The sequence below is a fragment of the Phalacrocorax aristotelis genome, chromosome W (assembly GCF_949628215.1).
Source record: "Phalacrocorax aristotelis chromosome W, bGulAri2.1, whole genome shotgun sequence".
Taxonomy (NCBI): domain Eukaryota; kingdom Metazoa; phylum Chordata; class Aves; order Suliformes; family Phalacrocoracidae; genus Phalacrocorax; species Phalacrocorax aristotelis.
Window position 1 is genome coordinate 28,386,216 of NC_134310.1, and position 131,765 is coordinate 28,517,980.

General features: G+C 59.1%; 12 protein-coding genes across 22 annotated transcripts; 6 read left to right on the plus strand and 6 right to left on the minus strand.

Moving 5' to 3' along the window:
• Window positions 1–4,645: 4,645 nt before the first annotated feature.
• Window positions 4,646–9,722, minus strand: IL12RB1 (interleukin 12 receptor subunit beta 1). Its single transcript, XM_075078098.1, is given in 16 exon segments — window positions 4,646–5,346; window positions 5,395–5,649; window positions 5,750–5,823; window positions 5,918–6,014; window positions 6,157–6,300; window positions 6,384–6,527; window positions 6,631–6,732; window positions 6,824–7,310; window positions 7,392–7,474; window positions 7,558–7,668; window positions 7,846–7,882; window positions 8,410–8,561; window positions 8,634–8,803; window positions 8,978–9,142; window positions 9,464–9,683; window positions 9,686–9,722. Coding segments are annotated over 16 exon segments (2,433 nt in total). The 3' UTR covers window positions 4,646–5,191.
• Window positions 9,723–12,141: 2,419 nt separating this feature from the next.
• MAST3 (microtubule associated serine/threonine kinase 3) lies at window positions 12,142–38,849 on the plus strand. 6 transcript variants are annotated; one of them, XM_075078093.1, is made up of 29 exons: window positions 12,142–12,236; window positions 15,160–15,191; window positions 16,673–16,762; window positions 24,212–24,300; window positions 24,550–24,622; window positions 24,799–24,819; window positions 25,914–25,992; window positions 26,552–26,709; window positions 28,394–28,469; window positions 29,097–29,306; window positions 29,386–29,487; window positions 30,043–30,175; window positions 30,683–30,750; window positions 31,145–31,230; window positions 31,372–31,580; window positions 31,916–32,054; window positions 32,282–32,414; window positions 32,525–32,690; window positions 32,968–33,069; window positions 33,348–33,470; window positions 33,804–33,913; window positions 34,031–34,176; window positions 34,339–34,571; window positions 34,683–34,883; window positions 34,967–35,193; window positions 35,310–35,432; window positions 35,586–35,722; window positions 35,923–36,104; window positions 36,209–38,849. In XM_075078093.1, the coding sequence occupies exons 1-29, from the start codon at window positions 12,198–12,200 to the stop codon at window positions 37,252–37,254; spliced, it is 4,533 nt and encodes a 1,510-aa protein (XP_074934194.1). In that variant the 5' UTR covers window positions 12,142–12,197; the 3' UTR covers window positions 37,255–38,849. The 6 variants fall into 6 exon arrangements, with proteins under 6 accessions (XP_074934194.1, XP_074934198.1, XP_074934193.1 ...); XM_075078092.1 differs by lacking the exon at window positions 12,142–12,236 and adding an exon at window positions 14,772–14,987; XM_075078097.1 differs by lacking the exon at window positions 16,673–16,762.
• A 1,587-nt stretch (window positions 38,850–40,436) lies between these two features.
• Window positions 40,437–60,875, plus strand: PIK3R2 (phosphoinositide-3-kinase regulatory subunit 2). 2 transcript variants are annotated; one of them, XM_075076716.1, is made up of 16 exons: window positions 40,437–40,560; window positions 47,330–48,053; window positions 51,574–51,666; window positions 52,196–52,258; window positions 53,317–53,448; window positions 53,641–53,842; window positions 54,156–54,241; window positions 54,542–54,647; window positions 54,753–54,851; window positions 54,975–55,155; window positions 55,384–55,509; window positions 55,789–55,931; window positions 56,131–56,307; window positions 56,580–56,651; window positions 56,873–57,043; window positions 57,333–60,875. In XM_075076716.1, exons 2-16 carry the CDS (start codon window positions 47,714–47,716, stop codon window positions 57,523–57,525), a joined length of 2,184 nt encoding a protein of 727 aa, XP_074932817.1. In that variant the 5' UTR covers window positions 40,437–40,560; window positions 47,330–47,713; the 3' UTR covers window positions 57,526–60,875. The 2 variants fall into 2 exon arrangements, with proteins under 2 accessions (XP_074932817.1, XP_074932818.1); XM_075076717.1 differs by lacking the exons at window positions 40,437–40,560; window positions 47,330–48,053 and adding an exon at window positions 50,325–50,576.
• Window positions 60,876–61,540: 665 nt separating this feature from the next.
• Window positions 61,541–63,653, plus strand: IFI30 (IFI30 lysosomal thiol reductase). Its single transcript, XM_075077200.1, has 7 exons — window positions 61,541–61,783; window positions 62,554–62,733; window positions 62,812–62,886; window positions 62,967–63,062; window positions 63,145–63,297; window positions 63,381–63,449; window positions 63,526–63,653. The coding sequence occupies exons 1-7, from the start codon at window positions 61,649–61,651 to the stop codon at window positions 63,589–63,591; spliced, it is 774 nt and encodes a 257-aa protein (XP_074933301.1). The 5' UTR covers window positions 61,541–61,648; the 3' UTR covers window positions 63,592–63,653.
• Window positions 63,654–64,002: 349 nt separating this feature from the next.
• On the plus strand, window positions 64,003–68,413 carry MPV17L2 (MPV17 mitochondrial inner membrane protein like 2). 2 transcript variants are annotated; one of them, XM_075076728.1, is made up of 6 exons: window positions 64,003–64,045; window positions 66,266–66,477; window positions 66,758–66,928; window positions 67,236–67,312; window positions 67,403–67,531; window positions 67,637–68,413. In XM_075076728.1, the coding sequence occupies exons 2-6, from the start codon at window positions 66,303–66,305 to the stop codon at window positions 67,700–67,702; spliced, it is 618 nt and encodes a 205-aa protein (XP_074932829.1). In that variant the 5' UTR covers window positions 64,003–64,045; window positions 66,266–66,302; the 3' UTR covers window positions 67,703–68,413. The 2 variants fall into 2 exon arrangements, with proteins under 2 accessions (XP_074932829.1, XP_074932830.1); XM_075076729.1 differs by lacking the exon at window positions 64,003–64,045 and adding an exon at window positions 64,046–64,122.
• On the minus strand, window positions 67,924–71,893 carry RAB3A (RAB3A, member RAS oncogene family). Its single transcript, XM_075076726.1, has 5 exons — window positions 71,800–71,893; window positions 70,608–70,835; window positions 70,249–70,367; window positions 70,008–70,132; window positions 67,924–69,609 (listed from the first exon to the last, which is right to left on the minus strand). The coding sequence occupies exons 2-5, from the start codon at window positions 70,833–70,835 to the stop codon at window positions 69,419–69,421; spliced, it is 663 nt and encodes a 220-aa protein (XP_074932827.1). The 5' UTR covers window positions 71,800–71,893; the 3' UTR covers window positions 67,924–69,418.
• A 1,822-nt stretch (window positions 71,894–73,715) lies between these two features.
• On the minus strand, window positions 73,716–83,537 carry PDE4C (phosphodiesterase 4C). 3 transcript variants are annotated; one of them, XM_075076723.1, is made up of 17 exons: window positions 83,339–83,537; window positions 82,534–82,748; window positions 80,741–80,803; window positions 78,682–78,870; window positions 78,568–78,604; window positions 78,393–78,457; window positions 78,223–78,272; window positions 77,494–77,609; window positions 77,265–77,358; window positions 76,547–76,725; window positions 76,365–76,463; window positions 76,129–76,293; window positions 75,938–76,037; window positions 75,700–75,854; window positions 75,478–75,600; window positions 75,091–75,273; window positions 73,716–75,016 (listed from the first exon to the last, which is right to left on the minus strand). In XM_075076723.1, exons 1-17 carry the CDS (start codon window positions 83,378–83,380, stop codon window positions 74,492–74,494), a joined length of 2,400 nt encoding a protein of 799 aa, XP_074932824.1. In that variant the 5' UTR covers window positions 83,381–83,537; the 3' UTR covers window positions 73,716–74,491. The 3 variants fall into 3 exon arrangements, with proteins under 3 accessions (XP_074932824.1, XP_074932825.1, XP_074932826.1); XM_075076724.1 differs by lacking the exon at window positions 80,741–80,803 and having other exon boundaries at window positions 83,339–83,529; XM_075076725.1 differs by lacking the exons at window positions 80,741–80,803; window positions 82,534–82,748; window positions 83,339–83,537 and adding an exon at window positions 79,755–80,689.
• A 731-nt stretch (window positions 83,538–84,268) lies between these two features.
• CIST1 (colon, intestine and stomach enriched 1) lies at window positions 84,269–87,893 on the minus strand. Its single transcript, XM_075077399.1, has 4 exons — window positions 87,239–87,893; window positions 85,065–85,820; window positions 84,458–84,603; window positions 84,269–84,373 (listed from the first exon to the last, which is right to left on the minus strand). The coding sequence occupies exons 1-4, from the start codon at window positions 87,768–87,770 to the stop codon at window positions 84,326–84,328; spliced, it is 1,482 nt and encodes a 493-aa protein (XP_074933500.1). The 5' UTR covers window positions 87,771–87,893; the 3' UTR covers window positions 84,269–84,325.
• A 1,223-nt stretch (window positions 87,894–89,116) lies between these two features.
• JUND (JunD proto-oncogene, AP-1 transcription factor subunit) lies at window positions 89,117–90,530 on the minus strand. Its single transcript, XM_075077401.1, has one exon. It carries the CDS (start codon window positions 90,372–90,374, stop codon window positions 89,436–89,438), a length of 939 nt encoding a protein of 312 aa, XP_074933502.1. The 5' UTR covers window positions 90,375–90,530; the 3' UTR covers window positions 89,117–89,435.
• A 4,806-nt stretch (window positions 90,531–95,336) lies between these two features.
• Window positions 95,337–102,943, minus strand: LSM4 (LSM4 homolog, U6 small nuclear RNA and mRNA degradation associated). The gene is made up of 5 exons (XM_075077405.1): window positions 102,383–102,943; window positions 102,241–102,282; window positions 102,008–102,106; window positions 99,337–99,520; window positions 95,337–96,850 (listed from the first exon to the last, which is right to left on the minus strand). Exons 1-5 carry the CDS (start codon window positions 102,383–102,385, stop codon window positions 96,762–96,764), a joined length of 417 nt encoding a protein of 138 aa, XP_074933506.1. The 5' UTR covers window positions 102,386–102,943; the 3' UTR covers window positions 95,337–96,761.
• Window positions 102,648–113,531, plus strand: PGPEP1 (pyroglutamyl-peptidase I). 2 transcript variants are annotated; one of them, XM_075077403.1, is made up of 5 exons: window positions 102,648–102,669; window positions 105,770–105,822; window positions 111,343–111,459; window positions 111,986–112,218; window positions 112,581–113,531. In XM_075077403.1, the coding sequence occupies exons 4-5, from the start codon at window positions 112,013–112,015 to the stop codon at window positions 112,771–112,773; spliced, it is 399 nt and encodes a 132-aa protein (XP_074933504.1). In that variant the 5' UTR covers window positions 102,648–102,669; window positions 105,770–105,822; window positions 111,343–111,459; window positions 111,986–112,012; the 3' UTR covers window positions 112,774–113,531. The 2 variants fall into 2 exon arrangements, with proteins under 2 accessions (XP_074933504.1, XP_074933503.1); XM_075077402.1 differs by lacking the exon at window positions 102,648–102,669 and adding an exon at window positions 103,014–103,163.
• Window positions 113,532–127,986: 14,455 nt separating this feature from the next.
• GDF15 (growth differentiation factor 15) lies at window positions 127,987–130,093 on the plus strand. Its single transcript, XM_075077400.1, has 2 exons — window positions 127,987–128,409; window positions 129,154–130,093. The coding sequence occupies exons 1-2, from the start codon at window positions 128,097–128,099 to the stop codon at window positions 129,963–129,965; spliced, it is 1,125 nt and encodes a 374-aa protein (XP_074933501.1). The 5' UTR covers window positions 127,987–128,096; the 3' UTR covers window positions 129,966–130,093.
• The last annotated feature ends 1,672 nt before the right edge of the window (window positions 130,094–131,765 follow it).

Here is a 131,765-nt window from a genome sequence, read left to right on the forward strand (position 1 = left end):
CAACCTTGTTAGCAAGCCTGCAACCAATTACTTTTAAATGCAAGGGTTTATGTGGAGCAGGGAGAGGGATTTTCCTGCTAGGCAGCTGGGTAAATGCCGCCATATCCCAGCATAGCGATAGAGGCAGAGATAGCCTGGAGGGGACCCAGCCGGTTGGAGGTGGCCGTAGCTGGCAGCTCAGGGTGGGGAGCGTGGCCACAGCCCCACCAGACAGTTCCGGGGGGTCCCAAGCCAGTTTGTTCCACTTTGCCAGTGGTTTCGTGTGTGAAAAAATGAGGGAGAGTCAATCTGCTTGCAAAGAGCTGGTAAACACCAGGAGAGTGGATCGGGGTGTGGGGGGATTGCTCTTGGTGCTGTGTTTATTGCTGCAAAGCTTGGTTGATTGCTTGCTCCAGGATCAGCCCTTTCCCTGTATGCACGAATGGGGGTTTGCTGCAAAAACGGGATTTTTTGGGGGGGGGGGGAACAGGGCGCTCCGGTTCCTGGTGAGCCAGCTATCCTTAGTTCAACCCCAGCCGCCTGCTTGAGCAAAATATGTTTATGCCACAAACCTCTGGATGGCTTCGCTGCCAAGCAGGGAGGGGAATGTGTGTGCTGATAAGGGCGCCGTGTCCTTTCCTTCCAGATCACCTGATAGCCAGGGAAGCACAGGGAGGCAGTTGCCCAGCTCCCAACGCCCCTGTTTTATGATTTCTTTTTTTTATTATTATTATTATAAGGTTTTGGTTAGGAAAAAAAAAAAATTCAATAGCTGTGGCTTTGCCACACCAGGCTGCTGCCAAAGCCTGGAAAGCTTCGGACGTGCCAGAGGCTGAGCTGCTCCTGGGCTGCCAGCCCCGAGAGCAGCCATCCGAAAACATTAAAACTGCAGAAAGAAAATATTTCCTGCCATCACCTGGACGTTTCTCGCATGGCAAAGGGAGAAGATGGTTTCTAACCGCTTCTCCCGGCTCGCGTGCTGGGGCACGCAGCATCCATGGGGGATTTTGCAGTGGTCTGAGCACCAAGCACCAAGCACAGCCCCAGAGGGGATGGGGCAGCTCCAAGCCCCACTCGGTGCGGGGAAAAAAAAACCCACTAAATATTCAATTTTGATGTTGCTTCAAGTCATTTTCCATTCTTGGGTTTGGAAATAATGCTTGCCTGGGTGAAGCTGTTGCAGCAGGCGAACTCAGCCCGACGCGAGCAGGAAAGAGCCGGGGGTGCTGGGAGGCCGCAGGCCCTGTTTGCAAAGTAAAACTGCAGTTGTTGTTGTTGTTGTGACACCCGTAGGGTTGCGAAACGTCAGCTCTGAAATACCCGTGACTTTCAAAACAAGCTGAGCCCAGCTGTGGCCGGCTGCCCTCTGTCCAGCTGTGGCCGTCTGTCCAGCTGTGGTCCCTGCAGCCCCTTCCCCGCTGCACGGGCACAACTAGGATGCCTGTGCCGGCAATGCTTAGGGGGGATTTTGGGAGGGAAGTACCCCAGAAGCTCTTCTTAGGGAGGAAAAGCAAAAATACCCAACTGCAAGGAAGATTTTTCTACGCCAAGGATCTGCTGGGCATCCCAGCCACGGGGGTTTTGCAAGGCCGGGGTGCAGGATGAGCTGCCTGCCCCTGGGTGAGATGCAACCATTGAATTCTGCTTAAAGAATTAAAAAAAATACCCTAGGGATCAGTTTGTTTGCTTAGAGATTAAGTCAAAGCAGCTCCTGAATGGTAACCTAATCCCCTCAGGAGCGGGTGGCATTGTGTAGGTGGTGGCGGCGGTGGCTTTTTGCCTGGCAAATAATCCTCCTCCCTGCTCCGGCTTGTGGTCAGGCTGGGCTTAAACACCTCGCTGGCATCGGCTCCTCTCCGGGCTGGGGCTTGGGGAGGAAGAGAGGGTGCGGGGAAGGGGCTGCGAGAGGGATGGACAGACGAGGGAAGGGGCTGCAGGAAGGATGGACGAGGGAAAGGGTTGCAGGGTTGCAACCTTCTCTGCTGCCTGTGCTAAAACCAGGCGGTTGCTCTTCAGGGCTGTGTTTCCCCTGAGGCTGGGAAACAGGTAAGCGCCTCGATCTGGGAGCAAAATCCCAGCCCAGACCCGCAGGGATGGACCTTGCCTTCCCCGGGGGCTCAGACCCCACAGGAGCTGATGTGTACGGGGCTGTAGCAAACCCCTCTGGCTGCTTTATGGTTTTTCCTCTGGTGCCAGCCTGAGCTCGCATCCCCCAAAAATGAGGGAGCCCAGAGCAAATCCCCAGGCTCTGAGCATCTTCCCGCAGCTCCAGCTAGCTGCGCCGTGTGCTGTTTCAGGATGCAGCACTGAAGCTTCTGCTTAGCAAGAGCAACCGGAGGCGGCGCAGGGTAAATCCACCCGTGCATGTCCCTGGTGCCATTTGCTTTTGAGGACGCGTCAGCGGGACCCTGTGGGAATAGGGAGAGGTTCTTCCCCTTTAGGGCAGCGATGCTCACTGCTCGCCCCGGCAAACGGCGCCTTCACCCACGGCGCTCGGGCAGCGGTGGCACCGGCGGGTGTAAACAGCCGTACAGAAATAGTCAGCATATCAGGCAATATAAAAAGGCATTGCAGGACATAACCAGATGTCCTCCTCTAAAAATAAAAGGCTGTGGGTCTCAAATTAGCTGCTTGTGAAGGTGTTGGGGTACATGCATGCGGATGGCTGGGGCTGCTCCGCTCTCCTTGCCTGGGAAGACCCCAAAGCTGGGGGGACCCCACATCTTGGGGTGGCTTTGGGATTGATGCCGGTCCAGCTGTGCTCCTGCCATCCACCACGCTGGGCTGAGCTTTATTTTCCCCGTTGAGGTGGCTTTTTGCTGCTTAGCCCAGAGCTGTTCTAGAAGTTCCTTGTGCAGTGTAACGAGTTGCCTGTTCTCAGGTTGCGGCTCTCACCAGGCGTAACCAGTGCCCTGTGGCGCATCTGGGTCCTGCAAGGGGTCAGATCCGGATGGAGGAGTGGGGAAGGTCACATCCTGGCTGCAAAAGCCAGCCCGGCAGCCACCCTCAGGTCCCTGGGCTGAGAGCAACTCCTGGAGACCTATTTGGAGAACGGTGCTGTGAAATTTAAACTAATTAGCAAGTCCTGAGCCGTTCACTGGCACTGATTGGCAAGGCCGGCTTAATTAGTTTTCCCCAGCGCTTTGCCTGTGGGCTCTGCGCGGCACTGTGTTCCCAGCAGAGCACTGGCCAACTCAGGACACGTGTGGGAAAGGAAGCACAGGGCTGTCTGTGGGGATGGGGCTGTCCCCGAAGGTGCTGGGGGGGGGGAGGCGTGAGCATCACCATGGGTGGGATGGGTCCCTGGAGAGTGAACCCCACAGGGGTGATGGGGGGGGTCTCCCATCCCGCCCCCCCCCCCCCCGCCCCGGGTGTTTTTAACGCAGCAGTCGGGACTGACTGTCCTGGCATGAACTGTTCCATGAAGGGGAATGATTAACTGCCGGCAGCGCTGGCCCCGAGCTGGGCAACATGTTTACCACCACTGCCCAACCAGGCCAAGCTGTGACCCCGGCGCCGCTTCCTTCGCCGCTCCGGCCCCAAAAAAGGGCTGTAAACAGGGGCCAGGGGTGAAACCTGAGTGTGTGCTCACACTGAGCCGGTAACCAAATACTTCCTCTGCACGTGGCTGGCCTGGTGCATGCCGATGGTGAGCCCAGCATTGCCCAAATCCCAATAAAATCCCTAAATCTGATCTCTCTGGCTCGGTTTCTGGGGCAGGGAGGATGCCGGATCTCTGGCCTCCTGCTGATTCCCAGGGATTTGGGGTGCCGGTGAGCAAGGATGGAGGCTGCCGGCCACACAGGGGCCCGTGGGGTGATGCCTGGCAGCGTGGTGGCAAGGGAAAGATGAATTTGCTCTTCCGGGAGGTGGGGAAGCACCGTGGGGACGCGGGGCTGGTGCCACCTCGTGGCTCCACCGGCAGCTGAGACACCCTGGGTGTGCAGTGCCGGACACGGGTGGGCATGGCGGCGGGGTGTCCTGCAGGCACACAGACAGCCAGGACCCCCAGCCATGGAAATGACACCGTCGCAGCCATCCCCATCCCCGGAGCGCCGGGAAGAGCCCTAAATCCCAGCCCACCCACAGCTGGCAGAGGTCATGTGGGGGAACGTGCTGAGGCACAGCCTGGCCATGCTCCCCGGTGCGTTAACTCCAGTCACCGGAGATCCGGCATCAGCGCAGTTTCCACCCACGCATGCCGGTGCTGCGAGCGTAAATTGGGTGAAATCCCTTGCAAAGCACAACCGGGGCTAAAAGCAGCAGCGAGGAGGCCGAGCCATACGCTGGCGGCTGCGGCAGAGGCACCGCAGCTCTGCCGGTGCTGCCTTTCCCTGGACTTCCCCGTGCTACTAACCCTGTTTATTTTTCCTCCTTTTTATTTTTTGCACTCTCAGCAAGTAAACGCTGACACCTCTGGTCCCTGTGTGCAGAGCAGATGAAACCACAGACCGCTTTTCATCTTCAGCAGCATCTCCAGTTCTGCCCCAGATAAGGCCTGAGGCAGCAGCGGCGCAGCTCCACTTGGGGCTGCTGGGGGGGCCCAGGTCACCCCCAGTCCTGGCCCTGCTGCCTGGCTGCGTCCTCTGCAGCGCACTGGATTGCCCTCGACTCTAAATCCTTGCTGTAATCTGCTCGGTCAGGCGAGGGAAGCCATCTCAGCCCTGCTGCTTCATGCATTTATTTTCAATTTTTTAATTTTTGCATATTTTTATTGTTGCATTTATTTTTAATTTTGCATATTTTTAAATCTTGCATATTTATTTGTTTTTGCATATTTTTGATTTTTTTGAAGTAGCCGGTGTTTGGTGCTAGGGCTGTTTATGCCCCCATCTTGCAGGGGCTGGGGGCATGCTGGCCCCAGCTGTGGCAGGAGGCAGCTGGCTGGGATGAAGCTCTGCCTCTCCTCCCAACCTGGCCAAGGGACTACCCTCAGCCCCTGCCAGACTCCGCAACCACCTTCCCTCGTTATTTATTACCGATGAAAGATCAAGGCTGGGAAGCACATGGCCAGATCCTAGCCCCATACGATGCTGCATCTGGAGGCATCACCTTCCTTGTCCTGGAAACCAGAAATCTCCCTGAAAGTGCCGGTGGGACCACGACCCCGTGGGATGGGTGCTCAGCATCCTGCATGCCTGCTCAGCATCCCATGGGACCCTGCCTCGGCCCCCTCCTGCCATCCATCCCCGCTGCCCCAGCCTGGAACTGGCTATGGCACCGAGTTCTCCAGCGATGAGTCCCAGCCTTCCGAGTCCCTGATGATGACAGGTTTGTCAGAGATGAGCAGAGCGATGGGGACCAGCAGCTGGTGCAGCCCCTGCCTTCCCTGCTCCTCCTCCTCCTCCTTTTTCTTCTTCTCCTCTTCTTCCTCCTCCTCCTCCTCTTCACTGGCCAGGTGGCTGGAGCAGCTGCTGCTGCCAGCTGGTGGAAATCCAACCGGGCTCAGCACCTCCTGCCTCCGGTAGGCGAACGGCAGCTCCTTCTCGCAGCCCGGTGGGCACACGACCATCGGTTCTTCAGCCGTGGGGCTGGGCTGCGGCGTGCTGGGCCGTGTGCCCGTGTCGGTCGGCTCCTTGCCGGGATTCAGCTTCGTTAGCAGCAGCTCGGCTGCGCTGAACCTCTCTGAGGGCTCCACGAAGCCCGGCCAGTGGTGTCCCTGAGGGGCGGATGTGTTTTGGGTGGGAACGTCCCATGCCAGGGCCATGCACAGGCACCTGCTGGGGTGCAGGATCCAGCCCCTCCTGCACCTTGCACCTCACCTGGCACATTTCGCCTGCAGAGAACTGGATGGCTTTGCTGCCCATGGGCTTGGGCAGGGGTGGGAAGAGGAGGCGTCGAGCCCTGGGGAAGGGGTGGTTGGTGAGGGGGTGGGTAATGGGGGAGGTGGGAGGGAGGGGATGGCCAAAGCAGGGTGGGGGTGAGGGTGCCCCGTCACCTTTTTTTGCTCAGCTGGTAGACGGCAGCTATGGCGGGGAGACTGAGCAAGAGGCCCAGGTACTTCAGGTTGGATTTCCACGCTGATCCCTGGGAACCTGGGGATGGGCATGGCTGGATGGTGGCATTTCTGTCACCAGAACCCCATGTGGGACACGGGAGCCATTTCAGGGCAAGGGTGAGCACCCCATGGAGAGCACCCCACGGGGACCAGGGGGGGATGGGGTCTCCAGTCTTTACCCAGAGCCTTGGTCTGAAAGTGCCACCAAGGGCTGCAGGTCCCCCTGCTCTCTGCTGTCACCTCCCAAACACCCACCCTGTAGGCTGTGCTGGGCTGTAGGTTTTGGAGGGTGTACTGCGACGCCGCGGCGTCCGCTTCGCTGTCTGGGCAAATGATAACGAGCAGGCGGTAGTCTGCAGGCAGCACCCTTCTCCTGCCCCACAGGGCTGAGGAGGGTCCCACTCACAGGTCACGTTGTCCCCCTCGGCCGCGTGGCAGATGAGATACTTGGCCAGCGCCCCGGGACAGGCGGCGCGGGGGGACGGGCTCCACCAGACAACGGCAGCATCCCCGGCGCTGGTGTTGATGCGGATGGGCACGGCCAGCGAGGCTGCATGTGTTGGGGGGGTGAAAAAAAAAATGGGGGAGCATTTGAGGAACCCCCTGTTTTTGCAGTTAAACTGGGAGCGGATGCTCCGTGTTTCCATACGTACCCTTGCTGGCGTAGTAGTGCTGCAGGGCAAAGGTGGACCAGCGCTGTGGCCGGGCCCAGCTGTGCACAGCGAGGCGGTAACACGCCGGTGCTTCCAGTGTTCCTGGAGCAGGAACCAGGGATGCCGGTTAAACCCCTGCCAGGATCCGGCTGCGGGATGGGGGACAGGCAGGGGACTCGGGGCACTCCCTTGCCTCTCTCCACGTGGATGCTCTTGGCAGGGAAATCCCGTCGGATGCAAACGCCCTGTTTCGGGGCTTCTGGCAGCTGCTGCTGCTCGAAGCAGTAGATGGAGCCAGGGCTCTGTGCTTCCCACCATGCCAACATGGTGCTGCCAGCCACGCTGACGTTCTTGAAGCCGAGATCTGGGATGAAATGTGGAGGTGTGAGGGATGGCTGGGAAAAAAGGTCCCTCGAGACTGCCAGGGAGCTCAGTCCTTCCGCAGGGCAGGTACCTGCGCTCTGCTCCGGTGGCACATGGAGCTGCCGCGCTGGCCCCGGCCCGGCGGCATTGGATGCCATCAGCAGGATTTCATACTCGCCCCCGGAGAGGGTGAGGTTGTGTGCCGTCACCTCCCTCCCCAGCTCCACCGTGTCCTCGTCGGCTGGCTCGGTGCAGCGACATGCCAGCAGGTGGGCACGCAGCGTGTAGGTGACATCCCCCTGCTCCACGGGGGCTCGCTGGAGGAGGGAGTGAGATCACCTTGGAGGATGAAGTGGTGGGGGGACACCCAGGAGGGTCCCTGGGGGATGCCACTGTACCTGCCAGCCCAGCCTCAGCACCCGCTGCCCATCTCTCCCCAGTTTTCCCAGCTGGTAGCTCAGCACTGGGCTCGCCAGGATTTCTGCAAGAGGAACGAGCCCAGCTGGGCTATCGGCATTTCCAGGAGCTGTTGGGATCCCACCCACTTCCTCTCTTCTTCCTCACCTTCGGGAACAAAGATGGAGCTGCTCCAGTCACTCCAGTAGCTGCTCCAGTGGGGGGACTTGTGCCGGAGCTGGACCTCGAAGGCGCCTTCCCTCCCCAGGGCGCAGGTCACTAAAGCAGGGTGGCAGGGTCAGGTGGGGGGTAACACCCCCCTCCTTTTCCCCAGCTTTTGGCCATCATGGGGCGCTGGGGGACTGGGGGGAGCATGGAGCAGAGCCCCTCCCCATCAGGATGTGGGAGCACCCCCAGGAGGTGCTCATCCCCTGCTTCGCTGCAGGCTAAACCAACCTGAGTCATCCTGGTTCATCACCATCTCACATGTCACCTGCAGAGATAGCCGGGGACAGAGGCACCCGCCCAGTAAAACCAGTATGTTACTGGGACATGAAAGCAGATGCTGCCCTGTGTCTCCCAAACATCCCAGGGGCTGGGAGAGCCAAATGGGGTGCAGGGGACACAGTGGCTAGGAGGGTCCCCTTGGCAGGGGTGCCACGGCTTCGGCCCCAGGACCCTCCTGGCAGCAGTTGTGAGGGGTGGGGTTTCCCCAGATGTGGGGGGTTTCACTGGGGACAAGAGGCCAGATCTCATCCATCATCGTCATTAGTCTAATCTGGGGTTTTGCCTGTGTAATCCCTGCAAATCACAGCCCGATCCTGTTACAGGTGGCGGCGGGATCCCATGGCTGGGACGACGGGGCAGAGCCGATAACGCCGCAAAACAGACGGTATGTGGAAGGGTTTGGGGGGGGACAGTGGCATCACCGAGTCCCTGCGCTCCCCAGGCTGCCTGGCCTGCCACGATGCTACTAACCATCCTGTCAGTCACCGCTGGCTCCAGCAAAGGCATTTTTACCTGCATCCAGCTGTGGTCACCCATCCTTCGGAAGCGAGCCTCCCGCTGTGGCGGCTGGTTTCCACGGTGGCACGGCGGCCACGGCACCTGCAGCCGCAGCCGCCCACCGGTCTTGCTGAAGGACATCCCGGTGGTGGGTGGATCTGGCTTGACTGTAAAGATGAGGTGGTCTCATGGTTATGGGTGCTAGGGCTGGCGCCCAGCCCAGTCGTACGGGTGCTTACCAGCCTCGTTGAGGTACAGCGTGAGATTGGGGGTCCTGTGGACGTGGTCCCCCCAGTGCGCCTCCACCCAGGCTGTGGCATTGGTGAGGACGTAAACGTGGTGATGCTTCAGGGTATACGTCGTCCTCGCACCCGCCTTGAACTGCTGGCACAGCCTGGGCGTCACGTAGCTGCGGGCGGAGGGCGGGCGCAAGGTCAGATCTGCATGGGGCAGCGCTCGCCCTCCGGGTAGGCTTGGGACGCAGAAGGCACATGTCCCCACGTGTCCCCATGTGTCCCAGTCAGGACATATCCCCAGCGTCCCCAGGATGCGGTGCACATCCCTGCCGCGGCACCCAACTCACCAGAGCGTCAGGAGGTAGGAGGTGTTGCCGGTGGGGCCGTGGGGTGGCCAGGAGCAGAGGAACCAGCGGGAGCCACATTGCTTCCAGCAGGAGAAGCTGGGGGCCCCAGCGGTGCCTGCGGGAGAGGGCAGCAGCTGGGGGTTCCCGCACCCCAAACCCCAGCAGCTCAGGCAAGGCTGGGATGGACCAGCAGTGTAGCTGTTGTCTGATCACCATGTTGCTCATGCAGGGGATCAGAGCAGCCACGCTGCTGATTCTCACCTAAAAAACACCAGTTCCCCCCACCCCAGGGATACGGTGCTGACCGGTGCCGCTCGCCCCGGTTCCTTCCCACCACTGGTGGGGATTCACCCAGCTTTACTCTGCCTCTGTGGTTTTCAGTGAGCGTCTCCATCACAGCAACAGCTCCCCGAGCCTTATCGCCCCCAAATCGTTCATTGAAAGTTTTCTGAAGTTATCTTTCATCTCCCGGCGCCGCAGAAGCACTTACCACCCCGTGCCAGCGCCTCCAGCGCCGCCAGCAGCCACCCCAGCATCAGCCATCCGGAGTGTCCCATGCCGGACCCGGGGCTCCGCTGCCCTTCCCGCCTGCCCATGCCCCCAGCACCCAGTGGGTGCCCCCTGCCAGCTCGGCGGCAGCCCTGGCGCTCAGCACGGTTCCCCGTGCCTGATGTTTCCTCTTCTGTTAAAAGCTTGCTGAAGGGCGCTGTTCCCATGCAGGGCAGAATGCAAGGCGTGATTGCATGCCTCACTTTTACCAAAAGCAAAAGAGAAAGCAACCAAAATATCCCCCTTTTCTGCTCGTACGCCTGCCAGGACTCAGCCAAACCCTGCTCCGGTTGCACCTCATGCCCCAGCCCCGCAAGAAGTGCAAGGTAAGCAAAAGAGATGCCTTGGGGTTTTTGGGGTTTTGGGGCTTTTTTTTTTTTGCAGACTTCAGGGCATTTTTTTCATCCCCTGCCTGTAACCGGGCGAATCTTAAGCAGCTGCTCCAAGGTTGGGGGTTTTTGGGGTTTTCAGAGATGTGCGTGCGTGTGCATGCACATGTGCACGTGGCTGTTGCCGAAACCAGGCTCCTGCGCCCATCTCCAGCACAACTTGTTCCCTGCAGCCGTGAACAAAGCCCCAGTGAGGTGGGAGAGTGTGGTGTCACTGGAATGCCGGCAGCCATGTGACGGGGAGGGCGACCCTGGGACGGCGGAGCCGAGTGGCACCGGGGGCCACGCACAGAGTCCCCTTGTTCCTGCAGAAAGCATCCCCTTGTGTGGCTTTTGCTCAGAGCCAGAGGGCGGCGGTGGCAGCAGCGTCCCTGCGTCAGGATGGTGCTGCTGGGACCCCTCTGTTCTGCTGCCATGGGCATGGCTGGGGTGGGGGCACAGAGGGTCCCCTGGCACCTCCTGCCCTCCTGCCTCGCTGTGTCCCCCTCCTGCCCTCCCAGCTGGGGGTACACACCCCACTGTGCCACGCCGTGCCAAACTGAACCATGCCAGGCTTTGCCATGCCACAACACACAGCAGGACCATGCTGTACCTGGCCGGGCTGTGCCATGCCATGCTAAACCGGGCCAGGTCATGCTGTACTATGCCACACCAGGCTGTGACATGCTGGACCATGCCACGCTGGACTGTGCTGGGCAGTGCTGGGCTGCACCAGGCCATACGGACCGTGCTGTGCTGGGCCGGGCCAGCCATGGGACAGACCGGGGCTGGCCCACACCAAGCCATGGGGGCTGTTTGCACCCAGTGTCCTGCTGTGCCAACCCAAGGCCGTGCCACGCTGGGCTGCACCAAGCCAGGCAGACTGTGCCAGCCCCAAGCTGTGCTGTGCCGTGCTGTGACAGTCCTGGGCCATTGGTGTTGTGCTGTGCCATGCCGTGCGGTGCCGTGCCGTGCCAGCCCCTGCCACACTGGGCTGCACCGAGCCAAGCAGACTGTGCCAGCCCTGGGCCATCCTGTGTTGTGCTGGGCCATGCCGTGCCGTGCCAAACCCTGCCATGCTGGGCTGTACCGAGCCAGGCAGACTGTGCCAGCCCCGGGCCATCCTGTGTTGTGCTGGGCCGTGCTGTGCCGTGCCAGCCCCTGCCACACTGGGCTGCACCGAGCCAGGCAGACTGTGCCAGCCCTGGGCCATCCTGTGTTGTGCTGGGCCGTGCTGTGCCGTGCCAGCCCCTGCCACACTGGGCTGCACCGAGCCAGGCAGACTGTGCCAGCCCTGGGCCATCCTGTGTTGTGCTGGGCCATGCCGTGCCGTGCCAAACCCTGCCATGCTGGGCTGTACCGAGCCAGGCAGACTGTGCCAGCCCCGGGCCATCCTGTGTTGTGCTGGGCCATGCCGTGCCGTGCCAAACCCTGCCATGCTGGGCTGCACCGAGCCAGGCAGACTGTGCCAGCCCTGGGCCATCCTGTGTTGTGCTGGGCCGTGCTGTGCCGTGCCAGCCCCTGCCACACTGGGCTGCACCGAGCCAGGCAGACTGTGCCAGCCCTGGGCCATCCTGTGTTGTGCTGGGCCGTGCTGTGCCGTGCCAGCCCCTGCCACACTGGGCTGCACCGAGCCAGGCAGACTGTGCCAGCCCTGGGCCATCCTGTGTTGTGCTGGGCCATGCCGTGCCGTGCCAGCCCCTGCCACACTGGGCTGCACCGAGCCAGGCAGACTGTGCCAGCCCTGGGCCATCCTGTGTTGTGCTGGGCCATGCCGTGCCGTGCCAGCCCCTGCCACACTGGGCTGCACCGAGCCAGGCAGACTGTGCCAGCCCTGGGCCATCCTGTGTTGTGCTGGGCCATGCCGTGCCGTGCCAGGCCCTGCTGTGCTGGGCTGCACTGAGCCAGGCAGACTGTGCCAGCCCTGGGCCATCCTGTGTTGTGCTGGGCCATGCCGTGCCGTGCCAGCCCCTGCCGTGCTGGGCTGCACCGAGCCAGGCAGACCGTGCCAGCCCCAGACTGTGCCATGCTGTGCCATCCCGTGCCGTGCCGTGCCGTGCCGATGCTGTGCCGTGCCAAACCCTGCCATGCTGGGCTGTACCGAGCCAGGCAGACTGTGCCAGCCCCCGACCGTGCCGTGCCGTGCAGTGCCAGCCCCGGGCTCGGTGCTGATGAGCGTCCGGTGACGCGGCGGAGCCGCTGGGCGGCGCCCCCGGCGCACCGGGCGGCGGCGGCGGCGGCGGGGCGGACCGGGCGCACCGGGCGCACCGGGCGGAGCGGGAGGCGGCGGCGGGCGCAGCGGGATGGACGAGCCCAGCATCTTGCGGCGGCGGGGACTCCAGGTGCGCACCGGGAACCGGGCACGGCGAGCGGGGCACCGGCGGCGGCGGGGCGGGGGCGGGAGGGAGCCGGGGGGAGCCCAGATCCCGTGAACCTGGGGTGAGGTGGGTGCTCTGGGTGCGGGTCTGCAAGCGGTGGGTGCTGCGGGGGTGTGGGGTGGGTGCTGCAGGTGAGAGGTGGGTGCTCTGAGTGAGGGTGTGCAAGGGGTGAGTGCTCTGGGTGAGAGGCGGGGGTTCTGGGTGCGGGCGAGATGGGTGCTGCATGTGCAAGAGGTGAGTGCTGCGGGTGAGAACTGGGTGCTCTGTGTGTGCAAGTGGGTGCTCTGTGTAGGAGTTGGGTGCTCTGGGTCTGCGTGAGCAAGAGGTGGACGCTGTGAGCGAGAGGTGGGTGCTGCGAGTGGGAGCTGGGCTCTCTGGGTGCTGTGTGTGCGTGCAAGGTGGGTGCGCGTGTGCAAGAGGTGGGTGCTGCGTGTGAAAGATGGGGGCTGTGCGTGTGAGAGGTGGGGGTGAGCAGCGCGTGATGGGTGGGACAGGAGCCAGGCACCCAGCACCAGGAGCGGGGCAGGGTACGAACCCCAGCCATGCCGTGGGGTGCTGGGGGTGGGGGTCACCTGCCTGTGCAGGGGCTGGGGGCTCCCATGGGAGTGCTGTGGTCCCTCCAGCCCAGGGCACATTGCCAGTCTGTGCCAAACTGCTGTGCCAGCACCAGTTTGCCCCTCCAAGCAGCTGCCCTCTTCATCACCCTGTGCTCCTGCCCCCGGCAGACCGAGGGGCACCCATCCTCCCTATCCGTCCCGCACCCCCTCCCCACAGGCACCCCAGCACCCACTGCCATGTTTGGAGGGGTGATGTCCATGGCCCCCCCGGCTTGCAGAGCTGAGCTCTGAGCCCAATTTTCCGGTTGACCTCAGGCCTCCATCCCCATCTGCAGAAGGGAGCCGCAGTAACTGGGGGGCCCAGCCTGAGCTGTCTGGGTGGTTGGAGGATGGCACGGCATTGCCTTCATCCGAGCTGGCAGCTCCGCAGGGCAGCCGCGCTCCGCCGCACACTCAGCCAGGGATGGAGCCCTGCGCGGGAGCTGCCTCCCCACCGACGCACCCAGACAGAGCCATGGCCGTGGGGTTCAGGGCTCTTGGCCGTGGGTGTCGCTCCCAGCAGTCCCTGGGGACAGCAGACCCCCGGGGCCATGGCTGCACACCCGCATCCCCATGGCAGGAGGGGTGGGAAGGGGCTTCCGCCAGGGAGCTAATCCCGAAGCACTGAGCTGTGATGCCGTCCCTGATGCCATCCCCGATGCCATCCCTGCAGGGATCGGCTGATGGTTAATCCTGGCTCGCGCTGGGACCTGCTGGTGGGAGATGCACCGTGCTGGATGGGTGCATCGTGCACCCTGTGGGTGCTGACCCTGTGGCACTGCCCCACATAGGTCCCCAGGGCCCTCGGAGGATGCTCTTGCTGTTCCTGGGGGTGCAGCATGGCCAGAGAGCCCCTGGCAGCGATGGGTGGGGATGCTGCACCGTGGGGTGGGGGTGAGTGTGGGGGACAGGGGTGTCTGTCCTCTCTCCCACTGTCCCATCTGCACATGGCTGAGCAAGTAAAACACTTGGCGTGACCCTCCTCTGCCTCTCCCTCTGCTCAGGGGCTGGTGGCCAGCAGCGCAGCCGTGGGTGTGGGTGGGTGTCCAGGCTGGGTGACGACAGGGCTGGGTGAGGGTACTGGGGGGCTCCTGCTCCACACAGGGACCCTGCATCCCCTTCCCCAGCCCAGCCATGGGGTCACCCAGTGATGCTGTGTGCACTGAGACACCCACACCCACCCTAGGGACCTGTCCACTGCACCCACACCGCCCCCCAGTGCCCACGCCACCCTAGGGCAGATGCACACCCGTGGGCCCTGGGGGCTGGCGAGTCCCTGTGCGCCCAGGCATGATGTCACCCGTTGCCATGGTGATGCTGCTGCATCACTGCGTTGCAGCGTGCCCCAATCCAGGGATTTCCGCAGGGGCTGAATGGTGTGGGCAGCAGGACGGGGTGAAAGCACTCCGGGGGATGTGGGGTGTATGGGTGCTGCTGCATGCCCCCACATGGGTGGCAGCAGCCCCTGCCCACGTGGGGAATGTGTCTAAGCTGCTCAAGGGTATGGGGCTGGCGGGCACCGGTGGTGGGCACAGGATCAGGGCAACGATGGGGCATTAGCCAGCTCATGCACCCGTCGCGTGTGCCAGCACCCCGCGGCATGCCAGGGCACACACCGGCCCAGTCACGCCGTGCCCCTCGCAGCGTGCCAGTGGGATCTGTGCCGCTCTCTGTGTCCTGCCCGGTGGCACACGGGTGAGCACTGGGTCTGTGCCGGAGCCAGGCAGTGCCTGCCGCACCAGGGGGATGGCGTGGGCCAGGGTTCCTGTCCGCACAGCTGCCCTTTGTCCTGTTGCACCACCTGCGAGCAAACAGCTCTTGCAAGAAATATTCCCAGCAGCTGGAAAAATAAACAGCGTGGGGGCTGCCAGCTGCTCCCCACACCTGGGGTCGGGGGGACAGGGTGGGGGACAGGGTGCAATCACCACCCTGGGGCCATGCTCCAGGCAGGCAGCTGGGTGCTGCTCCCACTCCGCCACCCTCATGCCCTCGCTCCCGGGCCTGGCCACAGGGCCACCAGCCCTGGGGACCTTGGAAGGAGATGTCCCCTTGTGCTGACGCCAGGTGGGCATTTTGTCACCCTCACCTGGCATGGCAGAGCCACAGCACCCGCGGCAGGGTGAGTGGGGACCAATCCTGCGGTGACAGCCTGGTGGCAGGGGCCAGCTGCAGGCAGTGAGGATGCTGCCAGGCGTGTGACCATGGCTGGTGGGAGGTGGGGGTCCCATGCGTGGGACACCCCAACACCTGGGGCCACCCTCTGACCCTGCTTCTCGCTTTTCTCATTGCAGAAGGAGCTGAGCCTGCCACGCCGAGGAAGAGCGTAAGTCCCTGAGCTGGGCCACCCAGGGCACGGGACGGGGTGTCACCAGGAGGGACACGCTTGGGGATGCAGCACCGGCACTGCGGGGGGCAGCAGGGACAGGTGGCGGGTGACACTGGGGCTGTGCCCAAATCCAGGATGGCATCGCTGTGTTCTCTGATACTGGTGGGACCTGATGTGCGCATGCTGGGGTGTACTGGGATGTACTGGGGTGTGCTGTGCTCTTCTGCAGGTGTATTGGGGTGTTCTGGGGCGTACTGGCATGTACTGGGGTGTGCTGTGCTCTGCTGCAGGTGCATTAGGGTGTTCTAAGCAGTATTGGGGTGTACTGTGGTGTACTGGGATGTGGTAGGAGGCTGTTGCGAAGCTGTGCTGGGGTTGTGTTTTGGAGTGCACGGGGGTGTTTTGGGGTGTTGCGGAGGTAATGCAGGGGGGTCTTGGCGCTAGGCTGGGGCTGTCGGGGGGATCACGGGGCTGTGTGCCGGGGGGCACCAGAGGGGCACTGAGGCCGTACTGGGACTGTGTTAGACATACACTGGAGGGGCACTGGGGCTGTGTTAGGGATGTGCTGGGGCTATACTGGGCCTGTACTGGAGCTGTGCTGGGGCTACGGTGTCGGATCCCCGGTACGGATTGGGTCTGCCGCTGGGCCGGGTCGGGGGCTGCCGTGCCGGGCCGTGCCGGGCCGTGCCGTGCCGTGCCGTGCCGCAGGGGCGGGCCCGGGCCCGGCGGGCCGAGCGGGGAGCCCCGGTGGAGCCGCCGCTGCCGCCCGCCCGCGGGAGCCGCCCAGCGCGGGGGCAGCCGGTGCGGCGGCGGCGGCGGCGCGGGGCGCGGAGCGGGGCGGCGGCGGCGGCATGAAGTCGCGGCGGGACAGGCTTAAGATCCCTTCGCTGACCTTGGAGTGAGTTGGGGCCGGTACCGGCCCCGGGGGGCGGGCGGCGGCGCCCCGGGGCACCCCCATCCCGGAGCATCCCCCATCCCGCTGCATCCCTCTCCTGGACCATCCCCCAACCCGCTGTATCCCGGTCCTGGACCATCCCCCATCCCGCTGCTCCCCTATCCCGCTGCATCCCTGTCCTGGACCATCCCCCATCCTGCTGCACCCCCATCCCAGTCCATACCCATACCGCTGTATTCCTGCCCCCAGGCCGCCGGTCCCAGCCTTTCCTTCCACATCCACAGCCCCACACCCACAGCGGTGACCCCCTCCCCTGGCAACACCGGACCCCTGGGTGTCTTCCCCCCCCAGCCTTAGACCCCGCAGTGTCCCTGCTGTCCCCTGCGCTCCCCCTCCAGCTCTGCCCCGCTCCCCACTCCCTGCCCTCCCTGGCCCCCCGGCCCTGGGTCCCTGGCTCCAGCCTTTGCCCCCTCTGCTCTTGGACCCCAGCCCCCTCCAGACTCCCCAGGCCAGCCGGGAGGCTGTGCCACCGGGGTGCCCACCAGCACCCACTGACACCGCACCGGCACGTCTTGCCTTGCAGCTTGTCTCCGAGCAGCCAGAGCCCGACGCTGCTGAGCCCCTGCAGCCCCTGCAGCCCCTGCAGCCCCTTACTAACCCTGCACCCCTGGAGGTAAGACGCCCCCCAAACCCTCCCCAGGCACCGCAGCCACTGGCTCTGGGTCAAGAGGGACCGAGCAGGGAAAGGGGAGAGGTGGAGATGCAGGCAGCAAGGCGGGTCCTCCCCAGCATGGAGGCCCCAGGGGGCCCCAAAAGCAGCACTGTCTTCTGCGTGGCACATAGGGCAACGTGGCCGGGGTCTCTCCAGCCCTGTGTGCCCCAAAAGCAGCCTGGCTGTGCTGGTGGGCTACCAGCTGGTCCATTTTGGGGAGCCCTGATGGGAACGTTATCGCCATAGCTTGAGCTCAGGCCCTGAGCATCCTCGTTTGGGGGGGGGATCACCTCAGAATCAGGGCAGGTTATTGTGGTGGGAGCAGGGATGGTGCCTTCCTCTTACCCATCAACCTCCCTCGTCACCTCTTCTGCTTTGCCAGTGGCCCCCACCCAAAATGCCGTGAACCCCTTGGGATACCCCGCCGGGTGCTGCCGTCACAGAGGCGGGTGGCCAGACCCTGCAGCACGTGCCGGCTGCACTCTGCCCTGGGGACAAGGTGCAGTGGGTGCACTGGCACCCGGCGGTCACACCCCGGCCCCGTGCCCCACAGCGCCTGTGGGGCAGAGCTGTGGCTTGCCTGGCACCCATGGGTGACAACATGTGCCTCCGTCGTCTGCTGGGGGGAGCGGCTGGCACTGGGCGAGAAGGAAGCAGCGGGGAGCTCTGCCGCTGCTCAGCAACCGGCAGAGCCATTTGTTGCGGGCAGGCAGGAGCCAGGGCGCTGCCTGCACCCTGCCTGCACACGGGAGTCCCTGCCTGCTGTGCCCCCTCCGTGAGCCCTGACTGGCCACCCCTTACCCGCAATGACTGTGGCACGTGGGAAAACAAGCGTGGCCACGCGATTGCTCAGCTGAGGCCTTGGGGAGGGCGTTTTTGGGATGCTCGGGATGGGGATGAGGATGACAACAGGCAGTCTGGCAGCACCCCTGGGCGTCTCCATGTGCTGGTGTCTCATCCAAATCCACCAGCATAGGGATTTCTGGCCGTGGCAGTTGCCGGCTGCCACGCGGCGAGCATGGCGATGCCATGCCATGTGGCTCAGGAGGCTCCGTGGGCCCCAGCGTGCTGCCGCATGGTGTTTTGTCACCGTCACTAAGGAGGATGGATGTCACTGGGTCTTTGCTCGGGATCTCCCCGATTAAATGTGAAAGCCGGCGTGGGAGGGAGGTTGCGGGGCAGTGGGGCGCTTGCCGGGGCGCTGCCGGAAGGTTGCCCTCCGAGCACGGTGTCCCGCGGGTGGCAGGGTGCCGTCAGGGTCTCCCCAAGGGAGACCCAGGCTTTGTGGCCACCCCAGCTGACTTTTGGGAAGGATTTGTGCCCCTCCAGTGCACAAGTGATGGATGCTGCATCTCCATGGTAACTCTGACCCCATTTTGGGGTGCTACACCATCTCTACGATAACCCTGACCCCATTTTGGGGTGATGCCCCAACTCTATGCTAACCCCAATCCCCCATATTGGGGTGCTGCCCCATCTCCATAGTAACCCTGACCCCACTTTGGGGTGCTGCCCTGTCTCTATGGCAACCCTGACCCCATTTTGGGGTGCTGCCCCATCTCCATGGTAAACATGGCCCTGTTTTGGGGCGCTGCCCCATCTCTATGGCAACCCTGACCCTATTTTGGGGTGCTGCCCCGCCCCTATGCTAACTCCAAGCCCCCATATTGGGGTGCAGCCCCATCTCTATGGCAACCCTGACCTCATTTTGGGGTGATGCCCCATGTCCATGGTAACCCTGACCCCACTTTTGAGGTGCTGCCCCGTCTCCGTGGCAAACCTGGTCCCTATTTTGGGGCACAGGCCCATCTCTACGATAACCCCGACCCCATATCGGGGCGCTGCCCGGTTTCTATGGTAACCCCGTATGTCCCCCCCCCTCCTTTTGGGGGTGCTTCCCCCGTTCCCATGGTAACCCCGGCGCCGCCGGGCGGGAAGGGGCGGGCGGCGGCGGGAGGCGGCGGCGGCGGGAGCCCGGCCCCGGTCTCGGTGCCAGCCCCCGGCGCGGTCCCGGCCCCGCGCGTCCCCGGTGGCGCCGCTCGGCCGTGCCGGTGGATGCGGCCGGGCCCCGGCGGGGCCGAGCCGCCCACGATGTCGGACCCGAGCTGCTGGGGAGCCGCCCCGGCCGGTTACCGGGGCCAGCAGGCCGCCGGCGCCCTCCTCCAGCGCTCCAAGAGGTACCGGGCGGCGGGGGCCCTGCACCGGGGGGGGGGCCTGCGGGGGGGGGGGGCACCCCGGCGGGCGGGGGGGGGTGGGAGCTGTGCACAGGGGTGCGTGGGTTGGGGGGGCGGGGGGGGGCTTTGCAGCGGGGGGCACCGTCGTCCGTGGGGTGCATGTTGGGGTGCACACCGAAGGGCGTGTTTGGGGAGGGTGTCTTTCCACCGAGGGGGCACCCCGGGGTGCGGGGGGGGGGGGGGGCCTGTGCACTGTGGGGGTGCTCACTGGGGGTGCATGGGTTGGGGTGTCTTTGCAGCGGGGGTGTGATTTGGGGGGTGTGTGATTTGGGGGGGGCTGAGCACTGTGGGGTGGGTGGTTTGGGGGGGGGGGCTGTGCACTGAGGGTACATCCTTAGAACCCCGAGGCTGCCTGGAGTGGGTGGGCTGTGCACCGAGGGAGGGGGTATGTTGGTTGGGAGCCCAGTGCCATGGTGGGTGCAGAACTCGGGGTCCTGGGGCATTAAGGGATGCACGTTTTGGGGTGCTGTGCACCAGTCCCAGGGGGGTGTGGGCTGGGGCTCTTTGCAGCAGGCACATGTTGGGAGGGGGGGTCTTGCATGCACAAGGCGGGAAATACCCCTGTTAGCCCCTGTGCCAAGGTGGGCACCACACCGATGGGATGTGTCCCATACAGTGACATGTCCTGAGCCAGGGTGAGGGTCCCCAAGGTGCCCGGGGGGTGGGAAGGTGCCAGTCCCCTGCAGCCAGCCATGGACAGGACTGCTGGGGGGGCAAAGGGCTCAAACACCCTTTGGCTGTGGGCTGTGTCAGGGGCTACTGCATTAAGAGGTTGTTAGCGGGGCTACCCCAGCTCTCCAGCTGCAACACCAGGCTTGGCACAGGTAAGAGGTGGGACATGTCCCCAAGGAGGGGGACAGGCAGCACTGCTGGGCTTGAGAGAGATGCAGCGAGCACCCACTGAGGCCCCCGGGTGCAGGCGGTGGAGGCTGGCACCTCCATCCAGCAGATTTGGGATGCTGTAGCCAGCCCAGGCATAAAACCTTTCCATGGCTTTACATAAAAAAGGTGTTTAAGACAGCGCGGAGGCAGAGGGGAGATACTCCCATTGTGAATGTCTTTTAATATTACTGTGGGCTGGCACAAAGCGACACGGTTGCTTAGCAAATTAATCCATCCAGCGCTGAATCCCAGCCCTGGGAAGGTGCCTGCTTCTCCCAAACTGCGGGTATTACAGCTGCCGATGCACGAGGATGGCCAAATGGGACCCTTAATAAATAAGAAAAGGCGTTGGATGGGGTTTTCGAACCTGGTGTGGCCGAACCAGGGAGGCCCTGGGAAAGATGTATAATTGGAGAGATGATCTAGGCAGTCATCTGTCTCCAGCTGAGCGTGATGAGGCTGTAATTCTCATGAAGGACAGAGGATTTTCTCTTCTTTCACCAGTATTCCTAGAATCCATGGCAAGAACCGGTCTGGCCTATTTTACAGTGGGCAGAAAGCATATGGTGTTATTTGGTGGGATTAAGAGGGCTGAGAGATCCTAATTTCCCATGGGGGGATGCTGAGATGGCTGGCGTGGGGCAGGATGGCTGGTGGTTCGGGAGCTGATGGAGCTCTACTCCTCTGTGGATGCTGCCTGTGGCTGTTCACACCTCTCACACCACAGAAAAACGTGCCAGCATACATAACCGTACATGACAGGTACCGTTTCCTACCCACTGATGGGAAACTGCGGCACAGGCATGTGTAGGGATGCATCCCAAGGAGCAAGGCGGTTTCTTCAGGTTGTTCTATTTCAGTGCAAAGAAATAAATGTCTTGACATGACTTGGTACCCCACGATTCACTGCAGGGATTTGGGCTTTTGCTCTTGGGAGGTGCCCGGCGCGTTGCTCACTGCTTGGGGGCGGGTTAATAAGAGCATCTGCAGTGCCAGGCTTTCAGCTGGGGTGGGAAGAGAGGCCAGGGCAGCTCTGCGGAGCGATGCTGGGTTCCTGGTGGGGTTGTGAAGATGTGGTGGGGTTGTGCACGGCCCATGCCAGGCAGCGTGTTGCATTTCACCATCCAGACCCTGGTCCCCAGCCTCCCCCATCCCAGCCTCCCCCATCCCAGCCTCTATCCCCAGAGGCGGTCGAGTTCAGGGTCATCAGAAAGCCATGGAGAAGAAATGTCATGGAGAAACTTGGGATGCAGCTACCTGGTTCAGCAGGTTTCAATGTTAAACACAAACTTATCCCACTGGAAAGCAATTTTTCCAGGACATGGTGATCCACGGCACTTCCCCAAATCTCCAGGCGCATGAATGCCGTGCGCCGGTTTGGGGGATATGGAGGCAAAATATTGTCCACAGCCACGTGAAGAAGGGAGCTGGGAGTGCCGACTCGTGCTCTTAATCACGCAGCCGGGAGTGGAGCCGCCTGCTTGTACTTTGAGACTGCGCCCGCTCCCTTATCAGCCTGACCCTGCCCTTGCAGCCGCGCTGCTCCCACCACCCTGCACTTGCTTTGCCCCAAACCGCCGGCTCTCTGCCTGGCAGTCACCCGCCGGCGGTGCCCTGCACCGGCCTGGCGTCTGGTGGATGATGCTCTACCCTCCTGGGAAGTTTTAGGGGTCAGATTCTGCAGGAGAGGAGCGGGACGCTGCAGTCCCCATCCTCCACTCCGTGCATTTCCAGTAACGGCCCTGCCTACGGACGGGTGGTTTTAGTGTGACCGTCAGCATTGCACGGAGCTCACTCCTTGCCAGCCAACGCCCCTCGCCCAGATCATGGCGGAGCCATTTGCCGGTTAGAGACATCGGTGCTGCACTGGGCAGCTGGATCCTGCCCTTCCCGCAGCTCGGAGGAGGCAGCCTGCAGGAAGCTGCCAGATTTTCCTCTGCCTCCTGCCTGCGGACGTCCCAGCCATGCCATGCTGAGGCTGGGTGCTGGTGCGGGTGTCAGCAGGCGGTGGGAGGTGCCAGTTCCTCCTTGCAGGCAGCCTCGGGATGGGTGACACATTATTTTGCTCCAGGCTTTGGGGTCACACCGGCTGTCACACACTTTCCGCATCCTTTGAAAAAAGTGCTGGACAGCAATGGCAACGCCGAGGCAGCCTCAGCATGAGCAGCACAGGAGATGCTGACAGCGATTTTCCACTCCATTTTTGGTACCCATGTGCAATTAGGTGATGGAGGCAGAGAGGGCAGCAGCCCTAGCTCCCGCTTTCAGGGCTCAGCAGCTCATCTCTACCCTGAGGCTTGTCTCTAGCCCGAGGTTTCCATGCTGTGAAGGATGGGAACCAGCTGTAGATGATGCATCAGGCAAAGGGGGGTTAAAGTGGCGCAAGATGGTTGCAGAGCTGAGGGTGGAGCGCACGGAAACAGGAAACATCGGCCTCCCTCTGTGTCACCATTACTGGAACTTGGTTCGTTAAAGGTTTGTTTTCAGTTCCAAAATGAAACCGAGCAAGCAGGAGCGAGCCCCTCATCCCCTGGGATGTCCCCCACCGCAAAACACAGGTGTACGTGCACCCCAGTCCCTGTGGCAGGACCGAATGGTGAAGCAACGCCAAAGCCGGCTGCTCTTTGCAGCCCTCCTGGTTAATAAACCTCTGCTCGTGCCTCTTCGGTGGCAGAGTAGCTTTGCTTGCAGTGCCTCGGTTTCCATCCGGCACACGGAGCCGGCGGTGGCAAGAGGCTGTGGTTTGCTCTTGCTTCGGGGCTGCTGGGCTGTGAGTGTGCAGCTGTAGGTGCTGCAATTGGTGTTTAAGCAAGAAAAGCAAATGGAGGGGCCAGGCAGGGGCAGGAAGGTGCGGGGGGGAGGGGGAAGGTTTCTGCCTCACCCCTCGGCATCACGACGCAGCTCAGGTGCTGAGCAGGAGGCTCCCAGCCTCCAAAGCTGCTGCAGCTCTGGGTGAGCTCAGGGCAGTCAGGGGGTGCATGTCGCAGGGACCCCTTGTACCGGGTGCAGGGAAGGTGCAGCTGACAGAGGAGGGGTTTGGGGGGGGGGCCCTAAAGAGCCTCCCTGATCGCTGGCTTGGCCGAGACCTTCAGTCTCGAGCAGAAGAGTTGGGGCTCCTGGTTTTAGGGTGAGAGCAGGAGGAGGCCCACGGCAGGGGAGATGCCAGCGGGAGGTGACAGGGTGCCAGGCATTGCAAGCACAGCTCTGAGCACGTGTTGCCGGCGTTGGCTCTGCATCGATGCCGTGTACATGTCTGGAGGGACGGCGTGTTGCGAAACGCTGCCCTTTGCACCCCGGATACCGCACTTGCCGTTCGCTTCTGGTTTTGGGTTTCGCCTTGGGTTCATCCTCTTTATTTTACGGGTATATCTGGCCACGGCATGATGTTAAACAACGTCCTTCAATTAGTGGCATCCGTGCGGGTTCCTGTCTCTAGCCTGGTGAGGAAATTCAGCGTCGCCTTTGCAGAATTTGCAGCCTGAGGAAGCACAGACAGAGGAAAGGGGAGGTCGTCTTCGCGCTTGCACGTCAGGTTCTGCACCGCACTGTGGATATCTGCAGTTTCCTCTCTGCAAAGTGAAAGAAAACTTAAATGAGCCCATCGTATTTTAAATGGGGTTGAAATGGGCTGCACAGGGCGGGAGTGGGGCTGCAGCATCCCTGTGGGCAGGTGGGCTTTTCAAGACTGGGCCATGCTTACAAGGCAGCCTTGGGCTCGGCCTTGGAGAAGGGCTGAAAGGAAAGGAAAAAGGGAATTCCTGCAAGAAGGACTGAAGTCTTGTGAGTTGGGAGGGTGGGAAGGGAGATGGCGATACGGAGACCCGGCGCTTGCGGACTTGGCCTTTCGGTTGTTCCAGAGGAGCTGCGGTGTGGGGGACCACCAAGCATAGGGAGGTTTATAGGAACCGGGAGCATTTTCCTTGCAATGGAACAGATCAGGTTGTGGTCACTTGGTATTTCCATCACTTCCTCTTTTTACATCCCTTTTTCTATTCCCACCCTCGGCCCGTTGCCCAAGGGGTTGCCTGCTTCTGCCCTCCCCAGCGAGCCAAAACCAGAAGTGGGACCTTGACGAGATGGTTTGTCATTAAAAATAACCCCGTTGGCCCTTCGCCAGCAGCAGTGAACCAGGGACCGATCTTCCCTGCTGCAGGAGATCTGTAATCGATGGGGTGACGGCAGCCGTGTCCCCTGGCACAGGGGACCACATACAAGTGGACCAGTACGTGCCCGAGTCTGTCCAGCCCTGCCTGTCTTTTGCTTCCCCAAATTATTCCTTCTTTTTCTTCTCTAGTTGCCGAAGCAGCAATAGGAAGAGCTTAGTGGTGGGCACCCCCTCTCCGACCCTCTCGCGGCCTCTCTCCCCTCTCTCCGTGCCGACAGGTAAGGGGTGTCCCAGGGGATGCGTTGAGCATTTCTCAGAATTACCCAAATATTTTGGAGGGTAACTTATGCTACTGCAGCACCTTGTTAGCAGCAGTGGGCCGGCTCCTGGCCACGGGTGCCTTTTCCAGGAGGGAATAGCTTGGGAAGTGATTTAGCCCCTCTTTCCCCTGAAGGAGCAGCCTGCAGCACCCCAGGCATTGCGCCAGGGTGGGTATTGGGGTGACTTTTCCCCCTTTCTCCCTGCAGCTGGGAGCAGCCCCTTGGACAGCCCACGCAACTTCTCCGCCAGCACCTCCATCAACTTCCCCTTTGCTCGCAGGTGAGCTCCTGGCCCCCCTCCCACACCATTAATATTGAGTAATAATTATAATTCACCCGCTCGGACTGTTCTGTTGATCTCAAGTGGTTTGTTCTGGCTTTCTTTGCTTTTTTTCTCCCTGATTTTTGGTCTGGTGTTGTTTGCTCTGCTGTGACCGGTGCCTCCCACTATCCCAGCCATGCTCCTCGGACTGACAGGCGAGTACCGGGCACGGGCTGGGGCTGCATTCTGGGGAGACGTCTGCTCCACATCGGCACAGCCCTTCTTTGTGTGCATCCCTGGGCAGGAGATTTTGCTCTGGCACAGGGCTCCCTACAGCTCCGGGAGCAGAAATATCCCTGTTCCCATCACACCATCCCCAGCCATGAGCTCAGCCCCAGCTCAGACCCGCTCTGGGCGCTCCCGATGGATGCTCAGCAGATGTCCGGGGACGGGTGCTTGGCCAGGTCCCCATGGAGGCAGATCTTGCTGCATCCCCTCCCCAGCCCGCGCTGCTTGAGATGCAGACGCCAAAATGCTGTTTAAATCGTTAATTAATTGCACACGTGGGGATGGATGGCTGATTTTTAACCCATTATTCATCACATGGAAAAAAGCTGGAGGCTCACAGATGACTTTCACACTTGGGACAGAGTGAAAAGCCAAATTGCAGGGCCGGGGGTTTGTGAGCCTGCCGGCGGTGAGGGCACACGGTGGCGCCGGTGCCAGATCCGGCACCCTGCCAGCTCCCGCCGTCCTTGGCCCCGCACAGGAAACGGCGGCGGAGGTGAAGGGCCTCATCTTGACCTGGATGTTGCCCCATCCATTAGAAACATCTCCAAGAGGAAACATTCGCCTACGTATGAGCGGTTGCCTTCCTGTTTATAACCAGGCTCTGCTCCGCGGCGCCTGTTGTCTCAGGACGGGTCTTTAGGAATCCCAGTTTCTTATAGAACAAAGTCCCAGAAGGCTGAATTTTGCTCTAATTAAAAATCAGATTCTCATGGGTTTGGGGTTTTCTTTTCCATCTGAAATGAATTCGCCACCCAGCCAAGCCCCAGCGCTGCTCATTCGCAGGGACCCTGCTCACTGTCCCCATGGACACCTGCATGCCAGGGTTGCAGAACAGCCCCCCTCACCTGCAAACCCCTCTCATTTCACCCAGTTTCAGTCCATTCTGACAAGAGGTTTCAGGACTTTGTTATTCGAGCCAAACCTGCATCCTCTTCCCCATCCTTATCGCTCTGACATCATTTATTTGCATTTAGATGGGTTTTTTTCCCGTATGTGATCGGCATGCTTGCACTCGCAGGGCTGATGGCAGAAGGTGGTCACTGGCTTCGCTACCCTCCTCTGGCTATGGGACCAACACCCCCAGCTCCACTGTATCGGTAATGTTTGTTTTCTCATGGCAGCAGGCGAGAAGAACCCAAAACTGCTTGATATCTAGTGAAATGCCCTCCAAGCCCCGCAGCGTCAGTTCCTCCGTTCCTAAAGAACCATGTGTTTTAGCTGCATCATACTTTCCAAATGTGCTTTTAAGAAAGCCATCGAGCTCAGCTAACAGCTTATAGCAACCCTGGGCGTTACAGCATCCCTGCGTGTCATGGGTCGAGTGTGCACAGGGTGCATCCCGACTGTGCAGAAGAATGGCCAGGCAGGAGCTGCTCGGGATGCTGTGGGTACAAGGGATGGGCTCAGCGGAGCTGGGTTAAGTGGGAGAACAGCAGGGAGGGCGGTTTGGAGTGGGAGTGGGCAGTGCAGACCTCACTGGGCTGGCCTTGCCACCCATATTTCATGTTACCGAGTGCAGAGCATGCTGCCCATCAGTGTTTCCAGCCTCCTAAGAGGCTCTGAGGAACATTTTCCTCGTGGGCTTGCTGGTTTCCACCCCACTGCCAGGAAGCATGGATCCATCTCCTGATCCCCTGCATCTCTCTTTCTTTCCAGTCGTCTTCATCCTCCCAGGAGCGCCTGCACCAGCTGCCGTACCAGCCCACCCCTGACGAGCTGCATTTCCTTTCTAAGCATTTCCGCAGTACGGAGAGCGTCATGGGCGAGGAGGGGCGGCACTCGCCCTGCCTGCGCCCACGATCCAGGAGCCTCAGGTACGGCGCCCGCTGTGGGGAGCAGCCCCGGTGCTGCCGGGATGATGCACCCTATGCCGGCGCATACAGCGCATCCTCTGCCCTCTCGTGAGCTGTTCCTGGGATGTCCTGGTCCTGCTAAGCCCGTCCCAAGGTGTTGACCCTGATATGGGTTTTGCCCTCGCAGGGGAGTGGAGCGGCTACGGCTTGAGGTGGTCGATGACCCGTCCCTGGAAATATTCAAGGTCCAGTTGGACGGGGCTCTGAGCAACCTGATCTAGTGGAAGATGTCCCTGCTCACTGAAGGGGGGTTGGACTAGATGACCTCTAAAGGTCCCTGCCAACCCAAACTATTCCATGAGTCTATGATTCTATGATCCTAAGCTCCATGATTTTGGGCGTTAGGGTCTGGTTCTCAGCACCTTCCTGGCTGTTGGGATGTGGCATTGCTCTGCTGGCAACAGATGACACCTGAGAGTCAGGTTTCCTGGGGCTGAAGCTGGAGAAAGTGGGATTCGTTCCAAAATAGTTGGTTTGCAGCTTCTTGCTCAATTGTCTCAAAGGTTTTGGTGAACAGAAACGCAAGCGGTGGCTGTCCTTGCAGGGCACGGCTGGGAGGCCGCTGGCCTGACGTGCCGTTAAAAGGTTAAAAATCCCATTTCTGGGCTTGGGTTGGGAAACGTCACCTGTGTTTGCTGGGGCTGAGCATCAGCCTCTGCAAAAAACAAGGAGCGCAGGTGGACAGGCATTTACGGGCTGGAGAGAGGAAAGTTTGGAGAGAGCATCGAGCCAGTGGCCTTAGCATTATGTGAGCTGACCCTACAGACCTGCCAAGTTCCGCGTTGCTGCTCCAAGACCATGTCCCACACAAGGAGCCGGACGTGTTTCCTCTTGTCCAGCACCAGGAGCTTGTGCTTTTTACAGGGGATGTTTCAGTTAAATCCTCTTTTCCCACTGAAAAAGCTCTTTGCACCGGAGGCAGAGCCATAGCCCTGTGTGTGGCCGGCTGAAATTTCATTAAAATCAGATTAATTATCTGACAGGGTTTTGTAGGTGGCGAGGTTTTCACCGAGGAGGTGCCAGCTCTGCAGTCGGCACGGCAAAGGCAAAGGCTGAGCTGGGGCTGGGCTGGGGCTGGCTGTGAGCAGTCTGGGTCTGGTTTTAATCACCGCATTTATTATATAGCAGTTAATGAGTTGCTGGTTGCTCCTGGGACTTGCTTTGCATAAAGGGATCACCAGGCAGGGGCCTGAGAGAGACAGCCTCGGGTGAGGGTAAGAGAGAAGCCTAGTTTGATGAAGGTCCCTGCATCCACCACGAGGTTTGGTGGGGTTTTTTGCTGGTGAGCTGCAAAAGGGAAACGATGGCGAGAAATTGTGAGATCCAGAGGAAGGAAAGGATGAGCTTGCTCTTCAAAGCCAAGTGACTGATGCAGCAGCCCCTCAGCTCTGGATTTTCAAGTGACTTGAGTTTGGAGATGTGAGTCTGCAGGAGGCTAATGTTCCCTGGACCAGGGCCCTCCAGATCCATGCATGGTCAGAGTGGTGCTGCTGAAGGTGCTGGCCCAAGGCTGATGGCTCCACTCAGGTTAACTTGGGATCAGGAGTCAGGAGGAGGAAACAAATTTCTCTCCAGGGGTAGTAGCTATTTGCATAGATGTAAATGACTTGGACCTCATAACGCAACTGGTTTCTTCCTTCCACAGCCCTGGACGGACGAGTGGAATGTTTGATAACGAGGTTGTGATGATGAACCATGTCTACAAGGAGCGGTTCCCCAAGGTAACTGCTGGCATGGGGGAGGGTGAGCACGTTAGTGTCTCCGCGGCATCCTGACAGCATCTTCTCCAGAACAACCTCTTCTCCGTGCTGGAATATAGAATGCATGGGTAGATATACCAGGGGATGTTGGAGGACACTGGAAATGTGGCCATGAACCGGGGAGCCAGGTCTGCATCATCACACATGCAGGCAGGGGTCTCTGGAGACTTTGGTGGAGCTTTTGCAGCCTGATGGAAGCTGGCTGTCAGGTCGGGCCAGGATGTGCATGTGGATATTGGTGCTGTGGGAGGTGGTAGCATGATCTGGGCTGGCCAAACCCAGCGCAGGAGGTGACAGCATGGGATCTGGGCTGGCCAAACCCAGCGCAGGAGCTGACAGCATGGGATCTGGGCTGGCCAAACCCAGCGCAGGAGGTGACAGCATGGGATCTGGGCTGGCCAAACCCAGCACAGGAGGTGACAGCATGGGATCTGGGCTGGCCAAACCCAACGCAGGAGGTGACAGCATGGGATCTGGGCTGGCCAAACCCAACACAGGAGGTGACAGCATGGGATCTGGGCTGGCCAAACCCAGCGCTTGGTATGGGGGCACGTGTTTCTAGGCATCACCATCCATTCTGCCTTGCAGGCCACGGCCCAAATGGAAGAGCGTCTGCAGGACACCATCACAAACTTCTCTCCAAGCAGCACTCTGCCACTGGCAGACGGGGTGCTGGGCTTCATACACCACCAGATCATTGAGTTGGCCCGCGACTGCCTGGCAAAGTCCCAGGGAGCTCTTATCACCTCCCGCTACTTCATGGAGCTGCAGGAGAAACTTGAGAAGATGCTCCGAGATGTGAGTATGAGGCACTTCCCTGCCCACTCATCTCCTGAGGCCACCGATAGATGCCTGGCTTCTGTCTTCCCTCTGGCAGGCTCAGGAGCGTTCGGAGAGTGAGGAGGTGAAGTTCATCGACCAACTGGTGAGGAAGCTGCTGATCATTATCTCCCGTCCTGCTCGCCTTCTGGAGTGCCTGGTAAGACATGGCAGCTCCTGATGTGCCTTCCTTCATGGTCTGCACCTGCCCAGAGAGGAGGCTTTGCCTCTCCAGGTGGACAAAGACCATGAAAGACAAGGCATCTTCTCACCACCTTGCCTGGTCCACCATAGGAACTGCTGCTCCTCACCATCCTGGCCAGGCTTTACCAAGGAGCTAAGACCATTCCCAGCATTAAAGGCAATTCTTGGAGGGGAGAAGCTGTTTTTTCCTAGCAGAGTAGGGAGATGTGAACTTCTTGGCAAGCTTTCTCATCAATTTTCAGGGTTTTTTTAGCTGTTGCACTGAATTTCTAAAGCACTCACCTTTGTGCTGTGGTTCCTGCAGCTGGAAGAAGGAGCTTATGGGGCTTCATTTTTTTTCCATCAACCCTTTACATTGGGAATGATGGTAGAAACAGAGCAGAGCATTTAGCTTTCTTCTGCAAGCATCCAGAGCCTGCCCTCAATTACAGATATCACCTGCAAGGCTTAGAGGAAAGGTTTAACTTTGCGAAGTCTTGCTCCTCAACTGTTCTTGATTTTCCCCATCCAGGAGTTTGACCCAGAGGAGTTTTACCACCTTCTGGAAGCTGCAGAAGGACATGCCAAAGTTGGCCAGGGAATAAAGACCGATATTCCCCGATACATCATCAGCCAACTGGGGCTTGTCAAGGACCCACTGGAAGGTAGGGAACCGCTTGGGTTGGTGTCCCCGAGGTCTGCAGCGGGATGTGGACTCCCAGTTTGGCCACTGGCAAGCGTGAACAAGCACTGGGAGGTGACAGGGACACCGCAGGGCTGAGCTGGTGTCATGGGGTGGGTCACAGCAGGATGAGGACGGTGTCCAGGTCTCCCAGCCAACCCCACATCACTCGTTATTGCTCCCAACACGTTCAGCAAAGCAGATTAAGCTCAAGAACGCTTAATCCATAGGAAGCCACGGCCTTGGGGGGGAAGCATAATCCCTGAAGAACCCAGGAATGACTATGGGAAAAAGAGAATTATGTAAATGTTTAACCTTGTGTTGAACCTCTTTACGCCATGACCTGAATTTCTCTGTGCAATAGCTCAAGCAAATCGTGTGGCTAAATCCGCGCGGGATCTCCCAAGTTTGGAGGGAAAGTGGTTGGTGGGGGGTTATTTTCGTGGGGGTTGAGCGTGAAGAAGGTAAAACCCATCCCTGTCTTCTGCAGAAATGGTCCAGCTGGATCACTTTGATAGCGGGAACACCATCACACCGGAGAACGATGACACCTGTGAGGTGAGTGTGGTCCTACCTGCATGTCTCACCTGCTGCCTCCAGCTTCGCCCTGCCTCACCCCACACCAGAGCTCCTTGCAGCAGCTCCTCTGCTATCTTAGACTGGGAGGGGTTAATTTGGGTTGTCCCCAAGGGTGACTGCTGTATTCAGGTGTAATATCTCACAGTCCCTCAACTGGCTTCTTCACTGGACAGAGCTCAGAGTGGGCCCTTGATCTGCAGAGCATCTTGATCTTCTGGTTTGGGGTTTGTGGCTGGAGAGGGCTCAGGGAGGGATGTCCTATGGCAGCAAGGAGCACTTGGAGGTGATACATGGTGGTGCTCGGTGAATTCCTGCCTGCACTCAGAGCACCGGCACGCCAGGAAACATTGGAAACCTTCCGTGTCTTCTTCAGAGCCAGCCTTCAGCCACCGCTCCCCGGAGGAAGCCCTGCGAAGGGGACTTTGAGACCATCAAGCTGATCAGCAATGGGGCTTACGGGTAAGTTGGGAAGTTCCTAACGCTTGTCTCCATCTGTAAATGTCTCCAGAGTCCTCCCTGTCCAAGCACCACCATGCTGCGTAGTCAGTCCTGGTGGTTGGAGGACATGTTTTGAGGTCCAACCATTTCACTCTCTCTTAGGGCTGTGTACCTGGTGAGGCACAGGGAGACGCGGCAGCGCTTCGCCTTGAAGAAAATCAACAAGCAGAACCTCATCCTGAGGAACCAGATCCAGCAGGTGTTTGTGGAGAGGGACATCCTCACCTTCGCAGAGAACCCCTTCGTGGTCAGCATGTTCTGCTCTTTCGAGACGAAGCGACACCTCTGCATGGTGATGGAGTATGTGGAAGGTGAGAACAGGATTCAAGGCTGGGGGGAGGGGGAAATACCTATGTCTGAGCACTGAGGACACCACCTGGACGTGTCCTGCCCTGCTTTGCTCCAGGGAGTGGAGGGAAACATGAGGAGATGCTTTGGTGATCCTGAATCTCACCTTGATGAAGGTGGTGGTCATGCTCACCTAGAAGAGCATTTGTGGCCCATGCCCAGGGATCAGCTCTGCTCCGAGGAGGGATGGGAGGAACTGGCTGGGATGCTGCTTGGCAGGGGAGGCAGCATAGGCCTGCCCGATGACCTCGCTTCCTTCTCTGAGCCCCCATGCTCAGGAGGACCCATGTCCCCACAGGGGGGGATTGTGCCACGTTGCTGAAGAACATGGGCCCACTGCCTGTAGACATGGCGAAGATGTACTTCGCTGAGACCGTTCTCGCACTCGAGTATCTCCACAACTACGGCATCGTCCACAGGGACCTCAAACCCGACAAGTGAGGACGTGGGTCAGGTCTGAAAAAGGATGGGGTTGGGTTTGGGTGGGGGTGGGAGAGACTGATCCAAGCGAGGATAAGGCAGAATGAGGTCATGTGTTCCAGCGCCCAAAGATCTGGTTCTGTGCCATTGCACCAGGACCAGAGGTCTTGGGGTCCAGCTGGTCCAGCCCAGATCTCCCCAGAAGCAAATGGCATCATCACGGGGCATCTGTCTTCTCTTGCAGTTTGCTCATCACCTCCATGGGCCACATAAAGCTGACAGACTTCGGTCTGTCAAAGATCGGCTTGATGAACATGACCACGAACCTCTACGAAGGGCATATGGAGAAGGACACTCGGGAGTTCATGGACAAGCAGGTATGAGGTCCTGCTCTGTTTGGCCAATCTGCCATCACCAAGGACCAGGATAGGCTCAGGACTTGTTGCAAAGGTCATTGCAGAGGCGTCAGCCGCTGCTTTGCACGCAGGTGTGTGGCACTCCAGAGTACATCGCCCCGGAAGTCATCCTCATACAGGGCTACGGGAAGCCCGTTGACTGGTGGGCCATGGGCATCATCCTCTACGAGTTCCTCGTGGGCTGCGTCCCCTTCTTTGGAGACACGCCTGAGGAGCTCTTCGGGCAGGTCATCAGTGGTGAGTGTTGGTGGCAACTTTGCTCCTCGGTTCGCGCTTCCCAGCAGTCATGGCTCATCATTAACACGCAGAGAGCTTCATTCCTTCATTTCATACTCTGCTGAATGGCAAGGAGGCTCCTCAACCTTTGATTTCCCAGTTTGGAAGGATGCTTTCATCTGCTGCAGCTCCTGGGGGACTTTCCTCTTCCCCAGAAGTGACTTCTCCTGCGACCTCGCGCCGTCACAGCCCCCGTCATGTCCAGCCACTCCAAACTCCTTCTCCTTTTTCCTTGCAGATGAAATTATGTGGCCAGAAGGGGACGAAGCTCTTCCTGCGGATGCCCAGGACCTGATCACACGGTTGCTGAGACAGTGTCCCCTTGAGCGCTTGGGCACCGGTATGTGTGGCGGCCCCAACACAGTGCTGGGGGGGCGACCTGGCACCCTAATTCACGCCAAGCCATTTTCTGAAACCAAAGCGTGTCCTGCTGCGTTGAGGATGCTCGGAGGAGGTCCCCTTCTCTGGGTTCGCCCCAGGAAGGCAGCACAGGGATCTGATCCATCCTATTTTAAGCCATTTGCTCTGCATGGAGGAGAGACCGTGCCATTTGGGATGGAGGCAGGAGCATCCCCAGTCCTGCCCTGTCCCCCTGACGCAGGTTTCTCTGCCTGGCAGGGGGAGCGCATGAGGTGAAGCACCATTCCTTCTTCCTCCACCTGGACTGGAACGGGCTGCTGCGGCAGAAGGCCGAGTTCATCCCCCAGCTGGAGTCAGAGGACGACACCAGCTACTTCGACAGTGAGGCCAAATCCATCCCCTTTTCCCCTGCCTCTGCCGATCCATTATCCCAGCTGCAGGTCGGATGCTCCCGCGGGAGATGAAAATCTCCTGCGTGAAATCGGTCACTTTACAACCAAAGTCGTGAAACAGATGCAATCCTGTTTCCAGGCTGCTCAGCCTTACCAAAACCCCTACTTTCTCACCCCAAAACATCCCTGGGATTTGGAAACGGGTTGTCAGCCACAATACAGCTCCCGTGGCTGCAGGTCCCACCGGAGCCATGCGGGCAGGCAGGATGCAGTGTGTTGCAGGCAGCGTGACAGCCCTGCCTGCTCTGGCTCTTGCTTTCAGCTCGCTCCGAGAGGTACCGCCACTTGGATTCGGAGGATGAAGAAACCAACGATGAGGAATCGTCCGTGGAGATCGGGCAGTTCTCCTCCTGCTCCCATCGCTTCAGCAAGGTGCTCCAATCCCTCCTCCAGTATCCAAAATGATGGGCACCACAGCTGGCACGGTTGTGCCGGAGCACCTGGATTCCCGAATTTCTGCTCCTCGCTGACCGCTCATCTCCTCCTCAGGTGTACAGCAGCTCCGAATTCCTGGCGGCTCACTCCAACCTCAGCCTCTCGTCCTCTGATCGGAGTCAAGGCGAGGACAAAGAGGAGCGATGGGACAGGCACTCGGGAGATGAGGACAGGAGCCGGCTGGCGGGCACAGAGCCTCGGTGCGTGGTGAGATGGGGGATGCGACGCTAATGGGGGTTTGTGCTGGCACCGAGGGTTTGCAGAGGCATTGGTAGGGTGTGTCCTGGGGTCCTGCAGCGGCTCAATGCTGTCCTCTTCACCCATCTTTGGTTGTCCTGAGCCCTCCTGCTCTCCCTGCGCAGGCTCCGCTCCTGGACGTCCTGCAGCTCCACGCCATACACCTCCCGGCACGAGCGAAGCCGCAGCCCTGCCGCGCTGCCCAGCACCTACAGCCTGGACACCATGCCCAAGTTTGCCTTCTCCTCAGAGGATGAAAGCCCTTGCGTGCCCTCCTCCAAGCCAGAGAGACCCAAGTTTGTGCTGGGAGACCCCGATGCGGGGACCAGTGGTGCAGCAAAGCCGACGGCGTTATCCGGTGCGTAGGCTGCAGGCGCCAGTGCGGGATGCTCTGGGGGCAGCCGGGGTCCTGCACGGTGCGGGGTGGTTTCTCCATGTCCCCAAACTCTCCCTCTTCCCCTCTGCACAGCTGATCTCGTCAGCCTGAATCGCATCCGCCTCCGGAGCAACAGCACCGGCACTAAAAACTCAACTCCCCGGGGCTTGGAGCCAGGCGGGAGCCGACGGCTGAACAGCCAGAAGGACATGCCGGATGGGCAGAGAGCCACACGGGGTGGCCGTGTCCCCAAATCCGCCTCAGTGTCAGCCCTGTCCCTCATCATCACATCAGGTCTGTGTGCTGCATGGTTTATCCTGCCGGATGGCAGCTGCCACGTGATTTTCCTGGGCTAAGCTGGCTTCTCCCGCTTGCAGACGACTTCAGCGGCGGCGCACTGATGAGCCCCATCTCCCCCCACTCCCTCTCATCCAACCCATCTTCCCGTGACTCCTCCCCGAGCCGAGATTCATCCCTCACCATCACCAGCCTGCGGCCCCCCATCATCATCCACAGCTCGGGCAAGAAGTACGGCTTCACCCTGCGAGCCATCCGCGTCTACATGGGGGACAGCGATGTCTATACTGTCCACCATATGGTCTGGGTATGTGGCCTGGGCTCCACGTGGGGAGGGACCGGCAGTGCCAGACACCACGTTTCCTGATGGGAAAACCCTGGGAGGAAATTTAGGCTTGCATCTTCTTGGTCTTTTGATTGCAGAGTGTGGAAGAGGGGAGCCCTGCGCAGGAAGCGGGGCTGAGAGCGGGCGATCTCATCACACATGTGAACGGCGAGTCAGTGCTGGGTTTAGTTCACCGGGACGTCGTGGAGCTGCTGCTGAAGGTAAGTGACTGGCATCACGCTGCTTGCCCGGCTGGGCCCCAGCACCGGTGCATGGGTCCTGCGGCTCCCCGGCATCGCCTCCACCGACAGCTGAGGTGGGAGCTGGTTCAGAGCCGGTGCATGGACTGCAGCAACTCATTTTCTGCTCCCCAGAGCGGGAATAAAGTGGCCCTGCGGACCACTGCCCTGGAGAACACCTCCATTAAAATCGGCCCCGCTCGGAAAAACAGTTCCAAGACGAGAATGGCACGGAGGAATAAAAAGAGCAGGAAAAGGGACAGCCAGGACAGGTGGGTAGAACTGGGGGTGGGGATAAAATGGCATTTGTCTCGGCGTGTGCCATACCGGGGGGGATGCTCCAGCTCTGCCATACTGGCGATCCAGCAGGGTCCAGTCCTGCCAACGCCAGCTTGGCAGACTCGGGGCCATCAGCTTTAAGGAGAAGACGAGGCTCTTCCTGGCTCCACCACCTTTGTCCCCCTCCCCGCAGGAGAAAAACCCTTTTCAAAAAGATCTCCAAGCAGTCGTCAGTCCTGCACACCAGCCGCAGCTTCTCCTCCGGGCTCCATCACTCGTTGTCCTCCAGCGAGAGCCTCCCGGAGTCCCCCACGCACAGCCTGTCCCCGGGGCCCCCGACGCCCTGCCGCAGCCCTGCTCCCGACCTGCCCCCAGGTACCCCAACCTGCGGCGGGGGGCTGGATATTAGCTCCGGGCATGGCGGGGATGCCATGTGTCCCTCCATCCCTCGCGGTGACCTGTTTCTCTTTGTGCGGCAGATGCTGTGTCCCCGCAGAGCACCTCTCCCTCTTCCAGCACCCCAACGTCACCCGCCGGCCACGTGCGCCCCAGCTCCCTACACGGGCTGGCACCCAAACTGGGTGGGCAACGCTACAAAGTGGGACGTCGCAAATCCACCAGCAGCATCCCCCCCTCACCCCTCGCCTGCACCCCTTCCTCCGCTCAGCGCCCACCTTCTCCCCAACGCTCCCCATCTCCGCTCCCAGGGTACCCCAAAACCCCCCATTCCTTCCAGGGCAAGACCCTATCCCCCCCTACCATCGTCCGGCAGAGCTCACGACCCCGCAGCGCCGACTGTCCCCGCTCCCCGCTCCTCAAACGTGTTCAGTCGGCCGAGAAGATCGTCACCATCCTGGCAGAGAAGAAAACCAGTGGCGGCCGCAAGCTGGGGCTGGAGATGCCTGCGATGGATGGTGAGGCCGTCGGGGATGGCGAAGCACCAGCGTACCCCAGGGAGCATGGTTATCACCCCACTGGCTGCCGGCTGGGTGACAGGCACGACCGGGACCAGGAGATGGTGGTCATGCGGCGCTTGAACCTCTCTGAGCGTCGGGACTCCTTCAAGAAGCAAGAAGCAGTTCAAGAAGTGAGTTTCGATGAGCCAGAGCCAGCGCCGGCAAACGAAGACGGCAGCAAAAGCGAAGCCAGGCAGGGCGCAGCTCTCTGGTGCGGCAGCACGGCTGGCACAGAGCCGAAGCCAAAGCCCAGCCCGGTCCCGCAAATTGCGGTGCAGGGCTCCGAGAGCGATGAGCAGGAGCCAGCGGCAGCCGAGTGGGAATGCCAGGGCTCCTACCCCATCAGCAACACCGAGCGGCCGGATGGCGGCGTCTCCTCGCTGCACTGGGATGGATGCAAGCATCAGGACCGTGGCTCCCGGCAGCACCGGAACTGCGGGGAGAGAGCAACTGGTCACCGGCAACTACCGCGGGTGCCGCCGGCACTGCCGGCACGGGGCCAGGAGCCAGCGGGGGCTCAGCTCCCAGCACCCCGGGGCAGCACGTGGAGTGGGGCCAAGCACGCCTGAGCCCCACGCTGCACTTGGGGATGGTTCAGGCTCCCCGTGGCATCCCACCGCCTCCCTGAAAAAACCCATCCTGCGTGGCGTATCCATGAGATAAACATCCCCGGAGCCGTTTTGGACATGGGCGCTGGCTGGGCTGGCTGCGCCCTGGCACTTCGCCTCCCCTGAAGGCCTTTTGTACTCCCCGAAAGATGCTCATATTTTTATAGAGATGCGGGAGCTTTTCCGGCGGCAGTGTTTGCCCAGCAGCGCCCCAATCTTTGTGTATAGGAGGGACTTGATGCAAATATTCGTTAATTAATTTATTACTTTTATAAGCTAAATGGGCAGTGCAGGACCGTCGCAGGGTCCGACAGGGCCCTGGGGGGTCCCAGGATTTTCTGTGCGGCTCCCAGCTCCCAGCTGGATGACACGATGTTTTCTAACCTTGCGAAGACCCACTTGCTTTTTCCCCACTTTTAAACTTCAGTTTTAGCTGGAAACACCCCAAATCTCCTAAGAAATCCCTGTCAGGGGGGTAATTGTAATATTAAAAAAAAAAAAAAACAAAACCCCAAACCCACATCAACATCTCCCAAATGCTGGCGGTCCGAGCTGGGATGCACGTGGGTGATTTTATGTGCATATGGTTCATCATATAACGATGCATATCATTCATTTTATAAGCGTATAGTGGATGTAGAGGTTTTAATTTTTTTATTTGGAGCCTTTTGGAGCCACTCGGCTCCATTGGCCCTTCCACGTGGGAAAAGCAGAGACCTCCCCATGGGGTCAGCAATCAGATGTGAATATTAACGGGATTTTTAGGGTCGGTTTTTGCTCTTTGCATTTATTCTACCACCACATCCCACGGTGTTCATTGGTTGGTACATGCAGACGTCTGTAAAAAGCCAGTATCCCTAGAAGCGCCTGTGCTGCTGCTTCATTCGTAATTTGGAAATTTCACCCCCCTGTCGCTTTTAATCTAACAAACTACGGCTCAACATGTCATTTCCCCCCCCCATTTCTACTGTTTTCTATGATATAAATGTTTCCATTTGATAATGCATGTACTGGCTTTTCCACCCGCCGCGGTTTGCCGCCCCGGTGCTTTGAGCACCGTGCCAGCGATGGGGGGCCCGTCACTGGTGTGATGAACCCCCTGCCGTCAGGCATCGCTGTGCCCACCGGTGAGTGCGTCTCCTACCCCGAAGCAGCCGGTGGATTCTTTTTTGGCTGCGTGTTGGATTATTTTGTGCACGTGCGGTTTGTGCCAGGCTCCGTATCCTGCTTCTCCCCCCGTTAAACCAGTAACGTTTAACCCCCCCAAAATGAGCAGCCGGAGCTGCTCGGCGTTTCCTTTGCTTCTTCCTCCGCCGTCTGTATTAAGGTCTCAGGAAGGCAGCGGGGTTTGGGGGAGACACCAGGCACCCCGTGCCCACCAGCACCGTGGGAAGTGGGGTTCAGCCACGCACCGGTGACACAGATATGGCGGGAAAAGGATTTTTTAATGGGAAATGTCTTAAAAGCCAAGGGGACTGTGTCTTCCTGCTCAGCGGCCGGTTCTGTTCTTGCCTTTGGGAAGTTTTATGTTGTATTAAAATTGTTCCTTGCAATGACCTGCGGTGTGGTGTCTGCAGCCAGGGTGGGCTGGGCTCAGCACTGCTTGCATGGGAGCAGCGCCTGCTGCATGGGGTGATGGCGAGGGGTGAAGAGGGGCTGGTGGGTGCCGGAGCTGCCCCTGCTCGCCAGGGGCTCTGCTCACCTGGCAGGCGGGGAGGGCTGGGGGACTGTGGCCCTGTCAGCAGCACGTCTGGCTCCCGGGCCCGGGCTGTGGGTGCCCGGGGCAGGGTGCGGTGCCCGGTGCAGCACCCAGTGTCGGCAGTCCCCGGTGCCCAGCGCAGTGCCCCCTGCAGCACCCAGTGCAGTGCCTGGTGGCCGGTGCAGCCCCGCTGCTGTGCGTCATGCCCGTTACAGTCCCGGTGCTATCCTGGTGCAGTCCTGGTTCTGTCCCAATGCCCTGTGTGCGCAGTCCCGGTGCAGTCCCGGTGCGGTGCCCCATGCCCGGTGCAGTCCCGGTGCAGTCCCGGTGCTGTGCCCCATGCCCGGTGCCGTCCCGGTGCAGTCCCGGTGCGGTGCCCCATGCCCGGTGCTGTGCCGGTGCTGTCCCGGTGCAGTGCCCCATGCCCGGTGCCGTCCCGGTGCAGTCCCGGTGCGGTGCCCCATGCCCGGTGCAGCTCCGGTGCAGTGCCAGTGCTGTCCCGGTGCTGTGCCCCGTGCCCCATGCCCGGTGGAGCCCTGGTGCTGTTCCGGTGCAGCCCCGCTGCTGTGCCCCATGCCCGGTGCAGTCCCGGTGCTGTGCCCCATGCCCGGTGCCGTCCCGGTGCGGTGCCCCATGCCCAGTGCCGTCCCGGTGCAGTCCCGGTGCGGTGCCCCATGCCCGGTGCAGTCCCGGTGCAGTCCCGGTGCGGTGCCCCATGCCCGGTGCTGTGCCGGTGCGGTGCCCCATGCCCGGTGCTGTGCCGGTGCTGTCCCAGTGCAGTGCCCCATGCCCGGTGCAGTCCCGGTGCGGTGCCCCATGCCCGGTGCAGCTCCGGTGCAGTGCCAGTGCTGTCCCGGTGCTGTGCCCCGTGCCCCATGCCCGGTGGAGCCCTGGTGCTGACCCGGTGCAGCCCCGCTGCTGTGCCCCATGCCCGGTGCAGTCCCGGTGTGGTGCCCCATGCCCGGTGCCGTCCCGGTGCAGTCCCGGTGCGGTGCCCCATGCCCGGTGCAGTCCCGGTGCTGTGACCCATGCCCGGTGCCGTCCCGGTGCAGTCCCGGTGCGGTGCCCCATGCCCGGTGCAGTCCCGGTGCAGTGCCCCATGCCCGGTGCCGTCCCGGTGCAGTCCCGGTGCGGTGCCCCACGCCCGGTGCTGTGCCGGTGCGGTGCCCCATGCCCGGTGCCGTCCCGGTGCAGTCCCGGTGCGGTGCCCCACGCCCGGTGCTGTGCCGGTGCGGTGCCCCATGCCCGGTGCTGTGCCGGTGCGGTGCCCGCTCCGCTGCCCCGACCCGCCGCTAGGTGGCACCGCCGCGCGCGCCCTCGCCCCGATTGGCCGATGGCGCCGGGTGCCTTCGGCTCCTTCCGGAGCTGCTCGGGCGGGGGGCGAGGCCGGAGAAGAGGCGTGGCCTCCGAGTCTTCGGACAGTTTCGTTCTTCTCCGTCAATTGTCGGGTGTTTCCGGGGCGGGCTCGGGCCGTTCCGGCGGTGTTCGGGCCCTTTCCCAGGCTGCCGCCGGGCCGGGAGGCAGGAGCGGGCTGGAGGCGAGCGGCGGCGGATGGGGCCGGCGGAGAGGTGGGCCGAGGCCGGGGCCGGGGCCGGGGGAGAGTAACCGGGACCGGCGGGGAGTGGGGGGCCGGGGTCGGAGCCAGCTCCCGGGCCTGGAGGTCGGGTCGGCGCCGGGACCCGCGGTGATCGCGGCCCCTCAGCGTGAGGCGCCCCGGGGTCCCTGGCTCGGAGCCCCCCGGGCGAGGCTCTGCCCGCTCCCCGGGGTCAGCCCCGGGGCTGTCGCCATCCCCCTCCCCGTGGTGCCATCGCGGGGTGCCCCGCTGCCAGGGCAGTGTCACCCCCCGGGCCGTGCTCCCCCTGGGCCGTCCCTGTCCCCCCGCCCCGAGGTGCCAGCGCTGTCCCCTCCCTGCGCCCCCCGACCCCCCCAGGCTGTCCCCACCCCCAGCACGGGGGTCTCTGTGCCATTCCCCCTGCAGCGGTGCCAGCGCAGGGACCCCGCCTTGGCAGGGTGCCTGGGCACCCCCTCTGGGTGCCAGGGCCGGGGAGAAGCAGCCTGTCGGGGCTGCACGGCTCCAGCCCGGCTACGGGCTCGTCCCCCCCGCGGTTCTGGCCCGCAGACCCCAGGCTGGGGTTGGATGGCCCAGGAATGCGCCTGTCCCCATGGATGTGCCAGAGCCCGGACCGGCGTGGCTGTGGCTTTGCTGGCTCTAAGTCAGCGGTGCCCCCAAACCCTGGCTTTGGGATGGTGGCCATCCCACCTCTTTCCAGGGGGTTTTGTGCCCTGCATCTTTTCTAATGCTGGGGACGTTCCTGAGCCCCTTGAAGAGGGAGATTCCCATGGTTGCGTACTTCCCAAACTGAGGGCTTGTGTTCAATGGGAAATAAAAGCTAGGGGGGAGAATCCTGTCTAAAATGAGTTCTGCAAGAGCTGCAGAGAGCTGGAGTGGCACTAGCATCGTGCCTTTTGGCACCCCTGACTGGCGTGGCAGGGGAATGGCCGCCTCTCTTCTCCATTAATGCACGGCTTTTATTTCCCGAGCAGCTCTTGGAGCCACTGGGGAACTGGCCCTGTGACTTTGTGAGAGCAGAGAATGGAGACAGCTGAGTAAATATAGCCTAAATCACTGCTTTCCTGGCCATTCCCCTGCCCTTCCCTAACATGCGAAGGGCTGGTGTGTCCCCGAGGCTGGGTTGGCCTCTGCTCTAGTCATCGACTCTTCCATGATGTGGGAAAGTCCAAGCGATGGTTTGGTTTCTTTGGTGACTCTCTTCTCTGACGTGGGCAGACCACGCTTTGATCTGCCCGTGCAGTTCATGGCGAGGCTTTGGTCCTCCTAAAGGTGATCGCTGCCCCAAACCCTTGGTTTTTAACTCGCTAAAACAAGGTTTTAAGCACACAGGAAAATGCTTTCTGCCCGCAGTTGGGTCTTGCTGGACAAAAGCTCTGGGTTGGAAGAGAAACCGCGGCTCAGCTGGAATGTGGCGAGGAGCAGAGTGGTTTGCGGAGACAGTTTGGAGCCGTGTCAGAGCGCTGGCGCTTTGCTCCGAGTGCTGGGGTGTGTTTACAATGAAAAAGAGTATTTATAATATCGAGGGCTCTTTTAATTCCTCTGGGAATATCTGGAACCGCAGCTTGGAGCTAAAGTAACCGAGTAATGGAAGATAAAAAGCAAACAGAGGAAGGGACAGTGGATTTCTCAAGTTGGAAGGTCTTGCCTCTCTCAACCAGTAACCGAATAATGTTGGTCTGCTAACATGGTTACTGCTCACCTTGTAGGCTACTTCATGTTGTTGCTGCTCTGTGCAGAGCTGCTAATAAATCATCATATAAATTCCAAATACCCCAGGGAATATGATTTTAAGCAAATGAGTTAGCAAGAGCAGTTGGATTTTTTTTAATGTACTTATTTTTTTAAAACTGTAATTTTTGAGGGAAGTAGCCAAAATGCAGATCCTCAGTTTGTTTCTGAAAGGAAAAAAAAAAAAAACAACCCCAAACAACAACAAAAAACCCTAAATCCTGCCTCATGAATGCTCCTAAAATAGAAGTAGTGTGTTCTTGCTGCTTGGGCGCTGGTGTAAAGGGAGCCTGGAGCAAAGGGATGGTGCTGGTGTGGGGCACTTGGTCCTCCCCTCCTCGGTGCCGGTGTGTAAAAGGCTCTTGCGATGAGGAGGAGGAAGTCCCTGAGGCGGGTGAGGCAGGACAGGCTTCAACTGAAGCAAGAAAGTCCGATGTCAGGAGAAACCCTTGGGACAATAAGAGAAGTCTTGGAGTAGGTGTACAGATTGCCTAGATGCTCCCAGGTTGTCCAGCCTTTGAGGAGGAAGTCACTGAGACCTCCGGTTGTCTCAAAAATGCGGTAGGTATCGGTCATCCCAAGGCAGAGATTTATTAGGCTCCTCGACTCCCTGCTAACCACGTCTTTCACTTTTTCAGTGAAATGTTTCAGATATTCCTTCACGGGCTTCAGTAAATAAAGCAAAATATTTAATGAAACGTAAGCCTGAGCAGCCAATGTTCTGTGTCCTTGGCAGAGCGCAGCTGGTGGCCACGGGCAGGATGCTGATACTCCTCTGGCTCTGTTATCAGCTGCATGGGAAGCATTTCTTGGTGAGAAAAGAGGTGAAAATGGCCGCTGCGATGCGGTCGTTCTCAGGACAGCAGGCCTGGCTTGGGCACGGCTTACGGCGTAACTCGGCTCCCCTGCCGCTCTTCTCTGTTTGGAGGGAAATACCAGCTGGTTTGGCAGCGCTGTGGCCATTGCCAGCCCGGGAGCGTGAACCCCCAGCACGGCTCTGGCTCTCCCCCCTCCTCTGGCTACTTCCCATGGGGCAGCTGGTGGAACATGTCCAGCCTCGCTTCCCACCCACCCCAGCTCCCTGCGGCCTCATCCTGCTCTTTCCCCTGGGGCTTGTCGTGGCATTGCCACGTCCGCCACGGCCTCGCTCGGTGGCTCAAGCCTTGCAAGTCATCGTTCAGGCTTTTCGGCGAGCCTGGGAGAGAGCTGGCCCAGGAAGCTGCCCGCAAGCGCAGGGGTTTGCTGTGCTGTCTGTCCCAAATTATAAACCAGGCGTTCCCAAGCTCTCACCCACTCCACCCCGGTGCTGCTTGGTGGTTCAGGTACTTGTGGGCGCAGTGTGACCCACGGCGTGCTCAGCACCGCCGGCTTCTGCCACTCTGGCAGGGTACAGGGCCAGCAGAGCTGCCCTGGCTGCATGGGTCAGGAGGACTCTGATGCACCAGCAGTTGCCACGATAGGGCATGATGTGGCAGGCGGTTCCGTGCCCATTTTTGTTTCCATCCCTAGTTGCATTGTCCTATTTTCTCTTTTTCTTAAAGGTAAGGTTTGTTTTCAGTGTTCGTAACCCATTAACATGTAGCATTTTACAGTTCAGAACTGGATGTGGTGGTTTTTTGCTCGCTCGGGATCTGGTGTAACTTGGAAGGATTTGAGCTCTGTAGATTGTTGTAAGCGTATTCTTCTTTTAAATATTTTTTATGCATTCTTTTGCCTCACTGGAGGGAAAGTAACACTCAGTCTCGCTTCGAGTCAAGCTGCACTTTGAACTGCGCTTGGAACTGGCTTAAAAAGCACAGGAACCACATTTGAAACGTTAAGATGCTTTTATTTATGTGCTGGGCACACACAAAAAGACTTGTAATGTGTTTTTTGTTTCAAACCGATGTATTAAACAAAGAAAGTATTGACAGCAGTTAATGAATCAAGGGATTGTTTCTGGGCGCTGAGATAGATTTACCAAAGGTATTTAGATGTCTGATGCATGGGATTTTCAGAGCAGCCTAAGCAAGTGCTCGCCAGCGCGGACACACGAGGTTCCTCTCCAAAAGCCGAGTGAACCTGGAGCCGGGCCCAGCTGAAATCTTTTGGCAAGCTGCTCCCTCTCTCTTGCACACGCAGAGCCTCGGCTCAGAGGTGTGCTTCCAGCCGACAGGCTCCTGCGTGTCCTGGGCTGTCAGCGCTGCCTTCCCCAACTCGCATTCCCTCCAAAGAGCTGTTTCGGGGCTTTGGGAAGCGTGCGTTGCCTCTCCCCAAAGACGCGCCGATCCGCTCAGCTGCTCTCTGTGGGGCGCAGAGCTTTCCTGCGGCGGCTGCCGTCCCGCACACGCAGCTCGGCCTGGGAAGCTGCTCACTGGGTCGGTGGCAGGACAGAGGACAAGTGTTTCCCCTGGAGAGGACAGCGTTGGTGTTAGCCGTGTGGATTTGGGTTTCCTTGGGGGCTCCTCACCCCCATTCGCGGGCACTTGATCCCCGCACGGGCTGAGTGTGGGGAGCGCAGGTGAGGCTGCTCCAGGACCAGGCTGGCTCTGAGTATTTTTTGTGTGTGCTCAGTGAATTTGGAGAGCAGAGTGGCACAGAGCTCTGTGTTCCCACCGCAGGGAAGGAGGCTGGAAGGCGTTGACAGAGCAGGAGCTGTGGGACCTGCTCTTTGGAGACATTTGGTGCTCTGAAGCGACTCTCTCCTCTTCCCACCCCTCCGTGCAGGTCTGCTTTTATAAAAGCTACTGAACAAGTTTGCCAGGGCTGAGCGTTTTGTCCTTCCAGCCTCTTCGGTTGCACCGGCTTGTCTGAGGCACCTGGAGTCAGGGCTGGGATCTGCAGGTGGAAGCTGGGGACGTGCCTGCGGGGGACCATCGACCCCACTGGGTTCGGGTTCTGCTGTCTTGGGGTGCGTTATGGGGTCTGTCCTCTCCAGGAGGAGCAGGAGCTGCCGGCACCTCTTCCAGCAGGCAGCGGCCGCTCGGGCCCCTGGCAGTCAGACAGTGCCCCCGGCACTGCCGACTCGGCTCCTTCGGACCATGACAGGCAGCGTTCAGAGGGGCGAGGGGCAGGCAGTGAGCCTGGCCATAAATCTCTCTTTATATTCTGGATTATGAAGTAATATTTTCCTGGCTGGGGCTGGTTGGATGGGGGAAATTCGGGCTTTGCTGCGAGTTCCCTGCGGCTGCCGTCCCAGCGCAGTGGGAGCTTGCATGGCAGCTGTGCTGGGATGTGCTGCTTCTCCCAGAAACGTCCCCACTCCCCAGGGTCTCTCCGTGAGTCCTGCAGCCTGGTGTTGCTCCTGGAGGTCTGGAGAAGCTCTCTGCTAACCCAGATCAGGCTCGATCCTGTTCCCCACCCGCCGGAGCCTGGCTGCAAGTGTCCTACCTCCCTGAGGGCAGCGCCTGCTCATTCATGGCAAAGACAGCCCGGCTGGGACGCTTGCCCGAGCTCAGGCAACGAGCGCGGGCCCTGGCTGTTGCACAGGCTTCATGTGCCATGGGCTTTTTGTGCCTTTCTTCTTTGTCAAGGGAAGGAGCCCGCAGCATGGTGCTGGGCTGGAGAGCCTGGCTGCAGAGAGGTAAAGCCGGCTCTTCACAGGGAACTTGCACTGACCTTGGACTTTCTGGTAGCATGCAGGGGTGGTAGCACGTGCAGGAGGAAAGGGGGGCTTGAAGCTGATGTGAACTGCATGTAACGTGTTGCTGACCCGAAAGGGTTATTTTAAAATACTGCAGATCACCAACATTAGTGCCTCTCGCAGAGTCCAACCAGCGGTCGGAGCAGCCTTGGCTTTGTGCCACGCTTGGTTGTGCATTGACCCCGCTGGGAAGGGTGCCCTGGCTACGTTTGCCTCCTCGCCTCCCTCTGCAGAGGCTCCCACAGCCCTGAGAAGCGCCTTCCTGCTCGCTAATAGTTTTCAGATGAGACTCAAGAGTTTGGGCTGGGATTGGTGGTTTCTGGGCCAAAACAGCTCAAGCCATTAATAGGACCTGCAGCGTTTCAGCAGGCCTAGGGTGTCCCTGGGAAGGCTGGTTTCTGGTTGCACCGGTGCCTTGTAGGTCCGGTCCTTGGTCGCACGCCATGGCTGCAGGAACTGGAACGCTGAGATTTGCCTGGGGGAGGTGGAAAACTGGCCTGTGCAGCCAGGAGGGGATGGGAAAAGAGGACGTGCTGGGCTGGTGGGAATGCCGCAGCTCACACATCCCTTCAACAACATGTTATAACCCAGGTTTGTTCTTTTTGGCGGATTTCTGGGCAGGGCAGGCAGCATATTCTTCAGTTTCTCTCTGAATAGCTGAAAGGCAGTTAACAGCTCGAAGCAGACTTCAGGGCTTCTGAAGATTATTTTAATTCATCTTACCTCCATCTCTGTGAAAAGAACCCGTGCCCACACTTGATGCAGTTGCTGCTTTTGAAAAGTTCAAAAATTTACTTTGCTCAGAGCAAAGCTTTGAAGTGCTGCTCTGTGGGAATGGCAAAAGCATCTCGAAAGCCTTTCGCTGAAAGCTTGGTTAACCTACATTTGTGGGCAGCTACCTTCAGAAAATGACTTTATGGAGGATTGCATGGGGAGATGTAAAGGTGAACTGTGAAATTTAATCAATTTTACAAGGGAAGGTTAAATCTGTTTGTTTTTGCTCCTGTTCAGAGCCTCCAGCTGGTGGTTGCAGGGTCACCCTTTTCTGTATGCAAAAGTTCCTGCATAAAGGCTGTTTTGTCCCACTTGTTGTCTTGTTTGCATAAGTGCTGCGAGGAGGGTAAGCTGAAGAAGCAGGAGTGAACCTCTTTAAGATGCAGAGCTGTTGCCTGACTCTAGCAGAGAGGAGGTGGCATTCCTGCCCAGAGCCGCTGGCTCCTCTCTTGCTTTGGGGAGTGTAAATTGGTATTAGCATGTCCTGGTTGGATCCAGGGCTCAGCATCAGCTGGTAGGTAGGAGAGAAACAAGTCCTGCCTCTCTCAGCTGCTCAGATAAACCCCTAGTTTGAATGTCAGTGTCTTGGGAGGGTGTGGGGTGCCTGGCTGTACAGTGACAAGTCTCGTTTTCTTTGCAGGTGCTGGAAAGGGAGACGTAGCATGCCACGCTGTTCAGGGCTGGAAGCGTGCTGTGCTTTTGCCCCCCGGACTTCAAGAAACCTTTTTTGGTGAAGTGGACCCTGATCTCCTGTTTCTTTGCTGCATGCCCGCTCACCAGTGCTGGATTATGTTTGTCTCCTTCTCCCTTTGCTCCATAATTTGGTTGAATCGTGGTTTCAAGCTAAGGAAAAGGGGCTGCACCTAAGCGCGCCGGGGCACCTGGACCAGGCTCCTGGGGTGCTGGTTCACGCAGAGACATTCAGAGTGCTGATGGGGCAGAGCTGCCTCTGAGTTCCCTCCTCTCCCGCCCGAAACACGCTGCCTTGCTGCCGTTCAGAGCCCTTCTCCCCACAGCAGAGAGGATGGGCAGCACCGATGGGTTCCAGTACCGCGCGCTCTACCCCTACCGCAAGGAACGCGAGGAGGACATTGATCTCCTGCCTGGGGACATCCTGGTGGTGAGCAAGGGGGCCCTGCAAGCCTTGGGCTTCAAAGATGGGGATGAGCAGACCCCCAATCAGATCGGGTGGATCCTGGGTGTCAACGAGCGGACCAAGCAGAAGGGTGACTTTCCTGGCACATACGTGGAATACATGGGGCCGGTGAAGATCTCTGTCCCTTCTCACCGGCCCCGAGTGCAGAGACCCCTGCCCGCAACACCAGGGGCCAGCAGCTGCCGGCTTCAGGAGGCTCTGGAGCAAGGTAAGCCCTGCTGTCTGCTGTGTTGCTCCGAGACACCTCCAGTCCCGGCATGCAGCGGACGAGGGTGTGTGAGTGGCTTTGCAGGACTGCTGTGAAGGCCTCGGCTGGGCAGCGCTGGATTGCACTGCCAGCAGCGGTGTGGTTGAGTTGCCTGGGAGTTGTGGGCTCATGCTTGGCTGTGGCCAAAGAAAATCACATTGTTCTTCCAGCTTATCAATCTGTTTAGCAGAGCTTCTTGGGGTGAGCCTTGTCCTGCTCTTACCTCTGCAAGATCCTTCTCCTTCTCTGGCCCGTGACCAGCCAGGATCCCAGCAGTCCCTGGTCCCTCTCCCTGCTCTGCTGAGGGTTTTGCCTCGCTCCCCTCCCTTTAGGAATAAGTCCTGACCTCTCCCTGCCTCTGCCTCTGCAGCGCCCGGGGCATTGCTCCCTGCCAAGAGCCGCTTAGCCCCGCTGAGACACACAATTACTTGTCTCTGGGCAAGAGGAGAAAAGTCAGGGTCTAAAAGAGTGCTTCCGAGAACTGGAGCTAATTGCTTGTCTGCCTGGCACCCGTCCCTCCCCACAGATTGCAGAGCTCTCGCTGGGACTGGGCAGTCACCCTCGGGCAGGGCATGGGCCGTCCTGCACCTGCGGCTGCCTCCCAGCTGGCACCGGGCTTGGCACGGACCTGGTCTGGGAGCTGGGAGAGCTGCCGTGCATCGGCACTGCCCATAGAGCTGTGGCAGCTGCCTTCTCTTTGCCTATTTTTTTGCTCCCAGGCACATAAACCCTGTGGCAGGGGCTCAGCAGGCCTTGGGTGCTCTGAGATTGCAAACGGGTTGCAGCGACACTCTGCCTTCCCGTGCCTTGCAGAAGACCTCGTGCTGGTGCATTCGGGAGAAGGGTCAGCAGCAGGAGCTGGTGGGCATCAGAGTACGCTCCTGGCTGGCAGTCCTGCATCTTCGCCGTCCCTCTCTGCCCGGGAGTCATGGCTATCCCACAGATGCTTCTAGCTGTGTGAAACATCTCTGGGGTCTTAAGGAATGGAGCCCCGGTCTCAGAAACCAGGGTGGTGGGGCTGGGTGCGTGGCTCCCCACAGCTGCCTCCCAAGTTTCTGCTCCCAGAGCCGGAGGGGCGGCCCCAAGAAACATCTCCGCAGGGTGGGAATGCGGCCGGGCCGTGCGTTTGGGTTGGCAGCGAGAGCCGCTGACCTGAGTCATCCCACTCACAACCTGCCTTTCCAAGAAAGCAGCTCCTCTTGGGAGCCTGGGGCATGCTCTGCGGTGGATGCGTCGGCCTTGCCTGCATCCAGCCCTGTGCTCCCTCGGGGGCTGTATTTATACCTTCGTGGGCGCTCTCCTCCTCCTCCTCTTCTCAAGCAGGGCTTGGTGGAGGTGTGTCTGGGTGGTCAAAGCCACTGCCCTGCGCAGGGGTGGGGATCTTTGGGATGTGGAAGAAGATACGTGCCAAAGCTCCTGACGCACAGAAAAGACACTGTTGGGAAAGAAACCAAAAGCCAGCCTGTTTGCATCCTGCCTGGGGATGGAGCAGAGTGAGGGTCGGGTACCAGGGCAGATGAGGGGGGTGCCAGCCCTGTCCCCGTCGCCTGTGCGTGTACCCCACAGCCCACCTCCACCGGGCCCAGGTGGGGCTTGCAGGGTGGCAATTCAAACACCCAGTGACATCTTACATGCAACCTGCAGGGATGCTGGTGGGGAGACACATTTTTGCAACCGAGAAACTGTCTTTAAGACAAGCCTGTGTTATTTCTTTGTGGTCTGTGCTTTGGGGGGTGCAGAGATGGCTCCTGGCTGCTCCACAAAGCTCATACTGGTGGCATTTCTGCCCTGTTTCCTGGGTCCTGCCCTGGCTGGCAGGGATCCCTTAGCCCCACAGCATCACACATGGAGCAGGGCCGGTGCCACGGCTGTCACGCAGCCCCGGAGGAGGGCTGGCCCCGTACCGTGGCGAGACCCAGCGTGTTCTGCCGGTGAATTTACGAGCTGCCGGTGTTTGCCTTCCGCAGAGATCGCAAGCGGAAAATGTGGCTTGGAAATATTTCCGCAGCTGCCCCGGCCGTGCTGTGAGCAGCCTTGTTCACAGTGGCCCAGCCCAGAGGCCCAGCAGGCTCAGGAACCGCTGCTGGCTCCAGCACAGGCTGCCTGATTAAAAAAGGCAAGCTGCTGCCTGCTGAAGCAGCACATTCCCGGCCGGGCCACGTGGGCAGCGCCAGTATTTACTCTCCCTTCAGCCTTTCCCAAGGGTCAGGCTCGGAGCTGCCAACCTGGCCGCTTGCCTGCAGCTTCGCCACCCTGACCAGCACGATGCTGGGCCCCTTTCCGTGCCCAGGAGCTCTCTGGTGGGGGATTGCCCTTGCAGAACTGCTGGGTGCCTGCCCCCTGCCTTGCTCTGCGGCTGCTGAGTTGAAGCACCAACATGAGCTGCCTCATCTCCCTGTGAGGCTGTGGGTGCAGGAGGCTCAGGTGGGTGCAGGAGGCTCAGCTCGCTGCACCTCATGGTGAGACCACACCGGGCGAGTTCAGGTCAGATCCATGACAACAGAGCTGTGTTTCATAACGGGGAGCAGCCTTTTGGCTCTGCCTCCCCAGAGTGGAGTGTGCTGGGTGTCCTCACTGACTGTGGGCTCCCCAGGGTCTGCACGGTGCTGTGGACCTGCCTGGAGGAGCCTCCTGCACCGACTGGTGCTCAATTGGAAGCAAGACAGGGCCTGGCACCACTCATCCTTCGGCAAACCTCCTACTGGCAGCTGCCCAGCCGGGCCTGCATGCTCCTGCCTCGGCATGCGTCACCCCTCCAGCACAGGGAAGGGGGGGTGCGCAGAGCTGGGACCTCAAGATCTTCTGGAGGTGACAGTGAAATGCCACCCGGTGTGGGGCTACAGATTCCCCTGGGAAGGGGGGGACCCCAGTCCCGTGCCGCAGGCTGTCTGTGCCCTGTAAGAGCTTGCGGGGAGGCTGTGGGCTCGCGAGGAGGGGGAGGCAGAGGGCTGGTTTCCATGTTAAACGAGCAATCAAGGGCAGGAATTTGCTGACATGGCGCTCTGTCTGAATCGCTGGATTAATCACAGCTCACCACTGCGAGCGAGCTCCCTGGCTGCGCTCCTCCACCAGCCCTGCACAGCCCCTGTGCTGGGCAGGGACTGAACCCAGCCTGAGCTCCAGGAGCCTTGGTAACCCCTGCACTGCCTGCCCGGGGTGCCGGGGTCCCCAGGGAGATAAGCTCTGCCTCCTAACCTCTGCGTGGAGCACTAGGGATCCCCCTATGTACGCACCATCAGGGGCTCACCAAAGCTGAGCTCAACAAGTGCTGTGCTGCTTTCTGGGCCAGCTCACAGGTTCCCTGCGGCCTCCATGCGGTGTTCGCATGGGCTGTGGCCTCGTGGCAGGGGCCACGGCTTTCCTTGCTCTCAGACGCTGCTGTTGGGAGCAGCGTTGGTTGTGCCCCAGCCTGGCCCCACTGCAGAGCATCTGCTGGGGGCTGAGCTGGGGCTGACCCCTTGTCTCCCTCCCTCTTCCCCAGGGTCTCCTCTCCCGGACTTGCAGGAACAGTTCAGCCCTCCGGAGATTGCGTCGCCACTGCTGGTGAAGCTGGTGGAAGCTATTGAGAAGAAAGGTAAGGGAAGGAGGCTGAGCACCAAGGGGCTGATACCCCCCAAAACCCCCAGCGAGGGCAGAGGGGGAGGCAGCTGTCTTTAAAAGCTGTTGGCGTTGGACCGAGCTCCATGGGACATGCAGGACGCAGCTGCCTGCAGAAGGGGGAGGGCCTCCTGCTCCTCCCTGGCTTGAGTTGCTGTTCCCAAAGAGCTGGGCTTGACCCTGCTGTGCCCAGAGGCCTGGGGCGAGGGTGCTGGGTCTGCACGCAAGATGCCTACACGCCCCCGGATGGGTGCTGGGGTTTGGGAAGCGCTTCCACCCTGGATCTGTGCCATGGGGGAGAAATGGGGCCACTGCACCGACTGTCCTGGGGGCCAAGGGGGCTGCAGCAGCATCTGCAGGACGTTGGCTTGGACAACATCCAGGCCTGGTTAGCCGTGCCGCAGCCATTGCCCGGCCAGCGTGCGGCTGCCAGGCTGGCACCGAAACGGTGCGTGCGCTGGGAGTTGCACGGCTCGCAGCGAACAGCAATGTCCCCACTCCCGCAGGGTTAGACAGCGAGATGTTGTACAGGACATCTGGCTCCGAACTGAGGCAAGCGCTGAGAACCGGTAAGAACCAGCTCCGCGTGGTGAGGAGGCGAATCGGCTCAGATGGAGGAGATTAGTGGATGTGACAGCGCCAGCAGTAATGCAATCCAGGCCAGGCTCGCCTGTCCCCGGCAGTTCCTGACTCCCAGCACGCTGCCTATGGGGCTGGGCTGTCCCCGTCCCGACACATCCCCATCTTGCATGGAAGGGATGGGAGAGAGTGGGAATTCCTGCTGCTGTCCGTGGCCTGGAGCAAGGGAATATGGTGCTGGCTCGGAGGCTTGCAGGCCAATAAGTGAGCGCCTGTGCTTGTCTCCCCCTGTCTCTTCGGGGTGCCCCGCTCTTGGGGTGCTCCGCCAACAGGCTGGCGGAGGCTTCTCTGGCTCTGTCACGCCACTAATAAGCAGGAGAGGATCTTTCAGCTCAGCTTGGCGGCTGGAGCCTTGGCTCCACTGTGCCGGCGGCTGATGTCTCTGCCGGGGAGCCTTCAGAGCTGTCTGCCTCTCGGCTGGGCTTGGGCCTCATCCAGCACGGTGCTGGCTTGTCCCCTTCCACAGACGTTCTTGCAAACCCCAACTACGCGGTGCTGTCAGCTCTGGCCACGCTGCTTTCGGGGCAGGCTTTATGTGCCGCCCCGAAAGCCTGCGCCTTGCATTCATGGGACGACATGAATGGTTCGAGGGGGACATTTTCCCCCTTGGCTGGTCAGTCTGTGCTTGTCTCTACTAGCAGCAGGGAATAAAATTGTCACACAAGTCGTGCGTGCCCAGAATTTCTGTGGTAGGGCTCAGGGCAAAGGGTGGGGGTGCCCAAAATGACCTCCACCCCGTCTTGGGGGGGACCTGCCTGGCTTCCTAGAGCCAGCTTATTTCTGGGGTGCAGAGACCACTTCCAGGCATCCTATGTTGTGTGGGCTGCTTGCCTGCCTGAGCTCCCTCATGGTGCTGGGCTGCCGTGTCGTGTGATAGCTGGCCAGGTGGTGCGCGGTGGCCTCTGGGGTGGGTGCTGGCAGCACCAGAGCTGCCAGCTGGGTGCCCGGTGCTGTGCCTGCCACCCATGGCAAATCTGTGCCCTGGCAGATTGGACCCTGGGCGACCTGGAGCCCTTCGACATGCACTCCCTGGGCGAGGCGCTGCGAGGCTACCTGCAGGACCTGCCCTCCCCTGTGGTGCCGGTGTCCGTACACGGAGACATCCTTCGCATCCTGCAGGGTAAGGGCTTCCCCTGGCCGCGCTTGGGAGTGGGTGGCTGGGCAGGATGGGGTATTAAAATAAATTCTGTCCCTATGGGGTCTGGCACACGGCCCCTGCTGCCGACAGTGCTCCCACGCTGTGACGCAGCCGGAGCGTGGAGAGCGGTGCCGGCTGTCCCAGCCTTTCCATCGTGTCTTGTTCTCTCCCCAGAGGTCCCCCAGCCGGAGAATTGCCGGAAGCAGCTGCTTCTGGCCCTGGAGTCGCCTGCGGTCCCGCTTCAGAACACGCTCACCCTGCAGTTCCTGCTCCGACATCTGGGGAAGGTATCGCAGCAGGCCGAGAGCAACAGCCTCCACCCTCGGGCCCTTGGAGAGATCTTCGGCCCTCTTCTCCTCCGGCTGCCTGGCGCCAGGTACGTGAGGCTCTCGGGTTCCAGCCACGTACCAAGTGTCAACCGCTGTGCCTGCCAGGGCGAGGAGTCCAGCCTGTAACAGCAGGTCTGCCCGCAGCCCCTACCTCGCCTTGCGTGGGGTTAAACCGCTGGCAGTACACAGAGGTGGGACTCAAAGCCAGGGCAGACCTTGCTCTGTGTCAGCCTGGGATCTGGCAGCTGGGCTGTGTGCTGGGGAGAACCAGCCGACCCCGGCTGCCCCTTTGCCCAGGGGGCACGGGAGCAGTGCCAAGTTCTCCCCCGCAAGCTCCTCTTGGCTCCTCTCTCCCTGCAGCCCAGAGCTGAGCCCTGACTTCTCTGTGCTGTTTCTGGAGATACTTCTGCAAACAAAGGAGCTGGAGCCGGAACAGCTGCCTCCAGGTACTGAGATGCCCCGTCCTTGGGGCCCGAGGCGCTGGCGTTTGTGCTTCATGGGTGTGGAGTCTCTGCTGCCTGTGAGCAGGTTGCTGAGGGTGTTTCTGTAGCCCAGCTGTGCCTGAGGCTGGCTTGAGGCGCTCATCTGCTGCTGTAGGTGTGCCTGGAGCAGCTTCTGGCAGCGTGGTGGCCAAGCGGGGCTTCCCAGGACAGCCATTGCAGGGAGGGGGACTCAGTGCTCTGAGGGATTACCTGTGAGGAACTGGGACTTGGGCTCACCCTCCTTCAACCCTCCTTCTCTTACAGCCTTGCCTCCAAAACCACCTAAGCCAAAGCCCAGCGCAGCCAGCTTGACCAACGGGAACAGCATGCCCTTGCAGGACGCTGAGTGGTACTGGGGTGACATTTCTCGGTAAGGGGGTGGCTGGCAGCTGACATCCTGGGTGCCCTGTCCACCAAGTCATCTAGGGGAGCTCTGGTTGCACCTCACAGGCCATGACAATCATGTTCCTCACAGGGAGGAGGTGAATGAGAAGCTACGGGACACACCGGATGGTACCTTCTTGGTGCGTGATGCCTCCAGCAAGATCCAGGGGGAGTACACGCTCACGCTCAGGTAGGGTCCTCCGAGAGCCTCCGCTGCTCTGGGGTAGAGCTGTCGGGCGCAAGTGATGGTGGCTGTCTGGACACCCAGACATCAGGCTGGTGATAAGTGCCCTCCTTCCCCTCCCCACTACAGGAAGGGAGGCAATAACAAGCTGATCAAGATCTTTCACCGGGAGGGGAAGTACGGCTTCTCAGAGCCTCTGACTTTCGGCTCAGTGGTGGAGCTCATCACCCATTACCGGCACGAGTCACTTGCCCAGTACAACGCCAAGCTGGACACCAGGCTGCTCTACCCCATCTCCAAGTACCAGCAGGTGAGGCCCATGCCACAGGGGGGCAGCTGGCCAGCACAGCCTGAAACGGGCATTTGCTCATCCATCCCTGGCCCTTTGGTAGATGACAGTGTCCCACCCCTTCCTCTCTGCTGGGACATTGCTTTTTGGGGTGATGGGGGGCTGGGGGGGTTTCATGGGACCGGTTGCCTTGCTGGGGGGCTGCTGTAGGGCAGAAGCAGGTCCTGACTGAGGCTGTGTCTGTGGCAGGATCAAGTGGTGAAAGAGGACAGCGTGGAAGCCGTCGGGGAGCAGCTGAAGGTCTACCACCAGCAGTACCAGGACAAGAGCTGGGAGTATGACCTGCTGTATGAAGAGTACACACGCACTTCCCAGGTACGTGGGCGCTGCGTCCCCCTGGGCTGCCCTGACATCCCCTGAGCGCTGGCAGCCGCACTGCTGTGCGTGGAGGAGAGCAGAGATCGGGCACCCTCTGCCCCGTTTGTCTGCTCCTGGACTTGAGGGGACTCCCCAGAGAATGGGCTTTGAAGCAGGAGATATTTTGGCTGCAGCAAGGACAGTGCTGCTTTGGGGAGGGGCAAAGAGGGGGATGCGAATGGGCACAAACCTGCCCAAATGCTCCCCCTTTGTCAGCTCTCCCTCCTTTCTCCTCAGGAGCTGCAGATGAAGAGGACAGCAATCGAGGCCTTCAATGAGACAATCAAGATCTTTGAGGAGCAGTGTCAGACGCAGGAGAAGTGCAGCAAGGAGTACATCGAGCGCTTCCGGCGGGAGGGCAATGAGAAGGAGGTGCAACGGTGAGGACGGGGGTTGCTGGTGGTCTTCTCTGCCTGGGGAAGGGCTCTGGGGGCTGGAAGGGCGATCCTGGCCCAGCACAGAGCCGAGGCACGCGCAATCCTTGTCTCTCCGGCAACGTGCTGTGGGCTCGAGCTGGCAGGCTGCCTCCTTTGCCTCCCCCACTCTGGCTCACAGCCTAAAACCCCCTCCTTCTCCCAGGATCCTCATGAACTCGGAGAAGCTCAAGTCTCGCATCACAGAGATCCACGACAGCAAGATGAAGCTGGAGCAGGACCTGAAGAAACAAGCCTCGGAGAACCGGGAGATCGACAAGCGCATGAACAGCCTCAAGCCAGACCTCATGCAGCTGCGCAAACTGCGGGACCAGTATTTGGTGTATGTAGTGCTTGCCCCCGCAGAGGGCTGGGAGTGGGGCCCTGATACCCCTCCAGCTCAGCCCGGAGCGATCCAGCTGGCTCCTTGAGGGTTTTGGGGCTTGTCAGACCGGGCTTGCAGGCTGCTCCGTGCAGGAGCAAGCCCTGCAGCGTGCAGCCTCGGGGCGCAGCACTCCCTCAAAGGGGATGGCTGCTGCCCTCTGGTGATGGCTGCACAAGTGGTGTCTGGGCCGGGCACGCTGCCTGCGCTGAGCTCTGCCTCTCCTTCTCCAGGTGGCTGACGCAGAAAGGTGCCCGGCAGAAGAAAATCAACGAGTGGCTGGGCATCAAGAACGAGACGGAGGAGTGAGTGTCCCTGTTTGTGGGATGCAGGGGGATGCAGGAGCACAGGCTGCGCAGCCGATTCTGCCTGCTCTGGGGCGGTGGGCAAGTCCCATCTCCCTGCCTGGGAGCTGAGGATGCCTTCCCCACTGGAAGGGGTGACGGCAGCTAGCAATGGGAGGGGAGATGTGGGGGGCCATGTGCCCAAACCCAGGGGGTCTGACCCTGCCTGTGCTCGACTGCAGCCAGTACTCGATGATGGATGATGAGGAGGAGCTGCCCCACCATGAGGAGCGGACGTGGTACGTGGGGAAGATCAACCGCTTGCAGGCAGAAGAGATGCTGTGCGGCAAGCGGGACGGCACCTTCCTGATCCGTGAGAGCAGCCAGAAGGGATGCTACGCCTGCTCCGTGGTGTGAGTACCCCCAAACAGACGCGGCGGCATGGAGCTGGCACGGGCTGTGCTCCTGCGTTGCTCTGCCCTTCTCTCGCCAGATGCTGGAGGCTGGTGGAGGCGTCAGCTGGCAGGCTGGGCTTCCCCAAGGTTTCCTGTCTGCCTCGGCTCCTCCTGCCAGGGCCAGATATATCTTTGGGCTGCTTCGGTGACACCCGCTTGTGCTCAGCTGTCCCTGTCCCAGCGGGGCTCCCTCGCGCTGCAGGGCTCTGGTGTGCCGCTGACCCGTGCTCCTTTGTCTCCCTGGCAGGGTGGACGGTGACACCAAACACTGCGTGATCTACAAAACGGCGACCGGCTATGGGTTCGCTGAACCCTACAACCTCTACGCCTCCCTCAAGGACCTGGTCTTGCACTACAAGCACACGTCCCTGGTGCAGCACAATGACTCCCTGAATGTCACGCTGGCTCACCCGGTCCTTTCCCAGCCGCCAGCCAGATGAGCAGCCCGTGCACAACACAACAGCTGCCTTCAGCTTCTCCCCAGGGCGCTGCTTTCTGGCTCTGGACTCTTGCACCCTGTATAGTTGAGTCTCTGTGCTCCTGCCCCTCCAGAGCCTCTGAGATGTCTGTGACCGTTCCTGGTGTCTCTTTTGGTCAGTAGCTGAAACCCATGTTGGCTGATGGGACAAAAAGTCTAGGCTGTTGACTCCCAGTGGGCTCCAGCCTCTAGGAGGTGGGATCCAGTTGTGATTGAATTGCTGTGGGCGAGCACAGCCCCCTCCCCTTCCCCAATAAGCAGGTCAAATCCCCTTCTTGCTGGCAGGTTGCCCCGCTACGCATCACTGTAGAGCTAGATTCCCGATTCCTTGGTGCGCTACAGCGTCAGTCACTGCCGCGGCCGAGCGGCTGCGAGCGCCGCTCTGCGTGAGGGGCTCCCTGCCTGGATGCTGGAGGAGGCTCCGCTGAGCAGTTGAGCATGTGCATCCTCCACTCTCGCTTCCTTCAGTGGTCTTGTGGGCTGCAGTGGTGTCTGGTACGAGGGGTGCTGCTCTTCCACGCAGAGACTCATTTGGAAAGTAGAAGCCCCGTCCTCTGCGGGGCTTCTCGGCCGAGGTCTCCACTCCGTGCTGTGCCCCACCTCACCGTTTTGTTCCCTGGTGTCATAACCACCTCTTGAGTGTTGCTGTCTGGGGAGGGAGGATCCGGTTAGCGATGAATCTCTCGCCTTAGTTGTGCCAACTAAGCTGTGAAATCCGTGTTGGTACCCGTGTTTTTCCCGGCAGAATCTGTGGGGGACACAGCTCGTTGTTTCTGGCTGTCTTCGGTGAATCTCTGCAGACGTAACCCATTTAAGCTAACTGTAGCTCTGTAAATACGGTTCTTTTCGTAATTGGCTGCTTACCTAGTGTTTGCTGAACTCCCACTATGATACGCAAGCGCGTGGGCAGCAGCTGGCCAGGCTGCTGCAGACTCGGGTCCTGCCAGCTGAAGCAGGAGGGGGCCAGAGTCCGACACACGCTATGAGCCCTACTCAAAATGAAGGACCTCTCTGCTGCAGGAGGATGGTATATCCGCTGGGCCAAGGGCCTTAGCACATAGAAATGTATATGCATGACGTCGAACTATGTATGCAAAGCACTTATAATCATGAGTACTGTATGGGGACTTGGGGTGAAAGAGCTGGGGGTTGCTGTAGTGCCCGTCGCGGCCGCTGGTGTGGGCAGGGCTTGTTGTGTCTTCTCGCATAATGCCGAGTTCAGAGGGCTCGAGGGCGACGGAGGTGGCCCTGGAAGAGCTTTAAAAGTTGAGGCCGTGGTAGCATTTGCTTTACTGGGTTATCCTGTCTGCCTGGCTTGAAGAAAGCATTAATTGTCCTCTTGATTTGTTGGAGAGGCCCCTTTCCCTTTTGGAGGCCGTGTCCTCAGGACGGGCTGGTGGATGCTGTAGGCTTTGACGCTTCTGCTTTGTGTTGCGACTTGGGCTGCGCCGGATCTGCGGGGTGCTGTGTGTGCTCTGCCTGTGTCCTGTCCTCGACATGCCGTCTGCATCAGGGACCACGCTGTCCCTCCTCCCCCGGTCAGCTCTGCTGCTCGCCTTGCTCTGGGCTGGTCCCCAGATCCTTTTGGATCTGGGATTGCCAGAGCAAACATCCCATTCCTGTTGCTTGTGGCAGTTCTCCTATGCTCAACTGTACAGACCCCGTTCCCTGCTCTGCATGCCCCCTCTGGGCCCTGGGCTATGTTTTTTGGTTGTGGTTTGTCAGTGTTTGGTGCTCTGAGGATGCGGGGCAGCAGTGCTGTCCCTGAGCCATCGCAGCTCGGGTGCCAAAGTGCCAGGGAAGGGGCAGGCGAGCGGCTGGCGGGGGGGAGCTGCGGGGCGCACGGCCCCGGAGAGGCTGCGTTTGGCTTTGAGGTTCCCTTGGAAAAAGCTGTTGGGGATAATTAACAGAATAGTTTGGGCTCAGACACGTGAGAGATGAGAGTAGGTGGGAATGGAGGAGGGAGGCCCGGCGCTCAACAGCCCTCTCTGCAGAGGCCTCCCGGGGTCTGTGGGGTGGCTGGGGGGGCCACGCCAGCACCCCAAAGCTTTCTTCTAGGCTCCCACACCGGTCGTGGCAGCACATTCTTAGCCTGGGGATTCTGTGCTGGTCCTGCCCCGGTCCTGCACTTGTCCCTGGACTTCCAGCATAACCCTGTGCCACGAGGCAGGCTTCAGGCATATGGGATCCTCCGGCTGCTTGCCCCACAGGGGCCGTATCCCCCCACCCCAACAACGTGAGCTCGGGGCCAGTCTTGCCGGGGGTAGGGTTTGCTCCCGGCTCATGCCAGGGCCTGCCGAGCATCTGGGAGAGTCGGCTTCAAGCCGTCGCCTGCCGACGCTTTGCTTGGTGCGTGTCCCAGCTCTGGTGGCTGGGGAAATTCCAGCTTCTCGTGACGGTGGGGTTTTTTTGTCCTTTCGGCTGAATTTCTGCTCTGCTCCCCATGCTGTCCCTTCATGCCGCCCAGCTGGAGGCTCTTCCTCCCCAGGAGCGTGGGCAGCTCAGCGTTGAGCACAGAGTGGGTCACAGTCAGCCTCTGCATCTTCCAGCACTGCCATTTCTGCCCACTGGCACCCATCACCGTGGCCCATCCCTGACGGGCCTCTGCTCGCAAGTCCGGTGTACAAGGAGGAAAATACCCTTCCCAGGGCTGCCTTTCCCTAGCGGTGCTTGACTTTGCTGCTGAAAACGCAGCTTTTCCCTCCTCTCTCCCTGGGGTGGAAGCCCAAGCCCCAAGCTCCCTGCCTGCAGCGCAGCTCCCCCAGAATAAGCTAGTTGTGATTTGTCCCTTTGATGCTTTCGCTCGTGCTGTTCGCCCCACCGGATGAACCCGGTTGCGATGTGTTTCGAAGCCCTGGGCTGTGCTTTGCTGCTTGTGACCCACCCCCACCCCTCCGTGTCCCCCAGCCCAGCCTCGCACCCGCAGCCCCTGGGTGCGACGTGGCCGTTCCTGCTCCCCGGGGCACAGCTCGGGTCTCGTCCCTCCGTGTCCCAGCTCGGGATGCTCAGTGCTCCCCCGTGTAAACCCTCCCCAGGGCTCTCATGTCACCAGCTGCTTTGTGCTCGAGAGGACGTGGCGGCTGTGTGAGTGCTCCTAAGATATTAGTTCCTAGGTATATGCAATAATAAATAACTTGCCACTTCAGCTGTTTGTTACCAGCAGTAGTTCTCTATGCTCTTTCTGTTGATGTTTACTAATGTAAACCCAGTATTTGTTACTGTAAGAGGATTTTTTTTTTTTTTTTGTACGGTACTTCCAAAAAACCCACAAAAACCCACAAAAAAAAAAGAGAAATAAAGAGAATTAATGAAGTGGCTGTGGGGATTTTTAGGGGAGGGTGTTTTAGCAGGGGAGCGGAGGCGGGAGGATGTTGGGGCTCTGCGCCAGCTCCTGGGCTGGGTGCAGGACGTGACCCATCACCTGGCTGGTGCTGAGCTGTGCCAGGGCTCTGCGCCCCGGTCTCTTGCAGGGCTGGGGCATGTGGGGGCGAGCCCTGGACACACCGGCCGGTTGAGGAGGTGGCGGCTGAGCCCAAAGGGGTAAGAAACAGCCGGAAACAGTGGCTATAAGTGGCAGGGGAAGTACAAGGTTCCTCCATGCTCAGCCCCAGAAATGAGGCCAGGGGGAGGTTTTGGGCAGCACCTGCTACTCACAGCCAGAGCTGCCAGCCCGGGGGTGCTTTGGCACCTGTGCCCAGCTCAGGGGGGCTCCGTGGGGGCCCAGCAGACCACAGCGGGGGCCTAACACTGAGCCACCCCCCTGCCTATTTGGGAGACGCCGAACGCGGGCTGCTCGGGGTTGGGTTTCTGTCCCCGACCTGTTGCAACCTGCAGGGAAGCGGCAGCTGCCGGTGGGGCCGGGGCGAGGGGCTGCAACCCCAAAGCCCCGATTCGGGGCTGTGGCCCCCAGCGGGACAGCGGGGACAGGGTGGCAGGAGCCAGTCAGCCCCCGTGAGTCAGCAGCGTTGGCGTCACGTGAGGAGGCCAGTTGAGCCAGGCAGGAAGGGCGTGCGGAGGCGGGCGCAGCCAGGCTTTAAAAGTCCTCGTGGGGACAGGTTTTGCCTCCGCGCCACCCCACCGTCCCCATGGCCCCCGCGGTGCCGCTGGCTCTCCTGGCACTGGTGGCCCTGCTGGCCCCAGGGCTCGGGGTGGCCTTCCCCAGCTGTGACTACCCGGTCCACCTCTGGTGCAGCTCACGGGAGATCGCCGTCGCCTGCCAGGTCAGAGCCACTGGTGCCAAGGGCTGCCCCGGTCACCCACCCGCGCTGGCAGCCCACGGAGGGCAGGGCCACCCGGCACACGGGGACATGTCCTGCCAAAACGGCACGCGCAGGGCTGGGTGCCCGCCCGGCGAGCGGGGCTGGGGTGTGCGGGGACGGTGTCGGGGCATCACCTGGCCGCGGGACCTGGTGCAAGTGCTGGCTCCGAGCATCCCTGCGGCACAGGCTGCCACGCCACAGGGATACTTGGAGCCCGTGTGCTGCGCTGGCACCACAGCACTTCCCGGCATCCCTGGGGAAGCGCCGTGCTGCAGCCGGACCCCCAACCCTTCCCCAGGCGCTGCTGGCACTTCTGCTTTTTTAGCATAAAAGAGCTTTTCATCTTATTCTGCCCTGAACATCCCTGGACAGTGACACTGCTGCAATGGTGGGTCCGGCAGCGCCCCGTGAGCCCCACGGGTACGCAGCTACCACCCGGCAGTGGGTGCTGGGCTGTACCCCTACCCAGGCTTGTCCCAGCCAAACGGATATGTTTTACCCCAAAATATTTTGGGGAAGTTCCCATGGAAATCCCCTGCTCTGCATTCTGGCAGCACACGGGATCCTGATGCTGCAGGAGGCCCCTGACTGCTCTCACTTCCCTCCAGCCCAGCACACCCTCATCCTTCTCCTGCCCCACATCCCAGGAGCTCTGCCCCATCCCCTGCAAATATGGGGGAGGGCTGCAGCTGTACACCCTCCTGCACACCCCAAAACCTTCCTGCACGCAGGCGGAGAGCCGCTGCACCAATCTCTCGCACCCGGTGGCTGCCCCCGTGGAGCTGACCCTGTACTATGAGAGCCTGTGCCCGGCGTGCCGCGGGTTCCTGGTCCAGCAGCTCTTCACCACCTGGCTGCTGCTGCCCGCCGAGGCCCTGAACATCACCCTGGTGCCCTACGGCAACGCCGAGGTAGGAGCTGGCCCGAGCTGGTGCCGCGGGTGCTCACCCCAGCGCCGCCAGCCCTGCTCAGACTGGTTGGTCCTGCAGGAGAAGATCGTCAGCGGGAAGTGGCACTTCCAGTGTCAGCACGGCCCGGAGGAGTGTTTGGGCAACATGATCGAGGTGATGGTGCCAGTCCCTGTCCCCACAGTGGAGGCATGAGGGGGTCCGGCGGCCCCTCACTGCCCACCCTGTCCCCATAGACCTGCCTGATGCACGAGGCCAAGAACTTCAGCACCTACTTCCCCGTCATCTTCTGCCTGGAGTCGGGCAGCTCCGTCACCAAGAACCTGGAGGCCGTACGTCCCCGTCCCCCGCGCCCCGCCACGGGGACGTCCCCGTCCCCCTGACCTCCCCGTGTGTCCCCCCCCTCCCCGGCAGTGCCTGCAGATCTACGCCCCGCAGCTGGACAAGGACCGCATCGCCGCCTGCGTGCAGGGGGACACGGGGGCCGCCCTGATGCACCGCAACGCCCAGCTCACCGAGGCGCTCGACCCCCCGCACCAATACGTGCCCTGGATCGTCATCAATGGGGTATGGCATGGCGGGGGACGGGGGGGACACCAGGGCACTGGGACGCCCCCTGACCTGCCCCCTCTCCCCCCTCACACACACAGAAGCACACAGACGAGCTGCAGGCCCAGGCCGAGGCCTCGCTGCTGGGGCTGATCTGCCGCCTCTACCAGGTGGGTCGAGGGGCCGGCGGGGGCTGGGGGACACGTCGCCGTCCCCACCGGGGCTCTACCGGCCGCTCTCTTGCAGGGGAAGAAGCCCGAAGCCTGTGGGGGCCCGGCGGCCCCGAAAGCCCTGAGCGGCTGCAGGCGCTGAGGGACGGCGTGGGAGCACCGAGCAAGAGGCGAATAAAAAGGATGGTTTTAATGGAAAAACAAGAGGCTCTGGAGTGGTGTGGAGGGGGGCGGGGAGGGGGAGGGAAGCGGGGAGGCGGCGGCCTGCGCGCCGCCGCGGTGCGGGGGGAGAGCGGGAGCGGGGCCCCCGGCCTCCGCGCCGGTCCCTCCCGGTCCCGCCGAACGCTGCTGCCTCGGTAGGTGCCATGGCGGCCGCCTGTGCCTCGGTAGGTGCCATGGCGGCCGCCTGTGCCTCGGTAGGTGCCATGGCGGCCGCCTGTGCCTCGGTAGCTGTCATGGCGGCCGCCTGTGCCTCGGTAGCTGTCATGGCGGCCGCCTGCGCCTCGGTAGCTGTCATGGCGGACACCGGAAGCGGAAGGCGTCCCGTCACGGGAGGCGTCCCTTCTTCCGCGTGCCGGTGGCGGGAGCGCGCGGCGGTGAGCGGGGGAGGGGTGCCGGGAGAGGAGGATTGGGATGGGTCGGTGGGAGGAACTGGGGGAACTGGAAGCACAGGGTAATTGGGTTGGGGTGTCCAGGAGGGAGGGCTGGGGCGGCCAGGGGGAACACTGGGAGGACTGGAGGCACAGGAGAGGGTACTGGGGAGCACCGGTTGGGGAACCGGGGGGCACCGGAGGGGAAACTGGGGGGCACCGGAGGGGAAACTGGGGAGCACAGGTTGGGGAACCGGGGGGCACAGGAGGGGAAACTGGGGGGCACAGGAGGGGGAACCGGGGGGCACAGGAGGGGAAACTGGGGAGCACAGGTTGGGGAACCGGGGGGCACAGGAGGGGAAACTGGGGGGCACAGGAGGGGGAACCGGGGGGCACAGGAGGGGAAACTGGGGAGCACCGGTTGGGGAACTTGGGGGCACAGGAGACTACATGGGGACGTAGTGGATAAACTGGAGTGAGTGGAGGGCGTCAGCAGGGTAACGGGGGGACTGGGGGGGGGCAGCAAGGGTAACGGGGGTATAAGGGTAACTGGGGAGCACTGGGGGAGCTGGGGGGCACCGGGGTGATGGGGGAGGGTTCAGCGGGGCGGCAAACGGGGCACAGCAGGAGTAACAGGAACTGGGGGGCACAGCATGTGTAACTGGGGGGGCACTGGGAGGGTACAGCGGGGGGAACTGGGGGAACTGGGGGGCACAGCGTGTGTAACTGGGGGGCACTGGGAGGGCACAGCGGTGCGAACTGGGGGAACTGGGGGGCACAGCATGTGTAACTGGGGGGGCGCTGGGAGGGTACAGCGGGGGGAACTGGGGGAACTGGGGGGCACAGCGTGTGTGACTGGGGGGGCACTGGGAGGGCACAGCGGTGGGAACTGGGGGGCACAGCATGTGTAACTGGGGGGGCACTGGGAGGGTACAGCGGTGGGAACTGGGGGAACTGGGGGGCACAGCATGTGTAACTGGGGGGGCACTGGGAGGGCACAGCGGTGGGAACTGGGGGGCACAGCATGTGTAACTGGGGGGGCACTGGGAGGGTACAGCGGTGGGAACTGGGGGGCACAGCATGTGTAACTGGGGGGGCACTGGGAGGGTACAGCGGGGGGAACTGGGGGAACTGGGGGGCACAGCGTGTGTAACTGGGGGGCACTGGGAGGGCACAGCGGTGCGAACTGGGGGAACTGGGGGGCACAGCATGTGTAACTGGGGGGGCACTGGGAGGGCACAGCGGTGCGAACTGGGGGAACTGGGGGGCACAGCATGTGTAACTGGGGGGGCGCTGGGAGGGTACAGCGGGGGGAACTGGGGGGCACAGCATGTGTAACTGGGGGGGCACTGGGAGGGTACAGCGGTGGGAACTGGGGGCCACAGCGGTGTAACTGGGGGAACTGGGGGGGCACAGCATGTGTAACTGGGGGGGCACAGCGGTGGGAACTGGGGGGCACAGCATGTGTAACTGGGGGGGCACTGGGAGGGCACAGCGGTGGGAACTGGGGGGCACAGCATGTGTAACTGGGGGGCACAGCGGTGGGAACTGGGGGCCACAGCATGTGTAACTGGGAGGGCACTGGGAGGGTACAGCGGTGGGAACTGGGGGAACTGGGGGGCACAGCATGTGTAACTGGGGGGGCACTGGGAGGGCACAGCGGTGGGAACTGGGGGGCACAGCATGTGTAACTGGGGGGCACAGTGGTGGGAACTGGGGGGCACAGCATGTGTAACTGGGGGGGCACTGGGAGGGCACAGCGGTGGGAACTGGGGGGCACAGCATGTGTAACTGGGGGGGCACTGGGAGGGCACAGTGGTGGGAACTGGGGGGCACAGCATGTGTAACTGGGGGGGCACTGGGAGGGCACAGCGGTGCAAACTGGGGGAACTGGGGGGCACAGCGTGTGTGACTTGGGGGGCACAGGGAGGGTACAGTGGTGCTAAATGGGGGAACTGGGGACCGCAGCATGTGTAACTGGGGGGGCGCTGGGAGGGTACAGTGGTACTAACTGGGGGAACTGGGGGGCACAGCGTGGCTAACCAGGGGGGAACTGGGAGGGTGCAGCGGTGCTAAATGGGGGAACTGGGAAGCACAGCATGGCTAACCAGAGGGCCACGGGGGCTTTGGGAGGGTACAGCGGTGCTAACTGGAGGAACTGGGGAGCACGGTGTGGCTAATGGGGGGGCTGTGGGGGGTCTCCATCCCCACTGACCCCCGTGGCAGGGGGGCTGGGGGCGGGGAGGGCGTGTCTGACCGCAGGATGCTGGCGCGGGGCCGGCGGCTCCTGCACTGTTGGAAACCGCTTTTCACCGGCCGCCTGCTGCTGCTGACCAACACGGCGAGCTGCGGCGCGCTGCTGGCCGCCGGCGACACGCTGCAGCAGGCCTGGCACCGCCGGCGGCACCCAGACGCCGAGCTCCAGGTGGCCCGCACAGGTGACAACCCAGGGACGGGGAGGGGGACAGCCATGAACCGGGGCGGCGGAGGGGGGGGTGGTGATGCAGCGCAGCCTCACACATCGTTTAATCCATGGTCATTATCACCGGAGGGGCGGAATTGGGGAGGGGGGTGTCACATTCCCTGGCACGACGCAAAGCCACGCTCCTTTTTTTGTGCCTTCCCCAGCGCCGGATCCGGTTTCAGGGGGGCCCCAGGGAGTGGGGGGGGGTGTCACATAAATAATTAACCGGTCGCCGGGGCGGTGTTGTGTTGCAGGACGCATGTTCGCTGTCGGCTGCAGCATGGGCCCGCTGATGCACTACTGGTACCTCTGGCTGGACGCTGCCTTCCCGGCGCAGGGCATGCGGGGGCTGAAAACTGTCCTGAAGAAAGTCCTCATCGACCAGCTGGTGGCATCGCCCGCCCTGGGCGGCTGGTACTTCCTCGGTACGCGGCGGCACCCGCCTTGCGGCAACGGCACTGGGAACTGCGCGTGGCCCACGCCGCCGGTGACGCGTTAAGGCGCGTGGGTGCCGGCGTGACGCCTGTCACCCTTGGCGGGGAGGATGTGGGTGTCCCGGGACTCCCTCCAGCTGGTGCTGCTGGTGGTGTTGCCCTTCCCTCCTACAGTGGGGTTTTTTGGGGGCGTTTTTTCAGTGTCCGGCGCTGCTGAGGTGGCAAATCCCATCCACGCTCCGCAGCGTGGAGCCCCGTGGGGGCTCCCTACCCCACTGATGTCCATCTGTCCCCGCAGGCATGGGCACGCTGGAGGGCCAGTCTCTAGAGGAGAGCTGGGAGGAGCTGAAAGAGAAATTTTGGGAGTTTTACAAGGTAAATACACCCCGCTGGAGCTCTCCCTCCCATCCCTGCTGGGGCCTGGGCTCCGGCAGGGAGTGCCTGGCTGCTCCTTGCTCTCAACAGGCTGACTGGTGCATCTGGCCGGCGGCTCAGCTCATAAATTTCCTCTTCGTCCCACCCAAGTACCGGGTGGTTTACATCAACGTGATCACGCTGGGCTGGGACACCTACCTCTCCTACCTCAAACACCGGGTGAGCGGCGGCCCCGCGGTGCCACACAGCCGGGCTTCGCCGCTGCGGCCAGCCAGGGTCGTGCCAAACATGCCTTATTTCTCTTAATTTTCCCTTATTTTCCAGCCTGGCAGCCCCTCGAGCGCTAAGCAGGACTCGCCGCATGAGAAACAGCGCGGTGTCGGGACGTAAAGAGGCAGCTGCTCTCAGCGACTGCAACATTTTCGGAGGCTTGTGCCCGCGGGGAGCAGTTTTTCTGGGCATCGTGGTGGACGCGGCTCAATCCGCCGAAGAAATGTGATGGCCAGAGACCACCGCCAGCGCCGTCTGCAGCTCACTGCAGCCCGTGCGGATCTTGCTGATGAACCCATCTACCGACTGCAACGATGCCTAAATGTGGTTTTTCTAAAGCTTAAAGCTGTGCCTTACTTACAGCTCTGCCCTCATCCCTCCTGCCACACACCAGCCCTCCCACGGCAGCAAGCCAAGCTGCCGCGCGGCAGCCGGAGCCATTTGGTGGATGCTAATTAAGAAACCAGATAATTTCTGCTCCTCTCCAGTACCGAGCGCGACAGCACGGGGGGCAAGAACGCTGAGGTTATCGCCACCGCGCGGAGGGACCGTCCCGCTACCCCCCTCCCCACCTGCAATGAGGCCGAGGAACCGGTGATCAGCATTGATTTATTTCTTCACAACATTTCTTTAATACAGTGATTTTTAGGAAATTGTACTCTTTTGACACTTTTGACATTTGTACAGTACAGTGTAACTCTTCCATAAGTAAACTTCACAAAAAATAGGAAAGGGGAAGGGGGGAGAGATGGTACCGCAGTCAGGGAGGGGGAAAAAATCTGTAAAATAAAGACACAGCGTTCCAAGAAAAATAAATAGAGGGCAGCAAGATCTCCGGGTCCGTCGTCACTACAGGAATATCCACTTATTCACAGTCTGCACAGAAGCACGGTACTACAGAAACACACGACGAGCCCAAGGCCCTGCAGCAAATTAGCGACGCTCCTCCGAACCCCGCTCGCCCCCTCCTCACGAGCCAAAACCGGGGGCTCTGCAAAGGTCTCCGTCCCTGAACCGGAGCTAATTTGCTGCAGTTTGCTTGGCTGGCCTCGCTCGTGGGTGTGGTTTTTTTTTTAAAAAAAAAAACCCTTTAAATAAGAGAATTTTTAAAAGTGATATTCACAAGCAAGGTTACCACACTGATGGGGGGGAAAAAATGCACCAGCACGGCCACAGCACAGCAGGTCACGCGCACAGCGTCACTTCCTACGCCTATTTACAAGGAGTTTTCCTTATGTACAAGGAGGAAGACGGCGGGAGCATAAATTAGCATCTATTTATACAAATAAACAAGAGTTAGGAAATATCCATCCATCTTGGGGGGGGGGGGGGGGGGGGCGGGAATAAGAGGCAGGTGCAAAGAGCCCCCAGGAGCTCTTTGGGTGGGCAGGACCTCCACCGGGCTGGGGAGCGGGACACGGGGAGTCCCAGCAGGACGGGAGGTTTTGGGGTCCCATCGCAGCCCCCACCCTGGGCAGGGGACGCATCCCTGTTCCCTGGGGACAGCGGGGAGGGATGGGACCGCCGGTGGCGGGAGCTGACGGTGGCGAGCGGACAGAGAAAATAATATTTCTCAGAGAGTGGGGCTCGTGGAGCGATTAAAAGCAGAACAGGGGGAGTCTTCTACCAGCCCAGGCTTAAAAATAAATTAAGGGGGGGGGGCCACAGCCTAACTGAATTAGAGTGGGGGGGACGCTCCTAGAGGGGCTGCAGCCCTTTCGGAGGTATCAGCAGCAAAAGCCCCCGCGGGACCCCCAAGAGGGGGTACGGGGAGGCGGCGGGGGGGTGCACTGACCGATTTTTGGGGGGCGGGTGGGGTGGGGGTGGGGGCTGGCCCTAGCAGGCACAGTCCTGGTGCGGGGGGGCCTGCTGGTCCGTGAGCTGAGGACCCTGCTTGGCGCCGGTGACCGCCGGGTCGGCCGTGTCCAGCGACTCCGACATCTTCTCGCAGATTATATCCACCAGCCGCTCAAAGGTCTGCTTGACGTTGATGTTGTCCTTGGCGCTGGCCTCGAAAAACTCAAAACCTGGGAGGGGGGAACACAACATCAGGGCTGCAAACCCCCGCCCCGCCGCAGCCCCGCATCCACCCACCCACCATCGGAAACCTTTTCCAGCTCCTCCTCCCCTCATTCAACACTGAAGAGCTGCGTGTGCCACGCGCCCCAACCACCGGCTGCCACCTGCCCCTGCACCCACCCGGGGACACCCAATTTTCCCCACCTGGCACCTCTCGGCAGCCGGCAGCAGGTTTACGGGGCTGTAATAGAAACCAGCGGCTTAATTACACCTCTTTCTTTTTTTTGTTAGGCGACAAGTCACCTCTGCTATTGAAGCAGAAGAATTACAGCGAGGGAATTAAGCCCCTAATTAAATTATTTGTGGGAAGATGGCTGCACTGGGGCGGGTCCCCCCCCCAACTCACCCAGATGCTCGGCGAGCTGGCGGCCCTTTTCTGAGGAGACGACACGCTCGTCCTCCATGTCACACTTATTCCCCACCAGCAGGACCTGGGCGTTGTCCCAGGAGTAGGTCTTGATCTGGGTGGACCTTCGGGGAAGGCAAAGAGGGAAATCACATCGGGGGGCAGGGCACGGTGCCGGGGGGATGCCCGTGGAGGGGAGGACGGTTGGGGGGAGGTGCTCGGGGCCCGCCAGGGCGCTCACCAGTCCTGCACGGCGTTGAAGGACTCCTCGTTGGTGATGTCGTACATCAGGATGAAGCCCATGGCACCGCGGTAGTAGGCAGTGGTGATGGTGCGGTACCGCTCCTGGCCGGCCGTGTCCTGGGGTGGAGAGGGCACGTCACCCCCGGGGACGTGGGGACACGTGGTTTGCGGGGTCCAGCCACCCCTCAGGGCGCTCCAGAGGACAGCGGGGTCCCCAGGGACACGTCCCTCCCCACCAGCACTGCAGCCCACCCCCGGCGCTTCCAGCCCTGACAGATGGCGGAGCAGCCCCACGCCAACCATCCCCCCCGTGCCGGTGCGGGGACCGGCGAGGACCCCCGGGGTCGGGGGGCTCACCCAGATCTGCAGCTTGATGCGCTTGTCGTTCCGGTAGATGGTCTTGACCTTGAAGTCGATGCCAACGGTGCTGACGAAGGCAGGCGTGAAGGAGTCGTCGGCGTACCGGAAGAGGAAGGAGGTTTTCCCCACGCTGCTGTTGCCAATGATCAGGATCTTGAACATGTAGTCGAAGTTCTGGTCCGAGGATTCCTTCTGCCCATAGCGGGAGTCGGTAGCGGACGCCATCTGCAAGGCGGAGGAGAGGCCGTGACGGGGACGGCGTGGCAACAGCCAGGGCGGTGGTTGCAAACTCACGCGATGCCGGGCCCCGGCTGGCACCGGCGCTGCAGTCCGGAACCGTTTCCCACCGGTGCGGGCAGGGTTAAGTCATATTTTGATTCGGGATCGGCGAGCATCACCAAGGGCGAGGTGCGCTGCCATCAACAGGCCGGCTCCTGTCACCCCCAACGCAGGGACCCCAAGAAGGTGCCTGCAGCAAATGTGGGGCGCGCAGACCCCAGCGTTTGCTGGCCCAGCAAAGCGTTTGCTGCAACCCTGGCAGGGGTGCAGCTGGCGGCCGGGGTGCTGCAGCCTCTCCTGCATCTCCCCTGCAAAATGGCACCTGCAGCAGAGCCCCCGCACGCCGTGCCCAGCCCGGCGCGGTGCTGCGGGGTGGGTGCTCGGCGCTGGGGCCGGGGGTGGGGCGGGGGGGGCGAGCGATGCCGCGCAGGGGTGCACAGAGGTGGGTGCTCGCCCGGGGTCTGCGGGGCGGTGCAAGGGTGCTGCAGGGCGGAGAGCGGGGATGCCGGGCAGCGGGCGCTGCGGAGCGCAGCGTGCTGCTGCGGCGGGGGTGCGCAGGGTGCTGCGGGGCGGGGGCGGGGGGCAATGCAGGGTGCTGCAGGGAGGGGCTCAGCCGCGACCCCTCCCCGCAGGCCCGAGCCCGGTGCAGCCGGCCGGTCCCCGCCGCAGCCCGGTGCACCGAGAGAAACCCCCCCACACACACCCCTCAACCCTGCAGCGAGGAGCGCGCCCCCCCGCTGCATCCCCCCCCCCCTCCGCTGCGGTCGCCATCGCCCCCAGCTGGCGTGCCCCCCCCTCCCCGAGCAGCGCCCGCCCTTCCCCGCCCCCGGTGCCGGGGGGTACCGGGGGGTGTCGGGGGTGCTGGGGAGGGGTGTGGGGGGGGGGGGTGCCCGGGGGCGCGCGCGCTCACCTCCAGCCCGCGCTCGCGCCGCCGCCTCCTCCTTGCAGCAACTGCAGCAGCGGCGCGCGCCGCCCCGGCGGTTGCAGAGCCCGGATGACGTCGCCGCAGGGGGGCGGGGGGAATGGGCGTGGTGCGGTATGTAAATAAGTGATTACGTCAGCGGACGGGCCCCACGGGAAAGCGCTGATTGGTGGGAAGCGCGCTGTGATGGAAAGGCGGCGGGGGCCACGCCGGGAGGGGCGGGGAGGGAGGAGGAGACCCCCCTCCCGGCGCGGTGGTGGGCGCCGCCCCCCCTCCCCGCGCGCAGTGGTGCGGTCCGGCGGCGCCCCGCAGGCCGGGGGCTGAACCACCCCCTCCCCGGGCGGGGGGCGCGGGGCAGACCATTCCCGTTTGGGGGGAGGGGGGGCGAGTCCTCACAGCCTCCCCTGTCACGACATGACTCCTTATCGCGACGGCCAGCAAGGTCCGCGCCCCGCATCCCTGAGGCCTGCAGCCACGGGCAGCCTGACCCCATCCCTTGACAGGGGCACCTGGCCCTAAGGTGAGGCCTGGTGGTCCCAGTGCTCCACACGTTCCCAGTGCTCCCAGTGCTCCCGGTGCTCGGCCCAGCTGGGGTGAGGGGCGCAGGTGGGCGGCCATGTCCTGCCCGGGCCCCTGCGTCCTCCCTGGCCCTGAGGCGATCGGTGAGGATTAGAGGGAGGCAGCATATGGCCGCCCCGCGGGGGGGCAGTGGGGGCCCGGCCGGGGGCTCCGCAGGCCCCGGGGCAGAGGCACTCCCCTGCCCGCTGGCCTTGCCCTCGCCCGGGCCCGCCTTTGCCCTGCCCGAAGCCCGGCAGGCCCCGGAATCCCAGGCTGGCCCTGCCCTGCCCGTGGCAGCACGTTGGACGCCGGGGACGCAAGGGCCTCTGTCCTGGTGCAGCTCCTCACCACTGCGGGGACGCACTGAGGATGCTACAGCCCATGGGAGGATGGAGCCGGACACCCCTGGCTCTCTGGGGCCCTGCCCGGAGCCCACTGGCCATGGGGGGGCACCATCCAGGTGGACACCGGAGCTGCCCGGTGGCAGCACCCACAGCAGGGGCACGGGCACCCACCCAGAGGCAGCGGGCCTGCACGGGCAGTCCATCAAGGCACAACCAGGAGGCAGGGATGGATCCAGCTGCCATGGGTGCTGCCCCCCACCTCCTCCAGGCATGGGCATCACCACCCTCCTTAGTGCATGGATGCTGCAGCCCCTCAGCCAAGCAAAGGGTGAAAAGGGCTTTTTCAACCAGCTCCTGCCCTGCTCCCAGCCCCGCAGTTAGCCTGGAGCCACATCAGAGCGTGGCATGGGGTCATTCAGGGAGGTCTGGGAGGACAGAGCCTCGTCTGGTCCCTCTCAACCTGCTGGCACTCAGCCCCTCTCCACTGGGAGAGAGAGGGGGGGATGCCGAGCACAAGGCTGGGGTAGCACAGAGCTACCCGCCAGCCCGTGCGGCACCCAGCACTCCCAGTCAAGCCCTAGAAACTCGCTGGGCTGGGAAAGGAGCATCTGGCTCCCGTGGCCCCGCTGCCGACAAAGGAGCACGGGGCAGGTAGTGGTTGAGAGCTGGTGGGGCCCCACGTGCCAGGGCAGTGGCACGGGTGGGGACGTGTTTGCAGATATAAATCACCATTGGGAGCAATGCGGAAGAGCAGGGGACCGGGCTCTGTGCTGCGCCAAGCCGGCAATTAAATATTTATCTTAGCTGGTTGTGTTTGCCAGTGATGGATCGACGTTTCTAGGGAGGAGCTCGCTTTTGTTCAAACACAGAGCAGGGCCCTCCCCGGTGCCTGGCGGGAGACGGGGCCACCAACCGCGCTGGTCCCTGGGGATTTGGGCCCGACTGACACAACCACAGCTCCCGTGGCATCAGCACAGTAAAGAGGCGCTTACAAGGCTCACATTTGGGGAGGGAAAAAAAAAACCAGGTTTAATTTCTAGAAGGTGAAGGAAGAAACCAAAAGGACCCCGGGGGCTGCCCTGGCCCCTGCGGAGATGTGGGGGCTCATGGCACCCACCGGGGCCCGCAGTGCAAATTACAAACGCAGCATTTCGAGTGCAGATCACAGAGCAGAAATGTGTCTTTCTGCCACAGGAACGCGTGTGAGTGCACCTAGGTGAGGCTTGTATTAAAAAGTGAGCTACAAAAGGCTTCAAAAAGTGAACCTGTCCCTAATTAAATAAACTACTGACTCATGCCTGTGCCGTGCCCTGGTGCCTGGCTGCAGTGAGGTCCCTGGTGCTGGGGGCTGTCACCAGCACCCTTTACCCACCTCGCCGTCCCACCGTGGGACTGCTGTTGTGCAAGGGGCCACCCAGAGAGATATCAAAATGCTTTTGGCTGTGCCTGGCCCTGTGGGGGACCTCTCCCCAGAGCTCAGTGGGGCATGATGCCCCCAGGGCTGGGATGGGGCAGGAGCACATCATCCCCAAGCCCTGTCTGAAGCGGACAGGGACCTTTCCCAGCAGCCGTGCACAGGCACGCTGGGTGGGAACAGGGGACGGTCACTGGGAGAGGGTGAGCGGCATCCTTCTGTCCATTAGGACCTGCCCAGCTCCTGCACAGGGACATGCTTTGGGTCCCTCCATGTCCCAGCAGCTGCCACAGTCCCTGCGGTACTGGGGCAGTCCCCAGTCCCGCGTCCCCACAGCAGCGAGGGGACCCACTGGCTGGTGCCGCTACGTGCCCAGGGGCAGGAATGTGACATTGCCCTCTGTGTCCAGGCACAGCCCCTGGCTGCCCTCAGGCCCCAGCACCGAGCACCCGCCGCCGCCACCACTGTCCTTTGTTAGCATCCCCTCCAGTGCCTGCCGGTTGTCCACGTCCCTGGGGTGGGTGACAGGAGGCGAGTCCTGGTCCCCAGGGCCGGGTGATGGGTGCTCGGTGTCAGCCAGCTCCGAGTCATCTGTGGCTGGTGTCTTGGAGCCGCTGTTGTCCTCATCCAAGGGGCTCTCGGCCCCCTCCAGCTCTGTGTCCGACTCACCCTCCTCCTCCTCCTCTAGCGTCAGCTCAAACTGGAACTTGTCGGTGGTGGCAGGGGACACTCCAGGTCCCTCGGGCGGTGGGGATGGGCTGCGTGGGATCATGCTCTGGTACCATTCCCGGTTGTCCTCCAGCGTGTCCAGGATCTCCTGAGCATCGGGGTGCACCAGGTCAGCCCACGTCTCCCACAGTGGGTGGGCGATGAAGTCGATGAAGCCCACCTGGGGGAAGGTAAAGCTGAGCCCCCAGCCTGGCCCTGTGGCCTCCCCACCCCAGCCCTACACCGCTGCCCCACCTGGGACTTCTCCACGGAGGCGGTGTGCTTGTCACACATGGGGCTGATCTCCATCCCCTTCTCCCGCTCCCGGTCGCCTTGGCGGAAGAACTCCACCATGATGCGGTCAGTCCATTGCCGGTACAGCTCCAGTGGCTTCGTAGGGTTGCTGAGGTCGGCGCAGTGCACCATATTCTGCAGGACCTGCGGACACGTCCACGGCAGCGCTTACCCAAAGTCCTTTGTCCCCCAGGGCCACCACCCCTGTGCCAGGGACCCCCCTTGGCCACGGCCAACTGGGGTTGGGAGGGATGGTGGCACCAAATGGGACATCCCGGGACATGGCTGGAGCCAGGACCAACACCTACAACGCCAGGAAGGTTTCCCCACCCTCGTCCTTGTGCCCACCTGAATCCGGTCGGAGTAGTTGTCCAGCAGCAGCACCCCAAGGCTGGTCACCTTCTTGGTCTCCACCATGGTTTTCAAATCCGCCAGTAGATTCATATGCTTGGACATGTCTGTGGCCAGCACCTGGGCAGGGCAAGCCAGGAATGACGCTCAGCCTGACCCCACCTCAGATCCACCCAGCCCAGCCCCCCCCACCGTTGGGTGGTCCAAGCCCCCCCATACCATGTCGATGGCCATTTTGCGGAGCAACTGCCTCTGCTTCTTGCTCAGGTTTTGGAAGATGTCACAGTTCTCCTCCTGGAGAAGCTTGAAGCCCACAGCCAGGTGGTGGTTCTCCAGCACCGAGGCATCGTTGTACATCAGCGCCAGCTCCGAGTCTGTGAGATGGCACCGGTCACTCCAGGGTGGCTCCTGGGTGCCGGGGTCCCCTTCACCCCCCCATCCCTGCACCCCAGCTCACTGGTGTTGATGAGGAACTGGTTGGAGACGCCAGGGTGGTCAACATCATGGATGGCGCTGGCAAAGATGGCAGCCATGATCTCCAGGTCTGTGAAGACAGCCTAGGAATGGTGGATACAGGCATTGCGGATGTGTTATGGCCCTGCCAGACACACTTGGTGGCCTCGGTGGCCTTGGATGACCAGGGCTCACCTCCAGTGCGGGTGTAGAGAGGAGGACATGGGTGGACTGAGCCACGTCGGCAGCGTGGATGTTGTTGTGGTAGGCCACATCGGCATGGTAGTGGTCCTCCAGTGTCAGCATGTAGGTGATGAAGGTGTTGACAGGGATGCGGAAGGTCTTCATCAGGTCGCGCTCCTGCGGGGAGGCAGGAGGTGGCTCGTCCCCATCCGGGCATGGGGATGGGGACATCCTGTTGGGATGCTCACCTGGAAGATGCTGTACATGATGACAGTCAGCGGGCGGTTGCTTGAGTACTCGGCGACTTTAAACACGTTGAGCCCCCACTTGTTGGTGTCCTCCAGCTCCTGGGCACCAGAGGGACAGAGGTCCATGTGGGGCCAGCACCAGGGACCCCATAGCCAGCTGGGTCACCCACACTGGGACCCACCTTGGCCAGCAGCCCCTCCTGGTCCGTCCGCACCCCAAAGCGGGGGATGCCAGAGGTGGCAAGGCTGGAGCTGTGCGTGAGCTTCCTGACACCGCTGATTTGGGACATGGGGCGCTTCCTCCGCTCCTTCTCCTTGTCCTTGGCCAGCGACGAAGGGATCTCCACCTCATGCTGCTTGTCTGGGCCAGCACAGGGGGCCATGAGCAGGGTGGGAGCCCGATACCCCCGCCCTGGCATCCACCCGGTCATGCCGATGACATCAGCTGGCACGGATAACACCATGATGCCATGGCAACGGGAGGGGCTGCATAGGGGACACCCAGCGCTTTCCCGAGCCCCCCTGCAAGGGGCCACCTGCCTGCCATGGGACCCAGACCCTGCCCTGGGCACCCCCCTGGGGCCACAAGGACAGCCCCAACAGCCCCAGCGTGCACCAGTATGCACCAGTATACACCGGTGCTCCCAGCCAGGACAAAGGCTGTGACACCCCCAAGGCAGCAAATCCCACAGGGACACCTGGGAAAGCCCCCTTCTGCTCCCCACATTTAATTTCTTTGCAAGAAGCAAGCAGGACCAGCCCCTGGTGCCATCCCCACCAGCACCCAGTGCCACGAGGTGCCACAGGATTCGTGCCCAGGTCCCTGTGGGTGCAAAGCCCACCCTGATACCATCAGAGAGGTGACACTGGGGCAATGACCCTGGGGCGGGGGGTCCTCACCCAGGAAGGTGCTGGAGATGTACTCGGAGACCTGGTTCCCCGAGCGGCTGGTCTCCGAGAGGTGCGTCAGCTCCCGGTTCAGCATCCTTTTGAACTGCGGGCAGCAGGCAGGGCTCAGCAGTGTGGGGGGCCAGCAGGACCCCTGGCTGCCCATCCTGGGGGGCTCTGCGGTGCAGGGATCTCTGTGCCCCCCAAGGTGATAGGGGGGCTCCGTGCCGGGGATCCTTACCTTGTTGGAGGCCATCTCGCTGACTGAGTGCCTGGTCTGCAGTGTCTCCAGCTGGTCCAGACACCAGTCCAGCTCCTCCAGCGTCTCCCGTGAGAGCTTCTGGTGGGCATCCTCTGCTGGGGGCAGCCGCCAGCTTGGCAAGGGACCTGCCGATGGCACGGCGACCCGGCACGAGGGCACACACAGGGTCCTGGCTGCGGCACCCTAAGCCCCGGCGGGTGGCTGTGCCACACCAAGCCCAGGGGCTCACCGGCTCGGCTGCTCACATCACCCCCTGAGCAGGGCAGCTGGGGGCACAGGGGGAAGCAGGGGACCGGCCAGGGCTGAGGTCTGGGGTCAAGCATCCCCAGACAGCAGGGCTCAGCCCCATCACACCGCCCCCGTCTCAGGGCAGCCCCGGCATGCGGCGTGCCATGCCGTCCCTGCGGGGTGACAGCCAGCCCTGGGGCAGCTGGACTCCCACGGGGCCCCGCTCGCCGCCGGGGTTTTATTAATGGAAGGTTTGACGTCAACGGGAGCCTTTCCACCGCCGCTGCGGCGCGAAGGGCGGCCAGGCGGGAGGAGCTGCCGAAAACCAGACATGGATCCCAAAGGGCAAAGATGCAGCTCTGCCTGGGCCAGGGGGACCTTGCTGCACACTCCAGGGCCCATCGGGACCCATCCCCAGGGATATAGTGACAGCCAGCTCACCCCAAAAGCATCCCCCCCATCTTCCTGCCCGGCACTCACCGGCAAGGCTGGCCTTGCTCCCAGAGGGCAGGCTGCTGCTCGACCCTCGCCTGCAAAACATGGGGGGGCTGAGCGGCTGGGACCCCCGGGGTCGTGCCCCCTTCTTGCCATGGGTTGGAGTCCCCCACCCAGGTAAGACCCTCACCCTCCCCATCCCACGGCCAACTCACTTGATGCCGGCACGGTCCTGGAGGTGGGTCAGGTTGCTCCGGACGGTGCGGAGGCTGGCCAGGACCTGGGGGGCGAGAGGTGACTGGCACTGGGTGGACCCCCCCAGGACACCCACCCCAGCGCTGGGTGCAGGGCTGCGTCTCCTCCTCGCCAGGGTGTGGGGACAGCACCTACCTGGGCAAACGGCGTGACAATCATGTCTTCTCCATGCCTGCGGGAGCAAAGGGAGTGTGAGCCTCAGGGATGGGACCGGGGGTCCCAGGGGACTTGGGGAGGGGACACACTCACAGGTCGCTGGCAATGGAGGAGTTGCGGGACATGGCTTTCGGGGAGAGGTCATAGTCGCTGTCGGAGCGGTAGAGGAAGGACTCGCGGCGCTGGCCATGGGGGAAAGTGCCTTGCAGGACCAGCCCTGCACCCGGGCTTGCCTGGGGGTCCAGGACACCCCGGCCTGGGGGGCCATTCTCCAGGTCGAAGCTGCAAGGGGAGAGGGGACAAGGCTAGTGTGGGGCAGGTGGCCTGGGGACCTCAGCCCACAGGGGTGGGAGCACAGCCTGGGGGATGCCACCAGGTTTGCCAGGCTCTCCATGCCACCGTCTCACTCAGCCCAGCATGCCCTGGCTCGGTTATCCCTGCGGTGATACCAGCCGCTTCCCAGTCTGGCTCTGCCAGCTCCTTCACCCAAGCGCTGAGAACAGGCACAACTCAGTGCACGTGGACCCCCTCAGCAGTGTGCCAGCACAGTGGAGTCTGGGACTGGGGACACCAGCTAGCGAAGGTAGGTGTCCCATGTCACTCAGGTGGGACAAGACCCTCTGCCCTAAAGACCCCAGCTCCAGAGACGCCGAAAAGGGCCAGCTCCTGCTTGTCTAGTCCCCTCCTCCCTGCAGCACCATGGTCCCCACTTGCCCCAGGTCCTCAAAAGCCCCAAAGCCTCCATCAGCCCCGGCTCAGGGCACCATGTCCCATGGGGGGGACAATATCCCAGCCATGGCACAGAGCCAGGGGATGCCAAAGGGCAGAAACCCCTGGGGAAGCCAAACCCCCACTCCTGGGGACACCCCAACCAGACAGCAGCCATGCGGGTCCATGGGGGGTCAAGGGACACGGGGACAGAGACGGTGACCCTGCGGTGTCCCCATGGTGGCCACGGCCGCCTCACCCCCCTCCTGCTCCACTGGCACCGGGTGTCATGGGAGAGGCTGCGCGTGGGGACATGGCCAGGGCCACCCAGTGCCTGTCCCCTCCCGCAGCCGCCACCGCTGCGGGAATGGGGATGAGCCACCCCAGAGCACTGGCTGAACTGGGAAAGCATGGGTGCTATTCCGTCCCCATCGCGCCGCTGGGAGCTCAGCACCTACCCGATGCAGGAGTGCCTCCGGGACGGGCACCGGCTGCCTGGCAGCATCTCCCCGCTCCGGCAGTGCCGCCAGCAGCCCCGATCCCTGCGGCGTGGCTGTCCCCAGCAGCGGCAGGGCTGGCCAGGCACCGCGTCATGCCGTCCCGCAGCCCCTTGTTTTCCTGCCTCTGCTTCATGTCCCCAATGGTACCGGGGACACAAAGCCGCATTGTGGCTCTGCCGGCCCCGCGGGTGATGCCCGCGTCTGTTCCCGGCCCTGTGCCACCACCTCTGACCCCGCTGCCACCCCAGGGGACAGCCCCGGGCCCCCGGGGCGGGCAGGGGGGGACACTAGTCCCCACCGTGGGGCTGATGCCGAATTAAACCCTCTTGTTTTGGTGACGGGCAGTCGGCATTAATAAACGCTGAGCGGTGCTGGTTAGCGGGGGGGCCGGGGGCTGCTATAAATAGACGCTGTTGCTGCTGAGGAGGGATCTGCTGATCCCCACTGCACCCGCACAGGTGGGGCCAGCACCCACTGGGACCCTGGGGCACAGGCATGGGGGCACCCCAAAACAAGCCCTATATAGCTCTAATGGGGGCGGTCAGCAAGGTGCCTGGCTGTGCCACGGTGGGAGGTTCAGTGCTTTGCCATGCTAGGAGAAGCCCCTGTCCCCTCCCTGCCACGGTCCTTGCGCCGTAGGGCAGACACCCTTAGCACACACAGGGTCCCTGCCTGGCCATTGCTGCAATGAGTGCATCTGTGCTCAGCCATGCTCAGCCAGCAACTCCCTCCCTGTCTGGCTCAGCCCTCAGCCGTGCGGTGACCCCCGCTGTCCGCTGCTCATCCCCCACATCCCCATGGGCCCACAGCCCTGGGGACATGCCACAGCACTGAGGGGGGGTCTACACTGACCCCATCCCGGCAGCACAGCCCAGTGCCTCCTCCCACCCACCCGGGGCCGAGCACGGCCCCTCGCTGGGGACCCGCCGGCATCCCCCCCTTACCAGAGGGGATGCGCCACAGTGAAGCGCCGCTGCAGGCGGATGCTCTGGTTCATCAGAAGCTTCCTGAAGAGGACGGGGGAATTGTGGGGGGACGCTGCTGGCGAAGCCCCCGGCGAGTGCTGCGCGGTGGGCAGCATGGCACGGCTCAGGGACCCCTAGCACGGCGGCGGCAGTGATGGCGAGGCCACGCTGCCCGCCGGTGCGGAGCAGGAAGCGCGCGGCCGTCCCAGCCGCGGCCCTGGTGTCCCCGGGAAACTTTCCATCCCCCTCCCACCCGAGCCTGGGAAATTAAACAACTGTCTGGCTCTGGCAGCCAACACATGGAGCGGGTCCCCCCCGGCTGCGTCGGCCCGGTGTGCGCCTGGCTGCCTAGGCATGTGGCCCCTCGCTGGCCCCGTGCCACCGGCCACACTGCTGTCCCTGAGGCAGCAGCTGCTCCCGCAAGGGCAGGGGTGCTCTGCCCGGACACACGGCAAAATGTCACACTGAGCCCCAAGCGGCCATGATATACGTGCAGTGCCACCAAGGGCTGTGGCTGAGCCTGGAGCATCCCAGAGACACGGTGTGGACATGCCATGGTGCCACCAAGGGACACAGCCAAGCCTGGAGCATCCCAGACACACTGCATGGCCATGCCGTGGTGCCATCAAGGGACACAGCCAAGCCTGCAGCATCCTGGACATGTGGTATGGCTGTGCCACGATGCCACTGCGAGGGACCTGAGTGCCAAGGCCACTCCAGGACTCACGTCATGCCCCCAGCCCCTCCTCGCTGCCCAGTGGGGGGCCATGCCCAGCAGGACAGGGAGGAGCAGGATGAGGCCCGGTCAGTGGTGGTGGCACCCATGGGGGAACTGCTGGCCCGGCTGTGGGAGATGGTGCCCACCCAGCAGTGCCCATGAGGACCCCAAAACCCACTAGAGGGGTGGTCCTGGTGGAGGGGTCCCCCCTCACTTCCATGATGGTCGTGGGGACATCAGGGCAGAGGGACGCTGGGAGAGAGGGACAGCAGGGGACATCGGGACGGGGGCAGAGCCAGCCCCCCCTAGGCTGCCTGGCAGCCAGCACCCCCTGGGACAGCAGGAGCTGGGCAGGACCGTCCCCAGGACAGCCAGTCCCCGTCCCCAGGACAGCCAGTCCCCGTCCCCTCCTGGGCTGCGGCTGTCCCTGCCAGACACGTGTCTGTGCAGGGGGTGGACGGCGGGTGACACCGGAGCCAGGTCCCTCGGGTGTGCCAGCCCCATGCTGTCCCCACAAGCTGGGCACGGTGGGGAACGGCCCAAAAATAACCCTGCAGCAGCGCAGCCACAGCGGGAGGGACCGAGGTCACCTCCGGGCAAGGCCAGGCCAGCCCTGTGGTGTCACCCAGCTGGGACAGGGGATAGGGATGGGGGTGGGGTGATGGGGGTGAGGACAGGGGGATGGCGACAGGGATGGGGAGGGGGTGACGGGGATGAGGATGGAGGGGACGAGGATGGGGACAGGGGGCAGGGATGGAGGTGACGGAGGTGACAGGGGTGACGGAGATGGACGGTGATCAGGACGGACATCCCGGGGATGGTGACGGAAGGGTTTGTCCCAAACCCAGCAGTGCCGCAGCGCCCACCGGCACCGGGTACTCTGCCGGTGCCTGTGCCGGTACCGGGGCCGGTGCCCCGGGGCCGTGCCCCGGGGCCGCTGTCCGCCCGCCGGTGCTGAAACCGGGAGCGGCACCGACGGCAGCACCCTGCCCGGTAACCCCATCCCGGGGGTACCGGGGTGAGCAAACCCCCCTCCCCCCCGTTTCGCTCTTACCGGGGGGGCTCGGACTCGTCGCCGCTGCTAGGGCCGCTCTCCTCGATGGTGAAGACCACCCGAGCACCCTCGGGCTCGGGGCCGCGGGCCCCCTCCGCCAACCGGTAGCCCAGCGGGGGTAGCAGCGGGGTCCCGGAGAAACGCCGCCGAACGGCGCCCACCGTAGTTCCCGCTCCCGGTCCCGACGGGGCGGCTTCGGCAACGTCGCGGCAGCGCTGCGGGGAACCGGGGCGACGGTGAGGAGCGCGGGTAGCGGTACCGGGGAGCTCTGCAGGGTGCTGCTCCAGGGGTGTGCCCGGTGTCCCTGTCCTCCCTCCCTCCCCCCCCAGTACGGGGTCCCTCCCCCGGGACAGCCTCCCCCCACCCCCGGACAGCCTCCCCCCCCCGCCCCATTACCGGGCGCCGGTAGCGGGCGGGCGACCCCTGCCGGGCACGGTGCCGCACTGCATCCCGGAGGCACCAGGAGGGGAACGGGAGCACCGGGCCAAGGGCCCAACCGGTGCACCGGGAGCGGCTCGGCCCGCAGCGCACGGAGCCGCTGGGACACCCCTCCGCCGCCACCGGAGCCCTCCCCCCGTCTCACGGGACCCCGCCGGAAAACCCCCCCGGAGCCAGCCCGCAATTACGCAGAGGTGAATAATAATTAACCGCCCATTAAGGGGATAATTAACTCCCACTGAATGTCGCCATCCCGGTTATTGCTGCCCAGGGGCCCGGTGCTGGGACGCTCGTACCGGGGACACCCCCCCGGCCCCCCGGGACACCCCTTCGCCCACCCCCCCGCCGGTCCCGGTGCCAGTCTCACCTCCGCGCCGAGGAAGGGCAGCGCCGTCCGGCTCCGTCGCATCGCCGCCCTGCGGGGCGGGGGGAGCTCCGGGAGCCGCGGCCGGTGGGGTCTCGGCGGTGGGACACCCCCCCCACCCCCTTCGCCCGGGGCCGGGGCCGCCTCGGGACACGCGGGTTCCTCCCACCCGTGATCGCGGCCGCGGCGGCTGCCCGGGCTCAGCCCCCCGCCTCGGGTTTCAGGGCCCCGCACCGCCCGCCCGCCCCCCCCTCCCCACAGCCCCCCCCCCGCCTCCCTCCCCGGTGTCCCAAGGGCTGGACCAGGACCGGTCACCCGGGGGACATGGGCCTGAGGCCACGGGGATGGCCCCTGGCCCGCAGCACCCGCCAAGCCGTGAACCCGCCAACACCCCGTTAATGATCAACCACGAGCACCCATTACCCACCATCCCCAGGGAACCGGGGTGCACCAGGGGTGGCTCAGCCGGTTGCGCCCACAGAGCTCCCCACCCCCCAGGACTGAGCCCCCCACGCCCCAACCGGCACCGGGAGCAGCCTCAGCCCAAGCCTGGGGGATGCCGAGCCCTGGCATGAGGGTCCATGCTGCCGCCAGCCCCCTGCCCTCACCCACAGCCCCTTACCGGCACCCGGTCCTCGCCGTGTGCTGTGGTCCTCGCCGTGTGCCGCCCTGGCCGAGTGCAGCGGAGCAGAAGGAAGGCGACGTGCGTGCCTGGCTGCTCGCTCCCTCCCATCCCACCCCGCCGGGGGGGCTGCGCAGCACCCACCACCCTGCGCACCATCGCACCCAGCACCAACCCTGCCCGCCCTGGGGACACCCCGGGGCCTCCAGCCCAGTGCAGGAGACCCCAAAAGTGGTCAGGGCCTCCCCCAGGACCAGGGGTTTTCCCCAGGCAGGGTGCAGAGCACACAGCAGATGGGAAACCAGAGCCAAGGAAGCAGCTTCTTTATTCAGCAACGTGGGCAGCCCGGGGAGCCGCAGGGTGGGGGGTCATCTGGGTGGGTAGTGGGTGACAGGGGACCCCTCTGTCACATTGCTCTAGGGAAGAGAGAGAAAAAGTGGGGTTAGCATCTGCAGCCCAGCCCCACTGCCCGCCCTCAGGTCCCCCAGTCCCCTACGCACCATGGACACCTCATCCAGGTGGTGGAAGCGGGGGGTCCCACGCCGGCACAGCCACACCAGCAGCACCGCTGCTCCCCCCACCAGCACGCAGACAAAGAGGCAGATGACCACAACCAGGCCGGGGTTGAGTTTTGCAGGGGGCTGTGCTGTGGGGGTGAGATGGGCACCCCGTTATACCCCCGGCATTCCTGAGCCTCGTGCCCAGCCTCCGAGCACCATGGTGGCTCTCAGGGCTCGACAGGGCTTGACATCAGCTCCAGTTCCCCCCCAGCTGCCATCCCACCCCTCACAGATCCAGCACCCAGCTCCTGTGTCACCTCTGCCTGCCGGGGACCAGCCCTGGCCAGGATCCTGCTGCAGAAAGACTGGGGCGGGGAAGGGGGAGAGCTCTTAGCACACACACCTCCCAAAGGAGGATGGGGCAGCCCAGGGGGGCTCTGGGCACGTCTGAGGACCTGTACCCCGGAGCCCCCCACCCCATCCTGTGAGCACAGCCCCTGAGTGGGGGGGGTCCAGCAGGGAACCGGGGCTGCTGACATGGCCATGGCTGTGGGCAGGTCTGGGGGCTCCCTGCCTGCAAAATTCTGCCCCCCAGCCTGGCTCTCACCTGAGCTGCCGGCTGCAGTGCTGGTGCTGATGTCTGGTGTCATTCTGGAGCTGGCGGCCAAGGTGCTGCTGGGACTTGGGCTCACAGTGGGTGCAGGAGAGCTGGGAGCAAAAGTGGGCCTGGGGGGCCTGGGTGAGGACGGGGCTGGCACTGCTGTCGAGTTGGATGGATGTCCTGTGGGTGGGGAGCTGGGCACAGCTGGGTGGGACGGAGACGGTGCCGTGGTCCTGTTGGATGGAGATGTTGCTGCTGCTGAGCCCAGTGTCCTGAATGGAGATGGTGCCATGGTCATGTTGGATACAGATGTCGTAGGTGTCATAGTTGCTGCTGAGCTGTTCATGTTGGAGGGAGATGATGCCGTGACTGGGTTGGATGAAGATGTAGGTGTTGCAGTTGTGCTGGATAAATGCGTCATGGGCACCACTGAGTCCAGTGTCCTGGACAGAGACACTGCCACAGTTGGGTCAGGTGGAGACGTAGGTGCTGCTGAGCCTGGTGTCCTGGGTGGAGGTGCTCCTGTGACTCGGTCAGGAGGCGGTGTTGTAGGTGTCGCTGCGCTCGCTTTGCTGGATGGAGTCAACGCTGTGGCCGGCCTGGATGAAGGCACATTGGCCATCCCCGAGTCAGAGCTGGATGGAGACACGTTGAGTGTCCCTGAGCTGGCGGCTGTGGATGTGCTGGATGGAGACAGTGGCACGGCTGTCCCTGAGCTGGGGAGAGACACTGTGCTGCTCATAGTGACACCCTGTTCTGTCTCTAAAGCATGGAGGAGAAAGCTGGTCAGCAAGGACGTGGCAGGGCCCTGGCAGGGACAGGCAGAGCCCCGGGAAGGGCAGTAGCACCTGCCCCAGTTCCTGGCCTCATTGCTCATTTTCTAGGTGGTTTCCCCATACACAGAGGGCCAGAAAACCAGGATTTAGCCAATATTGGATCCTAGAAATCGAGGCTTGGGAAGAGCCTCCCAAGATGTCACAGCACAGGCACAGTGCCACGGGGACAAGCAAAGGGTGGTGGTGGGGGGCATATGCCACGGTACAGGGATACACACCTGCCCAGGCTTCGTGGCACCTACCGGACACCCCTGGGCCAGCCCATGAGGGGGCTCTGCCGTGGTCACATGGAATGTAGCAGTGTTTGCTGGGCAGCACTGGCAGTGCCATTACCCGCCAAAGTCCTGTTTGCACAAGAGGAGGAGCAGGTCCAGCCCAGCCCCACAGGCAACACAGGAGGAAAATGTCCCACGGCAGAGCCAGCACCCAGTGCCAGCATCTGGGCGGGCCGGCGTGGCTAGGTACTGGGGGTCCCCACAGCTACTGGGCCCACTGGGATGGGCCATTCCCACCCAGCTGCCACCCTATGCTGGGATGGTGGCAAGCCCAGGGTTGGGTACCAGCTTCCGAGATGAGAGGGGTGAGCTGAGGGACCCTGGGGTGTGTGGGGGGGCTGCTGGGGGCCCAGGCTGGAAACAGGGGGACCACAGCGCAGCACAGCCCACAGTAGCACAGGGTACCAGTGGCCCTTTGCCCCCGGAGTGCTGTGGTGGTGCGGGAGCACCCATGCCACCGCAAGTGCCAGCCAGCCCAGCCGGTCTGGCAGCACCGGGGCCGCATCCTGCCCCACAGTGCAGCCAGCTGTGGGAGGGGCAGGGTGCTCGTCTCCAGCCTGATGAGCCCCCGGCGAGACCATCTTCAACAGCCTCCCAGGACCCCAGGGGAGTGAGTGCAGCCCACCCCCACGCCACGGGTCCCCAGCTGCCCCAGACAGAGCTGGATGCAGCCCTGCTGCAACCCCCGGGGCCGGACGTAGTAAGCAGGACCCCCCCCCGGTGGTCCCCAGCCCCGGGGTGGGGGGCACATGGAGCCCCCCCCAGCACCTGGTGGCCCTAGAGCACACTGATCCCGTCAGTACAGAGCGCGGGGGAGCACACAGACACCCCGCCCTTACCCCGCCGGTACTGCGGGGTGCACAGACCCCAAGTACCTCCAAGGACCCTATGGGGACCCCGGGGTGCACGGAGCCTCCCCGGTGCCCCTCATCGCCCGGTCTCCCCGGTTCCACGGAGCCTCCCCGGTTCCCGGTGACCCTCATCGCTCGGTCTCCCCGAGGCCCCCCCGGTGCCTCTCATCCTCCTCCGGTTCCCCGGTACCCCTCATCCTCCTCCGGTTCCCCGGTACCTGCAGCCAGCAGGGCAGAGGCGCAGCACAGCAGCAGGCGGAGCGCAGCCCCGGCCATGCCGCCGCCGCCTTTATCCGCCCCGGGGGAGGCGGGGGCGACCCCGCCCGCGGCGCCCCCTGCCGGTACCGGGCAGCGCCGAACCCCCGGGACCCCGCGAGGATCCCCCTGCCCACCCCGTGCCTCAGTTTCCCCTGAGCCCCCCGGATCATAACACCACGGCAGGCACCGGGAGCTGCCCCTGCCTGCATCACCCCGGGGAGGACAAGGGGTCGGGTGGGGGCGTGGGGACAAGGAGATGCAGGGACTTGGGGACAAGGGGATCAGGTGACATGGAGGTGTGGGGACATGGGGATCTGGTGACATTGAGATGTGGAGATCTGGGGACTTGGAGATGTGGGGACATAGGGATCTGGGGTCACGGACATGTGGGAACATGGGGACAAGGGGATCTAGGCACACTGAAACATGGGGACATGGGGATCTGTGGACATGGAGGTGTGAGGACTTGGGGACAAAGCAATCTAGGGACATAGAGGTGTGGGGACTTGGAAACAAGGAGATGTGGGGACTTCAGAACAAGGGGATCTGAGGACATGGACATATCATGAGTCAGGGACTTAGGGACACAGGGACCTGGGGATGTAGGGAACATGGGGACACACATGGAACACAGGGACAAAGGAATCCAGGTGCTCAGGATGTGGGGACCCAGTGACACCAGACCCACTGCTGGTGGCAGCCGTGGGGCTGCACTGGCTCTGTCAGAGGGCCCAGGGGACGCCCTGTCTATCTCCGTGCCGGAGCAGCACATCCGGGGCGCAGCACAGCCACGCCAGAACGGGGCTGTTTCCGCACGGAGGGGAAGGGCGCTTCCTCCTGGCAAACCGCAGCTGGCCCGGCACTGCACCGTGTCCCTGGGGAGGCCACGCTCCCCCGCCACCACCCACCGCAGGGCCCCAGCATGCCGGGCTCCCTGCCAGCCCCCCAGGAGCGGGGCAATCCTCCGTGTTGGCACGGTATGGCACAGCTCGGCACGCTGCGGCTGGAACAGGCCAGACCAACCCAGCGGTGACCGGGCCAACCTTCCTGCCATCGGTGCCACTGTCCCCAAATGCTCCCAGGAAAGAGGGTCTGTCCCTCGGGTGCCGCTCTGTGGGATGGAGCTGGGACCAGGCCTTGCACGCAGGTGGGGGACGCGGAGGAGGAGCGACGGTGGTGCCGGGAAGCGAAGGCCAATTGCCGAAGCCCAGGGAGGAGCCGCGGAGGCCCAGCCTCGCCGCCCGCCCCGGTGGGGCCCAGCCAAGCGCCGTGGGGTGACCCCGGGGTGCCAGCAGTGTGTGTAAGGGGTGTTGGTGACACCCCCAGGGAGCCACCAGCCACCCCAGGGGCCTGGCAGGACAGAGCCACTGCCAGGAACAACAGCCCCGCAAGCAGCCGGGTTCCCCCCACCTCCGCACCCACAGGGACGCCTCCCCAGCCCCAGGGGACCCCCAACCCCCCCAAAGGAGCCCTAGCACCCCCAAAACACCCCCTCAGCCCAAGGGAGCCCAACATCTAAACCCCTCCACTATCACCCGATGAGATCCCCCCCGCAACACCCTCCAGCACCCACAGACTACCCCCCAGGAACCCCGAGGACCCCCCCCCGCGACTCCCAGAGCCGCCTCCCCCAGGGGTAAGCCCACACTCCCCCCTCAGCACCCCACATCCCTCCCCTCCGACCCTCATCACCCCTCAAAATGCCCACGGAGCCCCCACGCCCCGCCGCCCCAAGATGGCAGCCGGCCGCGCCGCTTCCTGCCCGCGCCGCCGGGCCCATCCGTCCGTCCGTCCCTCCCCGCTCTCCCCCGGCGCAGCAGACAGCGAGAGGCGAATCATCCATATCGCGGGGGTTTTACTGGAGCCTGACTGGAATGTCTCGGGTGGGGTGGGGGTGTGTGGGGGGGATCCCGCAAGTCCGGGACCGGGTTCCCCCCCTCCCCACTTCAGTCCGTTTGCGGGGCGGGAGAGAGGGAGGGCGGCCCCCACAACTTCTCCCCCCCATCCCCTTCAGGAACACCGTCCTCTCCCTCCCTTCACAACCCTCAAGTCCCACGGGGACCCCTCTGTCCGTGCCCGGGACCCCTCTGTCCGTGTCCGGGACCCCTCTGTCCGTGCCCGGGGAGCGTGAGGGGACCCCCCTCGGTCCCCCGTGGGTCAGTAAGCCGGCACCTGGTGCTGGTGCTGGGGCAGGAGCTGGCAGCCGCTGTTGACGTGGCTGAGGACCTTTTGCTTGAGCTGGGCGACCTGCTCGCGGAGCAGGCTGGCGGTGGAGGCCAGCTCCGTGTTCTGGCTCTTGAGGCTCTTCACCTTCTCCTCCAGGCGGGAGATCCGCTCCAGCTTCCTCTTGCGGCACTTGGAGGCGGCGATGCGATTCCTCAGCCGCTTTCGTTCCGCCTTGATACGCTCCTGCGTGTCCATGTCGATGGGGGAAACCGGCGGGCTCTCCCCGAAACTCGGCACCTCCGGGACGATCTGAGGTTCGTCTTTTAACGGTGGGGGCGGCGGCGGCGGGAGCCGCGGAGGGGGAGCCGCGAAGGGACCGGGATCGGCGGCGTAGCTGACCGCCGGGTAGCTGCTGAGGTTGGCGTACACCGGCGGCTCCGGGGCCAGGCCGGCGGCGGGCAACTCGCCCGCGCCTCCGCCGCCGCCGCCGCCGCCTCCTCCTCCGCCGCCGCTTCCCGCCGCGCCGCCGCCCAGCTGGTTCTGCTTGTGCAAGTCCTCCAACGCTTTAACGAAACCCTCGGCGAACTCCTGCTCCTCGGAGGCGGCCGCTTTGGAGTAGAGGAACTGCCCGCTGGTCGGCGTGGTGGTCACCAGCCCGTTGGACTGGATGATGAGCCGCTCCAGCTCGGGGGACGCCAGCTTCAGCAGACCCAGCTCGGCCGAACCCAGCAAGCCCGTCGCTTCACCGCTCGCCGCACCCGGTGCTTTCAAAGCCGCCGCCACCTGTTCCGGTAACGCCATCCCGAGAGCGTCCTTCTTCATCATGCTGCCGCCGGGGAAGGGCAGGAGGAGCCCGCTGCTGCCGGAGGACGGGGCGAAGCCGCTGCCGAGGCCGCTCAACACATCATCATGGTAGAAGGGTGTTTCCATCCTCCTCCCCCGCCCGGCTGCGGGGGAAACGGGGCCGGGGCGGGGGGGGGGGATGGGGAAGGAAGGACCGGGGCGAGCGCGGGGCCGGGGGAAGGGCGGGGGAGGCGCCGGTGAGCACCGGCGGCGGCCCCGCTCCTGCGCGCGCGCACACACGCGTCTGCCGCCGCCGCGGCCCCCGCTCCACCTTAAATACGCGGCCCCGCCGCGGTGACCTCACCGCGCCGGGCTCCTATTGGCTGCAGATGACGTCCTCGCCCGCCTTCTTGTTTTGCATAGGGGCGGGGCTTCCGCTCAGGGGAGGCGGGGCCACTCCCACCCACCCCGCCCCCCTTCGTTCCCTCCGCCGTCGCCGGGGCGACCGGGCGGGTAACCGGGACAAACAGCGCGAGGGCCCCTGGGCTGACGTCAGGGCGGGGGAGGGGCAGTCACGTGGGCCCCGCGACGCGCGCGCGCGTCCCGCCGGGGCTTGATGGGCACAAAGGGAGGGGCGGAGCGGGGATCGGGCACCGGGCAGCGGCACTGAGCACCGAGGACCGGCACCGGGCAGTGGCACTCGGCACCGAGCACCGGCACCGGGGACCAGTCCCTGTCTGTAAAAAGAAGTGATAAATCATAAATAAATAATAAACAAACACACCGGGCCGGGGGTGGCTGGGACGTGACCTGCGTGGGCCGGCGGCGGGGCTGGACGGTGCCCCGGCACTCCGGGGCCTTCCCACCCGGTCTTTGTCCCGGTGGAACGGGGCCGTGGTGGCGTGTGTGTCCCCGGCACCGTGTCCCAGCTTGGCACTGTGTCCCCTTCCCCAGCATGTTTACCAGGGACAGTGGGGTTTGCCCCGCAAACACCGGTGTGTGACACCACCACGGCAGGCGGCCGACCGTGGTGTGCTGTGGGGTCACGCCATCATGGCTCTGGCCTGCCCCGGTGCCACAGCACGGTGGGTCAACCGGGCCTGGGGCTGCACCCCCTGCCCCAGGGCCCCCACTCAACCGGCAGCCGGGAAGGAGTTAAGCGGCGGTGGCGGCGACAGTGCACGTCACGCCGGCCAAGCCCGCGGGCGGCTGAGGGGGTGGATCGGCGTCAGCGGCTGACGTCACCCGTCCCCGCGTGGAGGGGAGGCAGCACCAATGGCCAACGATAACCCCCCGCACCGGCAGGATGCGGCCCCCGCAGGCACAGGCCGAGGGGTCCCGGCACCGCTCGCCCGGGGCATGGCGAGGCCGTGGGGATGCTGTGGTGACGCTGAGCTGTCCCTAATTGCAGCCAGATGGTCCTGGGCCTGCGCTAACGAGGGCGATAAATCAGTGGTGGCAGCCCTGGGGGTGTGGGGTGCCCAGTGGGACCCTGCGCCGGCGGTGCCGGCAGTGCCGGTGCCGCGCTGGCCCCGTGCCCTCTACTCTGCCAGTGTGGGCAAGGGCAGTGAGGACCCCTGGCCCAGCACTCCCAGGTGCGGCCTGCCTGACCGCAGCCGACTGGCATGGCGTGGCATGGCGTGGGGCACGGCGTGGGGCACGGCACCGGGCGTGGGGACGGTATGGCATGGCGTGCGTGGGGCACGGCACAGCACAGCACCAGGTGTGGGGACAGTGTGGCATGGCATAAGGCACAGCACCGGATGCAGGGACGGTGTGGCAGAGCATGGCGTGGGGCAGGGCACAGCGTGGGGCACGGCGTGGCTTGGCCCTGGCTGCAGGGAGGCCGCAGGGGACATGGGTGACAACGAGGCCAGGGCTGGGGCAGCCACCGGAGCCAGGACATGTGGTGCTGGCACTGGGGAAACCAAGGCACGAGGGGGCTGGGACCGATGGGGACCTACCCTTCCCCAACAGCTGCAGTTAATTAAACCCCAAATAAACCCAGTTGATTAAACCCCAATTAAACCAGAGCACGACTGACCCCCGTGCCCAGGGTTCTCCCATCCCTGCCAGCCCGTTGCCCCTGGCTTCCCCAGTGTCCTGACCCAGGGAGGGCAGCCAAGGCAGCGGTGCCCGTGTCCTGGGGGCTCGGCGGGCTGGGCCAGCACGGAGCTCCCAGGTGAAGCCTCCGTCCGTGTTTCCGCTGCAAACCCGTCATCAGGGGTGCGGCCAGCAGCCGGACCGGCAGGTTCAGACTTTCCGTCCTGATGAAACTCAGCCTGCAAGGGACAGGGACCGGGAGGGGCAGCTCCCCACCCCCACCCCGGCATCGCACAGGGACCCCTCGGCTGGGGTCACACCCATGGGCAATGGCATACGCTCTGTGGGCATCCACATACGTGCCTCTGCCTGCACCCTGCCTGCACCCCCGCGCCCCCCCCACCCCATCGCAATCCGGGCTGCAGCGGGACGAAATGAGAACCAGCTTTGGCTTTAGGTGCTTTAATCAGTTGCAGGGAGGAACGAACCGGCCCCGGGGCCTCCCTGGAAGAGCAGCTGGCTGGCAGCCAGGGATGTGAGCCACGAGCCATGCTACGGCCGGGCCCAGCCGCCAGCACCCGCCGGCAAAAACCCGCCACCCCCCGGCATCCCTCCCCGAGTGTCGCAGCACCCCAGGGCTCGTCTTGCTGTGTTCCCCTGCGTGATCCCACTCTGTCACCACCGGTGCTCATCCCACGTGTCCCTTGTCCCCAAACCAGAGACACCGCAGGTCGCCTTGCTGGTGGCAGCCCGACGCCTGCGGCAAGCTGGCAGCTTAATTTTCCTAACGAGTGTTTAATGAGGGTCGTGATTCAGCGTCCCCTTCCGCCTCCCAGAAGGGCAGACCCATGGGGAGCACAAGCGGGGCAGTCCCCGTCCACGGAGCCAGTGGCAGTGCCACTGTCACCTTGGCTGGGGGCTGGGGGCTGAAGCTGCTATTCCCGGAGGCGTCAGAGCCCGGCTCAGCCCCGCGAGCACCCACTGAGTCACACTGTACTTTGCCACCTGCCAGCTGGGCTATATTTACCCCGGAGCAGGCAGCAAGGATTTCGGATGAACCTACGCCACCGCCAGACCTCGGTGAGGCACATCGAGCCTTGAGCAGGGCCACAGTCACCAGAGCGTCCTCGCACCTCTGAGCGCGGCGGGTCCCCACATGGCTCCCACTCTCCCCATTTCCCTGGCCTCAACAGGACCATTCCCTGCACACAACCGTGACACTGGTTGTGCCTGATCCTGCTCTGCCGCTCCGGCCACGAGCCGAGCCAAGGTGCCACCACTCGACACCCACGGCTCCAACTGAGGACAGGGGCTGGATCCAAAGCAAGATGCTGAGATGCCCACGAGCTACTGTGGATGCACCCATATCCCCCTACCCTCCTGGCACACCGAGCTGCCCCCCGAAAAGGGAACAAGCAGGAGCATGTTTGCAGCCCCAGGATTTGCTCCGTAGGCACCGGGTGCACAGGGGAAGCCGCCTCTTAGTCATTCCCACAGGGAGGGAGAGAGGAACCAAGCTGGGAAAACAAGAAGTCGCCAGCCGCCAGCGCCTGCCCCCAAACCCGCGCCGGTCCCCAAGGGGCTGCGCTACCCCCAGGCGCGGGGGCCTCCAACAATCAAAACCAAGAATTAAAAAAAAAAAAAAAACAAAAAACAGAAAGAAAGAAAGAAAACATATTTAAAAAGGAAAAAGGAGGAGGAGGGTTTGACGTGTATTTTTAGTTGCTTAGCGCAGCCCTGAAATATTTCGGCAGCCACTCCCTCCGCGTCGCAGGCGGCTGGTGTGTAACTATTCCTGTGCTGCCTCCCCGGCGAGGCACAGAAGTTATGAGTCACCGCGGGGCAGCTAGCAGTGCCGTGCCGCAGCACCAGCGCCGGAGACACGGCCTGTGGCTGCCAGAGCTACCACGGGCCCAGTCGCCGCGAAAGTGTCACGAGAAGGGAGCAGGGAGGGTTTCCACGGTGGCCTTTGCTGGGCCCCCCCAGACCCAGCTCGTCTTTCTGGCTGGGATGGGTTGGCCCTGCCAGGCTCCGCGCACCCACCCCCGCCAGCAGCAAGGCTCAGACCTTTTTCCTTCTCTCTGCTTGTTGCTTTTATCTCGCTCCTCCCTGTTTTGGTTTTGTTTTTTGTGTTTTATTTTTTTTCCCCAGCTGTGGCTCGCCTCCCCGCACCCCTCCCTGCGCTGCCATGGGGCTGGGTTGGAGCACCCAACATCCCCACACACCCCTTTTTGGGGCAGAAAGGCCCGAAGCCACCGACGAGTGTCGCATCGGCACCCAGGCTCGATGCCGCTCTTACACGGAGCCATCTTCCACCCAACCTGCTGCCCCGTGGGGCCAATTGCCCTCGCAGGGGCTGCGCCACAGCTCGGGACAAAAATATTCCTGCAGAGGTGGAAAAAGGAAGGGGAGAGGCAAGGAGGGAAGGCTGCTAAAGCCCGTGGTTGTAATTAGACGAAAGCAGAACTTAACAAGCTCCAACGCCTGACCCTAGAGCTTTGCCAGGAGATAAGGCGTACTTGGAGGACTCTACCCGAAACGAAGCCAAAGGTCCCATTGTTGCGGTGAAGATTTATCTGGCCAGAACAGACCTTAAATCCAGACAGCGCTGCAGTCGTTTCCTTTTTCACCAGGGCAGCTGTAACACATGGGGTTTCTGTGGCTGGAGGGACTCGAAAGGGAGGGAGCAGGTTGGGAAGGGAAAGTCTGACACAGGGTTCAGCCTGAGCTTTGTTAGAATGCCACACGGGTGTTTAAGTTGAGACCGAGTTTTCAGGAGGGAGGACACATGTGCGCCGCTCCCATCGCCTGGAACTGGCTCCTTGGCCAAAGCCGGCTCGCCCGGGATGGGCATCGAGTGCCGGCGCTGCCGGTTAATGCCTCGCCGAGGAGGGGTGGCCATGGAGAACACGTGGCTGCTGTTAGAAACCAAAGGTTTAGCCTGTGTGCTGAGGGATTTAATACTTATACCAGGGCCTGAGCAGGGGTTTAGGCGAAGCTGGCCAGCTGCGGGAGCGTGTAGGGGTTAAGGCAGGGGTCAGCACTGTCGCAGACAGAGAGAGGGAGTCGTTTTGTACAGGTTGGCGATTTATTCCTACTCACCACTGCGCACGAGTTCTATAAACATTAAAAAAATAAGTATATATAAAAGCATGTTCTTTACTCCTTTTCTCACTACAGTGGTGATGGCAGAGAGTAGGTTTCAGTATGGGAATCAGTTGTAAAAAACAAAACAAAACAAACCTGTTCAGAACAAGTCACAATATCAGTCCCCTAAAATTAAGCTATTACATCCATTCAGGGGGTTGAGGCACAGCCAGCGCCTCTTCCTTCCCCCGGTGCCCTCATGCAGACATTCAATTCAGATCAGCCAGGATATTTTTGCAGGTGTGTTTTGCTCGTGGGACCCTGCACCCCGTGGGATGGAAGACTGGAGCAACCCGACCTGGGAATTCACAGGAGCTTTCTTAACCCACAGGAGGGCCATGCTCACACACTGGTCTGTGTCCCCAAGGAAAGATAATTGGTGAGTAGAAAAGGAAACGACAAGTACTTATAGTGAAGTCAGTAACTAGGTACCAGAAGAAATAAGCTTGAGGAATACTGTTGGAGTTCAGGAGTTTGTGTCACAGGCACAAGGGAGAGAGTTTTCAAAGTGTGTGTGTGGGAAATAAATCAACTTAACAGCTCACTAAAAAAAAAAAAATAGAAGAAAAACTCCAAACATGAAGAGTAAGGGGCACACCAGCCTTCCGCAAGAGAACACAGCAAACCCTTTCCTTTAAAGGAAACTTCTAATCTGAAGTCAAATTGGTAATAGACTAATTGGGAAACCCTCATTTATCACAGAGTTCTCTTGGAAACAACCCTTAAAGGCCAATGCAATGTTCATCCCAAGTTCTCCTTTAAGCTGCAGGAGAGAGACAGAACTGACTGGCCAGAAACAGAAGATAAGCAACAGCTTAAAAGTTTGTTGTTTTTAAAAAAAAACTCCAAACCCTCAAGGCTAGTCGCATAAAGATACAATAGCCTCAAGTTCAGTGTTTTTAAACAAAAATACTCACAACTCTTACAAATGCAAGAAGTTTCCCAAGTTTCAAGTATTAAAAAAAAAAACCCAACAAATCCAAACAATCCAGAAAAGTGTTTGCCTTCGTTCTTATACCACCGGACACGGTTAATCTTTTAAGTTAAGCCTGGTGACCCTGAAAAATTAAATAGTGCTTTCACTCTCAGGAGAGGGCAGAAGTGAGGTCCTTAACCACAAACTTTTTTTTTTTAAAAATATTTCCAATGACTTGCTGACTACAAGGAGCGAACAACTCCACTTTACCAGATTAAATTGCGAGGGGCTTCCAAACGACATGATTCGGGCACTGATCAACTGACGGAAGAGTAGAAAGGTAACGCTTTTGAACACATGGCAATCCTGAGGTGATAAAAACCAAACGGCATCGCAGCACTGTCCCCGGCCAGGGTGCAGACAGCCTCTCATTGCTTTGCTGATTGTCTGCCTGGCTTTTTTTCTTGCTGGCCTCTTCCACTGCCTGGTATTCCTCGGCCACGGCCACCAAACACACCTACGGGACAGAAAGAGCACGGGTATAACAGCATCAGGGTACGGCAGCGATGTCTCCCAACCGCTCAGAGCTTTGCAGGTATTTATGTTTTACCCAAACACACGCCTATTTTCCAGTCTTTGCAGAGACAGGACTTGGAGATTTCTCCCTTGCCAGTTTCAGACCCCGTATTCATGAGGTGCATAAACTTCTCTCCCCTCGCCGGTAAGTTCACCGTCCAGCAGTGTGTTAACATGCCCTCCTAAATCAAAGTTAACTTCTTCTGAAAAATGGAACCAAGGAAGAGATACCACATCTTAAATCCAGTGGGATGAGCCGGTTATACTGTGTCCCCTGAAAGCTCTAAGGGCAAATCAAAAGTGACGAAGAGGGTCACTCGTTTTGAAGACTGCTCAGCTACAAACCAGAAAAAAAATACGTCCCTCTGTCACCGCCTCGCTGCTGGACAGAGCGCTCCAGCGCTCCAGAGGGGCACTGGCTACCGCTCGCGGCCCGGGAGGCAGCGGGGACCGGGTGGCTGCGATCAGACCCACTGCAGGCGAACGAGCATCCTCGTACCCGAGAGCTGCGACCGTCTTTGCCGTGGGAGCTGTCGAGCCCACCCTCATCCTTCCCTTGCTGCTCAGATTCACCCCTAACAAACAGAAAGCAATTCCAGGCAGTAATTTTTATCTTGGCATGCAAGCGGTAAAGGGACTGCGGATCTACCCTGCCAGCCACCTCCGCACAAAGGGCAGAACCCAGAGGAGACCCGGTCTGGGCACCAGGCAGAAGAGCTTCTCTAGAGCCCTCTGCTCTGGTTGCTTCGCCAAGGAGACGTGCCTAAACCAGCAGCAAAAAAACTTGCTCCTAACCCTGCAGTCCTTGGGATGCTCGCAGGGCTCCGGCTGCAAGCGAAGCCGAACAAAGACTGCCGTACTTCTGAATTTGGCAAGCCAAGAAGTAAAAGATGAAGGATTACCAGTGTCAGGAACAATAATCCTTTCAACTGTGTGCACAATTATAGCTTCACTTCTGCCTGCTGGCCTCTCAACAAAATTGTCCTGCCTTTTTTTTTTTCTTCCTCCTCCCTTCATGTCTCAGTAATGAGAGCCAAACCTTTTAGCTAATTAGCAAATGCTGAAGCTTCCCTTTAAAATATTCCATCAGCGAATTTAAGCTGCACATCAAAACAGCAGGGAACTCCACCTCAAAGCAGAGCTCAGCTCTGCTCTCCACAAGGTGGATATTTCCACAGCTGAGAAACTATTTCAGCTAAAATGTTTGTCCAAATAACCATATCCAAAAAAGTTGTTATGCCAAGTGCTTTGGACACCGAAATAGGGAAGGAGGAAAAATAAAGGCGCCTTCAGATTTGTAAAGGTCACTTTTGCATGCTCGGAGGTTCCAGGCGGTAGCATGAGCAGCAGAAATCACAGGGGTTTTTCCCCTCCAGAAGTCCCTGGGAGTCGGAGACGCTGCACGTCGCGCGTCCCAGCGTGGCGTGATGGCCCCGGGTAGATCCCAGTCGTCCTACCAGGATTCCTCGCATAGTCAAAACACAGGCAGCTCGTTAAAGCTGCTCCGCAGAGGGACTTTGCCCGTCGGTGTCTCAGTCCTCAGGGCTCCTTTTAAAACCTAAGATTTCCCGGGCCAAACCTAATTCTGTTGTCACAAGTGAGCACACTTAGGATTTTAAGCTCCTACTGCAGGCTAAGCCTGCACCGAGAGCAACCCTGGGGCCGAGCGAGGTGACCACAAAGCGAATCGCAAAGATGTGGTGGGAGGGGTGAGCAGGAAAGGAGAGAAATGGCTCTCAGGCTTCCAGCCGGACAGTTTGGGGTGAAAAGAGAAAATATATCCCCAAGCTGAAGTGCTCTGAGATCACCTAACTATGTGAAGTAGGACAGGGAAGGCAGACTCGTTTTGGTGACCTATTTCTTCACAAGTGGTAACCTCCCCTTTTATCAGAAACATGAATTATTCATGTCGAGCAGGAGGAACACAAACCCTCAGATACTTTAAAAAAAAAAAAAAAAAAAGAACAAGTCAGGAGATCAAAAGCCCCATTATAATGGGAGAAAAGATGATGTTTTTCTATCACTGCCATGGTCAGAGCCCAGTCTATTTTCAAACAGAATAGCCATTTGTCTTCCTCCCTGACTAGCTCAGCTAACAGACACCAGTGTTGTAGGGCCATGCTCCCGAGCCGGGAAGGGTAGAAACGGTCAAGTTCAGACTCTCTTAAGCTCCTGCCCAACCCCAGTAATGAGGGAGGCACATCCCTGGCACGAATCCTTTCTATTCTTTGGCAGAAGCTGCCTTACAAGCGAGGCAACACGCTCGCTTGGCTAGATCTTGCACAGGAGCGGCTCCAGCTTCTCCCAGACACACGGTCACGGGTTTAAAGCCAAGAAGCAAAAGCCATCCCTTGCACAAGAGGTGAAATTTAAAGGCAGGGATCCCGCTCACCCCTCTCCGAGCTGAAAAACAAACAGGATCATTACCTCGTCCAGCACCTCCAACACCACGGCCCTTCTGTTGCTTCTGCTGTTGCATCCCGCCACGGCCTCTGCCCTTGGACACCACCTCTTCTTTCACCATGTCAATTATTTCATCGGGGATACGCAGGTATTTAATCGTGCTGCCACGAATGTAGCACTCTGGCATTCTCCAGAACTTGTCTCCATCCTATTGGGGAGCAACATGTTAGGCTACGAACAAAAACCGGTGCTTTTGTGTCACTTTTGGGGCATTTGAATATTTCCATCACTTCTGGAGAGCGTGACAGCTCTGCTAGTCTTCTCTGAAAGCATTATCTGTAACTAGCTGCAAAAAAAGGGTGGTTTTTTTCCTCCAAAACATGTTACAACCTGAGGGGGGGAGGGCACACAGTCAAGAACAACTGTAGTTTCAATTTGTTCCACAACTGCTTCTAGCACTTGCACAAAAATGAAGAGGCTGAGGAAGCAAGTGCCTTCCCTTCTCATATAAGAAGGGAATTGAAAGCAGGACTAGAGAGGCAAGGGTAGTAAGTTACACACAATGGCTACAAACAACCAACTCTGGCAAGAAAAAACACAGCTGTAGCAAAGGCGTGTGCACGACTGGGTTTCTCCTCCAGCAGCCTCAGCTGGGAGTCACCTCACTCCTTCGCTCCTCTGGGGTGTGGATGGAGCAGTGAGGCAGGTCCGGAGCCAGCTGGCTGCGGGGCGTGTGCCACCAGAGCTCAGTAACTGCAGCTGTGGAGAATAAGGAGCTTACAGATTATATATATATTAAAAAAAGAAAGTCTTCAGGCACCCAGTTAGAGAGCAGCTATCTTTATATTTTGCTTGTTAGTTGTTTAACGCAGTTTCAGGGCTTTTCTAGGACGCAACCTATCAGGGCTTCGCCTCCTGCGCGTCGATGGCGGCTGTGGGAATAGGAATAGAGCGTTGAAGCTGAACAACAACTCGGCTGCTGCCCATGATGTAACTGGGAGGAGGGACAGGGACCCGCCTCGCCCCGCTTCGCCACCGCAGCGGCTCCGTCAGGGTTTGGCTGCAGATGGGATCGCTTGAGCCCAGCGATTCTCAAGTGGCAGCATGTGGACGAGGTGTCTGTAACACCCCAGAAGAGTGGGTTAAACAAGAATGCCTTGTTCCTCCTCTCCTGGGATAAAAAAGTCGGCTCCCCCCCCACCCCCACCCCAGGAGTTATTTGGGGCAACTCTGCCTGTACAGGCAAGTCCTTTGCGCACAAGACAAGACAGAGAGAAACAGTCCTCTTCCAAGAGACACCCAACAAACCCCACCCTGCCTTGGATCTGCCTGGCTGCTCCTTGGCTCGGGATGCAGGAAGGGATGGAGCCAGGCTCCCTCGCTTCCTCGTTCCGGCCTCCCCGGAGTAAACAACCGCCTCCCGGGCCGGTGCTGCCCGTCCGCCGCCGCTCCGTGCCATCTAGCGGCCAGTCCCCACCAGTGCCACCAGTACAACCCCGGCAGCGGCCCCACTCCACGTTCACCCGGGCTTTGGAGGCGGTTCTGGTGTTTTAAAGGCGGGCAGAGGCGCAGCTGATGAGTCCAGCTGCTTTGCTGGGTGACAGGATACCTCTACATCACTCAGAGGGAATAAAAGACAAGCTACTGCTCTTCCACAACGGCCATAGGAAACAACTTCCCAAAGAAAAGGACATCACCCAGGTCGCAGGCTGGGCATGGATAAGGCTTTGCTGTCTGTTACCTCCCCTCAGTCCCCCCTCCTGCTAAATTCATCAGTGCTTCCCCCCTGCTTGTCCTGCCAGAAGCAGAGATGCGCCCACAGATTCCAAAGCCCCACAAGCCCCTCTCTCAAACCTCGCTCAAGCCATTTACTCTGTCGTATCGACGTGAAAATGTGACTCTCTGCCCCAGGAAAACCACTCAAAACTTTCCCGTTCCGAAGACAACAGGTATGGGGGTTTGCAGAGAAATTTTTCAGAAGAACAAGGATCTCTGCCAGGCTCTCCCATGGAGCTCTGATGTTCTAGGGCACGGAAAGAGCAGCAACAGCCAACATGCACCTGGCTGCCGCTTCCAAAAGCGCGTGGCTGGTAGGGACAAGACCAGACATTTCTGACTGAGGTCAAAGCCCAAAACACAGATCACAATCTTCTGGAGCACCTTTGGCCAAGGGCAAAAGTACCAGACGACGCAGAGCCCCGGCGCGAGTAAACAACAGGCTCCTCCGTTTTGATGTGGCGAGTTAGAGGGTAAGAGATGAGAAAGGTAATAAAAAGTTAGTGCAAGCATTTGAAGCAGACCTCGCTTCTCCATCGGCATGTGACAGATGAAGGCTCCGTTCCCAGGAAACTCAGGTCAGCATCATGGCAAGGACTATCACGCCCCGTCCTGCAGCCCCCAGCCCTGTGCCCAGAACCCTCTCATGGGGGAGCTGCTCGCACAGCGAGGTTTCTGTGCGGTGCAGAAGCCACCCCACTCGAGCGTGCGCCTGGGTGCGTTCCTCAGTCACGGATACTATAAATAACTGGATTAAATTTGCACTTCATGCAGAGTGACGGCCTCTGAGCTACAGCAGAGGCGGCCCAGCTGCCAGGCCAGAGGTCGGGCACCCCCGGGGACGCTCCCCGAGGGTTCACTGGGGGCACAGAGGGTGGGTGACCCCAGCGGGCTGCCCACGGCAGGGGTCTGGCCTTACCCGGGACGTGCAGATGACCTCCCGCAGGTTGATGTTCATCCAGTTGTCACAGCTCACCAGGTGCCCGTTGTACGTTTCCCCGTTCTTGAGCTCCACCAGCTGCAAGAAACGGGAGTCATGGGGGCGCCAGTCCAGCCCCAGTACCAGGACATGCCCTGGTGTCACTCGCACAGCCCCAATAAGCCCGAGGGTGGGCTGCGGGACCGGGGATGGGGCGTGCTGCCGGTACTCACCATGGGGTGGTTCTGCGCCGTCTTCAGCAGGGACAGGGGTAGCTGTGAGTGGAAAAGGGACAGGCCTCAGGCACCGGCGGGGACCGGGACGGAAAGCGGGACACCGCCCCACAACCCCCAGCCCAGCCCCACCGTTACTCACCATCGTGCCGGAGCCGCCGCCACACCGGCCGCTGCCGCTCAAACCGCCCCCGGCCCCGAGCGGGACCAATCAGCTCGCAGCGCCGCCCCGGCGGAGCCAATCAGAGCACGGAACCTGGCCTCGGCCGTAAAGCCGCGACGAGGAGCCCGGTTCGCGATTTTATGACAGTGCCGCAAATTGAACAGCGGGGCGGGAAGCAGTGGCGCACCCACAGTGCCCCGCGGGGCACGCGCCGGCTTTCCAGTGTCCTTTGTGGCCCCTCCCAGTACCGGCGGATCCAGGCCCCGGTTCGTGCTCTCGCCAGGCTCCCCCTTCTCAGCAGCCTCCCCGGGAGGGGGAGAGTCCCGCGCGTGGATCAGGCTGAGCGTTTTGTAACGGTTTAACCAACTCCCACTGGGGCCCCTTTACAAACTTCCCCCAGGCCCGGGGGAAGCTGCTCAACGGTGGAACGTCTCCGGACCCGGCCCCTCCCGGGTCGCCCCGAAGACGGCCCCACCGCCCTGCCTCGTCCCGCTGAGCGACTTCCGCCGCGACGGCGGAAGCGGTTCGCTTGCGTCGCTCTAGGCGGTTTGGCGGAGCGCGCTCGATGGTCTGGCGCGGTGGGACGGACCGCTCTAGGCTGCGGGGCGGAGCGCTCTCGGTGGTGGCGGGGGGCCACTCTAGGCGGCAGGGCGGAGCGCGCTCTGTGGCGGGGCGGGGCCGTGCGCTCAGTGCGGGGCGGCGGCGGCGGGACGGGACGGAGCCGCGATGGAGAAGCCGCGGCGGGCGGTGGTGGTGACGGGTACGGGGGGGGGCTGCCCCGGGCGGGGAGGTTCCTGAGGGGTCAGGTGAGGGGGGCTGTCCTGGGGGGTGTGAGGAGGCAAATGGGGGCTGGGGGGGCAGATGAGGGGTGGGGGGGTTGAGGTGAGGGCTTGGGGTGAGTGTGGCGGGGTGGGTGCCCAGGAGGGGGGTGTGTGGGTGTGCGTGCTCTCCGTCAGGGGGTGTTTGGGGGGGGCGGCTGTCCCCTGTGTGGGGTGATAAGCCCTGGGGGTGGCGGATAGGGTCTGGGGGGGCTCTGGGGAACGTGGGGAGGGGGCGTTTGCTGTGGGTGAGGGGTATCAGGAGCTGGGGGGGGTACGCTCTTAGGTGAGGGGCTTTCCTAAGGCTCGGCCAGGCAGGGGGGCTTTGGGATCCCCCTTTTTCCATCCCTGATCCTCCCCGAAGGTTTGTTGGCTGGGGAAGGAAGGGGGCTGAATCTCCCAAGGAGCAGGAAGAAACAGAGCATGGAGGGGGCACATTTGCTCGCCGAGCGCCCCATCCCCAGCCGTCAGGGTGTCCACGCTGCTATCAAAATAACCCACGCAATACGGCAGAAATGCCTCGGGGAAGAATAAGTGAGGGAATGAAAGGCCCTGGTGTCGCAGGCGAGAGCTTGTCAGGCTCCTTTCCCTGGGGTACAAAGGCTGGCTGGCTTGATTTGTGGGGAAGGCAGTTCTGTGACAAATGGGGAACTCGGTGAAACTATTCAGGTCTCCCCCCAGCAGCTGAAGTTGAGGCTGTTTGAATAGCGAGCCGGGGGCGAGGGGTTTGTTGTCGTCGATGCGCTGGAGCGGTTTTAATTGGAGGCAAGTGTCTTTGCAGATAACAGTTGCGGAGAGCGAAGAAGCAGGTGGCAAATTCTGGCTTTCCCAAACCTGTGTCTATTGCTGAGCGGCCGCACTTGGCAGTGACTAAACAGAAAACTTGCGTCAGCAAATACTCTGCTGCTTACAATACTGCTTCTCTCTCTTTTTTCCCCTGTTTTCAGGGAAGTCTGATTCTAAAATACAGTGGTTATCTTGTCAGGTCTACCCATATTGATAATCTGTCGTCAATATAGTGCTAAACTCCTCCTTAAAATCAGCAATGGGGTTGTGTTCCCCTTCGGTTACGAGTGTATGTTCACTGAGGATAAGTATTATTTGCGTGCAATTTCTTTTTTAGAACTCTTTAAGGAGATAATCCCATAAAGATCTGTGCAGCTGGTTTACCGCTAATGAGCCTTGGAGGGCCCTTTTGTGGGTGTGGAGGAACTCCTGGGCATGCTCGGTGGAGTTTGATGCTACTGACAAAGTTCCTTATCTTCTTCGAAAGAGATAACACGAGGGATCTGTTATCCCTCTGACTCTGATGAGTCAGAGGAGCAATAGCCCACAGCTGTGCTTGTGCCAGTTTGCGTTTGGCTTCAGAGTAAGAGGGCTCCTTTACGTGTGTGGGCACCTGTAGGATTTCAGCCTTCCAGCGGCTGAATTGTTAAATAGATGTATTTTATTTCTTTTGTAAGACTCTTACGGTTTCTTTAGGAATGAAACCTAGCAGGTCGTGACTGTTTCCAGAGAGTCCCCAGCTTGCAGCAACAGCTGAAAAGGCATCCGGTTATTTGACTTGTTCCCCTGTGCTGCAGTCGTAGATTGTCTTAGTAACGTTCGAGGTTTGCTCACAGGAAAACATACCTACATTTTGATTTTGTGGAAACCTCTGGAAGATTTATTTTGGTCAGATTGTAAAAGGTCCATTCCTTATGTCGTCGTGTGCCGTATTACCTCAGACTTACTGTTGATAGCAAGTAGAATGCTTCCATTAACGTGTCATATAATATGTGTAGTCCCTCTCAAGTCCTTTCATGAGTTAGACAAAATTTATGTCTCCTAATTGCATTAGGCTCGCAGGGTAACTCTGACATTTTAAATTAAAGCATATTGACGTTGCACCCAGATAAATTGCTTAACCTTTGTGTGCTTGCTCAGGAAAAGATGTTATGGATTACTAGTTAACTCTAAGTTATTCATTAGGAAATTTAAACATGGTGAGTAAGTATTTTTGATAATGCTATCATAACCTTTTCTGCTTGGTGTGGGCGAGTTGTCAGCAGCGCTTTGTTTGTTTCCTCGTAAGGCGTAACTAATCCTAACAGGGATCTTGGTGAAGACCTGGGCAGGGAAGAAGTATTCAAGGCAGGGGTATCTGCATTTGTGGAAGCATCTGTTGTGGGCTAAAACAATCAGGGATGGAAAATCCAATAATGATTCTCATTCCGTTACATTGGCCAGCTTATCTGTTGATAAGAAGCTTTTCTGACCTGGTCAGGAAGGAAGAAATACGCTTCCTCAGTGTCTGTTGGGGGGAAAAAAAGAGCTTCTTTTGAGGCAAGCTATTGTTTTCCCTCACAGTAAAAGGTGTATAGTTCAGATATTTCTCTGAAGGTCTCTTATTAAATACTTGGATGTTAAGTAAATAAGGATTGGGCATTAGAAGTGGGTTTTCTTTCAGGATATGTCAAACAGGAAAGCGCAGACCGCTTTGCAACTTTAAGTTTAGTCAAAACTGCCGGGATGACTTCATCACTGTGGATTTTTACTTCTCTTCCAGGGTTTGGTCCGTTTGGAGAGCATGCTGTTAACGCCAGTTGGATCGCAGTTCAGGTAACACTATAACTTTGTTCTTAGCAAGTTAAAACAGAGCGCCGTGCTGATAACATATCCGTGCAAATTTTAGTTTGCAGCTCTTTTGTAACTTGTCTTCCCAGTTTATTAACTGAGACCAGCTCGCTCCAGATACCCAGATGGTCAGCTGGATAATGTTTTATTCGCTTCTCTGAAAACAATCCCTTAGCTAGTAGAATTTAATGAGATTGAGTTAATGTAGCTAAGGCAAGTAAGGAATTCACAGGCTAACTCCCTAGGTTTGAGAGATGTTAAATGGGGCAGGGAGCCTGGAATCTTCCTCCGCCACAGAGAATTCAAAATAAATAAACAAACAAACCCAGAAGAATTTTAATGTTTTTCTCTCAGCTCTAGCTTGGATCTGGGCAAGTTGGTTAACCTTTAAGCCAAGTCTCATCCATAATGAGACTTCCACCTGGTAGTCTTGCGGAGTACAGCAGGGTTGTCCAACGGAGGTCTGAACGTCAGGGCTCTGACTCCAAAGCAAAGCAGCTGCCGCTGCCTCCTTTCCCCTCGGTTCCTTTTGCAGCCGCCTGCTTTCGGCGGTGGGCTGCGTGGGGGGATCAGGTAGCGTTTGCTGCTCCGGAGCCAGCCTCCTCTCTGCTGAGAAGCAGCAGCGAGTGATGCTTGATCGACGGAGCTGGACCTTGCTGGAGACAGGAGCGCTTGTAGAGGTTCGTTGCTCGAGCAGGTCATACGCGCTTGAACAAATCGAGTTTATGCCGCCGTTAGCTCCACGTGAACGTGTTCATCCGTGTAACGCTGATATGCTCGCAAATGAGGCAAGGAGAAGAAGTCAAACCCTTGCTAGATGCCCAGCTGAACTAAGGGATTAAGGTTGCTTGCTGTAAAAACACGAGCTAGGGACAGTGCTGCCACGTTATCCTGCGTCTTCCTTATTTGTCACTTCTGGATGTGGTTTATGACAAAGCTACTGGGAATTCAAGAGTACCTTTTAGTACAGTTGCCCAGGGAATTAAATCTATTTTTCTCCCCAACACATCTCTATTCCCTTCAGAGCTCTGAGATTAATATCTTCTTTAGAATGCTTTTAAATTAAATCACAAACTCTAATCAATTACAGTCAACTAATGTCCAGATGTCTAATGTGTTGGCTGGTATGAGGAGACGAAACCTTTGCCTCCAAGAGCCTTTTGGAAATGAATATGTTTGAGTTAGGGTTTGCTCAGCTTAAGTTTGGGGAAGAAATGCAGGCTGTGTACGTGGAAAAAAGATCACATATTACTGAAATTTAGTAGTGAGGCTGATTGATCTGGTTTGTTCTTACTTGTGTAATGTCAGTTGTTGTAAACAAGCTAGTTTTATTCTGGAGGAGATGGACAAAAGGGTATTGTGCTTCTGGGCCAGGAAGAGTGGTGGGTGTTCCGCTGTTGCGTACGAAAACAAACCTAATGTATAATTCCCATAAAGAGAAATGGCGTGTCATTCCTTCAGCCCCGCAGCTCGAGGCACTGATGGCTGCTCAGCTGTGCGGCTGATGGATGAAGTAATCACGTGCATTTTAAATTCATTTTGTGGGCTTGGGGGTGTTTCGAGAGCATAAAACTAGAGTTGGTGGTGTGCGATGATCTGCGTTGGAGCCCGTCTTCCTGTTCAATACTCGCGCTAGCTTCTAACTAAAAACATAAACTTTCAGGCAGCGGGGAGGATTTGCCTTTCCTTAGCCTGTCTCAGCCCTGAGAGGCCCAGACAAAAAGGAACAGCATGTCTTTGAGCACATGCGAGTTGGGCATTGTGCAAGTTTCAGACAGGGGACTTCATGGAGCTGAGTGGACACAAAGGCGTGTCTGAGTTTCTGAATCCCAGACGGTGTGATCTGCATTTTAATAGAAGAAAAATCAATTAAACAATCTTTGTAAATCCTTCCTAGCTTTAGGGCTAAGCTAGTTCTGGTTTATTACATCTTTTATTATCCTGAATCCCGAGGATAAAATTCTCTGCTTTTCTTTCCAGTCCTCTTTTTGGTTTTATTTGGCTTATATAGAACACCGACACGGCGTGTGTTTTCCCTCTGACTGCAGTGAATTTCTACTCTAGCTGTTTGTCTTTGAAAGCTACACCATTTTTACATGTGGGTACCTTAAGTAACGCGAAGATGAAATGTTTGGAGATTTTCACACATGGCGGGGAGATTTCCTATAAATTCAGAGTGAAGGATAACTTCTTTCTGGTTTTTCTTTAAGGCTTACAGTAAAAATATTCTGAGTTAATGTGGATTTGCGGTTCCTGGTTTTCATCGTTTTAACATTTCATTTGAGGGTTTTTTTTCAGCTGCAATTTTTGCTTGGGAGGGACCTTCCTTTCGAGTAGAAGTTACTGAAACGAGCTTTCTGTTCAGTGCATTTTCTGGCCTCCCTGGTGTGACTTAGGTAGACACAGGTGTGCCCTGTGGACTGTGAAGCTAATGGGCTCCTGCCTTCATCCCCCTGAAGTGCTTCTGGCTGAGCCGGAGGAGGAGGAGGAGAGAGGTCAGGGTGCGTTTTGACATTACTAAGGACAATTGCTGTCAGGGTGTCTAGACAGACCTGATAAGGATATTAAAGGCTCACAAAGACGACCATTGTTGAGGGGTCAGGGAATCGGTCAAACATGTTCGTTTTTCTATATTTGTCAGGTATACAAGGCTGTGGGTAGTAAGTTGTCTGGGGCCAGTGTACATCTTTATTATTGAGTGGAAGCACGTGAACGCTGCGTTTGGTTAAAAGAAAGTTGTGAATTTGTAAAGCTAAGGTTTAACGTATCTGCGCTTGGAGAAGGTAGCTGTCACTGAGATGGCGCGGCTCCTACGGCCCGAGGTTTCTTGCTCGCTGTAGACGCTCGTTCTGCGCAGCCGGTAAAACTTTTGGCGATTGAATTCACCTTTAGGAGCTGTTTCACGCTCTTTAGAGAAGTGATGATGAATTCCTACCAATTAACACTCTGGAGATCTTCCTAAAGAGACTGACTTGTACTTGAATACTCTCATTTGTAAACTACTTACTTTATTAACGCTCCACATAAACCAGCTAGCGTTTTGAAGGCAGATTTGTGTAAAGATGATGTGATGAAACATCACTTAGCATCCATCTCTGGTAATGAATGTCTGTGTGTGCCAGACACTAATCAATACAGCAAGCCTTTAATACCAGACTTGCCCTTAGAGCCAGAGCAAGTGATTTATCATTGTTGTTGCTCATATCTGCTGGTCCTTGAAAGTCTTACTCTTGCCTTTGCTCCGTGTTTTAGTTATGTTAAGCCTTGTTTCGCTGACTGTGGTCTGTCAGTACAAGTGTTAAAGGTTTTATTTTTCTTTTCTCAGTAAAGAAACGGCTCGTGCTGATAACTACAGAGAAAAAGGATGCTAAGATACTGCTGCGTTTATGTAGAGGAGGTAGGATTGTAACAGGGCAGTCCAAAAACCTCAACTTGTCCTCTCCTTTCAGCTGTCTTTAATTTGGGAGAATTCTAAACCTAGGGAAATACAAGATTTGAAAGTGAGTAAGCTTCATTGAAATAGCTAATCTGTACTTCTTAGCCTGCCGTTTGCAAGTACAGCCTCTCTGCACAGGAAAATAAGGCCTAAGAATTACCTGAAAGAGCAGCTCCTGGCTCTGATCACTGAATCCGAACCCAAAACAGCGATAACTTAATCATCCAATAATATTTTGAAATGTCTTTGATAGTGTAATGGCTTCTTACGTTGCTGTTTCTACCTCAGAACAGCTACAGCGGTTTATGGATGGGAGTTGCAGGTTATTCTCTTGCTGTGCGTGCAGCCCCTTTGGTGTTAGCGCAAGTAATCATCTCACGGTTTTGGCACGAATAAGCTTGTATTTTTCAACCGATCTGTGTCTCGGGGGAGAAGAGCAGCACCAGATGACAGGCTTCTGCTGTGTATTAACTTGTGAAAAGCTGGAGTTGGTTCTTCTAACTGAAACAGAGGCCTGGCGATAGAGAAGCAAGAGCGCACGGCTCCTTCTGTCTTCAGTGAGGAGGATGCACTTGCAGCTTCTTTCCAGAGGAGTCAGAGCTATGGGAGGGCTCTGACTAAGGCTGTTAGCTTTATGGCCTGTCCAGTCACTTATCAGCCTCGAAAAGCAGCTGTAAAATTTTTCAGAGTGCCAAAAAACATTGCCTTCATCAGAGGGAAACTTGCTCCAAGGTAGATGCTGTTGGAACTCGTTGAACACGATAGCTGAAGTCGCTTCAGAAAAGTGCTTCCCAGTATAGACTTGTGCAAGGCTCCTAGGTTTGAGCTCAGCTGATGATTTTGTTTAAGAACATTTTTTTTTTCCAGAGGCTTCAGATCATGTGGGCGTATCCGTTCCTTGAATTCTTAAAAGTTTGGGTTTGATGGCTCTGAAAGGTTTCACTTTTGATGGAGTCCTGTTCTGGGCTAGACTGGTAAAGTCTGAAGTACCAAATGAGCCTCGAACTGAAGCCTTACTGGTGAGACTGGAGTGTGTTGAAACGGAGACCAAAGAAGAGCAAGGGAGAAGTGTCCAGGGCCATGGGCTGTATGTAGTGGGAACTCTCAGTGCTGGGATGAAACTGTGTTCTTTCCAGTCAGGTATCCTGGGTAAAAAAAACCACCTTTCCTCTTCCTTCTGGTTTTAAAGAAGTCTTTTCAAGATATTTAACTTTGTGTTATGAAAAGTTTAAAGAAAATTGGCTAAGTTTACTGCCTGGATATTTGGGATGTTTTCAAGGCATGGCTTTAGTTAACGTTATAGAGAGAAAAATAATTTACTGCATTAGTTGAATCACTACAATGGTAACAGCTCATGTTGCAAAATTAAGTACAATATATTAGGTATGGGTAAAGCTAGCGATGGAAACCCGTTTTACATTTTGGAAGCAGGCTGTATTGTATTCCACATTCTGCCAAAATAGAAGTAAGGCAAATATGTTGAGGAGGGTGTGCCAATATTGCTTCAGTTTCTCATACGAGGGATGTTTGCTAATGTTTGGAGACTCACAGACATGGAGTTGCAGCCTGGTAGTACCGTCACCTAACCCTGAGAGCTCTTTATCTGGAAACAAGTGTGAATTTGCTCTCCAGGCCAGCAGTCCTGAGAGAGGACAAATTAGACGATGAACTATAGTCCTCCCAGTTCTACTTTCTCTACGTAATATCTAGTTCTTTCAGAAGTGGATATGACTCTATATCTCTGTAAATAATGTAGCCAACCTCTCTTTTGAGAATGGGTGTTACTGATAGCTATTGTCAGTTAAATGTGGATTTCTTTGTTATACACACATCAGAGCAAAACGAATGGTCCTGTGGGTGAAGGCTGTTAACGCAGGTGGAGAGATGCCTTTGTTGTTCCCGGTTATGTAGTTGTGTTTTTTTTTTTTACAAGGTTATCCAGCCTGTGTTGTAAGCTGATGTTAGTCCCTCACAGCAGATTCACTCTGCTAATAAACTTTCCAGAAGTATGTCCTCTGCTGAGCTTGTGTCTGACCGTCTTGTTTTTGTTTATTTCCTTATGTTCTTAGGAGTTGGAGAAGCTAGGACTGCGAGATGATGTGGATCTGCACGTCTATGAAGTCCCAGTTGAATACCAGACAGTGCAAAGGCTCATTCCTGCATTATGGAAAAAGCACAGTCCACAAGTGAGTGAGTAAAGGAGAAAATGCAGGGCAAATGGCTGAAATCTGCCGCGCTTACAGCAACGAGCATGATGTGAAGTGCCCATTTTTAATGAATGTTCAGACTGGTAGTCCCTCACTAGGTCTTTTCCTCTGTTGTCATGAGAACATGTGAATTTGTAGAATTTTACAGCTCAGAATAGAGTGCTCCAATTAATGGGAGCAGTCGGTGTGAAGAGGCCGCTGCACAGGGCTGTCTAGACAGCTGGCGTTAGGCTGTGCCACCTGGGCTGTGCCAGCGGTGGGCTCGGCTGTGATCGTGCCAACGTTCATTTTCACCCTGAGTAAATCACAATTTAGGCCAGGAGGCGGTGAAACAAGAATTGTTCTGTACCGGACCCACAAGTTCATCGATAAAATGACTCGTTACTGTGATATTCATGCCAGAACTCCTGTCACAACTCCACCAGTCTTTAACTGGGGATGGCGGGCCGTTGGTTCTCCGGCGTTTGTATTTTGGTTGATATAACTTGTTTCTTTTCTCTTGTAGTTGGTGGTTCATGTTGGTGTTTCGGGTATGGCGACAACTGTAACCCTGGAGAAGTGTGGCCATAACGTAGGTTACAAAGGCTTAGACAACTGCCGTTTCTGCCCTGGCTCTCAGTGTTGTGTAGAAGGTGGCCCAGAATGCATCGATTCCATTATTGACATGGACACGGTTTGCAAGAGAGTCTCAGCACTGGGGCTGGATGTCACGGTCACTATATCGAAGGATGCCGGCAGGTATGGGATGCCAGTGGTCAATGGGGAGAGTAGCCTCGTACTGTAACACGTGTTCCCTCCGTGCTCAGCTACAAGACCCGTACGATTCCTACGCTTTTCGCTTCTCACGGGGCTGGCAATACCATCTATTTTTCAGCGGTCACCCAACCGTCGGGGTGGAGAAAGAGAGATCTTAACTCTTCTTTGTCCTAGATTTGATTAAAGCAATCGCACAGACTCGCAACACCTGGCTTGTATTCCGCTCTCTATCGCAGGATGTTGCTGCAATGCTAAATGATAAGAATCTACCGTTCCCCCTGTCCTGCCGTTGGCACGTTGTATTTGTCACTTGTTGCTACATAAGCTCTCTTCTTGTGTTTCAGATACCTCTGTGACTTCACTTACTACACTTCCTTGTACCAGAGCCGCGGGAGGTCAGCTTTTGTTCATGTGCCTCCACTGGGAAAACCATATACCGCAGAACAGCTGGGTCGGGCGCTACAGGCTATAATAGAAGAAATGCTTGATGTTTTGGAGCATTCTGAAGACAAAATCAATTGTCAGCATGAACACTGAAAGCGGGCAGAAGCTATCTTAGTATTGCACTTCCAAAATTTTCCCTGGTACTGAAGTACTGGGGGAAACGGTCTGGAACGTACAGACCCAGAATTGGAGACTTCAAAAAGGAAAATTCCACTTCTAGAAATTGACTTTTTTTTTTTTGTCAAATGTGTGCATTTCAGCCTAGGCAACAAAGGATTCAAAATCTTTTCTTTAAAACACCTGCAACTCCTCATTTCTGAAGTGACTGAAGTGTGTGTGCTGTGCTTTATCCAGAGCTTATCTGTCAGCCAAGTGACAGCTACCGACCAGTCTAATACAGCGCAGATGGAAAGTTTCTCATCTGGACTTGGCGTTCAGGTGCAGGGAATTGATAACCCAGTCTTCTAATGACTAGTCCTTAAGTTGAAAGGTTTGCTTTCGTTTTGGTTTGGTGCTTTTTTTCCCCCCCCTCTTTGGCCCAAATGATAGGTTATGATGCAGAAGTACAACTGAGAAGAGTTGGAATGGTGTGGGCTTGTCTGATGTGAAACAGCGCTGGGTGGAGACCAGGAGTCTTCGAAATTACTTTGCTGAAGTGGAAAATATTTTAGGCACTGATTTCTCACCCCACATTGTCCAGATATCCATAGGGTCCTCTGTAATGTGCTGGTTAAGTGGTAGCTGCAGATAGAAGGGAGGTTTTTTGGGTTCCTTTTGCTGTGGAGCAGAAGATAGGGGTTGGTTTGGGGTTTTTTTTTTGTACACAGTAAAAGCCTAACTTGCGCCAAATATTTCCAAATGTCTTTTTTTATTACGCTCTCAGTGCCACCTTCCTCACTCAAGTCAACCATATACCTCCTGTACAAAACACGTTGTTTCATATGTGTATAAAGCAAATCATTAGCGGTTAAATAGCTTTGCTAAAGGCCACTTTCTCCGCAGGAGATCTTTATCCTAGATTCTTGGTGCTAGCTGTTATTTTTAAGGTGAAGGTTGAGTAATTTATAACTTCTTTAGTTATAAGTTTTCATTCTCGTTAAAAGTTAGGCGAAGAGTAATGTTTAACTTAAATTCGAAGTTGCCACCTGGATTTATTATAGGCCTAAATCTGCGAACGTGCGGACTCGAAGGCGTGCTGCCAAATCAAATCTAAAATCTTAAACCTATTCCCACTGTCTGTAAACCAGAGGCAATTATTTGAAAACTGGGAGTTTTGCTTAGAATGAGTATTCGGGGCTGTTTATTAGTGTCCCCCTCCCAATGGGAGGGTACAAAGTGCTGCTCCTTGTGTGAACTTCCCCAGTAATTAAATTGGGGAAGTGTACATGCAGGCTCTAAGCGGGACTGTAAACGCGGTTGACGCTAGTCGTGCGTGTAGGTTTGCTTCCAAATTACAAGATTCCAGCGAAAGACAGATGGTGTTACGGTGGGAACGGGCACCAAATTGGTCCTTGATGACTGGTAGGGCTCACTGAGGGTTTTCATTTAAGTGAAGAGTCTGTGGTTTGTTTCTAATACCTTTACAAATATATATATATATATATATATATAAAAACACAACATTTTGAACCGTTTTAAAATACCATTATATTAGTTTTTCTAATTATGAATGATTCTGCTATAGTATCTCTCAGTGAGAGCTGCCATTAACTTGCTGTTTTCCAGTAGAAGCCTAGTGACAAAGGCAACACCACTTCTCCTTGTAACCCTTGAGAGAGGACGAAGACTTCTGCCGTTGTAATAACTGTGCTAAGGGGACCTGTGTATGAAGATTTTTGGATAGACTTCTGGTTTACCGGGGAAATTACCGCTGTATTTACTATACGGGCTTTCCTGATCAAAGGAGTTTGCCTTCAAAGTAAATGTTCTCTTCTGCATTCAAATACGAAGTAGCACTTGTCAGATTGTCAGCGGGCAGGCAGACTTTCTGATTAGTAATTTATTATATTTAATATTTTGTTTAAATATTTGTGGTTTGACACATTTCTGCAAATAGTAGAGCTACTTATCATGTAGGTTTATTCCTTTGTCTGGTAAGTTTTTTGTCATCAGTGTATCCTAGCTGCTAAACTTTCGAAAGAGGAGTAATTTGTGTATTCTGCTAAGGTCAGCAGTTGATTTAAGTAATTTTCAGTAACGCTATTTAATTTACGTGTATTGTAGTTGTGAATAGAATGGGAGCGGAAGATCAACAGTTTAGTGAGGCGATAACAGACACGAAGATGACCGTGGAACGGAAGCGGCCATAGGCAGGGCTGGTCGGAGCAGCGGTGCCCGTGGGGGCCGTGCTCGGAGAGCGGCGGGAAGGGTTTGGCGGCAGGTCGCCGGTCAGGCTCTGTTGGTGATAAATGTCTCTGAGCGAGGTGAGCCCTCTCTGTCCGCGCCTGCCGAATGTTTTTGCTGCCTTTGAGCGTACGAGCGGGCAGCCTTGGAGATCCCCCTCCTTGGATGTGGCTGAGGAGGAGGAGTAGCTCCAAATTCATCGGCAGGGAAGGTAGACAGCGGCGGCTGCGTGGCGAGAAAGGCTTTCCACGCTAGTTTATTCAGCCTGTGGAGCGTGTCTTGTTCGACACCCGTAGATATTCTTTCTTGGGTGCTCTCTGCTGTTCAAGGGGGAAATCCTGAGCCAGTTTCTGTGACTGCTGTTTGTCCGAGGACTGCAGTGGTTGACCTTCTTTGTGTCAGTGTTAAAAATCTCGTTTCTGGAAATACTTTGCTTTGGGCGTTACTTCGAGGTGTGTGTTTCCTCATAGTTTGTTTTTGTGAAGCTTCCGTGTGATCGGTTTCTTAGGAAACATAATTTATTTTATAATCTTTTGGGGTTTTTGAGAATTAGTCCTCGGAGATTGTATTTGTAAAGGGTGTCTTGGTGGTAGAGAAATTTTGTATAGTGAAACTTTTGAAAATGGCATTAAACTAATATTATTTAATCTGACCTAAATTAAATACTTTGGGGTTTTTTGAAAGTTTTTTTTTTTTTGTTAAATTCATTAATTCATAATGCCTTTCCTATAGGTGCATATTTTCTTTGGAAATATGACCTCAAACTGATGCAGAGCTTCAAGAAGCTGATGTTTTGTGTAGTGCTTACTATCTACTTTCTCTTCCGGCTCATCAATAAATAGAATTTGCTAATTTGCACTGACTGGGAGACCTGCTGCCAACCACAAAAAATTCCGTGCTAGTGAGTGAGTGTAGGAAGTTCAGGTTTAGTGTTAATTACTGTGCCTGCAATTTGTAAAATGTAAAAAAAAGCTGGTCATGTTTTAGAATCCTGTGACTGCAAATTGTCTCTGGGAATACACTTCACGGTGAAACGGGGGTGAGAATATTTTGTGTGGAAGAGAGAATTAGGGAGGTTCCACTGTATCGGGTCTGACGTCATTTTTTCTACTTGCCAACAGCTTGGAGTAGGAACCAGCTAACGCGTTGGTGAAGTTTGGTGATGACAATTTAATTGTTTCAGTTATTAAATGCTGCGGAGGATTTTGAGGAACGCCAGATACTCGTAAACTCCTTCATGATTCGGTGACACTGATGTCGGGAGATATTTCCTTCAAATTAAACATGGTAATTGACTTTATAAAACACAGCAAAAATACTGTGAGCTTGGAAGTTTTTTTACCTTAAAGCCTCGTGAGCGACTTGGTGATTCTTAGGGGTCCCTTCCAACTTGAGATATTCTATGACATGGTTGAAGGTAAACACCCATCATACAGAAGCTATTTGTATGGTTTTTGGCAGCTTTTGGAAAGGATATCAAAACCTGTAAGATCATACCGAGCAGTTCACGCTTATCTGGAGTATTCCCCAAGCTGATTGCTTCCTCCTAAATGTGGTAGTAGTGGGAAAGGATGAAAAGGTCATGAAGATGGTTAGAGGTGTTGAGTGCGGTTGTGACATGAGACTGCAGCCAAGAACTGCTGAGCTTCAAGAGTCCTTCCCAGGAGGGACCTGACTGAGGGTCTTCAAAAGTTTCAGGCTTCGTGAAAACGAACCAGTTGCTCTGCTTTCTCCCCGGAGAGGAGGGAAATTCAGAGGCAAGGTGTCTAGAGTGAACCTGAGATAAACGCTTCGTGGCCAACTCCTTGCAGACATTGCGAAGGCGTTTGCAGGCAGCGTCGCGTTGTCGCGCGTAGCCTGATGCGTTGGGTAGTGCCTGCTGCCCGCAGCAGGAAAACAGACTCGTTCAACCGGGGCTCTGATCTAATATGTCAACTTACCTTTATCTCCGTAGGGTTTGTACCGCACGTACTGTGGTAAGTCAGGTGGGAAACCCTGCTATTTGTATTTACTTACCTGGACAGTCACGTTTAGATGTAGCATTCAAACTCCGGTGTGTCTCTCACCGTTCTGCCAGTTGTGCAGGCAATATTTAACCTTTTAGTGCCTCGGTCAGCTGGCAAAGGGCGTTATTCCGGATCACTGTCACGCAGTGCCACACCTGGAATAAAAGCCCAAGAGCTTCCAGGCCTGCAGACTTCGAAGTGGACGGCACAGGCTCCCAGTGTTCTTATTTTTGTTGATGAAAAGGCTAAAAAAAGTTACAATCCACTGAAGTTTCTTCTAACACTCCAATAGCCTTCATTTGTGCGATTCGTTGACCTCGCGTGCGGGCTTTCTTATGAAATCTGTAAAAGGAATTCCAGAAGGAGGGGTTTCTTAAAACCAAAAATAGGAGAACCGTGTAAACGAGTTGAATTGGTAACTCCCGCTAACACGAGAGCTGGCGCTAGGCTAAAGCAGCCATTACGGTCTGACCATGTTATTTCATGGTTTAACTTGTTGCGACTCGTGCATTATTTTTTTTTTTAACTGATAGCGTGTTTCTAACTCCAGCCACACCGCCGGTGCTCAGACGCTAAGCTGCTTTAAGAGTGAGTGGTAGTGTTTGAAGGCTGACTGGAAACCGGTATGTTTAGCCGTAGAAACTACGCTTGTGTGGTTTCTTTAATTATGGTTTTCAGATTTCATCCCGCAGTGCAGATAATAAAATCGTCGACAATTAATTTTACATACTTTTCACAAAGCGACTTCCTTCCTGTTGTCTCCTTTACTTCGCTACGCTATCCGGTAATATTTTAATGAGAGGAATTTCTGAGTTGCGAAGGTTTTCTTCCAAACTGTGTCCGTTGGCTTGGATAAAATACCCCTAGTTGATACCATAAGTACGCATCTTGACATAGATGGATTTGTTATTTTTGCACCAGAAGCCCTAAAGTTTTGCAGTATAAAGTGCACTTTTTCTTAAAAAAAAAACCACCTTGTATTCATGTCTGATTAGTGTCTTATGTGATGAAAGTGATATTCTGCCAAACCTCCAAAGCTGAGGATATTGTTAATTCTTCATCGTATTAATTGAAACCTGAGACCTGCTTCTGCTCAGTCTATTTTAAGACAAAGTAGAGAAGAAAATGCCTCCCCATAGATAGGAATTAAATATAGGAAATGAAACTTTACACTGCCCTTAAGTAAAACTCTGTGCCACTTAAGTACACGTTCAGGTTTTCTATTGCACCAGCTTCTTAAATCGCAAATGTTTACTTTGATTAAACAGGGAGTGCCTTGTCCTGTGCGGGGCTCGCTTTTGGGAAGCGGGGTGGTGGGGATGGCGACAGGCGAGCCATTTGCACATAAGGTGGGTGGAAAGACTGGGCTGTCGGCACCGGGAGAAACTGCTGGAATTGTTCGGTATGCCCCTTTATGCAAGGATGCTCTTCAGAAACTGCACTGAATTGAGTTCTTGAGGTTTTCTCAGACCTGACAAAGGGGAAAAAAAAAAAAAAAAACCCAGAGTATTTGCTACTTCGTTGTCACTCTTGGTTAGGTTGGCCAAATTTGTGAAGGTTATTCTGTCTCTCCTCTAAGGTTACGTGTTTTGTTTGGACTCCGTTCTGCATGTTACAGCATCACTCAGCCTTCCGGGTCCTCTGCTCGTTAATTGTGGTGAAATAAACAGTTGTCTGTCTGGGTATCTCAGGTGTCGCCAGTCTCGTGCTTACCAGGACTCTTGGAGCTACAATTCTAAATCCGTCGGGGCTTCTGTTTTTCTCAGTGTGTTCTTGCAGTGCCTTGTAAAACCAAACAATCTAGTGTGTCACAAAAGGGCTGTGTAATAAAGAACCGTTAACATACTTTCAGCTTGCTATTGCTAGACTGGACTTTGTAACTGAAAATTTAAACCGATGTTTCAAAGTAAATAAAGAGTTTAACTCTGACTCCTGGTGTTCTTTCACAGTCAGCGGGAGACGTAATTTTTGAAGATGCCTTTTTTAGGGTGGCGATTACATATCGGTGATCACAGAGTGACGGGATAACAGCGTATTTGGTTTTATACCATTCCCTAAGCACCTGCTGCTGTTGGAGACGAGCCCTGGGACTATACGGATCCCCGCGTGGCTGTTTTTCGGAATGGGAACAGATGCTGTCTAGGCTCGTTCTCTTCGGCCTCAGCTGCGTATCTTGGGTGTTTGTGTCATTTTTATTTACAGGAGTATTTGGAAGTTTTAGCTTGCCACCTATTATATACGTGTGTTTCTTTTATCTGTATGTTCTTTGTACTTTGAGGTAAATTTTCCGGCCCTCCCTTAGTCCACAAGGCCGAAGGGGGCAACAGCCACCCTTCTCAACAGACTGCGCTGAAATATTAACGCAAAAATTGTTCAGCGTTACTGATCTTAAGATGCAGAGACCCGGGGACTGTGTCCTTCCCCTGATTTGATGATGACTCAAAGCGTGAAGCAGCACGGCTAGATCTTGAGAGCCTGTGATCCTGAAAGCTCTGGGATGAAAAGGCTACCGAACAGTTTTTCTTTGCAAGTTTGAGACTTATCCGTTTCACTCCGAGCTGGATAATTCCAGGAGGTAGTGGCGAAAGGGTCTGATTAATAAACCCCCTTGTACATTTCTCACGCTGAAAACACCAATTCTACTCAGATTTATTTTTTTTTTTTTTAGATTCTTGTTATTCATGAGGCAAAGTCTTGGAGAGCGGGGTCTGGGGCCGCGCTCCTCCAGTGACTGGAGCTGTCTCTGCATCCCAAGCTGGAATTGGGGCAAGGCTAATGCTGGTTTTAACCACCCCATGGCATTACTTTAACAAAAAACTCCTCTCTTCCTTCTCTGCTCATAGATGAGGTATGGGTATGGCCCAGTCTGCACTTGATAGTGCCTCTGGGGTCCGCAGCGGCTGGAGCACGAGTGGCGAGAGCATGTTCTGCACATGGGAAAGAGCAGCGCTGAATGTCAGGCTTCCCGGCGAGCAGGTCTGTCTGCGGCCATCCGTTCGGAAGACCGGGAGGTCTGGCGTGGTCTGGCAGGGTTCAGAGAGCTTCCCAAAACTCCTTTGGAGATACTTATGCGCTGCAGGGTCAGACAGACGGTCGCTTTCCTGGGGGAAGGTGTTAAAGTCTGGTAAAACTTTGAGGCGTGCTAATGTCAGATGGACGAGGAGCTGGCGATCACAGCTCATCCGACTGACTTCTTCGGTTTCCTTTTAAGCTCGAGTTTCGTAGCCATGTCATGCAAAGTCAGCATTGCCTGGTGAACCCTAAATCTTTTCAGTCTTTTCCAGATCTGTCAGTTAATAAAGTATTTCTGCTTTACCTGCCCTTTACTGTTCTCACATGGGCTTAAATGGCAGCAGCAGTTCTCCACCTCTCCATAGACATAGTCTTGACCAAAGGGGCTTTCAGCAACGAAGCCTTGTGGGATGCAGCAGGTGACGTGCTGGCAGCAGAAGCTGCTGTGGTTCTGAAGCTGGCTTTGATCCACAGGCTGCAAATCCCTCGCAGCCTTCCTAAGCCGCTTGGGAACCCACTGCGAGTCATTTTCTAGCCAGTTTTCTTCTGCCACGCTTCTTTTTTGGAGGAAGAGCTCCCTCGAGGATGATTGGAAGATGAGCAGCATGTCTGGAAGCTGCTGGGGTGCAGCAAATCCAAGCACTGTTGCGTGCCGCTTTCCTTGAGCGTGACCCTGGAGCCCTGCCCGTCTTCCCCAAGAGCACCTTTTTGCCTTGCCGGGCTGCTTCATCGCTGTCGGTGCTGCTGAAGGCTGGCTGCCACGGCGGCTGCTCATGGTGGGGTGTGATGCAGCCTGCCTTCGGCTGGGGACGGGTAGAAGCCCTGTGTTGGCTGCTTTCAGGCTGCTACCCTGTGCCTGATGCCACTGGTCCTGACTGGGAGCAAACTGGGGCGGCGGGGAGGGCTGGTGCCACCAGATGGTGCTGCCATACAGCCGGACTGTGCTCAGCTTCACCCCGGTGCGATGGACTGGGACAGCCTGGCACAGGTACAGCACTTCAACAGCTTCAGCTTGGTCCTGAGGGCTTCCTGTGGTCCTTTCACCACCTCCGATGTCACAGCGATGGGAGGAAACGAGGTGTCGCCAGTGAAGAGGCAGCGTCAGGTCCCTGCGACACGAGGGGAGATTGCAGCGAGGGTGTCGGTGATTCAGCCTTTACCCCTCGCCAGCTGCCCTGCGGAGCAGGTTGGATGTCGTATTTATCACCGCAAGGCACGGCTTTGCTAAGACGGAGAGCTAAAGGCTGCCCCCGGTACAGCCAGGCCAGCGCTCCGAGGTGGGACAGGGCTCGGGGAGGTCACGCAGCGGTCTTAGCCCAAAAGCTGCGCTGTGAGGACTTACCGAGCCCCTGGTCTGGAGAGTTAACAGTGGTTTGTTACTGGAGGTGGGATCCGAGAGGAAAATTTTACGGTTCTTTTTGCATTTCTGCTTTTTCTGCCTTTTTTTGATGTCCTACCTCTGGGAACCCTTTTATTTTCCAAGCTGCTGTGGCGATCTCATTGAGTTCTCCAGCTTTTTCTTCAGAACTGGAGCACTGTGATGTTCTCCTGCTTTTATTACACTCACTGATACCCGTGAGCCAGGATGTGTGCTGGAGAGGACACAGGCTCTCCCATGAGTCAACCCCTGATGAAATCACTCTCATTTTAATTCACTTTATAAGGTGATAAGCTTTTCCTGCAAGGCAGTGTTTCCAGAGTGATGTCATGCTGTTGGGTAAGCCCTGTGTCGATGAGGTTATTTTGCAACCAGAACTCTCCGGAGGGGAAGATCGAAGGTTTCACTGCTCAGCACTGAGGAAACTCATCGTAGAGCATCCTGCTTGGGTTTCTTGGACACAGATCCAGAGAGCTGGGGAGGAGATCTCTTTGGCAGACTGGCTCCTCATAGATCTTAATTCTTTCTTGTAACAGCCTGGTCTGTTCCCCCTCTTTTCTTCCTCCCCTACTCCTCAAGCCCTCCAAACCCTTCGTAAATGAGGTGGGATTTTTGGGCAGCGTCCATCTGGCAGGCTGCTCTCCTCCATGTTTTCCCAGCTTGCAAATCAAAGCTGACCTCAAGCAGAGGTGGTGGAGAGCCCACCCTCTCTTACAGCCGCTGCTGAAGGGCTCCCCAGGGCTTCAATCAGAAACTCACAGCTGCTGATCTGGTGCAGGGGAATGGCTGGAATTTCCTGCCTCCTCACAGCAGCCCTTGCTGCCTTCGCTGGAGGGATGTACGAGCAGGTCCCAGGTCAGGGTTCGCTGCCTATTGCACCCTGGGCTGGGTGGCTGGGGATGAGCAGGCTCCCAGAGCAGCAGAGAATTCCCGGTATGCACTTCCCTCACTGGGGATGATGCTCTGGCTGAGTATTTCCCCGTGCCGGGGCTCCTCACCGTGGCATTTCAACCACGCTTTTCTTTCCCTGCTGCTCGGAGGTACCTCATCGTCTGGCTCCAGCCTTCCAGGAGATATAAATGGATATTCACCACCAACCTCTGCACCGGGCTGGGGTTTTCTTGGCTGGTTCCCAACCAGCACCATGGCTCAGGCCTGGGGGGAAAGTCTTTTTTTGCTAGTCTTTGCCAGCTGCTTCCTGCTGCGGTGCATGCAGGCATGCTCCACACAGGCGCAGCGTGCCTTGTGTACACAGCCCTTCCCCGAGTCATGCTCCAGTGACTAATTCCTTCCTGACGGGCACATGAAGCCTGGTCCATGCCCGGGTTCACAAATAAATAAATTTATTTCTGTTGGAGGTTAGACTAACAGCAACCTCACCTAATTCTTCCACAGCTTTCATTCTCATGCCTCATCCAAAATTGTGCCTTGCACTTAAAAAAAACCATCCACACTCTTAAAATCCTGCGGTTTTAAGGAGCTTTCTGGGTTGTCCTTCCCCTGTAGCATCTCCTGAGGCTTTCCTTGGTAAAAGACATGCTGCTCTGGGATGTGCCTAGGTTGGATTTGATTTCCTTCATCTATTCTCCGCACCCTGCTCTGGAGTGGAAAGCTTTTTGGAGGAAGGATTTAGAGCCCATCTGGGTCCCTCTGGAGCATGGCTTGGAGCCTGCACAAAGGTAGGTCCCCGGTTACAGCAGCAGCTTTCGCTCCGCCGCTGCCTTGTGCTTCGCTTCTGGGCTCAGCACCGCCGTCCCGCGGGAGCCCGATGCTCCCGAAAGCCTCGGCCTGGGCTGCATCTACACTAAAAACAGAGACAAAGGGCTGTTTCGGCGTGTCAGAGGGGTGAGACGCATGCCCCTTTGAAGGGAAAGAGTCTCACACCATGGAAAAGCTGCTTTTTAAGGCTGCTTCTCAATAACCATCACTTCTATCCCGCCCAGGCTGAGCTCGTTGCCTGCTGCTTATGCAGATGATGCTCTCAAGGTATTAGACCATATTTACATCTGCTGAAGGAGAAACACCATTGCAAGCTGTAATGCGTCCTAGCTGAAGGACAGACCCTACCTCTAAATCCATCTGTCCGGGGAGTCCATTCCAGGAAAGATGCTCGTTGCAAGCAAAGAACTTCCTCGTGCCGAAAGCATTGCTGTAAGGAAGGTGTTCGGGGTGGCGAGTGAGGATCTCTCAAGCGAGATTTCCATTTTTGGTGGTTGGATTGGAGTAATTTCCTGCTCTGCTGGGAATTCGAGTTAATCGTTGACCGCGGGCGCAGCCAAAGCAGAAACGTCTTTGTCCAAGTGGAGCAGAAGTCTCATTTTTGGCAGATACTGTAAATTTGCGGCAAAGGAGGAAAAATGTGATTCCCACTGCGACGGGGAAAAAGCTGCTTTTTGCTCACCTGACCCTTCCTGTTTGTTTTTTATTTAGAAATGTCTGAAGGTCAAGATCGCTTCAACTCTGCCAGTTCAGCATGACCGCGGCCAGTGCTGGGAAAACATGGGATGCAGCTTCCCAAACATCCCGCACCGGCAGCAGAGCGAGCACTCTCCTCTCCCATCCCTCTGTGCCCATGTCCAGACCTGGAACGAGATGGCATGGAACAAACCTTGTCCATGATGCGACCCATGGACCACCTCGGAGGCCGGCTGGGTTCCTCCCCTCTACCAGGTGTTTTCTCACCCCAAATTACTCCTGGAAATGCTGAAGCTGCCTCCAGCCACCAACTTCCCTACAGACCAAGCCCTAAGGGCTGCTTGGAGCTTCACGTGGTGGCAGCAGATAGAGGAAGCCGTGCTGCTCTTCCCGTCTTGGCCCTTGGCTGAAAAATAGGTCATGGGAAAGCACTTAATCTACCTCACTTACAGTAGTTTGCAGGAAATATCCCCCTTCCAGCATCCGACTTGCTCAACTCACGTGGTTTTGGGGAGCGCCTGAGGTCCCGTGGGTCACGGGGAGCACTGAGTCCGACGCAGTTTGCCTTGCAGAGGGATGCTCTGGATGATGGGATGCTGTAACCTCACTCTGTCAGTCCCAGGGCTGACGCGTACCCATTCCTGGGGGGCTCTGGCTTTCATCGGAGGCTCTCAGCACCTTTCTGGGAGCTGCTTGCTCAACAGCTGCAAGGAACTGATAGGCCTAAAACCTGGAGGGCAGCACTTCCCCTCTTGCTGCCTGCGATAACGAACGCTGCAAAAATAACCAGGGTTTCTGCAAGCATGTGTGGGTGAGCAGCTGCGGGGAGGTTTTGCACTTCGGAGGGAATGGAAGCCCTCCGGAGCCCCCTCACCTGCACTCACCCCCCGTCAGCCTCCCATCACCTGGGCTGGGGGGAGCAGAGCGGGGCCGTCCCCTCGGGCATGATCGCATCAACCTGGGGAGGCAATTGCATTCAAGGAGCCACAAAGCCCTGGTTGCTCATGGCCATTTTGGGGCTTGTCCCACAGTCCTGCACGGTGCTGGGAACTTCTCCGGTCCTGCTCCAAGCCCTGCTCGAGTTGGTTCAAGTTCAAGGCTGCGGTTGGCTTGCCTTTCATGGGGAAGTGACTAATGCTCATGTTCCCCTCTTGTTTCTTCTGGTATTTAATCTCAAAATTTACAACATGGCTTCTTTCCCTAGTGCTGGCTCAGCTGGGAGCTGCGGGGGGCTCTGGGGGGACGCTCGGGATGACAGCAAGCATCTGCCATGTCTCCCGCCGTGCTCCCTGCCAACCACCTCATGTCTAGAGGGGGAGAGAAGGCAAAAAGGTATTTTACATCTTTCCAGGCTCAGCAGCGCATGCTCTGAGCTTTCATTAGACTTTCTCGCAGCCTTTCCAGCTGCTGGCCCCCATGTAATGCTTTAATCGCCAAAATTCCCAGTTTCTTTCCTGCTCGCTGTGTGTGGAGGAGTGACAGCACGAGGACATCAGCTCCTGCTCACCTTCAGCCCCTGCGTCGGCCCCTCTGAGGTCCGGCAGTCCCCAGCCACCTGCAACCCCATGGCCGAGCGCCTCTATAAATTGCTGCTCCAGATCCATGCTGGGTAGGCGAGAGCTGCGCTGCGGTTGCACCTTGCCGAGGGATGCTCATGGGATGCCCTAAGTGGAGAGGACCCTGCATCCTGCTGGGAAGAGGCGCTGGATAAATCTGACCTTCTGTTGCAAAAGATGACAGGCTAACGGCCCAGCAAGGACCAGAGGAAACGTGGGATGCTGTTTACGCACAGAGCTGAGGCTGTGCAATCGCATCTTGCAGGCTGGTGAGGACACGCTGGGACATTTCATAACAGGTCGCTCGGCATTCACAACCACTGCTTTTAAGACACAAGTTTTATGGCTGTTGCTGGACTGTAAATCTCTGACTTCCACGGCTGGCGCCTTTTGGGGGAAAACATCCGGCTTCAGCAAACTTTGATGCTCTCTAAGCATGAGCCGCCGTGCGTCACTCGTGGATGGGGCTTGTACCGTGCAACACGCCTACGGTTAGAAAATTCATTGCAAAAGCAGAACTTCAGGATTTAGGGTTTTGCTGGGTCTTGCTCAAGGGCCGGCCGATGTGATTGTTGGGTGGTCAGGGCCTCTTCCTGTGCCGTGACATGCCGCACAGCTCCAGTGCAGCTTTGGACAAGCATGTTTGGCACCTTGCAGATGGTGGAGGGTGCTGGTGGCACCTGAGATGCCCAGGGTGGAGGGGGGTGGCATGGCGGTTCTGCCCTGGGGCGTTACCCGCAGGTTTGTGGTCCTCCTGGGGTGGTGGCTCATCTTCCTTCTCCTTGAACTGGGGAGCTGAAGGGTTGCAATCACCCCGGCTGATAAAATCCCCAGGAGAGGGGATCACGGAGGGGCTGGGTGCTCTCAGGAACTCCTGAAGGATCCCACAGCTCCAGCTGGAACAAAAGCACCAGATGAGGAGCCAGCACCTGGACCAGCTTCCTGCAGGAAGGTGTTCCGGGAGGGGGCTCATCCGAGAGCGTTCCCTGCCCGGCTGCTGCAGGGATGGGTGATGTGCCACCCATGGCAGCAGCAGGACGGTGCCCAGCTCTGCGTCGGACGAAGCACTTGAGATAGGCCTGGCCCTGAGGTTTCCCTGTGAGCGACACATGGGGTTTCTTTCCAAGCTGGAGGCTCCAGACAGAGAAAGGCAGCATGAAATGGTGTGAGGTCTCCTGGTGGGCTTCTCCTGCCCCCTCTTCATCCATCCCTCTGCATGGACAGATCCAGAGTGAGGCAGAGGAGACGGAGCCGGGGCAATCCCCTCCACATGATGCTGCTTGTGCTGACAAAATTCTCCTTTCACGTGTTTTAGGGTGAAACTTTTGGTCTCGGTTTTGCCTCAGGCAACCCCTTGAGAAACTGGGTGAGAAAGGCAGAAGTAACGCTGGAACCAGCTCCCGAGTAGGAGCAGAGGATAAACAGCCATAAATCATGGGATTACTGTAAGCACGTCCATGCCGTGGCAGGAGCGCAGTTAAAGACCAGGCGCCTGGCTCGACTTCAGGACATTTGGGAACAGCTTTGCCTGCCCCGGCCAGCGCTGGGGGGACCTGCCCGTTGCCTCATCCCACTGGGTGTTTCTCATCCCTCTGCTCATGTTTTTTGGTCAAACCATCCCTTAGGGAAGGTGAGAGGTGGGTGGTCCCGTGCCAGCTTTGGTGGCTTGTTCCCACCGCAGATTTCCTCTTTGCCGGTGCGCGGGGAAGCCCCGGTCTGGCACAGCACTTCCCCCCGCACGTGGCCTCACTGGATCCGTGCCACCCCGGCATGCCCAGCTCCTTCCCGACCGTCTTCAGGCTGCCCAGGGATGGCATAACCCCAGCCACTGTTGCTTCAGGAGGGACGGGACCTGGGGCAGAGCTATACCCTGGCCACACCTGCCACTGGCTGCACAGAGGAGCCGCTGCTGCAAGTCGGTCTGCAGTGTCGTCAGCTGGTTTGGTAGGACAAGGTCCAATGCTGATCTGCCCCCTTCTCCGTCCATGTGCCAGCATGAGCCAGGCTGCCTGGCCGCCACTTCCCTGCTTCGCTTCTGCTTCAGAGAGGTTTTAGGGAAGGGGCTGTGTGCCTGGCTCAGCCCCATGCGATAACGGGGACCCGAGTACCAGCGGGGACCAGTGCAAGGCAAAGGACGGAGAAGGCAGCCAAGGATGCAGAGATGTTCAAGCTGTGCCATGATGCTGCCCGCAGCGCTCGCCTGCCCGCGCATCATCCTCTCTCCATCACCTCCTGCCACCCGCTCTGCCGCCTCCGAGGCCATCGGATGTTGCCCACGACTGCTTGCCCTGCACCGAAGGGGCAGGGAAGGTGAGGGGGATCCCTCCAGCCATCAGCTGGCATGGAAGTCCACAGGGAAAACGGGACGTGGAAGGGAAATGTTTGTCTCTGAGAAAAAGTATTACATTTTTCATCTCCACAGCTGCAAACCAGCTTGTAAATCACCCAACTCCAGGACTGTCAGAGCTCCCATATGAAATCCCAGGCAGAGAGGAGAGATTCCTGCTGGGTGTTTACTCCGGCGTCACCCGCCAGCAGCCTGGGATGGGGAGGGGGGGACGGAGGGCGGGCAAAGTTCGGCTCCTATAAAGTCAGGTCTGGTCCACTTCATTCATTCCCCTGGCAGCATTGCCGGGAGCTGCACGTCCAGCCTTTGCACAAGAGGTTTTGCAGATAAATCCCCCCGGACCACCAGCTGCCTGCGCGATGCCGAGGGCACTCCGGGACGTGGGGGCTGCCCTCACCTGCCTCCAGCTCCTGCTGCTTCTTGTCGGTGTGGAGCTGAGGCCCCACGTGTGGGATGAGGACAGGTTCCAGCTGGAAGCCATCAAAAAGGGGATCCTGGAGCGGTTGGGGATGTCCGCTCCCCCCGTGGTCCGGCACCGGCTGGACCGGGAGAGCATCTGGAGAGCGCAGCAGCTGTACCAGCAGAAAGTGGCTGAGCTGATGTGGAACCAGAGCCGGGAGGAAGAGGGAGCCGTGCCCGGGACCAGGCGCCTGCATCGCCTGACTCCCACGCGTAAGTGGCCGTGGCTCCACGCACATCCCGCGACCCTCGTCCCCCACGGGCACACACGTGTGTGTGTCCCAACGTGTCCCTGCTCGGGCATGTCAGCCCGGCTGCCTCGGCATGTGCCGGGACATGACTGGGCATGAATCGCGGTGGCCACGGTCATCCCATCTCAGCCACTTCCCTTGCCCCGGCAGCGGGGAGGAGCCACCGTTTCAAGCTGTTTTGCTTAAAAATGCAAAACCCAGTGAATTTGGGATGAAAGCTTTGACAGCGTGGTGGCGGCTGCGGGTGCTCGGAGCAGGGTTTGAGCCGGCTTGGGGGTGAGCGGAGGGGAGGTGTCATCCTTCAAGCCCCAGCTGGCTGCTCCATGCGTTTGGGTTTTACCTGGATCTGGGGTCATTTAGGGATTTATCTGGATCTGGGGTGATTCAGGTCCTGCTGCTTGGGCTGGGGGGAGACACAACTGGGGCACGGGGTGGGGGGGGCCACCCCTCTGGGTCCTGGGGCATCTGCTTCGGCCCCAGCTGCCACCCTTGACGAGACCCTCAGGCTGGGGCTCCCTGACGACGGTGGGTCCCAGCTGATCCAGGACTGAGGGTGGAGCTGGATTTCCCCAGCCTCGTCATCCCTTGGGATTTGGGTGATTCCCCAGAGGAAGCAGTTTGGATGCCTGACAAGAGCTGGTCACAAGCCTTGGCTGGTGGGATGGATTGCCAGCTCTTACATCAGCTGTCCTCCCTGTCCCTGCAGTGCTGCGTCGGCTGGACATCCCCCGGGAACACCAAGACCCACAGGGAGACCAGGACCCCCAGGGAGACCAGGACCCCCGTGGCCCCTACTGCTACCATCTCATCCTCTCCCGCACCGAGGCTTTCCACCGGCAGCTCCGGGTGGTGCAGGCAGAGCTGAAGCTCTTCAAGCAGTCGCTGGCATCCCCTGGCATGTCCCCACTCAACACCTCGGTGCACCCCCGTGTCAGCATCTACATGCTGGGGGGGTCTCATGGGACCCCCCAGCTCCTGCATAGCCAAGAGCTGGACCGCCACGCCCCAAGCCTGGACCTCACAGCGGCCATCCAGCCCTGGGCTGCCGGCCCCGAGGACACGCTGCACCTGGAGCTGGCCTTCACAGCTGACGTCTCAAGCTTGCTGACCACCTCGGGGAGCGAGACCCTGGTGCTGGAGGTGGAAACCCACGAGACCACAGGACGGCGGGCCAGGAGAGCCCGGGGGCTGGAGGAGGAGTGCAGGAAGAGCGATGGGAAGTGTTGCCTGAAGTCGCTCAAGGTCTCCTTCCAGGACATCGGCTGGTCAGACTGGGTCATCGCCCCCAATAGCTACTATATGAAGTTCTGCGAAGGTTCCTGTCCCCACAACTACAAGCCGGCCAGCATGCATGCCCAGATCAAAGCCCGCATGCACTCCCTCTCCAAAGCCACCCCGCCGCCCTGCTGCGTCCCCGCCAGCTACGACCCCATGGTCCTGATGCACTACGACAGTGAGGGCAGGTTGGTCTCCACCCTCTTCGAGGACATGCTGGTCACTAGGTGCCACTGTGCCTGATGGCATCACCTCTGGCTTGGACTGGGACCTGTCACCACCTAGATGGGGCAGAGCCTGCCTGCTTCCCGGCAGCTCCGGCATCCCAAAACCCCAGACCCCCGTAGCCCAAAATGCCTCCACGTCAGACCTGGCTCCACCGTCCTGCTCAGCTGCAGGGTCTTCAGTTGTGACCCCCCCCTCCACAGGCCACAATAACTTATTCCCCCCTCTCTTCCCTTATTTAAAACCATATTTTATTTGGTAGGTGCATCCTTCCCATCTGAGAGAGCCCAAATGGGCCGGGGTGGGTCTGTCCCTGGGTGGCCGCAGCCCACCTCATGTCTGAGCATCATCTCTTCTCTGCTTAGAGACATATTTATACATCCCTCTTATTTATTGCTAACTTATTGTATTTTATAGCGAAATACCTTTTGGGGAAAGGTTTGTTTTTGTGTATTTGTATTTTATATATTTCTATAAAACAGAAATAATGTAATAATGTAAATTAATAAAGCGATGGGAACAGGGATGCTGGCTGCTCCTCCTGCACAATTAGGTGTGGGCCTCTGATGGCACGGGGGGAGCAGGCATCGGAGCCCTGCAGCAGGTCGCTTTCAAGCAGGGGTCCTGCGGCTCAGCCCCCCCTCCGCAGAGGCCTGACTCCATACAGATTTCCCGGTAAATCCTTATGGCTTTCCAGGGCTGGGCCAACCCCACCCCCACCCTGCCAGCGGCTGCCGTGGCGGGTGAGTAATGCCTGGGCGATGCTCACAGAGACCTTTGAGTTGTTTGTGTCCTTGAGATGTGTGCTGGGCACAGCCTTGACCCCCTGGGCGGGACGTCCAGCTGGGACATGGATGCAGCACAATTTCCAGGTACCTCTGGCCGTGGGACCTCGGTGACACCAAGGGGTGGGGGAAACGCTGGCTCCCCCAGGCTGTGCCACTGCGGAAGTCGGTGGCACACATCGTGTCCCCAAGGGACTCGCCATACAGCTGGACAGGGTGGCTCTGCTGGTCACAGCTCCTCTCTGCTCTGTCCCCTCTTCCAGCGCATCCCGGGGGTGTCCTGGGCTGCCCAGCCCCTTGGCAGCTCCCGGTGGGGACCTGGCCTTGAGGGAGGTGGGATATTGGGACCTCCACTATGGGCACAGCGTCTTTGGGGACCAGGGCTTTAGGGACACAAGCTCCGGGGGCATCCACTCCGGGGATGTGGACTTGAGGGGCCTGGGTTTCAGCAACCTCCACTTTGGGGACCTGGGCCAAAGTGACATGGGCTCTGGGGACCTGTCCTTGAAGGTGCTGGTCTCTTGGCACCCCCACTCTGGTGACATGGGCTCTGGGGACCTGTCCTTGTGGGTGCTGGTCTCTTGGCACCCCCACTCTGGTGACACGGGCTCTGGGGACCTGTCCTTGTGGGTGCTGGTCCCTTGGCACCCCCACTCTGGTGACATGGGCTCTGGGGACCTCTCCTTGAAGGTGCTGGTCTCTTGGCACCCCCACTCTGGCGACATGGGCTCTGGGGACCTGTCCTTGTGGGTGCTGGTCCCTTGGCACCCCCACTCTGGTGACATGGGCTCTGGGGACCTGTCCTTGAGGGTCCTGGTCTCTTGGCATCCCTGCTCTGGTGACCCAGGCTCTGGGGGCTCCAGGGACTTGCTCCAGGGACCTCCAGCCTCAGGCAGCTCCTTTGGGTTAATGTTTACAGCCACCCCTGTGCTACCAACACCCCTTATCGGGGCTGTCAGTGCCATTAACATATAGGGAACCGTGGCTGTCCTCAGCCGGTGCCACCCTGCCGCTGCCGGCGGGACGGATCCGG

Coding starts and splice junctions, on each gene's coding strand:
- MAST3 (XM_075078091.1), top strand. CDS start 18,518: ATGCCCCATGTCCATGGTAACCCTGACCCCACTTTTGAGGTGCTGCCC. Junction 30,751..31,144: donor AGAACGATGACACCTGTGAG/GTGAGTGTGGTC, acceptor TGTCTTCTTCAG/AGCCAGCCTTCAGCCACCGC. Junction 35,194..35,309: donor CTGTCCACCATATGGTCTGG/GTATGTGGCCTG, acceptor TTTTGATTGCAG/AGTGTGGAAGAGGGGAGCCC.
- PIK3R2 (XM_075076716.1), top strand. CDS start 47,714: ATGGGCAGCACCGATGGGTTCCAGTACCGCGCGCTCTACCCCTACCGC. Junction 55,510..55,788: donor AGTACACACGCACTTCCCAG/GTACGTGGGCGC, acceptor CTTTCTCCTCAG/GAGCTGCAGATGAAGAGGAC. Junction 56,652..56,872: donor ATCAAGAACGAGACGGAGGA/GTGAGTGTCCCT, acceptor GCTCGACTGCAG/CCAGTACTCGATGATGGATG.
- IFI30 (XM_075077200.1), top strand. CDS start 61,649: ATGGCCCCCGCGGTGCCGCTGGCTCTCCTGGCACTGGTGGCCCTGCTG. Junction 63,063..63,144: donor TCACCAAGAACCTGGAGGCC/GTACGTCCCCGT, acceptor CCTCCCCGGCAG/TGCCTGCAGATCTACGCCCC. Junction 63,298..63,380: donor CCTGGATCGTCATCAATGGG/GTATGGCATGGC, acceptor TCACACACACAG/AAGCACACAGACGAGCTGCA.
- MPV17L2 (XM_075076728.1), top strand. CDS start 66,303: ATGCTGGCGCGGGGCCGGCGGCTCCTGCACTGTTGGAAACCGCTTTTC. Junction 66,929..67,235: donor GGGCGGCTGGTACTTCCTCG/GTACGCGGCGGC, acceptor CTGTCCCCGCAG/GCATGGGCACGCTGGAGGGC. Junction 67,313..67,402: donor AATTTTGGGAGTTTTACAAG/GTAAATACACCC, acceptor TGCTCTCAACAG/GCTGACTGGTGCATCTGGCC.
- RAB3A (XM_075076726.1), bottom strand. CDS start 70,835: ATGGCGTCCGCTACCGACTCCCGCTATGGGCAGAAGGAATCCTCGGAC. Junction 70,368..70,607: donor GCATCAAGCTGCAGATCTGG/GTGAGCCCCCCG, acceptor TCTCCACCCCAG/GACACGGCCGGCCAGGAGCG. Junction 69,610..70,007: donor CCAGCTCGCCGAGCATCTGG/GTGAGTTGGGGG, acceptor CCCCCCTCCCAG/GTTTTGAGTTTTTCGAGGCC.
- PDE4C (XM_075076723.1), bottom strand. CDS start 83,380: ATGCGACGGAGCCGGACGGCGCTGCCCTTCCTCGGCGCGGAG. Junction 78,605..78,681: donor TCCTCCATTGCCAGCGACCT/GTGAGTGTGTCC, acceptor TTGCTCCCGCAG/GCATGGAGAAGACATGATTG. Junction 77,610..78,222: donor GAGCAAGGCCAGCCTTGCCG/GTGAGTGCCGGG, acceptor GGCTGCCCCCAG/CAGAGGATGCCCACCAGAAG.
- CIST1 (XM_075077399.1), bottom strand. CDS start 87,770: ATGTCCCTAGATTGCTTTGTCCCCAAGTCCTCACACCTCCATGTCCAC. Junction 85,821..87,238: donor CTCTGCCCTGCTGGCTGCAG/GTACCGGGGAAC, acceptor TCCATGCTTTAG/AGACAGAACAGGGTGTCACT. Junction 84,604..85,064: donor CACTGCAGCCGGCAGCTCAG/GTGAGAGCCAGG, acceptor TCACCCCCACAG/CACAGCCCCCTGCAAAACTC.
- JUND (XM_075077401.1), bottom strand. CDS start 90,374: ATGGAAACACCCTTCTACCATGATGATGTGTTGAGCGGCCTCGGCAGC.
- LSM4 (XM_075077405.1), bottom strand. Junction 102,107..102,240: donor CGGCGCAGAACCACCCCATG/GTGAGTACCGGC, acceptor CGTTTCTTGCAG/CTGGTGGAGCTCAAGAACGG. Junction 96,851..99,336: donor TGTTGGAGGTGCTGGACGAG/GTAATGATCCTG, acceptor TCTGTCCCGTAG/GTGTGTTTGGTGGCCGTGGC.
- PGPEP1 (XM_075077402.1), top strand. CDS start 103,130: ATGGAGAAGCCGCGGCGGGCGGTGGTGGTGACGG. Junction 105,823..111,342: donor CCAGTTGGATCGCAGTTCAG/GTAACACTATAA, acceptor TTATGTTCTTAG/GAGTTGGAGAAGCTAGGACT. Junction 111,460..111,985: donor GGAAAAAGCACAGTCCACAA/GTGAGTGAGTAA, acceptor TTTCTCTTGTAG/TTGGTGGTTCATGTTGGTGT.
- GDF15 (XM_075077400.1), top strand. CDS start 128,097: ATGCCGAGGGCACTCCGGGACGTGGGGGCTGCCCTCACCTGCCTCCAG. Junction 128,410..129,153: donor GCATCGCCTGACTCCCACGC/GTAAGTGGCCGT, acceptor CTGTCCCTGCAG/TGCTGCGTCGGCTGGACATC.